The sequence below is a fragment of the Musca autumnalis genome, unplaced genomic scaffold, assembly GCF_047663935.1.
Source record: "Musca autumnalis isolate F117 unplaced genomic scaffold, ASM4766393v1 scaffold_2, whole genome shotgun sequence".
Lineage (NCBI taxonomy): Eukaryota > Metazoa > Arthropoda > Insecta > Diptera > Muscidae > Musca > Musca autumnalis.
In genome coordinates, this window is record NW_027411755.1 from 22,445,483 (window position 1) to 22,562,067 (window position 116,585).

The window sequence follows — 116,585 nt, forward strand, 5'->3', positions numbered from 1 at the left end:
ATATTGTAGCGAAGACACAAATCGAGTTGCCAAAGTTCAAAGTCACGAGTTGCCAAAGTGTGTAGTTTACTGTTCCCTCCTATGCTGTTCATCATTCAAATCTGTTCTCTGGGCAAAACTCATTCACAGTATTTTAGAGTTTTGTCTTTGCTTTAGCAATTATTTGAGTTGGTAACGCGAATCCAAGTAAAGAAATTGTGAATTATCATACCCTCCGTCATAATATTAGCTGTGTTCCTTTACTTACCTGAGGTTACCATTTTTGCCATTTGTTACAAAGCGTTCCTTAACCCCGTAAAGTGGCAAAACTGGAAGCAATTTTTAAGAGAGTGAGAGTGGAGAGAGATCGAAAATGGCTTTCTTTTCTACCACAGGCTACCAGCAAAATGTCTGCAGGTAAAAAATGGCAGAACTGATTTTTCGACTTTTGTTTGACGATTATTTCACAATGAAAAAGAAATTGGACGAAAAACAGAAGAAAAAGTCGAACGCTGACAAAACTAAATTAAAAACTGTGAAATAAAATACGAACATTGATTTTTTATGTTTCTTTTTGACAGTGCTGCCAGATCTACCATTTTTCCGTTCCTTTACTTTTCTGGTAAAAATGTTCATGAGAGAGCAATTTTGACAATTTTCTCTTTTACCACCCTTACCATTAAAAAAAGTAAAGGAACAAAGCTAGTGTGAAAATTGTCATCTATCAAAATGATGTGACAACTCATATGTACTTTTTTCATTTAGGGAGCGCTCTATTCGGCCATGTATTTCCGTCAGGGATGGAAAATTCAGTACAATAGTACTTTTTTCAGTACCATTTGACTATAAAAAGTACCGAAGTACCCCCGCGGCCAATTAAGTACCACTTCCATACTATAGCCTAGAAAAATTGTATGTGGAACTAAAAATGCTAAATTCAAGATAAGTTTACTAGAAATTTTAAAAATCTGGATATATGTTGGGAACATACCAAAATATATTGATCATTTTCTTTGTGGAGTTCTTCCACTCTTGAGAATCCAAAATATCAAGTTACAGTCACAACGGTAGGCTAATCATTTAAAAGACTTCACATCGAGCGGTATCGAAGTACATTCCAATATGAGAATCTGCAATACCTCTTCTATAGGGGCCATATGGTGCTACAAAACCAACGACAGTCTGACTATCGTTTTGAATACTGACGAAAAACAAAGTTTATATCGGCCACCAAAACTTTTTTTGGACTATCTGTCACGAATTATTAAAAAAATAATTTGTTTTGAGTTCAATATAAACAAGGCTTTACGACAGCGATCAAAACGATAGTCTAACTAACGATAGTTTGCCAGCTCTAGGATATTTAAAACGTGCATCTATACCCACATTCTCTATAGGTATGTTTTATATCCATATCGAATACAAAGTATCAATTTTCAGTTATTTCTATGGGATAATGAGGCTAAAACTTTTAAAATACCGTTCTATGGGGGCTATATCAGAACGTGGACCCGCACTGACAAATTTCTGGGGGAGAGTTTTGTAGCCCCAACGAAGACTAAATACCAAATTTCAAAAATTTTGGTATGATAATGTGGCTCAAACCTTCAAAATACCGAAAATCGGGAGGTACCGTTGTGTGGGAGCTATATCAAAACGTGAACCGATAGAGATAGAGTAAATGAAGCTTCTGTACCAAATAAAAAAGCTCCATATTAAATATTGAGAGCTGTATCTGGAATTCAACGGACCTGGATACATCAAAGATGTCAATATTATAAGATAGGAAAAGTCAATTGTGAAAAATTAACTGTAGAGGGAGTTAACCTCTATTGCTACGATATCATAGCAACATTCTGTTAAACGAAAACTGTAAAGGGGAGTACAGACTATCATTCAAAACTGACAGTCATCGTACTTTTAAGACAATTTTCCGGAAAATAACAACTTTTATTTAGCTAAAAACTGTTGAAATACAATATATACGGTATTATTTAGAGATTTCAAAAAAAATTTATAAGTTAGGCTTTGATATTCACGAAATAGTCCTCGATGACTGTCAGTTTTGCTTGTCAATGTGTACTATACTTTACTCATTGGAATATTGACAAGAAAAACATTAAAACTCAAATTTTACGGCGTTGACTTCTGTTTTTTTATTAAATAAAAAATAAGAAATAGTGAAGAAATAAATTTCAGCCACAAAACACGACGTTAATGTTTTCTGCCGCGAGAAATGGGAATCAAAAACGATTGGCATTGCTGTTATCAATTCCAGTGAGTTGTGTAGCCATCTGTAACCAAAGTGTGGAACTATTAGCATATGTTTTTGGAAAATGCATTTCTTCTAGTCTTTACTTCTCTACGTTTTTGGATACATACCACGGTGCTCTTGAATCAAATTTAAATGGAAGGTGCTTACACCTGGGAAGTTTCTGCGGATTCTGAAACTACAATATTCATAGATGAGAAAAATCAAAAAACAAAAAAATCGCCGGAGCGCTTTTTAAATAAATCGCGATTCAAGTTGACATTTTTAGGGGTTGTTTAGGTTTTCACGATTTTGCTTAGAAACCGCAAGTCCTATCGACATGAGACCGAAAAAATGTTGTAGCTATGAAAATTCTCTACAAGATTGAACTTTACGGTATTTTCGTAGGTTTTACCATTTTTGAGATATTGAAGTTCAAATTGGGACAATGCACTGACTGTATTGCCCCCTTATAAAACAATGTCATGAAGGGTGCGCCTTAACTAACTTTTAATGAAAACCGCTTACACAGGGGAAGATTTTGTGAATTCTGAAACAGCAATGTTCATAGATGAGAAAAATCCAAAAACAATAAAAAATTGATGTAGGGATTTTTAAATAAATCGCGGTCAAAATTCACATTTTTAGGTGTTTTTTAGGTTTTCACGATTTTGCTTGGAAACCGCAAGTTCAATCGAAATAGAACTAAAGAAAATTTTGTAGCTGTGAAAATTCTCTACAGGATTGACGTTTTTGATTTGTTCTCAGGCTGTACCATTTTTGAGATCAAGAAGCTCAGTTTACATTCTTAGGTTTTTTTGTTAGGGTTTCGCGATTTTGCTTGAATACTGCAGGTCTTATCGGCATGCGACCTGAGAAAATCTTATAGCTTTTAAAACTCTGTACAAGACTGGCTTATGTAATTTTTCCTAGGTTGTACCATTTTTTTAGATATATAAGTTTAAGTTGGGAAATTGTAGTCATGACATTGTTTTATAAGTAGACGATACAGAATTGAATTGAATTTGAATTGTCCCAATTTCAACTTCTATATATCAAAAGTTGTAAACCTAAAATATCGTTAAGGTCAATCTTGTAGAGAATTTTGATAGCTACAACATTTTCTTTATTCCCATTTTGATAGGTCTTGCGGTTTCTAAGCAAAATTGCAAAAACCTAAACAACCCCTAAAAATGTCAACTTGAATCGCGATTTATTTAAAAAGCGCTCCGGCGATTTTTTTTGTTTTTTGATTTTTCTCATCTATGAACATTGTAATCCGCAAAAACTTCCCAGGTGTAAGCACCTTCCATTTAAATTTGATTCAAGAGCACCGTGATACTTTATAGGGTCTCCGACGAATATTTCGATGTGTTACAAACGGAATGACAAAATTAATTATACCCTCCAGTATGGTATAAAAATATATACCGTTTTGAAATAATCTTCAGATTACATAGATATAAGCCTTTGTTGTTGTTTTTTTACTGAATAACAATTTTTTATTTTTTTCCTTAAAAAATATTAAAAAAGTACCTTTTCAATGAAAAAAGTACCATTTTAGTACTGTTTGAATTTTTTAATTTTCCATCCCTGATTTCCGTATGCAGTTGAGAAATTAATTGTTAGAAGAAAACAATTTTACCAAAAAACAAGTAAGAAAAGTCTATAGTCGGACGGAGCTGACCATTGGATACCCTATACCACTATCCCTGGACAATCGCTCTCCACGGAACTTCTTTTCAATGATTGTGAATTTTTTTTATCAAATATCAGAGATGTAATGACCAAAACCAAAAAGTTATATAGCATGACAGACATTTTTGTAGCAGGAAAGGGACATTTAGTTCACACAAACTAAAATGTAATGAAACCCACTTATGTAGTACTACTACTTCCGTTGTTTAACCGCTACGTTATTGAAATTTTTACCAATTTCACACAAAGTTTTAGTCCGTTTAACCCGCTAAGTATTGTCTGATCTTCACGTTGGTTTGTACGCTTCTTCTTCATCATAAACTCAAACTTTGTTTAAAATTTTGCGGGTTATTATTTTGACCTACAGAGCCGCTACAAAATTGGTTAAAATTTTGTTTTTGGTCCATTTCATTTCCTGAACATTTCACGATCATCAGCAAAAACTAATCATCTCTAATATGGCCCGAACCCAACCTCCTTAAAAAAAATTTGTTACAATCGGTCCATAATTGCGGCATTAAGCTTGTTTACAATTTTTAATGGACGGACACACATCGCTAAATCGCTTTATCTCGTTGAGATATGAATTTTGGAAAATAAGGGGACTAGGACGAATATTTCGTGTTGTTACATAAACTTTTAGAGAGACATTATGTAGCATGGGATAAAAACTTTATTGCAATTTACATCAGAGGAAAGGTCAGTAGTTTTTTCCCATATGTAGGCTACTTTGCGAAATATATATGTCCTCAAGGAATTAAAATATCGACCAAAAATAAAATGTTTATATTTTTCATACAAAAGTAATGGTCCATTTCACCCGCTAAAGAATATCAGATCATCATTCAAAATTATAGGCATCTTTTTCGACCTATACTCTTACCCGGTGCAAAATTTCGTGACTATTGATGTATAATTGCAACTTCTAGCGAGTTTATTATTACACTACAAACAAATAACGGAATATATTAGGCAGTAACTCTGTTATCTGATCATGCACACCAACATAATTGGCATCAATTGAAAGGTCAAGCGTTCCACTTTCAAGTATATCTCACTTGTCCGGAATGTCACTTCCAGGAATTAAGATATAAGCTGTATATTAAAAATTTTCACAATTTTCACACAAAAGTTTTGGTCCATTTAACCCTCTAAATATTATCCGATCGCCATCTCAAATTACAAACTTCTTCTTTGTAATACACTCTTATGCTTGGTTTACATTCGGCGTCGTTTCGTAATTTCGAAGGCGTTTCGTGATTTCGCGCGGAATCAAGCAAAATTTATCATGATTTCGCATACAAAAATAAAATCGTCTCATTTCGTGATTTCAGCGAAAACAACATCGAAATCACAGTACTCATGATATACAACCCTGTTTTTGCCTAAAATAGTACCAAAAGTTGCAACACTTTTCACGTATCACAATAAACAAGGTAGATGGTCAATTGCTGCATATTGCACTGGAGAGTAAACGAACAACATCCAGTAACAATTTGTACAAATTTTGAGTAAACGAACACAAATAATGTTAGAAAAAAGAGCGAATTGTCAAAAATTGCTTTCCGATACAAATTTCTTAAAAAATACGGGAACGGAAAAATGACGGAAATTGAAAAACTCCAGCAGAAATGTCAAAATCAACGTATCAGCCTTCATATTCAGATGCCAATAAACATGCTGCTAGTTTCTACTATGCCAAATTTGTGTAGCAGAAAACAAGAGAAGATGGTGTTTGTTATTCAGCGCTATTTTCGTTCAAAGAGAAGTGCAAGTTTGCTAGATTTCGGAGTACGGGAACGCATTTGTAGCACGTTCTGAACACAACCAAAAATTATTATTATTATGTCTCAACGATAAAATCATTTTTTATTTTTTCATTTGTTAGTATTATAACCAATTAATACGATATATAGATAATTTTACGATAATTTTCAAAATAAAGCAGTAAAGTTCTATATTGTCGTATTTTTTGATGACTAATTAAATTTACAACAGCTTGTTTTGAAAATTCATGTTCGATCAGCTGCGCATCTGCATCTACCTTGATAGTTGTGATATGTTTGAAATCAACAAAAAATTAAGTATAAACACCGGGGTGTATTTCAGGATTTCGTGAAATCCAGTGGATTTTGGAGCGTAAGTGTAAACTTGGCATTACCTTATTTAAAATTATGCGTTGATCGGACTATTTTTGAGACCTACAGAGCCGCTAGAAATTGGATAAATATTATGTTTTTGGTCCATTTCACCCGCTAAATATTTCATGATCATCACCAATAAGAATAGGGATCTATTCTGATATTTCGTGACGATCGGTCCATAATTGCGGCCTGGAGCGTGTTTACAATTTATAATGGACAGACGAACGGACACACATCTCAAAATCGCTTTACCTCGTCGAGATATGAAGATTGGTATACCACATTGGGGGTCTCCGACGAATATTTCGCGGTGTTACATGAATTTTTACCAAAACAAACTTATAATACCCTTTTCCACATTGTGGTATAGGGTATAATGATGCAAATAGGTAAAGAAAACGAAAATGTGAGTGCGATTAAAGTCTTTAACAATATAAATTTAGTTATTTGCGTGATTTATATCTTGTTGTCATATGAAATTATGTGTGTTCGTTTACTCAAAATTTGTACAAATTGTTACTGGATGTTGTTCGCTTACTCTACAGCACAATGTAAAAGACCTTAGCCGATTACAAGAAGTTACTGGACTTGTACAAATTTGTACAAATTGTTGAGTAAACGAACACACCTATTGTATGCTAGTGTGGACGCAAAAACTAAAAGTGTTATGGCTTTGACAAACATAAAGGATGTCGAATGGATAAAAGAAGTGACAGATTATATGACATTGATGTATAATGTAAACACCCCTTAACTGAACAGAAGGACACAAAGATAAACCAATATTGCAAAAGGGGTTTCAACCCGTGACTATTGGTCTGTTCCAGTACTGCAAGAATCTACTAATTTTTACTATTTTTTTCGATAACATAAAGGAAAATATGTTATCGTAGTAAAAAGTAGTAGCTTCTTGCAGGTTCTGGAACAGAGCATATGTTTCTTTTTATTATTTCAAACAACAGTAAAAATAAAAAAAAACCAAACCCATTATTTTCTTTAAAGAAATATCGACCAAATAAAGTTGTGCGTTTTTTTTCAATATCCGCTTGCTATTGTATAAACTTTATTTGTGTTTACCATATCAACATTGCAACTCTAAATAATAAATGCATTATAGGTACATATGTATGTATGTATGCATTCCCATTTGCTATAAAAAGAATTCGAAATCACCCAAAAGTCATCAGTTAACACTTGTCTTCTCAATCGACAACAAAATGAAATTCAACAAAGTTTTTCTTATTGCCGCTTCTATGATTTTGGCCATTAGCTCAGCTGAAGCTAAGCCCGAACCAAAGCCTGAACCGATTCCCGAACCCATATTTGAAATACTTGGAATGTTGGTACGTATTTTTAAAATGTGTGTTTAAGACAGAAATAAAATAAATAAAATTTACTTATTTATTGTACAGGGTCGTTGAATGAATTATACAAGGAAGGACATTTTTCACATAAACAAAATGATAAAATAAAAATAAACGTTTTCCAAAAACAAAAAAAGACATTAGTTTTTTGTTGTTTCTTTTTTTTGTAAATAACTTATGTATAATGATTTTAGTTTGTTTTTTTAAAAGCCTGGCTTAATCCCATTTTGTTGTTTTAATATTTTAAAACAACGAATTTATTAATGGAGAAAATATGGCATTGTTCGCCAAGGGACTAAGGAATGGAAGACTATAGTTTCGATCCTCGCCACAGCATCTCTTCAGTTCCCTTGTTTGTGGATTTTCTCCACCGAAATTATTATAACCGCCACCATAATATGGAGGGTATAATTAAATTTGTCATTCCGTTTGCAACACATCGAAATATTCGTCGGAGACCCTATGAAACATATTCTTCATCAGCATACAATTCTATGTAGAAATACCCATGTCCGTCCTTCTTTATGTTGAAAAGAAGATACAGCACGCAATATTTAAGATAGAACTTTACAATTCGGTACCAAAATTTATATTACTCCTACAATGTTTGGTATTGAAAATGGCCCATTTTAAATGGGCTGTATAGGTCCACGTTGGGTTATAGCCCCTTAGAACAGTACCTGCCGATTTTCAGTATTTTGAAGGTTGTGGCCTTAATATTCCACCTAAATGGCTGAAAGTTTGTATTAAGACTTCTTTGGGGGTATAAAACTTTCCTCCTGAAATTTGTCGGTATAGGTCCTCACCTTCATATATCCCCCATAGAACGGTACCTCCCGATTTTCGGTATTTTAAAGGTCCCTTTATGTTGAAATCAAGATACAGCTCGCAATATTTATAAAACATTGCATCTGGAATTCGCCGGTATAGGTCCACGCCTGCATATAGCCCCCATCGAAATGGCTGAAATTTGGTACATAGTCTTCATTTGGGGTATAAAACACACACAACCTTCAGAATTACGAAAATATGGAGGTACCGTTTTATGGGGGCTATATAAAGGTGTGGACCTATACCGATAAATTTCATATGGAAAGTTTTATACCCCAATGAAGACTATATACCAAATTTCAGCCATTTCGATGGGGGCTATATGCAGGCGTGGACCTATACCGGCGAATTCCAGATGCAATGTTTTATAAATATTGCGAGCTGTATCTTGATTTCAACATAAAGAAGGATGGACATGGGTATTTCTACATAGAATTGTATGCTGATCAAGAATACACTCCGTTTCATGTCAATAGCACATTTCAAATTGATTTTTGTTACTTCAGTTTAGTCGATATCCGTGGAATAACCTAACCCTATATCTTGCTTTGTAATTTTATGAAGTATCTTTCAACAAAAACTTTGGCTTCAATAACGTACCGTTATAATTTTTATACCCTACACCGCTATGTGAGGAGGGTATTATAAGTTGGTTTTGGTCAAAAAGTTTGTAACGCATCGAAATAATGGTCGTAGACCCATACTAATATATACCAAAATGAATGGCTCGACGAGCTGAGTCGATCTGGCTATGTGTGTCCTTTCGTCTGTCTGTCCATCTAAACCTTGTAATCACGCTACAGGTCGCAATTTTGATCGGATCGTCACCAAATCTTGGGTGTTGATTAGGGTTCCATAGGGGAAGAAGCCTATTGATTTTGGTGATGGTCGGATAATATTCAGGGGTCGCAATGGGCAAAAACGTTTTTGGAGAAATTTCAACGTTTTATTTCAAAGTCAATATCTCTGTTTCTTTAAGAGGTATATCAAAAGCAAAACCTGGCAAGGAAAGTAGAAAATATCACCTTAACAACGATGTAAAGTAGGTTGTCGTAGATGGTCAAACAACAGAGATATTGCATAGTCGGCAATTCATCCCATTTTCCGATTTTTTTGTAATCACGCTACAGGTCGCAATTTTGATCGGATCGTCACGAACTTTTTGGGAGTTGATGCGGGTTCCTCAGAGGAAGATGCCTATTAAGTTTGGTGATAGTCGGATAATATTCAGGAGTCAGAATGGGCTTTATTGGTTTTTTTCGGTTTATTTACAAAAAAAGAAACAACAGAAAAACGAATGTCTTTTTTGATTTTGGAAAACGTTTATTTTTATTTTATTAACATTTTATTTGTGTGAAAAAGGTCCTTCCTTGTATATAATTCATTCAACGACCCTGTACAATAAATAAGTAAATTTTATTTATTTTATTTCTGTCTTAAACACACATTTTAAAAATACGTACCAACATTCCAAGTATTTCAAATATGGGTTCGGGAATCGGTTCAGGCTTTGGTTCGGGCTTAGCTTCAGCCGAGCTAATGGCCAAAATCATAGAAGCGGCAATAAGAAAAACTTTGTTGAATTTCATTTTGTTGTCGATTGAGAAGACAAGTGTTGAACTGATGACTTTTGGGTGATTTTGAATTCTTTTTATAGCAAATGGGAATGCATACATACATATGTAGCTATAATTCATTTATTATTTAGAGTTGCATTGTTGAAATGGTAAACACAAATAAAGTTTATAGAATAGCAAGCGGATATTGAACAAAAACGCACAAATTTATTTGGTCGATATTTCTTTAAAGAAAATAATGAGTTTGGGTTTTTTATTTTTACTGTTGTTTGAAATAATAAAAAGAAACATAGCCACGGGTTGAATACCTTTTTGCAATATTGATTTATCTTTGTGTCCTTCTGTTTAGTTAGCAACATTTGTCAAAAATAAAAGGATTTGTTTATACTTTGGTGAAGTTTTAACTATATTAAAACTGTTTAAAGCATTTTTTCTTAATAAACACATTGGCCCACGAGATGACAACAAAATAGTTCAAAATAATTCAAAAAATAAAATTATATTTATGAAATTAAAATAGACTTTGTTCATTCTTCTAGAACAACTCGTCGTACTTCATTCATATAATATATTTTGAAATATTAATGCATATCAGTGTTTTTTTAGCACAAAACGACTGGAGACACGCCACGGTAATGAATACATATTTGCACATTGCGACTATTTTTTTTCATATACATAAATATGTAGAATATTTTATTTTTAATTTTTTCATATACATAAATATGTAGAATATTTTATTTTGATTTTTGAGCCTTGTTTAAGACATTTTGTTTTACTTATTCCGTTTCTAAGAATTTAATTTTTTTCAATATTTTTAACCCTAAATACGTCGAGACACAGAAACCAGTATTTTCGCAATATTCACCCACATATGTATATAATAATATGTCACATATTAAATTCAAAGGCTCTAAAATTCAACTAAAATTGACCGATTTATTGCAAAATAGTGGAAAGATATATATAGGGACTATATAAAAATCTGAAGCTATTTTGTCAAAATAGGAAAAACTGATAGGGGCATAAGAAAATATCGCATATTAATGGTCTGTTCCAGAACTGCAAGAATCTACTAAATTCTACCATTTTTCGATATTATAAAGGAAAAATTGTTATTGTAGTAAAAAATAGTAGCATCTTGCAGATTCTGGAACAGACATTAAATTTGAAGGCTATTCAATTAAAAATTACCGAGTTCAAGCAAAAGCGGGGAAAGATATATAGGGGGGATATATCCAAATAAGAACCGATCTTGAACAAAGTTAGAATTTTTCATTCCTATGCCCTCATAACTACTTGTTCAAAAATTCATTAATCTAGGACAACTTCTTTAACTTCTTTTTTGTCCACGTTTACAAGGTAGCGGCAACCCTGTGCGACCCTTTGTACGATGCCCAGCAAAAAAAATGGAAGTTGTGCAATTGGAGTTATGATTTCACAACATCCTTCGATGTAGTCCAACAGAGTTATGAAAAAAGGCACCCCGTTCGATACATTCTATAAGCATTTGCTTTAGAGATCCCTACAAAAAATTCCAGTCGGTTGACAACAGAAAAAGCTGTTTAAATTTCTAAGAATTTGTAATAAAATAAAATCGTGTGCTTGCATTAAATGCCCTTTCTTCATAATCTCTTGCTCTGTTCCAGAACCTGCAAGAAGCTACTATTTTTTACTACGATAACATTTTTTCCTTTATGTTATCGGAAAAAATAGTAAGCATTAGCAGATTCTTGCAGTTCTGGAACAGACCATTTGTTTTCTTGCTAAATTTAAATTTTCAAAAAGTATAGTTTTTTTTACCAATTAGTTATGTTTATAATATATCATTGTATATTTTTGTTAAACGAGTAGTTGAACATCCCATCCATTTCCTGGAGTACTTTAAATCTCTATTAGTCGAAATGTTATAAGTTTATATCGTTTTTTTTATAATTACTACCCCTACTTTTACAGATAGTAATTATTTTTGTTTGAGTAGTTTAAATAATCCTTACTTATTACTTTATTTTATACTAGCAAATGCCCGCTACTTCGTATGCGGAAAGGGAATAAAATATATATGAACAATATTTAATATGGAAGAGATGAACACTGGCGATTCTGTTGTACTAAAACCTATTTTAAATATCAACATATAATCGATTTAATTCCTTTTAATACTGTACACTGTAATTAGAATTTCCCAAAAAAAAAAAATATCTGCCGTATCGCACCCCTACCATATGTTTTATTTCGAATTACCAAAACAACGACCTCATATCACATACATACACCAACAGCGACTCAGACTTGACTTCTGGTTTTACCCCTTCACTAACACAGCATTCCCTCCCAGTACGAATTTCCAAACACTAAACTTTATCTCACCCCTTCACAACAATTCAAAGTTCTAGCTTCAGCGGTTTCGCCAAGAACCCGAAAATTCTACGAATGCCGAAAATTCTATGAACCTAATTTTCGGCATTCAAAATGGCCATAAAAATCCACGTTTTCGTATATCCACATATAACGGTACCTCTCGCCTTAGAAGAACAAATCTATATTGTCTAATTTTCTTTATATTTGGACCTTGAATATTCAGAGGATATAAAAGTTTAATTTAAAAAATGTCCACTTCAACCCACGTTTATAAGAAGAGATATTTTGAAGACTTAGAGTATTTTGAGGATTTTATGCACATTTTCCGACCGAAATTCGGAATTTGTGACATGAAAGGTTAGAAAAAAACTATTTTACAAAAAAATTTTACTTAATGTGCACGGGTATGTTAACCGTATATAACGGTATATTTTTTGATACATTTCAATTTAGGCCTTCTTATTATCAGGGGGTAAAAACCGTTTCAAACGTTTTCAAATTAACATAAAAAAACAAAAAAAAAATGTTTGAAAATATACTTCACGTTTGACTACATAATTCCAGTACATTATTTAGAAACGCTTTCGCGTTAACATAAAATCAATAGAACAATATTCAGTTCAATTTTTAAAACTCCGAACTTTATCTCAAATATCAGAATAATCTTCTTAGCAAATATTTTTCCATTTCGTAGTTTTTTTTGTCCAAATTATATAATCCAAGCTTTGTTCCTACACCCAACGCCAAATTTAGTACCATTTAGTACTTTTCGTTCCCCTATAGTATGTATTTCTCACTTTAACCGTTTACACAATACCAAAATGGTTTTGGTACCAACATGTTACCAAACTTTTCGTACACATATGTAGGTAAACGTTTCAAAAATTACTCCCTAATATTCAACATAAATACCAACCGCAATTCACTTTTCCAGCATTATCTCTTCCTCTGAAACCAATTATAATACTATTTAGTACTTTTTGTATAAATAAGTAAGCATTTTCAAAACCTCCTTTCTACCTGCTCTCTAAACACCAATTACTAATCTTTTACAGAATTTCAAAATTCCAGTTCTACCCCTTTACAAAATCACAAATTAAACAAAATTCTGTACCCTATAGCAAATACCAAATTGTACCAATTTTGTGGCATTTAGCACTTTTCGTACACGACTTTCCTATAACTACTTTCATATATCTGCTCTATCAGTTCACCTAACTCCAAATTATAGCCAATGTAGTTCCATTTAGCACTTTTCTATAAGTACGCATTTCCAAAACTACCTCAATCCCACACTCCAACAGTAATCTGTTCACGCAAATACAAATTGTATCGAATTTAGTACCATTTAGTACTGCTTCGTGCACATTAGTACGATTTTCCAAAGCTACCTCCATATCTCAATTCTAGATTCCAACAGTAATCTTAATTGTAAATTTCAGGATTCCAGCTCTATCCGTTCACCCAAATCCAAAGTGTACTAAATTTAGTACGTTTCGTGTGCGTATAGTTAGAATTTCCAAAAACTTTTCTTTGTTACTTTCCATTTGTGACCCTCATTCCAAATTTCAGGATTCCAACTCAATCCGTTCACCCAATTTCAAATTGTACTAAATTTAGTACCATTTTGTACTTTTCGTATCCTTATAGTTCGAATTCCCAAAAACCTTTCATTGTTACTTTTCAACAGCAACCCTCATTTCAAATTTCGGGTTTCCAGCTCTATCTGTTCACCCAATTCCAAATTGTACCAAATTTAGTACCATTTATTATTTTTCGTGCACTTATAGTTCGAATTTCCGAAAACTTTTCTTTGTTACTTTCCATTAGTGACCTTCTTTCCAAATTTCAGGATTCCAACTCAATCCGTTCACCCAAATTCAAATTGTACTAAATTTAGTACCATTTCGTACTTTTCGTACCCTTATAGTTCGAATTTCAAAAAACCGTTCATTGTTACTCTTCATCAGTGGCCCTCATTCAAAATTTCAGGATTCCAGCTCTATCCGTTCACCCAAATCCAAATTGTACTAAATTTAGTACCATTTAGTACTTTTCGTGCACTTATAGTTCTAATTTCCAAAAACCTTTCATAGTTACTCTTCATCAGTGACACTTATTCCAAATTTCGGGATTCCAGCTCTATCTGTTCACCCAAATCCACTTTGTACTAAATTTAGTACCATTTAGTACTTTTCGTGCACTAAAAGTTCGAATTTCCAAAAACTTTTCTTTGTTACTTTCCATTAGTGGCCCTCATTCCAAATTTCAGGATTCCAACTCAATCCGTTCATCCAAATTCTAATTGTACTAAATTTAGTACCATTTAGTACTTTTCGTACCGTTATGGTTCGAATTTCCAAAAACCTTTATTGTTACTCTTCATCAGTGGCCCTCGTTCCAAATTTCAGGATTCCAACTCTATCCGTTCACCCAAATCCAAGTTGTACTTAATTTAGTACCATTTAGAACTTTTCGTACACATTAGTACGATTTTCCAAAACCATTTAATTACATCAGCACCACTTCCCAACCTTGATTTCCGTACCAAATTCCACGATTCTAGCTATATCCGTTCAAAATATACAATTGGTACTAAATTTCGCAAATTTTAGTACTTTTCGTACACTTATAGTTCGAATTTCCAAAAACCCTATGGTACATCTTTTTAACTCTCCATCAGTGACCCTCATTCCAAATTTCAGAATTCTACCTCTTACCGTTTGCCTAATACAAAGGGTACCATATTTAGTACCTTTTAGTACTTTTCGTACACTTCTAGGTCGAATTTCCAAAAACCCAGCCTTATCTCACCCCTACATACCAACAGCAACCTACACCCAAAATTTCAACTTTCTAGCTTCAGCGGTTTCGTCTGGGCGCTGATGAATCAGTCAGTGAATACCTCACCTCACTGTTCTTTTATATATATAGATTAATTTTGTTATATAAACATTATAATGTAGTATACAGCTTAAGGTCGAAAGACTAGGCAAATATGAATTGAAATAAATAAATAAAATAAATAAAATAAATAAAGTAATACAAGCTAAACACGTTTTTGTTAAGAGAGAAGTGAACATGTTGCAACTTTTTTGGTGTAAAAACAGTTTAGCTCTGGAACATGGCAGAACTACCAGGTAGTGGTATCACACCAGCTGATCGAATATGAAAAGTCAAATCCCTTTATAAAAAAATTATTTTTGTTGTAATTTCCCCAACAACATAAAGAAAGTTTTGACATAACATATTCAAAATTTTATGATGCCACTACCTGGGTAATTGTGCCATGCTCTGGAACGAAGCTAAAATAAAATAAGTATAAATTATAAAAACTTTAAATCAATGAAATATAAAATAGAAAACAGCGACATTTATTTTGTTTGCTATTTTGTTAGCCATGTCGGTTTTTTGCATTGCTGCCAAATCTATTATTTTCCGTTGCAAAACTTTTTACATGAGAGCAATTTTGACAGTTTTCTCTTTTCATACTTTTACTATTAAAAAAAGTAAAGGAACAAAGCTATTATTTTCGATATCTGTCAAAGAGTACAGCATTGCCAAACAAAAATCTTAAGCGTAAAGTGTTGCCATACAATTTATATGAGAACTTTCACCACTTTTACCATTTTCTGCCACAGTTACCACTTTTAAAAGTAAAGGAACGGACCAATTGTTGCTATTTTAAAAATAAAAAAACAATTATTATTAATTAATTGTATTTAACACAATTAATTCATTATATTCGTTCGATATCTTTAAAATTTCCTTTTTAAATAAAATAAAACAACTTCTTCCTTCTTTGGCTATCATTTTCTCGTGATTACCAACTTCGTGAGCAAGCTATCATTTTCCGTTGAATACCAGCCTCTCCGCCGTTCGATGTAAAGCTGGCAAACTATCGATAGTCGCACCATTCGATAGTTTCGATCATGGTTTAATAAGAAAGGTTAGCCAAAGCTTTATGTAAATTTAAATTTTTTCATTCCAGTATTCCTAAAACTTCAAAACAAAATACACAAAATGTGTATGTGTGTGTGGTGTTTGAATAATATGCCAAACAATTTTAAAAACAATCGAATTCAATGATTTTTAAAATTGTTTTTAGGCCATTTGTATGGAAAAAATTCGTCAGATTTGCATTGAAACAATCATTTTATCATATTCACAACTCGATTATGTGGAGAAAACTTAACAATTCATTCATTTTTATCGTTTTTTATAAAATGCTCAAAAAATGCATTGTAAACAAACCGACTTTTTGCTTTTATTTTGAAGTTTTAGGGAGGAAAAACAAGGGTTCTATAGATTTTTTTCATTTAAATCTACCTCTTTACTTATACCATGGTTTCGATATTTCCTATAAAATTATCGATACTATCGTCAGTTTTCCATCGCCTGTATTTGAAATCAAAATAGTAGGTTTTAAATGTCAATTACATAGCGTATACGTCAAATCAAATGGATTTATTGGTTAATGCAGGGTTTACATTTACAAAATCCACTCGATTTCAACTGTCAATTCCGTTGATTAAACGTCAAATGAAAACCAGTGGATTTCAGATGAGATTTCATTTGACTTATACACAAATGAATTGACAGTTGAAATCCACTCGATTTCGTAAATGTACTATAATACTATGTTTACATTTACGAAATCCACTCGATTTCAACTGTCAATTCCATTGCTCAAACGTCATATGAAATCCAATCGATTTCAGATGAGTTTTCATTTGACGTATACACAAAGGAATTGACAGATGAAATCGAGTGGGTTTCGTAAATGTAAACATAGTATAAGACTCATTTGAAGTATACGCAATGGAAGTGAAAATTAAAATCCAGTGGATTTCCTAAATCTAAAATGCTATAAGGCCCCGGCACATACGATCCGTTATGTGACGCGTTGCGCGTTGAATACAGCAACCACATGAAAAATGTGTAAGTGATGCCAAGTTTGTTCTTGAAGTTCTCATGTGGTTGTTGTAACGCGACGCTCAACGGACCGTATGTGCCGGAGGCTATACACATTAGAGCGTTTGTCGGGTTAGATTGAGTTGAGTGGATTTCAACTGTCAATACCTAGTCTGAAATCCACTGGATTTCATTTGACTTTTAAACAATGGAATGTATAATTGAAATCCACTCGATTTCATAAATGTAAGCGTACTGTTAAAGCGGCCCATACACTATCAAATTGGCTTGTCCAGCATATGAACCCCTTTTTCAAAATTCTTTTGACAACTTTGAAAATAAACCATATTCATCGGATTGACTGGGTTTCATTTTGAAAATCAAAACTAGTTTGATTTTCCTCAATCCATATTATTCACACACACATTCTCATATTTTGAAAAATGTACAGATACTACTACAAATATTGGCATCAAAATTTGATAGTGCATGCCCCACTTAAGGCCTCGGCACATACGGCGCGTTGAGCGTTGTGTTACAACAACCACATGAAAACTTCAAGAACAAACTTGGCATCACTTACACATTTTTCATGTGGTTGTTGTTTTCAACGCGCAACGCGTCGCACAACGTACTGTATGTGCCGGGGGCTTTAAGCGCTCGGCACATACGGTGCGTTGAGCGTTGCGGTACAACAACCATATGAAAAAGAGTGTAAGTAAAGCCAAGTTTTTTGAAAAACAACAATATGGCTGACGCATTAAAGTTAAACATAATTTAACTGTTTTGGGACAACGCGTGTCCCAACGTGTCACTAAACGGACCGTATGGCCGAGGGCTTTAACCTTCTTAATGAGGATTAATTTGATGTGCACGCAATGGAATTGACATTCGAAATCCAGTAGGTTTGTTAAATCCGGTTATATGTAAACGTACTAAAAATGTGTGTTCCCATATACAATAACATGTAAAAGTTTTTAAATTTAAAGTGAAAAGCGCCTTGAGAGCATAAACGCGCTATTATTTTACAAATTAAATGAACAATTAATTGAATTATACGATGTGAAAAATATAAAAATAAAAATGACTGAAGACTTTTTAATTCTAATTGATCCAAGCTATTTTCATAATTAATTTAATTTTATATTCTCTTTCATTGCAGTTACATTTTTTGCTTATTGTTTCAAATTCGCGTACAAATCTAGAAACAAAAGTCAAATATCTGCCTGAAAGTCTGTATACACAAATATTGTCTCGGCGTGTCTCTCTCATTAATTTTGAAAATAGAAACATATAAAAATGTACAGAAAATACCAACATTTTCAGAATTAATAGAAAATGTAAATGAAAAGTGTGCAATTAAATGTAAAATATACATTCGCAGGAAAGGTTAATGCTTGGTTTACATTTACGAAATCCACTCGATTTCAACTGTCAATTCCATTGCTTAAACGTCAAATGAAATCGAATCGATTTCGGATGAGTTTTCATTTGACGTATACGCAAAGGAAGTGACAGTTGAAATCGAGTGGATTTCGTAAATGTAAACCAAGCATAAGGGTGTTCTACACGGTATGTTTTTTTACATATAGTGGGGTTCAGACGATCAGTTTTGACTGACAGCTTTGCTCAAATAATCGGTTGCTTGCCAGTGTGGTCGTTCATTTTTGTCAGTCATCAGGCAACCACAAAATTTTTTGTGGATGTTGGACAGTCAGCTGTTGGTTGTTTGTTTGTTTGACCGTGTGAACGAAACAACGTCAGTCAAGGAATAAATTAGCAGAGTAAATATCAAATAAAAGTTAAAAAAATCGTGTGTTTTTATTAATTTGATTGATTATTATTGCAAATAAGAGATAAAAATAGCAGATAAAAATCTTTTCCTTCATTTTAATATCGGCCAAGCAAAAAATTGCAAACAAAACGACAAACATGGACAACGAAAATGAATTTTTAAAGGAATTTTTATGTTGCTACGAAATGCAAAAATGCCTCTGGGACATAACCAGTCCAGAATATATGATGCGCGACATTAAAACAAAAGCATATGGAGAACTACTAAATGTTATGAAGAAATACAAGAAGGATTGTTCTATTGACGAATTCAAGAAGAAAATAAACGTAATCCGCTCATCGTACAGAAGGGAATTGAAAAAAATAAAGCAATCTGAATCTTCTGGAGCTGGAGTGGACAGCGTTTGGTTCAGAATCTCAAATTTCTTTTAAAATATTCAGATGTGAATATTGTTTTCGGGAGGCTATCCATTTTTTTTACCCATTTTCTTCTTCTTGTCACTTTATTTTCTTCCTCTAAAAGCGAAATGATCAAAAATGCACATCCAATCTTTTTGTCATCCATATTTATTAATAAAAGTTGTTATTTATATGATTTTATAGCTATGTGAGCACTGTAATTTTTTAACTTGACTGTTGGTTTGTCATCCAACTTGAATGACTGTTTGGCCGCTACGAACAGCACAACAAAACTGAAGCAATTGATATTTGACCAAAAGCTGTCAGTCAAAACTGATCGTCTGAACCCCACTTATGGTCTGTTCCAGTACTGCATGGTACAAATACACAGGTAGCCGCATCGGCAATTGTTGGCAACATAAGATGTCAACATTTGACATCAATTCAATGCAATTGACACATTATGTTACCATCAGCTGGCACGATAATGCTACCTGTATTATTGTACCATGCAGTACTGCAAGAATCTACTAATTTTTACTATTTTTTCCGATAACATAAAATATCGATAGTGCTATCGATATTTTGCCAGCTCTAGTTCGATGTCATGAAATGTCAGTTGTGTGGCTCGGTTCTTTGCACGTAAAAGGCATTTTCTTTGCTTTAATTTTCGACAAATTGAAAAGAAATCAAAATTTTTTCAACTTTTAAGTGCATTTTATTTCCAAAAAATCGTTTATAAATAAATGTAGTAAAGTGCAATACAACAAAAACAAATGGAATATTGTGGAAAAAGTATGAATTTATTAAAGAAATGATGTTTTAAAAACAAAAGAAACAAAGTAGCAAACTTTCATTGGTTTCATCGCAACGACTCTTTTTTTTCTTTCCCCTTCATTCCCTTTTTTCTGTGTGATGTGTTGCATGAATAAAAAATAAAAATTTCTTTTCTACTTCACTTATGCTTCTTCTTCCACTCTTTGTATGTGAAGTATGCAGTGAAGTGTGGTGTTGTTGGATTTGAGAAGAGGCGAAGAAAGAGAGAGAAAACAAAATCGAGTGTTGAATTTATGCTTTGTTGTTGTTTGGCGTGCACACACAATTAATGTTTGTTGTTGGTATATGTGAATTAATGAGACCAGCCAAGCAAGCCAGAGGGCCTCAACGAAACCAAATATCGAGTGGTTGAATAGTTTTGTTCATGGTGTTGTTGTGTAAATGAAGAAAAAAAATTGTACGCGATTAGTTTGCTTACGTTTGAAAGAAAAAAGAAAATAACCAACAAAAAATAATAGAAGAAAAAGTGTAAAAATGTGAATGCAACAAGAAAGAAAAAATTAGTTAAAAAAAGTAATAATTTATTTACAACAAAAAATATGGAGAAAATCTCGAATGGAAAGTTTTCAATGGATATGCCAAATAATGTATATCTTTTAAAACAGCAACAACAAGCAAAATAATAATTTCTGATAAGTTCAGTACCGACAAAGAAAATAAGAAGTGACAAAAAAGAAAAACGGAAAATCTAAGAAAGAAAAACACAAAAATAGTACAAAACTATAACGAAAAAGAAACCACAAGAATAACAAATAAATAAAAGTGAGTAATAATGCAATGTCTTAACATAAGATTAGATTGTTTGTAGTGCAGTGATTAGAAAATAAGTATCGAACAAATGGAAATTAGCAGCTTCATAGCCCCTACCCCATCATTATTAGAAGAATGTTGTTGCTCGCATTTTGAGTTGTTGCAATTTAGTTAAAACGTAACACCAAACCAAAAAAACTACGATTTAAAAAAATACACTACTAAAACACATACCTACACGTTATTTAACAACAAAGGTATGTTTGTGTGTATACATCATCATGGAATAATCCACACTCCATACATAAAAACCATAACCCATAGACGCCCACAGATTTTTTATTCATCAAAAGTCTGTTTTTATTCCATCATAAAATTCCCACAATTGTTTTGTATGATTTTTTTTTGTTTGTTTTCAATTCCATAAACATTTTTTACTACATTTCATTTTGTAATAACATAACATATCGGTCTTCTTTTCTTCTTCCTTCTCCTTGTCTTCTATTCATTATAAATTCCATAAATGCGTATTTTTATTTTGTCTACCATTTTATAATCTCTCCCTCCGTTTTTTCTTCATTAGTGATGTTATTTCTATGCAATGCTGCTCTGTTTCTGTTGTTCAGCTGTTGTATTGTGTTATCGATAACGCAATAATGCATAGCCACACACACACGCGAACGAACCCTCATGTATACTATCGTTCTATTCACACGAAGTGGAGTAATAAGCAACAACAACACGAATAACAAGCTACGCAACAACAACAAGAACAATGTATACATTCCTTCTTCTTGCAATGGGAAAAAATCAAACAAGTGTTCTTTACATTGAGAAGAGAGCAGTAATAACAGATTTTTTATTCTCCCACAATGACATCTTCTCTAATTCATTATCTCCTTGTTAATAGGGATGCAAATTAAAAGTCGTCTGTAGGATAAGATTGCATGGAAAACTGTAACAAATTTTGGAAAAATTAAGGAAAATAATAAAATCAACGTGAAAGATAAATAAACTAGGATAATTTAAGAAAGAAAAATTAAAAAGGAAATAATATCATCAGAGGTAAATGTCGAATGTTATGACAGATGTTTTTTCTCTGCACCCCAGTAATTCACTGTGATTGAGGCGCAAACAAACATGTTTTACGTGGGAAATTGTACAAAAATGCATACATTTTTTGGAAAAATGATAAATATTGGATCAAATGGAATAAAAAATTTGCATAAAATCATAAATCATATGTCTAAATGTGCGCTAAAAGAAAGCCCGATGCCCTGGAAGAAGGCAAAGTGAGACAAAAGTCTTGAGGTTGTTTTGAAATTACTTTGTTCTTGTTTTAACTATTTTCTTTATTCGCAGATATCAACCTATAGTTGTAATAAAAACAAAAAAGTAGCACTGTGGTGTGGAGGCTTAAGTTAGGTTTAGCAGCATCACATGGATTACTTTGAAATTTTTACTAGATATAGACTTTGTTGTCCTGTTAACGATGTTATCAGTCTTTTGTGGAGGAAAACTGCACTAAATAGGTATTAATAAATTTGGAAACTAAAGTATCAGATAAATTATTTTTTTTTATATTTGTAGATTTAGCTGATTATTTACAAAAAAAAAAAAAAAAAAAAAAACATAGGCGAGTAGCATTAAGGATGGATTCCATGGATTTCATCAACTTGGTTTCTTGAAGAAAATGGTCTGAGATAAGGAAAAGAAGCAAGCCGTATATGGACATTTTCCCCCAAAACAGGTCTATGACGCCCTATAAACTTTAAATCTAGGTTTATATGCAAATTATAGGGCTACCCTTTAGTTTCAAGGCGCAAGTTATGTTTATTACCACCACACGAATTCCTTTTACAAGACATAAGCATTGTTGCCCTGTTTACAATGTTAGGCATAAATTGAATACTCTACCAGCTGGCGGGAAAATCTGAAATATTTACCACAGGTAGATCTTAACGTCCTGACTACAAAAATATAAAGTTTGTTGGGGGAAGTCCATACTTCCCGAGATATGGGCCTCTAAAGTTCCGAAATTTCCCTTGTTAAAGTAAGAAAAAATTTAAATTAAAAAAAAATGTTGTTACCGTGCCCTAAATTGGCTCCTGTCCATAGGAGAAAGTCGTAAATCCCCGGCCGAAGGCCGGCTACGTTGAAGAAACTTACAATTTAAAAAATTTAAGATTTTTTTCCGCCAGCTGGTAGAGTATTCAATTTGTTGCCAATGTTATTTATCTTTTGTGGAGGAAAACTACAGAAAAAGAGGTATTAATTGATCAAAAACTTAATTTCCAGACAAAGCCCCAGTTTCACTAAGTAGTCATATTGTAACACATAGGTCAATTTATGTTTGGACTGTCCTAAGCAAAAAATAAGTCATAGTCAGGACTTTAAGGAGTTCGTGTTGTAAAAATTCCCCACATTTTCAAACTTTATCTTGGAAACTGGCAAGAAATTTTATGAGTTTAAAATTTTGGACCAAATTCATTACACCATTTGAGGTAAAGCCCGCCAGACAGGTTAAATAAGCTCCAAATTATCTTAAACGTTTTGGCTTGAAATATGTGAGGTGAGGTTCGATGAGCCACATTGTATCAAAGTATATACCCCTCTTCTGAAGCTATCGGAGGCATTATGAGCAATTTTGCAAGCAAGAGGACACAAGGTTGAGACATTTCCCTGGTAATTTTGTAAAATTTGTATTTTTCACATCGGAATTTAAGATCCCTGAAATCAGTATTGAATCCCTCCAACGAATCAGTCTGACGGTCTTATTAAATTATAATAATTTTATTCTTTAATTTTTTTAATCGAGCTTTATGATCTATTATGCAAGTGAAAAAGGAAAGCCGACGATTCGAACCCACACACCCACCACTATGTGACATGCATGTTTCGTCTTCGGTAAAGACTCTTCAGACATATCGGATGTGGAGCGGCTTCGATGTCCTCGAACTTTTCTTCTTTCAAATGCATTTTTGTTTTGTATTTTACAACAACAATGAGGATTTTCCCATCTAGTTGTGCTTTCATGACAAACGCTTAGCGCTGCCTTTGAAAGTTACGAGTTTGGCTCTGAACGCTAACACGCCGTGACAACACTTTTTTCCTGCCTAAAAAGGCAAAAATTTTCAAATAAATAAAATCAGCTGAGCCAGGCTGGGGTTTGAACCCACGTCCTTGAAAAACACAGGAAAAATGTGTTGTCACGGCGTGTTAGCGTTCAGAGCCAAACTCGTAACTTTCAAAGGCAGCGCTAAGAGTTTGTCATGAAAGCACAACTAGATGGGAAAATCCTCATTGTTGTTGTAAAATACAAAACAAAAATGCATTTGAAAGAAGAAAAGTTCGAGGACATCGAAGCCGCTCCACATCCGATATGTCTGAAGAGTCTTTACCGAAGACGAAACATGCATGTCACATAGTGGTGGGTGTGTGGGTTCGAATCGTCGGCTTTCCTTTTTCACTCGCATAATAGATCGTAAAGCTCGATTAAAAAAATTAAAAAATTAATCTTAAAAAATGATCTTCGCCTAAAAAGGCAAAAATTTTCAAATATATAATAATTTTAGTTGGAAGCAAACTTGAAATTCCACAAAGAGAGATTTCAAAGAAAAAGTAGACGGTAACAAACTTATTATATAGATAAACTTCTTGGCGTCTTACGTACATAGAATATCTTCTAGAGGTCTTCTATACATAGAAGACTTTCTGAAGGTTTTCTAAACATAGAAGGTTTCGTTAGGAATTCTTTACATAAAAGACTTTCTTTTCAGGTCCTCCTTACATAGCAGACCTTCTATAAAATAGAAGACATTCTTAAGGGATTCTTTAAATAGAAGACCTTCTTAAGGTCTTATATAAATTGAAGGTCTTCTTGAGTTTTTCTATAAATAGAAGACCTTCTTGAAATTAAAAAAAAAACGCTAAAATTGTGGGATGGCCGATTTGGTTAGTATTTCTACCAGACACGGAACAGGTTGAATATGGACAATATCGGTAAACTCCTTCGGGTACCTCCCACACAAAATTTCAAAATTTTTGGCATAATTGCTGTTTAAGAACTCTTGCCATGAAATTGTTTGCAGCAGGTTGTGTTCGCAGCCTCTCTTACGACGGTACAATTGATTTAGAAGCATGTCCATACTTCCTGATATAATGTCCCAAAAGATCTAAATAAGCCTACCGGTATCAACTTAGCTCAACTGGACTATATCGGTCCATTTCTTTGGGTACCTTCCCCACAAAGTTTCAAAATTTTTGCTACAAGTGCAGATTACGAAACACTTTTTGGCCTGTCATGAAATTTTTTGAAGTAGATTGTGTTTACGGTCTCTTTTATGAGGGTACATTTTTTAGGGGCAAGTCCATACTTTCTGAGATAATGTCCATAAAGTTCTAAATAAGCCTAGCACATCGTAAACTTTATTCTAAACGTATGGTAAGTTCGAAGAATGTCTATATTGCAAAATATTTTCGGGTACCTCCTTTCCAAAGGTCACAAATTTTGTGCAGTTTAAGGGTTGTTCGAAGATCGATCGCAAATTCTTGTAGCCTCTTTTTTACAGCGATAAATTTCTTTTTCTCTTTGTAAGTCCGCGTTTTCTGACAAGTCCACACTGGCAAAGATAATTACCCTAAAGCTGTAAAAATCCTACGGCCACAAACGTTAAGAGATACAGTGAGTGAGTCCTCGAGGACATCGCAATCGTTCCCCTTAAGCTGAAAAATAAATTTCATTTCAACAATAATTTTTTGGAAAAACAACCCATATCGGCGGTCACAGCCTACTTGTTATACCCTCAGAATTTATGCTAACGAGGGTATATTTACTTTCATACGGGCAAAATGTGCCTCATCGAAATAATGGGTTTAGACCCCAAGTATGTTTGGACCAAATGTGTTTCAGACAATTTGGAGTCGATTGAGCAATGTCCATCCGTCCGTCTGTCTGTCTGGCTGGCTGGAGCGCACGATAACTCTCGAACGGATGAATCGATTCGGTTCAAATTTTGGCTTTCGTAATATTTTGCCCAAACTTAGTTTAAGTTCGAAGATGGGCTATATCGGTCCACTCCTTCCGGTACCTCCCACACAAAAGTTCGAAAATGTTCGGAAATTTTGTGCGCACGATAACTCTTGAAGGGAGTAACCGATTTGGTCCATACTTTGCCCATCGTAAAGTGTGCACCAGACTTAGATAATGTTTCAATATGGACTCAATCGGCCCACTCCTTCGGGTACCTCCCACACAAAATTTGGGAAAAGTTCAGTTTAGGGCCATCTCTCGAATCGCTCTGATTTTTGTTTTAGCAACTTGTATTCACCGCCCTCCATACGACGGTACAAGTTTCATTAGGGGCATGTCCATACTTCCTGAGAATATAGCCGGAAAGGTGCAAAAAAACCCGTATGACACCGTGTGAGGCTGTTGGAGCGCAAGATAACTCTCGAACGGATCTGCCGATTCGGTCCAAAATTTGGCTTTAGTAACATTTTGTCCAAACATAGTTTACATTTGAAGATAAGCCATACCGGTCCACTACTTCAGGTACCTCCCCCGAATTGGTCCATACTTTACACATTCTAATATATCTACTAGATATAGATCAAGTTCAAATATGAACTATATTTGTCCACTCCATCCGGTACCTCCCACACAAAATTTCGGATAAGTTCACTTTAAGACCTGCTGTCGAATCACTTTGATTTTTGTTGAAGCAACTTGCATTCGCTGCCTCAATTACGATCGTAAACGTTTTTCAGGGGCAAGTCCATACTTCTTGAGAAAACATCCCGAAGGGTGTAAAAGCCCCCTATGGCACCATATGTAGTGGTGGGAAATCCACTTCCATAATGGTCAATGTAGATCCATTTCTTTTAGTATCTCCTCCGCAAAACTTTTGATCTCTAATCCTAATGAACATTTTTATCGGTTCAATTCCCAATATTTTTAAAAACACCTAAATACATACATACGTTTTTTGGGAAAAATTATTTCAATATATCGTCACCTGAAATGCCCAAAGACGTAACCCTCAATGTAACCCTTTGAGGGTTACGTCTTTGGGCATTTCAGGTGACGATATACAGGCTGAGGGTATATCTCTGTCGGCAAAGCCGACTGACACTTTTTACTTGTTTTTATTAAAATCGCCTAGAACAAATTGTCTGTCCAGCAGTGAAATTCTGTAACTCATTTTTTGAGTTACCGACAAAAATCGGTCAAATTAAAATGCAAATGTTGACACACTGTTGCTATCGGTAGGACTTTGCAACAACTTTCTTTTGGTTGTTATCCTAACGAAAATTTTCTTAATTACCGAAATTATAAGCATTTTAATTTTATCGACATTTCTCTCTAACACGAACACAGAATTCCATTACAGTCCTTGGTCATCGGTCGGTCATATGTTCTTTATTGGCGCTTCTAAAATAAATAAAATAAAAAAATCGTTGGTCATCATTGTGTGCCATTGCGCCAGTTGTGCCGACTGATGTTGAAGCATTTAGTTTTATATTCGAACTCCATATCTGGCTGAAACTGGAGACAAGATGTTTGGGTTGGTTTCATTTGTCTTTTTCTCACGTATTTTCATGGAAGTGTTTTCGTTAGGGTGGCCAGATAGGCTGATTTATAAGCGGTTATATATGTTATTCCATCTACTTATATATTTTTACTGGGTACTACACTATCCACAACCTGAAGAAGCGTGCGGTAGTACTCAGATGTGCTTCACAAAAGTCAGAATCTTAACACGAAGTAGATCTTTTGGTCCATTGTGTTCCTCCTTAGGTCAGGTTTAGAGGTTATCTGAAAAAAAAAAAAATAAAAAACAAAGGTGAAAACATTTGGGAAGAATAATTTTTATTTCCATTCTGACGTTTGCCACTTCTTCAATATTGGGATTCTCTAATAAGTCCCTGTTTCCATGTTCTGAAGGGTATTTTTCATTTTATTTGGATGTTTTTTTTGTCAATTCTTCAATATTTTGATGGATTTTCATACTTTTTGCTACATTTGCTCTCTAATTGCATAATAAAATTTTCTAACAAAATGTGTCTACATTTCGTTCTTGGATATTGAGCTCTGCTCAGTTTTGTGAACTTTGTAACCCAATACAACGTTTTATTATATTTTGCAAGCTTTTGCACAATCCAAGGTTCAAAATTTTACCTGTGAGTTCTTAAGAAAAAAAAAACTTCCCATTTATTCTGGACTTTAAAACACACACACACTTTGTATCTTCACATGATCTGCTAGCTGTCGGTGTGTGTGTGAAAGTGGCATTAAATTTATAACTTTCAATGTGGTGTAGTTGTGTTCTCAAACTTAAACCTGAAATAGCAAAAACATTTATTTAATGTTAAATGTTCAAATTAAGATATGTATGTAAATAAAAAACGCTCATGTGCCAAACCAAACCGGTCTTTTCGTCAAAACCATCAATTAATGAAAAAAATATAAACAAAAGAACACGGCGGAGGCAATGGCTGCAGACAATAGAAGAAATATGATGATATGCATGATGTATTAATTAATATTTTTTTTTTTTTGAGATATTGTTGAGTTTCTATTTCGTTTGATTTCAAAAACACAAATCTCAGTGATGTGTTTTATTTTATTAATATTTTATGTTTTATTTATCCAGTTGTTTTATTTGTTATTTTAATGAGACAATATGCGGAAAATTAGATGCAATTTTGTGCTATTGTGTTTTATTAAGGGGGTGATGATAAGTTTGCTTACAAAGCAGATTTTTTGTTTCGTATTTTCATTGAAAGTGAAGGTTTTGAAAATATTTCTGCTAGCTTTCAATATTGTCTATGTGATTAAAATCACAGTTTATACAGTTGGCCATTCAGAGTTCTGTTAACAACATTTGACAACAAACATAATAGATTTTACATTATTGTGATTTTAGTTCCTTTGTATTTTAAATCACAATAATGTTTTTGACATCAAACATAATAGTCAGCTGGGCTTATTGGCCGACCTTATACTAGACCTTGATTAAAATGTTGCTTGAGGGTAATAAGGTATGAATTTCCGGCGAGAGATGAGTTTTAGAAAAAATCTAGAAGCATTTTCTATCGTCCAAGTAACTAAAAAAGTCACTTGAAGTCTAAAAAGGCCGGCGAAAGTGTGGGCCGGCTCTTAAAGGGTGAAAATTAGAGAAATAGATTTTCTGATCATTGGATTATTAAAATCGGTAAAATACGTATAAAACATAACATTATGTGAAATGCCAACGACACTCACTGAAAAATGATAACAAGAAGTGTCCTATCTTGTTGTGTCTGTCTGGTTACCCTAACGTTGCTTGAAGGCAAAAAGGTATCAATTTCCGGCGAGAGTTGAGTTTTAGAAAATAATCAAGAAGCATTTTCTATCGTCCAAGTAACTAAAAAATTCGCTCGAAGTCTACAAAGGCCGGCGAAAGTGTGGACCGGCTTTTAAAGGGTGAAAATTAGAAAAATAGATTTTCTGATCATTGGATTATTAAAATAGGTAAAATACCTCCGTATAAAACTTTTTAAACATAACATTATAGCTTCGTTCCAGTACTTTTTTAATGATAAAACTGTCAAAAGAGCAAACTGTCGAAAATGATTTCCACATACACATTTTCCCAAAATGTACGGGAACGGAAAAATGGCAGAAACATTAAAAAACTGGAACAAATGTCAAAGTCGGCGAATCAACGAATCAGAAGCCGGCAAACATGTTGCACATTTTCGCTCGCCCAAATTTGTCGTGTAAAAAGTTTCTAAAGAGAAAGCTATTCCGCGCCATTTTTGTTCAAAGAGAAGTGAACATTTTGCAACTTTTTTGTTGCATTTTGGGGAAAAATTTGCAAAATGTGTAAAAACTTTTTAGTTCTGGAACGAAGCTTATGTTTATTGCCAACGACACTCACTGAAAAATGATAACAAGAAGTGTCCTATCTTGTTATAGGTCTGTCTGGTTACCCTAAAATTTGTAACAACTTGTACCAGTTGTTGCTGGAAGTCGTCTGTTAACACAAAAAGTCAGCAAAAAAAAAATAGCGATTCGAGAGAGACATTTTGACAGTTCTTTTACTGAGAGTTTGCAAATTCTTGCTGGACAAATTTCTTCTAGCAAGCACTTGCAACTCTTCTTCTTCTTGAAAGGTTAGGTTAGGTTTGGGGATGTGTAGCCAATATATTGACTACGCCACTCGGAGACCTTTCGGTCCATTGTGATCATCCATAAATCAGAAAAAGAAGTTCAGAAGTACCACCTCAAAATACAAAAGAAGAGAAACAAAAGAAAATAAAGAAAAAAAGAGGGTGGGGTTGCGAAAGTAATAATAAATGAATTATTAAAGATGAAAATGTAATAAAGAAAGGAGGATGGTTTTATTTGGTGATGGTTTCGAAAACTGTCAGAGAGGTAGTTATGCTTATGGGTTGCGCCGTCCCAGCCAATTCAAATTTTTGATGATGTTATTGATGATTGTTGGTTCCATGTTTGAGTAGAAGGTTAAGCTTGGAGGAAAGCATACTCCTGTTAATCTATATGGCTTTCTCCGTAGTCTCCGTTTCCTCCTCATCTTCACAGAGTCTGCAAGGCTTATCTTTCCTTTACCGACCCACCTCAGAAAATTATGAAAAAAATTACCACAGATAGTGCTTTTTATCCCGATTCCAACCATGTATTGCTTTTGTTCCGGAAATGTATACTTCCCGAGATATAGGCCTTCAAAGTTCCACAACGGCCCTAGTCTAAAATTTTGGCAATCCACCGCAGAAAATTATTAAAAAATTACCACAAATAGTGATGTTTATACTGATTATTAATTATTATACTGAATATTAAATTTAAAAGAAAATTTTGTTCCCGTTCCCGAGATTTCCACCTGTCCATACGAGAAAGTCTTAAATCCCGGCCGATGGCCGGCTATTTAAAGAAAAATATTTAATTTAAAAGAAAAATTTGTTCCAGTTCCCAAAATTTGCACCTGTCCATAGGAAAAAGTCTTAAATCCCGGCCGAAGGCCGGCTATTTAGAGAAAAATAGGTTAGGGCCTTTGTGGATCTTTTGAGGCCGATATCTCGGGAAGTATACATTTCCGCAACAAAAGCAATACATCGTTGGATTTGTCGTAAAAAGCACTACCTGTGGTAATGTGTTCATAATTTTCTGCGTTGGGTCGGTAAATGAAAGGAGTTCCCCCGTCAATACCTTGATTTCTGATTTGCTCAAATTTAAGAGTGAAGTTGTTCTGTTTGTTGATAGAGTCGGCCAAATGGCCCTTGACACGTTGCACCTTGATTCATTATGCCATAGTTCCTTGGCTCGTTCTTCAAAGAACGTCTCCACTTTCCGAAAAAGATGACATATGGGTGGTTTGATTGAATCAGAGATTGCTAGACATGTTGATTGGGATCCATGTCTTGCCAGTTTATCTGCCTTCTTGTTTCCCATAATGCCACAGTGTCCCCTGGTACCCAGCAGAGTCGAACAGCGTTTGTGAGGTTCACCAAAGCAGTTCTACACTCAAGAAGGCCTCAGACTTGATGTTGGGGGCTTTGATGGCTTTAAGGGCCGGCTGACTATCAACGAAGATAGTCACCGGTTCAAAGATTTCTGCATCCAGTCTTTTTATCAACTCTGCAGCCATTTTGATGGCGAAGATTTCGGCATGGATAACACCAAAGCAGTTCTACACTCAAGAACGGCCTCAGACTTGATGTTGGAGGATTTGATGGCATTAAGAGCCGGCTGACTATCAACGAAGATAGTCACCGGTTCAAAGATTTCTGCATCCAGACTTTTTATCAACTCTGCAGCCATTTTGATCGTGAAGATTTCGGCTTGGAAAACACTACAGTCGCTGTTCAACCTGTTTGAGTATTCGAGACAAAGCTTTTTGCAGTAGACGAAAGCTCTGGTTCCTTATTCCATCTTGGAACCGTCTGTGTAGAAAGCCAGACCGTCCAGCGGAGGGTTACTACGAATCCAGTCATCTCTACTAGGGATAACAACCTCAATATCTTCAAAACTTTGGACTGGTGATAAATAGTCAATGAATTTCCCCTGCTGATTTAAGCTAAAGTTTCGACCTAGCTCCCGAAGAATGCATGCATGTCCATAGGTGCTGTCACGCCAACGATTCAATTCATGTAGACTTAGGGTACTACGTGCTGCTTGACCTTTGATGCTGAGTCTCATGGGCATGAGGTTCAACATCGCATTTAGAGCTGCTTGCGGTGTACTTCTAAAAGCTCCAGTTATCAGGATCGAGGCTGCCCTTTGCACCTTGTCTATGTTGCTGGAGTACGATTTATGTCGAAGCGCGTGCCACCAGACAAGGCATCCGTGGGATAAGATGGGTCTCACCAGTGTATAATAGCTGAATTTAATCCCCAACTTTTCCCAATCGAATTCTTACATGAATAGAGTGCAATCATACGTCTCTCTTCGTCCGTTCCTCAACGTTCCTCTTCCATCTCAATTGTGAATCCAGGATTGTAACTAGGTATTTGGCCTCAGGAGATAGATGTAAAGGCCAGAACAGAATCAATCGTCGCTTGCTTTGCTTGCTTCCCCAAATGTCAAATTATAAAGGAATGCCAGAGCCTCTTTGCAAATCCGCCTGCGTTCTCCTTTAGGAGGCTCTGGCATTCCTTTATAATTTGACATTTGGGAAGCAAGCGACGATTGATTCTGTTGTGACCTTAATTGCACTCCATCCAATGTTGGTGGCACGAAGTTGCCGACTTACGTTTTCTGGTGAACAATACCAGTTCTGTTTTCGTTGGATTTACACCAAGGCCATTTGTGATGGCCCAACGGGACAGCTTTGATAAGGCTCTTTGCATAAGCTCCGATATTGTGGACAAGAATTTGCCAGTTATCAATATAACCACATCATCCGCGTATGCGACAACCTTGATGCCCTGATTGTCGAATTCCGCCAAAATGTTGTTTATCACAAGTAGCCACAGCAGCGGTGAGAGTACACCTCTAGTTACTGTTTTCCTTATCGTCAACTCCCCAATACTGGAATTTATGATCCTGCTCTCCAGCATTCTATTTATCCAGCATATCAGGGTTTCCGGGGTGTTGACCGCTCTAAGCGAGAGATGAATGGACTCTATCAAGTTTTACGTTGTTGAAAGCTCCTTCTATATCCAGGATAGCTGCCAAGGTAAATTTTAAATTCTCCATGTTTCTCTCAATAAAACCCACGACTTCATGAAGAACAGTTTCCACAGATTTAGCTTTGATGTTAGCATGCTGCGAGTTGCTCAGCGAGGCAGTGTCTGCAAAGCTCCTAATCTCCAGATCGATCAGAAATGAGGAGAAAGGAGGATAAGCTTATATGTCTGTAGTCTTTCGGTGCAGAGTGACTGGCTTTCCCCGCTTTAGGGATGTAAGTTACCTTTACCTCCTTCCACAGATCTGTTACGCAAGAAAAAAAAAAAAACAGGACCTGAAGATCTCCTCCAGAATTAGATATATCTGCGATATATCTTCTTCCTGAAAACAATCATCTGTTTTTAATTTTTCGTTGATTTGTGTTTGTGAAAATTAAAAACAATTTTATTGTGGAAATAGGTAGCATGCCTAATTGTTTTCTTTGTTTTTTTTTTTGGAGAACAAAGTTGCAAAGTGGAAAAAATCCTTATTTGTTTCCTTTTTTATTTTTATTAAAATATAACAATTTTGCTTCCCTCATTGGCGGACAAATTGTTCTGTTTTGGCAAGTCAGCTGATTGCTTGCTGGGAAGTTGTCTGTTTACTTTTACAACTTTCTTGCAAAAGAGAATAACAACTTCTTACTCTCTGAGGATGGTCTTGCTGGACAATTCTTGCTGGGAACGACCTTATACCTACAGCATTAAAATTATTCTTCTAACCTATCACTGTGTAAAAGCGTTCCAACTCTGTGTGACACTTTTAAAATTCAAAAAGATATCCCAAGCGATTTGATAACAACAAATGTCAAGATGTAGTTAACCGCATGATTTATTTTAATTAGATTGATCTAAGAATATTTGAAATGCAAGGCCAACCTCCAATACCCTGTTTTATAAATTCCTCACATTCATTTCAAAAATGAAATGACATTCTACGGGTTTTCCCTTGGAAAATTAAGCCTTTTCATTAATAAAACATCAATTTACTTCATTAAAATGCTCATTGTTGTCAATTGTTGTTGTAAAGGGACACTTGAACTTGGCCATTGAGCCGCCGCTACCTACCTACCTAACTACTTCTATTCTATTTCACCCCTTTCTATTTTTAAAGTACATATAACAGAATAGAACACTTGAAATATAAAAGAGCGGTAGGTAGGGCTCAAAAACAACTGCAACACTTGAACTGCTGCTGGCTGTGATTTTCAAAAAATCCGCTCTTCTAAACATTACCATCATTGACAGCAGGAAACCAAATTTCCAAATAGTTGACACGATAAGTGTTTTACAAAACGCAGGCAAATAGTTGAAATGTTTCTTTTTCTTCTTCTTCTGGTGCAAGAGAAAATGGGTTTTCCCAGAAACGTGATGCTTATTTCCTCCTCCTCACATTATCATCTATTCAAAACACAGGCAGACAGACATTCTAAATTTAGTTATTTCCCACATAGACTGTTTGCTTGGTGTTTAGTTAGAACAAAACAAAATGTAACAAGAAAGGAAAGATAAAAAAGAAATAACAAAAAACATATTGTATGCTCACGTGCGAAGAAAAGAATAGAAGAATGAAAGACACACAAACTCTGCGGGTGATAGTTTTATTTTTTTGGCTGATTTTCTTCTTAGGCACGCACAGGGCTACGGTATTAAACACGTACAGACAGACACACACACGCAACTCACGACGCACATTCACTTTAAATGATATTTCAAACTCAGGTAAAACAATATAAAAAATGTGTAAATAGAAAGGTGTTCTTTTTCGAATAGTTAGAAAATTTGAATTTTCCTTTTCAATTTTAGTGATTAACATTTAATTAATTTTTAAAATTTTTATAGGTAGCTGATTTTTAATGCAGTGACCCTTTGTAATATCTATGCACCTTGTTTCCAAATTTTATGTGGCGAATATGAGAGTATTCTACAAACCTGGAGGGTATCGTTGTAGTGAGCAGAAGGGAGTCTTTATAGATGACTAGAAGGAAGTCTTCCTATACGACCTGGAAGTAGTATTTAAAGACCACCAGAAGGTACCTATTTAGATTAATAGAAGGGAGTCTTCATATACGACCTGAAGGGAGTCTTTATAGCCGACTGGAAGGAAGTCTCAATAGACGACCAGAAGAACGTTTTTATAGACGACCAGAGGGTCATCTTTATAAACGGCCAGAATGCCATTTTTATCGAAGACCAGAAGTGAGTCTTTATAGGTGACCTGAACGGCGTCATTATAGACGACCAGAAGGGCGTCTTTATAGACGACCAAAAGGGCGTCTTTATAGATGGCCAGAAGGGCGTCTTTATAGATGGCCAGAAGGGCGTCTTTATAGACGACCAGAAAGGCGTCTTTTATAGACGACCAGAAGGGCGTTTTTATGGACGAGCAGAAGGGCGTCTTTATAGACGATCAGAAGGGCGTCTTTATAGACGACCAGAAAGGTGTCTTTATAGACAAGCAGAAGGGCGTCTTTATAGACGACCAGAAGGGCGTCTTTATAGACGACCAGAAAGGCGTCTTTATAGACGACCAGAAGGGCGTCTTTATAGACGACCAGAAGGGCGTCTTTATAGACGACCAGAAGGGCGTCTTTATAGACGACCAGAAGGGCGTCTTTATAGACGACCAGAAGGGCGTCTTTATAGACGACCAGAAAGGCGTCTTTATAGACGACCAGAAGGGCGTCTTTATAGACGACCAGAAAGGCTTCTTTATAGACGACCAGAAGGGCGTTTTTATGGACGACCAGAAGGGCGTCTTTATAGACGGCCAGAAGGGCGTCTTTATAGACGACCAGAAAGGCGTCTTCATAGACGACCAGGAGGGCGTCTTTATAGACGACCAGGAGGGCGTCTTTATAGACGACCAGGAGGGCGTCTTTATAGACGACCAGGAGGGCGTCTTTATAGACGACCAGGAGGGCGTCTTTATAGACGACCAGAAGAGCGTCTTTATAGACGACCTGAAGGGAATTTTACAGTCGTTCACTGACGTGGATAAAATTACGCACGTTGGTGGATAACATTATCCACGTTTGTGGATACAAATGTTATCCGTGATTTTGAATAAGAATATTATCCACGTTTGTGGAGAAATGTATTATCTACGTTTGTTATTCACGTTTTTGGATAAAAATATTATCCAAGTTTGTGGATAAAAATATTATCCAAGTTTTGTGGATAGAAACATTATTCATCTTCGTGGATAAAAGTATTATCCACGTTTATGGACAAAAATATTATTCAAGTTGTGGATAAAAAATATTATCCACATTTGTGGATAAAAATATTATCCACGTTTGTGGATAAAAATATTATCCACGTTTGCGGATAGAAATAGTATCCACACTTGTGGATAAAAATATTATCCAAACTTGTGGAGAAGAAATTATCCACACTTGTGGATAAAAAATATCCATAATTGTGCATAAAAACTTTCCGTATTTGTGGATAAAAATATTATCCACTTTTGTGGATAAAAATATTATCCACGTTTGTGGATAAAAATATTATCCACGTTTGCGGATAGAAATAGTATCCACGTTTGTGGATAAAAATATTATCCATGTTTGCGGATAGAAATAGTATCCACGTTTGCGGATAAAAATATTATCCACGTTTGTGGATAAAAATATTATCCAAGTTTTGTGGATAGAAACATTATTCATCTTCGTGGATAAAAGTATATAAAAGTTTATGGATAGAAATATCCACGTTTGTGGATAGAAATATTATCCACGTTTGTGGATAAAAATATTATCCACGTTTGTGGATAAAAATATTACCCACGTTTGTAGATAAAAATATTATTCACGTTTATGGATAAATATATTATCTACGTTTGTGGATAAGAAATATTATCCACACTTGTGGATAAAAATATTATCCAAACTTGTGGAGAAGAAATTATCCACACTTGTGGATAAAAAATATCCATAATTGTGCATAAAAACTTTCCGTATTTGTGGATAAAAATATTATCCACTTTTGTGGATAAAAATATTATCCACGTTTGTGGATAAAAAATATTATCCACATTTGGGGATAAAAATATTATCCACGTTTGTGGATAAAACTATAATATTTGTGGATAAAAATATTATCCACATTTGGGGAAAAAATATTATTCACGTTTGTGGATAAAAATATTATCCACGTTTGTGGATAAAAATATTATCCACATTTGGGGATAAGAAAATTATCCACGTTTGTGGATAAAAGTATTATCCACGTTTGTGGATAAAAATATTATCCACGTTTGTGGATAAAAATATTATCCACGCGTGTGGATAAAAATATTATCCACGTTTGTGAATAAAAATATTATCCACGTTTGTGGATAGAAATGTTATCCACGTTTGTGGATAAAAGTATTATCCACGTTTGTGGATAAAAATATTATCCACATTTGGGGATAAGAATATTATCCACGTTTGTGGATAAAAGTATTATCCACGTTTGTGGATAAAAATATTATCCACGTTTGTGGATAAAAATATTATCCACATTTGGGGATAAAAATATTATCCACGTTTGTGTGTAAAAATGTTATCCACGTTTGTGGATAGAAATATTATCCACATTTGGCGATATAAATATTATCCACATTTGGCGATATAAATATTATCCACGTCTGTGGATAAAACTATAATATTTGTAGATAAAAATTTATCCACATTTGTGGATAAAAATATTATCCACGTTTTTGGATAAAAATATTATCCACGTTTGTGGATAAAAATATTATCCACGTTTGTGGATAAAAATATTATCCACGTTTGTGGATAAAAATATTATCCTCGTTTGTGGATAAAAATATTATCCACGTTTGTGGATAAAAATATTATCCACGTTTGTGTGTAAAAATGTTATCCACGTTTGTGGATAAAAATATTATCCACGTTTGAGAATAAAAATATTATCTACACTTGAGGATAAAAATATTATCCACGTTTTTGGATAAAACTATTATCAACTTTTGTGGATAAATATATTATCCACGTTTGTGGATACAAATATTTTTCACGTTTGTGCCTACTTTTGTGGATAAAAAAATTATCCACGTTTGTGTGTAAAAATGTTATCCACGTTTGTGGATAAAAATATTATGCACGTTTGAGAACAAGAATATTATCCACACTTGTGGATAAAAATATTATCCACGTTTGTGGATAAAAATATTATCCTCGTTTGTGTATAATAAATTGACCGTATTTGTGGATAAAAATTATTATCCACAGTTGTGGATAAAAATAATTATCCACAATTGTGGATAAAATATTATCAACGTTTGTGGAAAAAATATTATCCACATTTGTGGATAAAAATATTATCCACGTTTGTGGATAAAAATATTATCCACGTTTGTGGATAAAAATATTATCCACGTTTGTGGATAAAAATATTATAAACGATTGCGGATAAAAAAATTATCCACGATTGTGGATAAAAATATTATCCACGTTTGTGAAAATATTATCCGCGTTTGTGGATAAATATATTATATACGTTTGGGGATAAAAACGTTATTGACGTTTGTGGATAGAAATTTTATCCACGTTTGTGGATAAAAACCGCGGATAAAAATATCCACAAAACTATCCACGTTTGTGGTTTAAATTTTGCACGTTTATGAATTAAAATTTTAAAGTATTGACTAATACAAGAATCAAAATATTTATTCATTCGAATGACAATCACATGACTTCGAAATCCCATTTCTTTAGAACAACAACAGTTGATGGTCTGGGTAATTTTTCTAAAATTCAGTGTTGATCTTCAAATCATGTCATAAACAAAGCGCGTGCGCAGTGTTTGCGCCTCAGTAGAAAATTCGACATTTTCACGCCTTCCGAGCAATAAATTTACTGATAAAAACTAAAAGGAACTACAATTTATTATTTTCACACTAATAAATCAATATTTTTCACACGTTTTTCTATCAATAAAGCTAAGATTTAACAAGAACAATTTCAATGTTTTTGTTATGAAATTTGATAGTAACTACCCCAAGGGTTAAAACCCCTCTCTCTCTACATTTGGGTGGCAGTAGGGTTCATTGTCTTCATAATGCTGTTGTTTACATATAAAACATTGCCTTTTACGAACGGCTGATTTACAATGGATGAACGGTCCGCTTATCTATTTTGGTTTATTACCATTACCGTGATTGGGCGTCGTAATGAATTATTTTAAATATTTTGGAAACACAATCAACAAAAAAATTGTTTACATAACTGGAAAATTTTCTTTTGGGAATAAATAATAAAGATAAGAAATAATAACAGTAGCGGTATTGGAAAAAATTCTGAAATGAAAGGTGAAATGTGAATGACTTCTTTGGGAAACCGGTCAAAAAAAAATCAATACAAATCTAGGAAATCCCACAAAATCTCTCAAAGAGAACATTTTAATAAATCAAATAGAGTAGCTGATTCTCATTGTCTCACAAAAGACATACGTTATAGAAAATGTAATGATGATATTTTCAAGGGCCCTACCTTTTGCTGACTATCATAATGTTTGAATACAAAGTTTACTTTAAGTGTCAAATAAATTCTAAATTTAGGGGATTTTTGTTTTTAAACAGATCTCTTCAAATCACATTCTGAAGGCCTTCAAAAACACCCTTATAAAAATCGACTACAAGAAACAGAAGCTGCCGGCTAATGTCTTTCAGCAATTTAATCAATTTGGCCTTTTCAATTACCCCCTCTAAGATATAACCTTTAATTTAATCGAAAACATTTTCCCATCAAATTCTTTAAAATAAAAAAAAAATGAATTGATATCTTCCCTCAAAGCAAAAAAATACTAAATTAATTTTAAATAAAAAGCTCAACTTGTTGTTGTATTTACAGATAACAGCCTTTATTATTTGTACAGACCTTGTCCACAAAAACACCAAAAAAACAAACATTTCGAAGCTCTTACTTCATCATCATTTGCAAGAAGATATATTTTTGTTTTTTATGGACGTGTGGGTTACTGGTACAAATTATATTGACATAGTCTTAAACAAAACGAAAAATTAAACAATACAACAACTTTAAACACAAAAAATTATGTTGATTTTTCCCACCGAGATAACAGCAAGCGCCTCAGCCGTTTTCGGGTGAATCATTGCATTCATCCACCCATAATTTAATTTTATTTATTTTAATCAGAAAATGTTTGGAACCATGGTAAATGTCTTGTCTTCTTAATTTTGTGAAACTAAAACAAATATTTAAACAAATTGTCGTTGTTGTTGTTATTGGGTAAAGTGCAATGAATGAACTCTCTTTGTAAGTGACCTTAGAAATTAAAATGGGCGGGAGGAGAACTTCATTTTTAAACTCTTTGAGGTGTGATTATAGGTGGGGAGATATGATTAGATACCCACCCGGATTCTTAGAATTCAAAATTAATATCGGGAAATTTATTTACCAAAACGAAACCAGGAACGTGGGTCATATTTTTCCAACAAAAGTGGATAATTTTTTCAAACAAAAACTTGGGTAAAAATTTTTTATCCAAAACGTGGATAATATTTTTCTCCACAAACGTGGATAATAATTTTTATAACATTTTTTATCCACAAATGTGGAAAAAATTTTTAACAATATTTTTATCCACAAACGTGGATAATAATTTTTATAATATTTTTATCCATAAACGTGGATAAAAATTTTATAATATTTTTATTCACAAACATGGAGAATAATAATTTATAATAATTTATAATATTTTTTATCCACAAACCTGGATAATATTTTTTTATATGTGGATAATATTTTTATCCACAAACATGTATAATAGTTATGATATTTTTTATCCACAAAAGTGGATAATATTTTTTTCTAGAAACGAGGATAATTTTTTTATAATATTTTTATCTACAAACGTGGATAATAATTTGTATGTTTATATCCACAAACGTGGATAATAATTTTTATATTTTTTATCCACAAACGTGGATAATAATTTTTATAAAAATTTTTATCCACAAACGTGGATAATACAATATTATTATCCACATACGTGAATAATAATTTTTATAATATTTTTATCCACAAACATGGATAATAATTTTTATGATATTTTTTATCCACAAACGTGTTAGATATTTTTTTATCCACAAACGTGGATAATATTTTTTATCGACAAACGAGGATAATTATTTTATAATATTGTTATCCACAAACGTGGATAATAATTTTTATAATATTTTTATCCACCAACGTGGATAATAATTTTTATAATATTTCATCCATAAACGCAGATAATAATTTGTATTGTATTTTTATCCACAAACGTAGATAAATTCTTATTCCTTGGGTGGATATAATTTTTATCCACCAAAGTGAATGATATTATTATTATTTTATCCACGAAAGTGGATAATGTTTTTATCCACAAACGTGGACAATATTTTTATCCACAAAATGGATAATATTTTTTATCCACAAACGTGGACAATATTTTTATTCACAAACGTGTATAATATTCTTATCCACAAACTTGGACAATATTTTTATCCACAAAATAGATAATATTTTTTATCCACAAACGGGGATACTATTTTTATCCACACACGTGGATAATATTATTATCCACAAACGTGAATAATAGTTTTATCCACAAACGTGGATAATATTTTTATCCACCAACGTGGATAATATTTTTATCCACAAACGTGGATAATATTTTTATCCACAAACGTGGATAATATTTTTATCCACAAACGTGGATAATATTTTTATCCACAAACGTGGATAATATTTTTATCCACAAACGTGGATAATATTTTTATCCACAAACGTGGATAATATTTTTATCCACAAACGTGGATAATATGTTTATATGCAAACGTAATAATAATTTTATCCACAAACGTGGATAATATTTTTATCCACAAACGTGGATAATGTTTTTATCCACAAACGTGGATAATATTTTTATCCACAAACGTGGATAATATTTTTATCCACAAACGTGGATAATATTTTTATCCACAAACGTGGATAATATTTTTATCCACAAACGTGGATAATATTTTTATCCACCAACGTGGATAATATTATTATCCATAAACGTGGATAATATTTTTATCCACAAACGCGAATAATATTTTTATCCACAAACGTGGATAATATTTTTATCCACAAACGTGGATAATATTTTTATCCACAAACGTGGATAATATTTTTATCCACAAACGTGGATAATATGTTTATATACAAACGAAATAATAATTTTATCCACAAACGTGGATAATATTTTTATCCACAAACGTGGATAATATTTTTATCCACAAACGTGGATATTTTTATCCACAAACGTGGATATTTTTATCCACAAACGTGGATAATATTTTTATCCACAAACGTGGATAATATTTTTATCCACAATAATATTTTTATCCACAAATGTGGATAATATTAATATCCACAACCATGGATAATATTATTATCCACAACCATGGATAATATTATTGTCCACAACCATGAATAATATTATTATCCACAACCATGGATAATATTATTATCCACAACCATGGATATTTTTTATCCACAGTAATATTTATTATCCACAAACGTGGATAATATTTTTATCAACAAACGTGGATAATATTTTTATCCACAAACGTGGATAATATTTTTATCCACAAACGTGGATAATATTTTTATCCACAAACGTGGATAATATTTTTATCCACAAACGTGGATAATATTTTTATCCACAAACGTGGATAAAATTTTTAGCCACAAACGTGGAAAACATTTTTACTATTTTTATCCACAAACGTGGATAATAATTTGTATACTTTTATCCACAAACGTGGATAATAATTTGTATACTTTTATCCACAAACGTGGATAATAATTTTTAAATTTTTATCCACAAACGTGGATAATAATTTTTATATTATTTTTATCCGCATTAATGGATAATTATTATCCACAAACGTGGATAATAATTTTATAATATTTTTATCCACAAAAGTGGATAATAATTTGTTTCCACAAACGTGGATAATTCTTTATCCACAACCGTGGATAAAATTTTATGCACAAACGTGGATAATATTTTTATCCACAAAAGTGGATAATAATTTGTTTCCACAAACGTGAATAATATTTTTATCCACAAACGTGGATAATATTTTTATCAACAAACGTGGATAATATTTTTATCCCCAAATGTGTATAATATTTTTATCCACAAACGTTGATAATATTTTTATCCACAAACGTGGATAATATATTTATCCACAAACGTGGATAATATTTTTATCCACAAACGTGGATAATATATTTATCCACAAACGTGGATAATATTTTTATCCACAAACGTGGATAATATATTTATCCACAAACGTGGATATTATTTTTATCCACAAATGTGGATAATATTTTTATCCACAAACGTGGATAATATTTTTATCCACAAACGTGGATAATATTTTTATCCACAAACGTGGATAATATATTTATCCACAAACGTGGATATTATTTTTATCCACAAATGTGGATAATATTTTTATCCACAAACGTGGATAATATTTTTATCCACAAACGTGGATAATATATTTATCCACAAACGTGGATAATATATTTATCCAAAAAACGTGGATAATATTTTTATCCACAACCATGGATAATATTATTATCCACAACCATGGATAATATTATTATCCACAAACGTGGATAATACTTTTATCCACAAACGTGGATAATATTTTTATTCTCAAACGTGGATAATATTTTTATCCACAAACGTGGATAATATTTTTATCCCCAAACGCGGATTAAATTTTTATCCACAAATGTGGAGAATATTTTTATCCACAAACGTGGATAATATTTTTATCCAAAACCGTGGATAATATTTTTATCCGCAAACGTTGATGATATTTTTATCCACAATCGTGGATAATAATTTGCATCCACAAATACGGATAATTTTTATCCACAATGTATAATTTTTATCCACAAGTGTGGATAATATTTTTATCCACAAACGTGGATAATATATTTATCCACAAACGTGGATAATATATTTATCCACAAACGTGGATAATATTTTTATCCCCAAATGTGTATAATATTTTTATCCACAAACGTTGATAATATTTTTATCCACAGACGTGGATAATATATTTATCCACAAACGTGGATAATATTTTTATCCACAAACGTGGATAATATATTTATCCACAAACGTGGATAATATTTTTATCCACAAACGTGGATAATATATTTATCCACAAACGTGGATATTATTTTTATCCACAAATGTGGATAATATTTTTATCCACAAACGTGGATAATATTTTTATCCACAAACGTGGATAATATATTTATCCACAAACGTGGATAATATATTTATCCAAAAAACGTGGATAATATTTTTATCCACAAACGTGGATAACATTTTTATCCACAAACGTGGATAATATTTTTATCCACAAACGTGGATAATATTTTTATCCACAAACGTGGATAATATTTTTATCTACAATAATATTTATTATCCACAAACTTGGATAATATTTTTTATCTATAATAAAATTTATTATCCACAATCTTGGATAATATTTTTATCCACAAACGTGGATAGTATTTTTATCCTCAAACTTGGATAATATTTTTATCCACAAAAGTGGATAATATTTTTATCCACAAAAGTGGATAATATTTTTATCCACAAACGTGGATAATATTTTTTATCCACAAACGTGGATAACATTTTTATCCACACACGTGAATAATATTTTTATCCACAAACGTGGATAATATTTTTATCCACAAACGTGAATAATATTTTTATCCACAAACGTGCATAATATTTTTATCCACAAACGTGCATAATATTTTTATCCACAAACATGGATAATATTTTTCACAAACGAGGATAATATTTTTATCCACACACGTGGATAATATTTTCCACAAACGTGGATAATATTTTTATCCACAAACGTGGATAATATTTTTATCCACAAACGTGCATAATATTTTTATCCACAAACGTGTATAATATTTTTATCCACAAACGTGCATAATATTTTTATCCACATACGTGAATAATATTTTTATCCAAAAACGTGGTTATTTTTTTATTTTATTTTTTTATTTATTTTAAGCACACGTGGATAACATTTTTATCCACAAACGTTGATAATAATCTTTATCCACAAATGTGGATAGTAGTATTTTTATCCACAACCGGTATAATATTTTTAGTCACAAACGTGGAAAAAAATTTATTCACGAACGTGTTAAATTATCGACATTGGATAATTTCTCCACCATGGTAAATAAATTACCCACATTGGTACGACATTGGATGGATTAGTTATCCACATTGTTGGATAAATTATCCACGTTAGTGATACATTTTTATTTTGAATTCGTTTAGGTTTTACCTTTCTTTGTGTGCAGCTGAAGAAAGGGGGTTTCCCTGTCTTTCTTTATACTAATCCAAAAAAGGTGCACTCCACAATAAACAAAAAAAAAAAAAAAAAAAAAGAAAAATCAAAAAATGTGTGCCAATTTCATCCAAAAACCAAATAACAAACTTTACACCCAAACAGTCGATCGACCTCATATAAGAAAACCCAAACAACCCCCCCACATTGAAAAGTAAAATCAAAAATTTTAAAATATGACCATAATCGGTATGCAACAGAAAAAAAAACAAATTATTGCAAATAGCCAAATATGTTTATGGTTTTTGTTTTTTTTTTGCTAGGCGATCATTAGTGGGTTGCCTGTGTAAAACAAACACCTCCATCGCGTAACGTTAATTGGTTCGAAATATTTTTTCTTTCTTTCCCAAAATGTAGGTCAACAACAAGTATTTCTTCTATGAATTTTTTGTGGCTGCTCTTCATTTGGCATTTTCGATTGTTTGTTAGTTTTTTTTTTGGTTCGTCCGTCTGCTTGTGGTTTCCTTTTCGTTCAAAGATTCGAACGATTATCAACAATTTCGTGTGTGTTTAGCAATGAAAATCGTTTTCTTAATTAATATAATTTCGCCACCGAAAACATGTTTTCCTTAGCTTAATAAATTATTTTCCACTTTAAAAATTGATTAATGTTTGTTCGTTCCTCATCAATTGAAACGTAAGCATGACAGGCGGTGGTGGTGGCGGTATTCTCTTTTCTGTGGTTGTGGCCACTTGAAACTGAAACTTTTTGCCAAAGAAGTTCATCTCTTAATATAAAAAAAAATAGAAAAAGTAAAAATTGATAAGTTTATTTTCTAAACAATTTATCAGTCGTTAATCGATGGATGCTTGGGGGTAGTATAAATGAGTGTAAAGCGGATTCTTTGAGGAATTTTATTGAGAAATTTTGCCCAAAAATAAATGAAGTGTTGCTAACGTGGAGTATTGCTATTGAGAAATATTGAAGAATTTACAAAAGGTGAGAGGGAAGAAGAAGAAAAAAGTTGTGAAATATAATTGTAAACACTATGTATTCCGCAATGTTCCTACATTTTCAAAAAAAATATTAGGAATTTGAATTTGTAAGAAATAATTTCCTAAATTTGTCTGACGTAGGGGATGGAAGATACCAAGGAACGGTCCTGATCGGTTTTAGCATGGCAAAACCCAGGATTTATCTTGGTCCCTCCCTCATCTCAAGTGGACACTGACCTCCCCGTGGTGTCACCTGGGGAACTGCCTTTAACACCCGTTAAAGGTAGTGAGCTAACATGTGCCGCGCGTTTACCCATAAGAACGTTAAAAACTTGGGTTTGGGTGTCGGGTTAGTAACTCTCCCCTAGAAAAAAACAGCCTACTATGAAAAAACGAAAGAAAAGAAAAACAAACCCCTCAAAAGTTGACGAACCCCGCAAACCTTTTAAGGACCATGATCTGCGAATCTGCACCTGGAATGTTCGCACTCTTTATAGAGAAGGTGCAGTCTTCGCATTGGCAGACGTACTTGAAAAGTACAAGGCCGATATTACTGCCATACAGGAAATACGATGGATTGGGAAAGGCGTCACAACAACACCTAAAGGGACGCACTGTATTATAGCTGCCATGACGTAAATCATGAGTTTGGTTGCGGATTCGTAGTTAGTCGGAGACTAAAACATCTGTTATCCAGCTTCACCCCATTGAATGAATGGCTTGCTGCAATTCGAATAAAAGCTAAATTCTTCAACATCAGCTTTATTTGCGCTCATGCTCCCACTGAAGAAAAGGACGAACAGACCAAAGATATATTTTACGAGCGCTTAGAAGAAACATATGACCGTTGCCCTGTCCATGACATTAAAATTATTCTAGGCGATCTTAATGCCAAAATTGGAAAGGAGAATATCTTTGGCCCAACAGTCGGGAAATTCAGTCTCCACAGTGAAACATCTGACAATGGTATGAGGCTGATAGACTTTGCAGCTGCAAAAAACATTGTAGTTAGCAGTACCAGATTTAATCATCTCGATATTCATTAGAGCACCTGGCTGTCTCCAGATCAAAGAACAAGTAATCAAATTGATCATGTTGTGATAGATGGAAGACATTTATCCAGCGTGTTGGATGTACGATCGTTCCGAGGCGCAAACATTGATTCGGACCACTACCTTGTTGCAGCAAAGGTACGTACCCGTCTAAACATTGCAAATAAAGCACGAACAGACACAACGCGGAAGTTGGACATCGATAGGCTGCAAACACAACAGATAGCCACAGCATATTCCACTCAACTAACCCAATTGCTTAATGAGAGCATTCCTTGTCCCGATAACATAACAACACAATGGCAAAATATTGCCCATTCCATGCAAACAGCCGCGAAATCCATACTTGGATACCAGAGACCTCCACAAAAAGGAATTCATGGTATGACAAGGAGTGTCGTGCTGCTACCGAAGAGAAAAATGCGGCATATAAAGCTACTTTACAATCAGTAGCAACGCACGAGAGAGATATCGGGATAAAAAGAGAGAAGAGAAACGTCTTTTCCGCAAGAAAAAGAGAGAAATGGAAAAGCGGGAGTGTGAAAAAATTGAGATGTACAGGAGCCAGAATGAAGTCCGAAAATTCTACCAAAGAGTGAAACATCAAACATATGGCTTTGGTACACGCACATCCTCCTGTAGAGACCAGCAAGGTAATCTGGTAACAGATACAGATAGCGTGCTCAGGATATGGAAGGAACATTTCTCCAATCTGCTGGTATCCAATAGTAGCGAAGGCGTTGATACCACATATCCAATCCCAGAAGATGGTATAGAATGTATACCGCCCGGCCAAGATGAGGTAAAGACAGCAATAAGTCGGCTGAAGAATAACAAAGCAGCAGGAGCCGATGGCTTACCAGCAGAGCTGTTTAAAACCGGAGGCGACGCGCTGATAAGGTGTATGCATCAGCTAGTTAGCACCATCTGGCAGGAAGAACGCGTACCCGACGATTGTAACCTGAGCATCCTGTGTCCCGTCCCTAAGAAAGGAGATAAGACTGTATGCTCCAACTATAGGGGCATAAGTCTTCTCCCTATTGCCTATAAGATAGTGTCAGGGATATTGTGCGAACAACTAAAGCCAATGGTCAACGAAATAATTGGACCATACCAATGTGGCTTTAGACCTGGCAAGTCCACCATTGACCAGATATTTACCCTGCGGCAAATCCTAGAGAAAACCCAAGAGATGCAGATCGACACATATCACCTTTTTGTCGATTATAAAGCAGCATTCGACAGTCCCCTCCGATAAAAGGTATTCCATGAAATGTCTGAATTTGGTATCCCCGCAAAGCTCATCCGGCTTTGTAAGATGACTTTAACTGATGCTAGGTCCTCAGTTAAAATTGGAAAGAACCTCTCCGAACAGTTCAGTACCAAAAGAGGTTTCAGACAAGGAGACAGCCTTTCGTGTGACCTATTCAACATTTTGCTGGAAAAGGTAATACGAGATGCAAATGTCAAAAGAAATGGAATAATATTTTCCCAAAAACCACATGTTACTTGCTTATGCTGATGACATAGACATCATGGGACGATCAGTAAAGGAAGTAACTGATACCTTTAGGAAGGTCGAAGCAGAATCTGCGAAAGTGGGTCTGGTGGTAAACGGCGAAAAGACCAAATTGATGGTGTCGACGCGCAAAGCGTCCATAGAGCTCGGAACAAGAGTGGAAGTTGGTTCCTATAATTTTGAGTTAGTAAAAGACTTCGTCTACCTCGGCACCACCGAAAACACAACAAACATCAGTTGTGAAATAAAGAGAAGAATTGTATTGGCCAACAGATGCTACTATGGTTTAAGTAAGCAATTTAAAAACAAAGCCACATCTCGTCAAACAAAAATAACCCTATACAAAACGCTGAAACTACCCGTGCTAATGTATGGCTCCGAAGTATGGGTACTTGCGCAAGCAGATAAGGCCTTGCTTGGGGTGTTTGAGAGGAAAATACTTCGAAAGATCTACGGGTCGATTTGCGTTGACGGTGAATATCGACGTCGTATGAACCACGAGCTATATCAGCTATACAAAGACATGAGTATAGTTAAACGTATCGAGATGCAACGATTGCCTTGGCTAGGCCATATCATAAGAATGAGCGATGATGAACCCGCTAAAAAGGATGCCACATGGCGGTGCACGCAGAATCGGTAGGCCTAAGCTTCGATGGAGCATACAAATGGATGAAGAAATGAAAAGGCGCGGTATTCCAGAAAGCGAAGCGAAAAACAGAGAGAATTGGAGATCTTTTCTTAGCTCGGTCTATAGAACAAATGTTCTGTAATGGGCCAGCTAAGTAAGTAAGTAAATTTGTCTGAGGTCCAGTTCTTCACCTGATGATGTAAAAGATCAGTGATGAGGTTTAAAAAAATATTCTTTAAAAAATTCACGTTTATTGGTCTGATGACCCATGAAAAATATTCTTTAAAAAATCCACGTTTATTGGTTTGATGATCTTTAGAAAAACATTCTTCAAAAAGTCCGCTTTCTCCTGTTCTAAAATTATTTCTTTAACTATTTGAATTTTTTTCTAACCAGTTTCCCCATGTTGATGAAATCTTTTCCATTTCTGTAACTCTCAATTTCATAGCTGTAATTTTAGTTAATTATTGTTGTTGTTGTTTTCTTGACTATTTACATTACTTACATTTTTGCCAACAGTTTTGTTTTTAAATCTCTTCATGTCGTTTTTGTATGTAAGCAAACAAAAAAAACTGACAAATCGTGTTACAAAAACATAACCAACCGAAGAGACAACCAATTATCATCAACAGATAGCCAAAGATATAGGCAAACAAAAGGCCGGAAATTGAAGTTAACTATACAATACCGGTTGAAGCTCTACATGGACTAGATGTCGATGATGGTGGTGATGATGTCTATGTATTGACAAGATTTTTACATTAATAATAATAGTGTAGCGCTGTGTGTCAGTAACAATAACAAAAAGTCTTGAAATTATTGTTGGCCAAACCACATATTATGATGCTATTCAGAAACTTTGTTCATATGAAAAACCAACACGCGCCTGACGAACAACCCAGCCGGTCAAACAAATTCTTAATTCTTGTCATTAAACCACCACCAACTAAAATACAACACAAACTATGTTTTTGAATGGGCATTTGGGCGGACGGACAAAGTCGAATTGTCTGTCAAACAATACAAACATGTGAAAAATTGCAATAACATTTGAAATAACACAGACCGACCATATGACAAGGAGAACATCCATGAAGTTAGACAGATGACGTCCATGGGGGGATTAGTTGCTGCTGGCTGGCGGCTGGCCACCATAGAAAAAAAGTGGTGGATTTAATTTGTGTTTAATGAATGGCAAACTAAAAATCCACCCTCTCTTCCACCATTAACAATTGTCTACCTAGGCAATTTTCCAGATACTATTATCAGAGTATGGCAAAACCTGTATACGACATATCAAGCTTTTTGTAGAAAATTAACTTATGTTGAAACTGAGGTATGGGGTAGTGTAACTCGCGATCAGTTTTACTATATCATAACTTTTGACCGCATTTCGGTAAAATAAACTGTTTTAGCCCGATTCACCGAGGGGTTTCTTAAAATAATAATTTGAGCGGAAGCTGTGGTCGTACTAATGTAAAAAAATCGGAAAAAATCGTTGAAATAAACGAGTTTCATTATGTTATTTTCCAATTAGTGGTTTTACAACACAATGTAGAGCTTAATGCTCAAAGGAGAAGTTAAAGAGTACACTTCAGAGTTGAAGTTTCTAATGTATGATTTTTTAATATATCGACTGTATCTACCTCAAACGGATGCTGACATTTTGAAACCTGAAAAATGGGGTTTTTTGAATTTTTGCTCTAATCGGGACGCGCAGCAGGATTTCCCTAAAATCTTATTATTTGATTCTAGTACTCGCGATTTCGCATTTTTTAATGTATAACATGAGGCTGTAGCCCTCACAGGATCACAGTAATCTGCGCCCAAACACGAAATTTTTGTGCGTAAATTTTTCTCAAAAACCAATTTTTTTGGTTTAAAATTTACAAATTTCATTCGATTTCCGTGGAAACCCGCGTAAATTTAGTTTTTTTACGTTCTGAATCTAACAAGCCACGACGCGTAAAAATCCACCCACTAGATCGGCGGATATGATACCCCTCAAATTTCGAAAATTTGCAAAAAATTATTTTGAAAATATCGCATATTAAAACGCGTTTTGGATGTGTTTGTTCTACTTAAATAAATAGATCGATACGCGTGTTTAAACTGCGCGAAAACAGATAGTTAAAAATTCTCGTAAATCCAGAGATATAATAGATTTTTTCTAAAAACTGAGTGCGATGCTACATCCACGGTTCTTGATGGATCGCGTTGATACGGCATAGAATGATGTATTTTCTAATGGTGATTATTGAAATCAGATGCGCATAAAATGTAAATGAACTTCGCGGAAATTATGACCATTTTACTGTATTTTGCACCCTAATATGCAGCAGATGCTACATCGTGGCCGCCAAATAGAATTTGACAAACTGTACATCAAAAAAGAGGGATTGATTCGCTGTGTTGGAAAATCGGATGCGCATCATGTCATTTTCATAATTACGCGGTTTATATGCATCTCAAATGTTATAATATTCAATATAACATTATTTTAACGTTATGCCACAATTGGAATTCCTTGTGATTTAATATAAGGTTCAAATAATATTATCCAATAGGAAAACTATAAGCGGAAAATTTGTTACAACGGAATATCATCATTATGGCGTGAAATTTTGACGAAAATGCCGAAGAACTCAAACATTTTTTCTCCAACTTTTCCTATAAAACCATTAAAAAAAATAAAATTAGAATAATATGATTTTAATTTTTTCGTCATATTTTCTTCGTATTTTTGCAAATACATGAATACTATACCTAAAACCTTCACAAATTAGGTTTCATTTTATTCCTCAAAATGTCTGGATGCTGCTATAATTTTTTTATATATTTTTCGTAAGTATGAGCGCTATTGTTTCAAAAATATGTTTGTAAATACGTGAAATTATTTAACAAATTAGATTTTTCGCGAATCCATTGAGACTTTGCGATTATTTTTTGCATCATCGCAAACGTTACGAATTCAGTTAACGATAATAAGATATAACAGCTAAATATATTAAGCCGCGATTTTTTTTTGAATTTTTTCTAATTATCATAATTAAAACGGTCATATCTTTTGCGCGCAACGATCAATGTTAGTAACGAAAACAGATTTGGAATGCGGATTTTTTTCTTAATCTATGTACCAAAAATCATTGATGTAGTATCAAAATCTTTTTTTGATTTTTTTGAAATGGAAAAGAAAATTTTACACATTTTTCCTGATATGTATGTGCATATGTTCCCAGAGGGGACAAGAGAAAGTCCTCTTATATCAATGAGTGCACCCCAATATTATGGCATAATGCGAGTTTACCAACTAAGCTCGGATCGGGATGAAATTTTTTTCACAGGTAGATCACGCCACCCTGATCACAAATATATACAACATTTGTTGCGAAAGTCCATACTTCCGAGATATGGGCCTCCGAAGTTGCGAAAATTCCCTTGTTAAGGACCGGCTATTTAGTGACAATTTTTAATTTAAAAGAAAATGTTCCCGTTCCCTAGATTGGGTCCTGTCCATAGGAGAAAGTCTTAAATCCCCGGTTATTTAGGACAATTTTCCAATTTTTAAAGAAAATGTTGTTCCCGTAGTGCGTAAACTCGACTTGTTCCGTTGATTCCTGTGATTGTACTGAGCAAAAAACACCACTAGATCATATGTCTAAGGTGAAAATCGATCCTCCTGATTATGACTTCAAGATTTTATCCACAAAGCCAAAAGAGCCTGAAGGAGCGTTCCAATGCTTTTACTTAATTATTGTCTTGGCTACAATTTTTGTCCTAATGTTGGACCGAAAATGTCAATGGCTTGGCTGTTATATGCCAAAGTATCCAAAGAAAACGGGCATAAAAATAAAAACTTTAACTTTAAGGTCTAGTGGACCTTTTTTGCTCAGTAAAATCCCAGGAATCTGAAACGCAAAGGGTCCAATAAGGTGTTCAAATCGCCCCAACCTAGTGTGCATGCCGGGCGATCTTACCATTACACTACGGTGACGCCCAATTATAAATGAAGCGCTCAGCGCCAAAACGGCTTAACTCACATGTTCAAAAAAATCAAACAGTCTATAAAGAACTACCGAAAACTTTTGAAATAAATACCAAAAAACTCGCTATTGCTATCTATCGCTCGCTATCTATCGAAAGAATTACCCAATTTGGTCGACGTTACATCGTTCAAAAACATCACAACAGTTGAAAAAATGTTCAGTATAAATCCGCGCTAGGATATCTTGGAATTTTTAAAAAAGGATTTCCTTGCGGTCCTCTAAAATCAACCCTCAGGAAACCAACAGAGAAAAAACGATTCGATACAAACTTTGTGCATAATAATATTTCTTACAAACATAGACCAAGTTTCAAGTTGGAATATAGAGGAATTTTTTTCAATTAAGTGCAGTTTAAGGCCTGCTCAAGGATTGTGTTGAAATTGTTGCTAAAGGCAAATATTGTGGTCCTGATTGAAACGGTATAATTTTGCTCGTGCGCAAGTTCATACTTCAAGAGATAATGAGCCAAATGCTCTGAAAAACGAAGTACAATGAGTGGTGCGCAGGCACAATAGCTTTTTTTCTACAAACTTAGATCAACTTCGAAGTTGAAATATAGCGGACTTTTTCGGAACCTCCCTCACAAAAATTTGAAATTTTTTGATTAAGTGCAGTTTAAGACCTGTTCAAGGATTGTGTTGAAATTTTTGCTGAAGGCAGTTCTTGTGGTCCTAATCTGCACCACTCGCAGGCCATGCTGCCGAACAACTTTACTGCGACTTCGGGATCTGGAACCGAAGTCCACTAGAACCGAAGTACATCACTCCCCCACAGTCTCTAATATAGTTAGCGCTCTCGCTATCTATGGTGAATCTCATCACCATACCTTCTCCTTTCCTAAAGGCGTTCAGCAACCTCCAGCCGTCGATGAAGAGACCTCTATTTTGTTTCCTGATCATCTTCATCACCTCCTCTACGTCGGAGTCTGGAGGAGGCACACATGTTGTGGCTACGATCCTTAGAGGTATCTCTTCCACAGGAATCGCGGTCAGCCTGCAGCCTTCCCAGAGTTCACCAGCTCCCCCAATCGTCTGGATGAGGAAGTCCTTCGATTCCTCATCCTGACAATACAGGACTTGGATGCCCCTGTGGACGACTGCTCTGCCAAAGCCGGTCTTCCTGGCGTCTACCTCGTCAGAAGTGATGGTCTTCCTAACAAGACGTTCCACCGTGAGCAAGTTTGTATCGCTGATCCTCCCATCCAGATCAGCTCTGTCGATGATTGCCACTCGGAGATCATCTGGAGCGATCATCTCATCGGAACCCGCTGACACCGGTGTCCGTTCAACAGAAGGTTGAGGGGGTTTCAACCCTTGGTCGGCCTTCCCCGGTTGAGCTTTCTCTACGTTCTTTTGAACGGTCACCTTTGCGAAAGACTCCATATGGTTGTTCGACCGATGTTCCACCACCCTCTTAGCAACAGGTTGCGGATCTTCGGAGGACCTAACCCTCTTAACGCATTCCTTCGCAGATGTCCTCGAAAATCCGCTCTGTTTTGAGGTCGATGGACCATCACTCGAACCAGCCACAGGGCTCTTCGCTGGGCCAGTCTTGTTCCTCGCTCCATCCTCCTTGCCTCCAGAAGAGTGAGATCCATCAATTGCAGACGGTTTTGCAATGGTCCGTTGACAAGTCCTTTGCACAATCTTCGCCCCTGATCGCTCTCCGCCCTTCTTTTCCCCTACAGGTCCGGCAGCAGCCACCGACAAAGCAGTCGAGATAGGCGGTAAGCAGCGGCTGCTTAGTTTGCGGTTGCGCCCTTCCCTGCGCCAGCTTCGAAAAGGCAGGATTCACATCTGTGGTTCCCGAGCGTTTCGACGTGTTAGGGGCCGAAGAGGTCGAGGTACCTGGTCCTACCACAGTCATCAAAGATGTCCGCAAAGGACTCGAGCAACTCGACAACATCGGTTTTGTTGGTTTCCCTGTAGAGGATGCTTTTGTCACAGCCGCTGAGCTGGAAACTGCATCCTTTACAGGGATCGGAATCCGGTCAATTGGAAGGAAGAGCTTCTCAATGTGAGGATATTTCCGATCGAAACGCCTCACAAATTGAATCTTCAATCCAATTTCCCTGAACTCCGCCTGAGTTACCTCAGTTGGGTTTCTGCCAATAAATTTTGTGCAGTAAAACACGGCTCTACGGTAGTTATACCTATTCTTCCTTAGCCTGGCCCTTTTTGTCTTGGCTGAAGGGGACTTCCCCCATGGTCGTCGTCGTTTCCTCCTCCACGGCCTCTTCCACCAACACATCTTGCCTCCACAAGGAAGGCTTGTTGGATCCGACCGACGCTTCAGCCCCTGATGGAGCAGGATCCTCGGCCGCGAAGTTGGAGCTCTCCAGGGCACATGGCAGAACTTCTTTGGACGATTGAGATGGGATAATTGTAATATCCATCTCATCGTCCTCCCAGCTCTCCCATGGAGGGGGGCTCTCCTGACTGAGTCGGAGGGTCTCACTATGCCTCAAGAGGTCGAACAACTCCCTGCTCTGCTGGTTTATGGAGTCACTAACTTCGTTCAGTGTCGTCCCCGCCCAAGGATTGGGTCGTACTAGGACAAGGTGGAGCATCATTGTCCATTTTCATTGCAGTGGTCGATAACGAGGGTAAATCGGAATTGGGGGGTTTAACGTTTCAAAATGTTCATCCATATGAAAAAGAGTTTATGCGGGAGCTGAGGACAATCATGGCATTGCCCTCCACTACCATGACTAGGGCTGAACTACTCGCTGAGGCGCCCAGGTATCAAGCGAGACTCCGTTCTAATACAGTTGGTTTCCTAACTGCAAACCTTGGAACAACGATGGGCACGAGGTCGCTTAACACCCCGGTGTTAGGGGATCTTCCTTGAGGTGGAGGATCAGTGACCTGGAATAACTTTGGTCGTACCCAGCTTCCTATAAGTCAGGACAACGTACTTGGAAGCAGAATATGCATTAGAAGTACGTTGCCTAGACAAAAAGAGAAAATGCGCACTTATGCCCTCACATCGCTTTAAGATTGTTATCCCCGTGCGCAAGTTAATACTTCATGAAATAATGACCCAAATGCTCTAAAAAGTCCCGGGGCTGGATTCTTGTTCCAAGAAAATTTGAAATGAAAAATATTTTCTTCATAATTTTTTTCATTTGACATTTATTTCACATTTTCATAGAAACAGAATTGAGGCCATGGGCAACCAACTAAAATGAATGGTAAACACGACAACCATTGATAAGCAATCCCACGGCAGCGGGTTCTTTCGTACCGAATTGACCCGAAACCATAGTGTTTCGGCCAGCGGTTGCCAACCCAGCATCAACACTATGCTTTAAAGTAGGTTTTATGTTGCCACAACAACAACAACAAGAACCATTGACAAGAGTGGCTGATATTGGTTCAAACTTTGTACATACATCCCATATATCTCTCTCATCCCCCGATCGACTTCGACTATATAGGTTCATTCCTTAGTAGGGTACCTCCTCCAAAAAAGTTCAACATTTTTTGATTAAGTGCAATTTAAGGCCTGTTTAAGGATCGTTTTGAAAATTTTTGCCGAGGGTAATCCTTGTGACACTGATTACAATGACATCATTTTTTTCGAGTGCAAGTCCATGACTCCTAACATAATGGCCCGAAAACAATAAAATAAGTCCTAACGTGGCAATCGTAAATGATTGGTGACATAATGGGGTTTATTCTGAATGAAAACTCCGCGTGAGTCTTGTCTCTTTGCCGTTTCAAATTAATGGATAGAGTGAGAAAACTCACGGGTAGTTTTCATTCAGAATAACCTCCAATAAGTGTAGAAAGGTTTGTCATTGATCCTAATTTTGTACATAGTAGTATTTCTTCCAACTTTGATCAGGTTCTAAGACAGGGATGGCCACCAACAACAACTTTCCTATGTCCGCGGGCATATGAAACACACGTACACTATAAACACATTCGTTAGGTTGATGCATTGTTTACGTTTCCGCTCACACTAGCGCAAGTTATAATCTGCAAATGTGTGTTTTTGGCCATCCCTGTTCTAAGATGTACTACATCAGCACATTCCTGCAGGTACCTTTTCCAAAAAAGGACAACACTTTTGCACTTAAATCCAGTTTAATGCATATTTTTCGGATCGACATTTTAATAAAAATTTTGTTATTACACATTATAATAGTCCTTCCGATTGTCACTACAACAGCATATTTTTTCTTCAAGAAGTACTTTCCAAAATTTCGGTATCGATATGTCCCTAATGGTCTTCTATAGACAGAAGACCACCTAAAACTAGTTGAAAGGTTGAGGACCTCCTGAAGAACTTTTATTCATTGAAAATTTTCCAAATAATTCTACTAATAAAAAACCTCCGAAATGTCTCCTAGGGATAGCCAGCCTACATTTCCTAGGTTTCTTTAAAGGATTTATAATTGTTCTATTACATTTTTTTTCTATTACGGATTTACAGAAGGTCCTAAATCTGTTGAAGACCTAAAGAAGGAAAAAAATAAGCAACTATTGTTTTCCTTGCACACGAAAATAATTCTCTACTCAGTCGTTTCATTAATTTTTTCAAGCATACCTTAGGAGACACCCTGTATTGGCTTTATTCATTCAAACATCTCTAATTGCATTTATAAATTTCCAAATTGTAATACCATATCTCCACAGTGAAGATACTTAGTATCCTTTTGAACAAAACACATAATGAACACTTAACAAAGAATATCTCTCTTATCACAGTTTTGAACAAAGAGATACTTCATTCATAAAGAACAAACAAATTTTTCCCAAATGGCACAGGACACACATGATGAACCCACATGTGAATGCACGCACTCATTGCACAGTTGATAGAGAAAGTGAGATATGACCATATGTAAACACTTACAGCCACGATGTCCATCCGATGGACATAATGTAAACATACCATATGCCAACTTCCTTAGATTAGAGAATATTTTACGGATATGTACACAATGAGGAATTTGGCTTTTAAAATAAAATCATAACAGACACTTATAATGGGGTATAAGTCTTCCTTATTCATAACAACAAACAGGACACTGCATGCAAAAGAAACAACATATCAGGAGAGAGCGCAAATGTCAGTTAAATGAACAATTTCTAACGATGTATCACACGACAAGGTATTACATCATGGGCGGTCGCCTCCTTAGCATTAATTTGCAAAAATATTGAAGAAATCTTTTCATTTTTTTCATGGATATTTTATTAAAAATTATATTTTTTTAATTTTTGAAATTATGAGAATTCTCTCTTTATAGGTACATATTTTAATAAAAAAATTATTTTTTTAATTAAAAAAAAAATACCGAACAAATTTAGGATTTTTTAGCTTCATTACGGATTCAAATAACATTATTTAATTTCTAAAATAAAAAATCTTACTCCTGGCTTATTTACTTGCAGTTATAAAATTATGAACCCCCCATCCCACCCTTTAAGCACCACAGCTTAATTTTCTTTAAGCAGGAAATAATAATTTTTGAGCTTAAAAACAAAACTTTCAAAATAATGATTGATGGAATTGAAGATTTCCTTTCAAGTCGAAAAAAGAAAAATTAATTTTCCAAATAAATACAAATAACTATAGGTAATTCTTTTTCTTTTTCCACTGAAAACACACAGAACTTTCTTTGTGATGGCTTACTACTAAACGGTTTCCAATTAATAAATTCAAGGCGTTACAAATGGTTATAAAATAATAAACACACAACACATAAAAAGATATACACACACAAACCTTAAAGCCCATTTGATGTACTCCACCCAAAACCCATACCCCAATAACAATAACAAAACGAATGAAGAAAGTGACATAGGGGGGAGGAGAAGCCAGTTTATAGAGAAAAAAGTTTATAAAACTGTCTTCTTGTCTATTTATAAAACTAACAACATGTTATGCGTTGTTTTTGTTGTTGTAATCCCATTTTCAATTTTCTGGCGCGTGCCTGTCATTCTCTCTTTCTTCACCTCTCTCTGTATTATAATGCAACTACACAATTGACACTGATAATTGTTTCAACTTCCCCATAATGTTATAGGACTGCATACCCACCTACCTATCTGCCCTCTCTACAAGCCGTTCATTCATTCATTTATTTGTTCACTCATTCATTCTTTTTTGTCATTCTCTCTTACACTCGCTCGCATATAAAGACAAAAACATATTTTTCAATTACTTTTTTGTAGCTGGTTGGCATACAAAACTACTAAATAATGAAAAAATAAAAACAACACCAACAACAAATTGAGGTAACTATTTACGTAGTAAAATGTCTGTGTACTTCGTAACGGTGCTAGCTGTACAACATAGTTCCACTCGGTGTATACCTTTCAAAGTGTTGCATTTCTCTATAGTTTTTGTTGCCTACCTAAGTATAGCAACAGCTGTTATTGTAGACTAGTGGCGGTCTGTTTGTCCTTAAGTTGTAACATCTGTCCCTTCTTTGGAGTCTTCCTATAAATACTACGTTATCATTGCATATCTAATATCTCCACAAATAAATACAAATGGTTTATTTAGTTGAGAAAATATGTTTTTCTCTTTTTTGTAAACAAAACAGCTGTTGGTTGCTCTGTTGGTAAACAGGATCTCCCTTTCTTCTTCTTTTTCTGTAAATATTGTAATAACAATGAAATTACTTACTTTCTCTCATATTATGAGACATGTAATACATTTTAATTTTTTAAAATGGTAAAAATGGCAAAAGTATGCTTTTTTGAAGTAAGGGAACTTTTATCGAGTAAAAAGTGGTAAAACTGGAAGATTCTTGCATGTAAAGGAACAGATCTTATATGAATATCGGTGTCGAGAAATCTAAATTGGAAATGTCATTTGATGCTTTTTTATAAAATGAATGCACCCGATTTGATTATAGGACAACGAACATCCGTTAATATTTTGTAATATGACACTTTATGAAAAAATTGTTCAATCAACACCAATTAACCCCCTGTTGATAAACACATACAAATTTCACATTGATGCTCTCTACCCCTCATTGTATCTGTTTCCGAGATCTATGTATCAAAAACATCTATTAAGGGGAGTACAAATTGACCAACATAAATTACAGTCATTGACAGACCTATATGTAGAAGGTTTCTCTTTTGGAGAAGGCCACCTTAGGATAAATTCAATGCGTCACAGACCCCCTTAGGAGGTCTTACTTACTTAGCTGGCCCATTACAGAAAATTTGTTCTATAGGTCGAACTAAGAAGAGATCTCCATTCCTCTCTATTTGTTGCTTTGCACTCTGGAATACCGCGCCTTTTCATCTCATCATCCACTTGTTTGCGCCATCTATTCCTTGGCCTGCCTATTCTGCGTGCACCGCCATGTGGCATGTATTCATACGCCTTTTTAGCGGGTTCATCATCGCTCATTCTTATGATATGGCCTAGCCAACGCAATCGTTGCATCTCGATACGTTTAACTATATTGATGTCGTTGTATAGCAGATACAGCTCGTGGTTCATGCGACGTCTATATTCACCGTCAACGCAGATTGGTCCGTAGATCTTTCGAAGAATTTTTCTCTCAAACACACCAAGCACTGCCATGTCTGCTTGCGCAAGTACCCAGGCTTCGGAGCCATACATCAGCACGGGTAGTATCAGTGTTTTGTAGAGCGTTATTTTTGTTTGACGAGATGTGGCTTTGTTTTTAAACTGCTTACTTAAACCAAAGTAGCATCTGTTGGCCAATACAATTCTTCTTTTTATTTCACAACTGATGTCGTTTGTTGTGTTTACGGAGGTGCCGAGGTATACGAAGTCTTTTACTACCTCAAAATTATAGGAACCAACTTCAACAGTTGGTCCGATCTCAATGGACGCATTGCGCGTCGACACCATCAACTTGGTCTTCTCACCGTATACCGCCAGACCCACCTTAGCAGATTCTCCTTCGACCTTTATAAAGGTATCAGTTACTTCTTTTACTGATCGGCCCATGATGTCTATATCATCAGCATAAGCAAGTAATATGTGACTATTGGTGTAGATTGTGCCACTTCTTTTGACGTTTGCCTCTCCTATAACCTTTTCTAGCAGGATGTTGAAGAGGTCACACGAAAGGCTGTCTCCTTGTCTGAAACCTCTTTTGGTACCAAACTCTTCGGAGAGGTTCTTTCCTATTTTAACTGAGGACCTCGTGTCAGTTAAAGTCATTTTACAAAGCCGGATGAGCTTTGCGGGGATACCAAATTCAGACATGGCTTGGAATACCTTGGAACGCAGCGGGCTGTCGAAGGCTGCTTTATAATCGACAAAAAGGTGGTAGGTGTCGATCTGCATCTCTTGGGTCTTCTCCAGGATTTGCCGCAGGGTAAATATTCGGTCAATGGTGGACTTGCCAGGTCTAAAGCCGCATTGGTATGGTCCAATTATCTCGTTGACCATAGGCTTTAGTCGTTCGCACAATATCCCTGACACGATCTTGTAGGCAATAGGGAGTAGACTTATGCCCCTATAGTTAGAGCATACAGTCTTATCTCCCTTCTTGTGGACGGGGCACAGGATACTCAGGTTCCAATCGTCGGGTACTCGTTCTTCCTGCCAGATGGTGCTAACTAGCTGATGAATACACCTTATCAGCGTGTCGCCTCCGGTTTTGAACAGCTCGGCTGGTAAGCCATCGGCCACTGCTGCCTTATTATTCTTCAGCCGATTTATTGCTGTCTTTACCTCATCTTGGCTGGGCGGTATACATTCAATACCATCTTCTGGGATTGGGACTGTGGTATCTTCGTCGTCTTCGCTGCTATTGGATACCAACAGATTTGAAAAATGTTCTTTCCATATCCTGAGTACACTATCTGTATCAGTTACCAAATTACCTTGCTGGTCTCTACAGGAGGATGTGCCTGTACCAAAGCCATCAGTTTGATGCTTGACTCTTTGGTAGAATTTTCGGACTTCATTCTGGCTCTTGTACATCTCGATTTTTTCACACTCCCGCTTTTCCATCTCTCTGCGGAAAAGACGTCTCTCCTCTCTCCTTTTCTCCTTGTATCTCTCTCGTGCGCTACGGGTTGCTACGGATTGTAAAGTAGCCCTATATGCCGCATTTTTCTCTTCGGTGGCAGCACGACACTCCTCATCATACCATGGATTCCTTTGTGGAGGTCTCTGGTATCCAAGTATGGATTTTGCGGCTGTTTGCATGGAGTGGGCAATGCTTTGCCATTGCGCTGATATGTTATCGGGATGAGGAGTGCTTTGATTAAGCAATTTGGCTAGTTCAGTGGAATATGCTGTGGCTATCTGTTGTGTTTGCAGCTTACCGATGTCTAACTTTCGTGTTGTGTCTGTTCGTACTTTGTTTGCTATGTTTAAGCGGGTGCGTACCTTTGCTGCAACAAGGTAGTGGTCCGAATCAATGTTTGCGCCTCGGAACGATCGTACATCCAACACGCTCGATGAATGTCTTCCATCTATCACAACATGATCAATTTGGTTTCTTATTTTCTGATCTGGAGACAGCCAGGTGCCCTTATGAATATCGAGATGATTAAATCTGGTACTGCTAACTGCCATGTTTTTTGCAGCTGCAAAGTCTATCAGCCTCATACCATTGTCAGATGTTTCGCTGTGGAGACTGAATTTCCCGACTGTTGGGCCAAAGATATTCTCCTTTCCAATTTTGGCATTAAAATCGCCTAGAATGATTTTAATGTCATGGGCAGGGCAACGGTCATATGTTTCTTCTAAGCGCTCGTAAAATATATCTTTGGTCTGTTCGTCCTTTTCTTCAGTGGGAGCATGAGCGCAAATAAAGCTGATGTTGAAGAATGTAGCTTTTATCCGAATTGCAGCAAGTCTTTCATTCACTGGAGTGAAGCTGGATACCAGATGTTTTAGTCTCCGACTAACTACGAATCCACAACCAAATTCATGCTTTACGTCATGGCAGCTATAATACAGTGCTTCACCTTTAGGTGTTGTTGCGACGCCTTTCCCAATCCATCGTATTTCCTGTATGGCAGTAATATCGGTCTTGTACTTTTCAAGTACGTCTGCCAATGCGAAGACTGCACCTTCTCTATAAAGAGTGCGAACATTCCAGGTGCAGATTCGCAGATCATGGTCCTTAAAACGTTTGCGGGGTCCGTCAACTTTAGAGGGGTTTGTTTTTCTTTTCTTTCGTTTTTTCATAGTAGGCTGTTTTTTCTAGGGGAGGGTTACTAACCCGACGCCCAAACCCAAGTTTTTAACGTTCTTATGGGTGAACGCGCAGCACATGTTAACTCACTACCTTTAACGGGTGTTAAATGCAGTTCCCCAGGTGACACCACGGGGAGGTCAGTGTCCACTTGGGATGAAAGAGGGACCAAGATAAATCCTGGGCTTTGCCATGTTAAAACCGGTCAGGACCGTTGCTTGGTATCTTCCATCCCCTACGTCACCCCTTAGGAGGTCTTGTATTTATATTTATATAAGAACTTGTCCCTTTGCAAAACTCACTTAGGAACTCATATTTTTCACTATAATATTTAATAAATTTTTTAATATTAATAATGGTTTTTGAAATAAATTTGCAAATTTTCCATTATGGGAAATTTTTGTTTAATATTTTGTGGAATTTTTATTTTTTATTATGAGATTTTTTTGGTTTATTTTTTTTATTTATTTAAGCTAATTTATAAAAAAAGAAGTGAGAGAAGTCTCCCTTGTCCCTTATGGCATGTTTGTGGAACAATTATTATAATTTATAAAAAAGTTCCCTTTTGGAAATTGCTATTTCATATAATATTAAATTTTTTACATAAAGGGATATAATGTTTTGGTATTTTTTTCAAGTGCCGAATATGGACCTTTATATTAAATATGTTTTAATCAAAAATCCTAATAACCCCTCTTTTTCTTCTTCTCTTTCCAGCTGTAACCAACATTATTTGATTGACCAAAAATCCCTCACTAACGATCCTTCGCATAAATGTCACAACAAAGGATATCCATTTTTAGAAACAATGGTTTCACATGCCGCCTACCAAGAAGGCAAATAACGAAATGAAAGCAAAAGTAGAATTTATTTAATAATGTTTTACACAAAAAGAAAAACTACAAATTTACATAGAAATACAAACACCAACACATATCACACGGAATTCAAGTAGAGGAGAGTATCGTAACATTAGGAAGAATCAGCTGAAACAAGCCAAGCAAAACAAAGGAGGACAATTTAACGACAACGCAACAGCAAAAAATAAATATATCTTCCCATAATAAATGTATGGCAAATACAAACAAATGTAAATTGCATTAACAAATATCAAGACAACAACAACAATAAGAAATAATACAACAAAAAAGGCTCATCTCACCATCATCATCATTTTCATAGAAATCCAAGACAAATAACAACAAAAAACCAAAAGCGATACGGCGAAATACTACTCTCATTGCTGCCTCTATACATCATACACACTATATAACAACTAATGGATCCATATCATCATATACGTCAACATGTAAGTACAGCAATAACAACAATAGTAATAATAATGATAATATAAATACATATTAAAAATTTAACATATTTTTTAGGTTATGTAATAATGAGACTAGCATTCCATATTTTTCAAACAAAACAGCTGTCCCCTTTTGATGGCTTGAATCTGTAGGGGGAAGTGTATTCCAAACAATTTCAATATGGAAATCAAATATACCGATTTCCAATCTTAAACGGATATTTTATTATTTTCGATATTTTGAACGTTAAACTCGACGTTACTTCACCGCAATTAAACCTTAAAACAATCAATTTCCTGTCATGATTATATCTATAGAAGACCCATCAGGAGTTTTTTTATTTATAGAAGACCCCTTTATGGCGTCTTTTATTTATGGAAGACCCCATCAGGGGGTATCTTATCTATAGAAGACCCCCTGAGGAGGCCGTTTATCCCTTCAGGAGGAATTTCACCTACAGATGGTCCCATCGGGGGACTTTTATCTATAGAAGATCTATGCAGGACACCTTTAGGATGTCTGCTATCGATATAAGACCGCCTGAGTACGTCTTTTATCTATAGAAGACCCTATCTGGAGCTATTTTATCTATAAAAGGCCCCGAAGGAGGTCTTTAATCTATAGAAGACCCCATCAGGATATATTTCATTTATAGAAGACGCCTTGATGAGGTCTTTTATCTATAGAAGACCCCATCAGGATGTATTTTATTAATAGAAGACACCATCAGGAGGTATTTTATCTATAGAAGATCCCCTGAGGAGGCCGTTTATCTAAAGAATATCCCTTTTGGGGGAATTTCATTTACAAATGACTCCATCAGGGGACTTTTATCTATAGAAGATCTATGCAGGACACTTTTAGGATGTCGGCTATCGATATAAGACCGCCTAAGTACGTCTTTTATCTATAGAAGGCCCAAAGGAGGTCTTTAATCTACAGAAGACCCTATCAGGATATATTTTATTTATAGAAGACCCTTGATGAGGTGTTTTATCTATAGAAGACCCCATCAGGATGTATTTTATTTATAGAAGACACCATCAGGGGGTATCTAATCTATAGAAGACCCCCTGAGGAGGCCGTTTATCTAAAGAATATCTCTTCAGGAGGAATTTCACCTACAGATGGTCCCATCAGAGGACTTTTATCTATAGAAGATCTATGCAAGACCCCTTTAGGTTGTCTGCTATCTATATAAGACCGCCTGAGTACGTCTTTTATCTATAGAAGACCCTATCAGGAGGTATTTTATCTAAAAAAGGCCCCAAAGGAGGTCTTTTATCTATAGAAGACTCCATCAGGGGGTCTTTTTCCTTATGGATGACCAAATCAGGAGGACTTTTATAAACAATTTCCTATAGTGTTTATTTTACTTTAGGAGATCTAACTATAGAATTAATCCCTCTTTCGGTGTATATGTCATAGAAGACTCATATAGGAGGTCTTCTATTTATAGATGACCCTTATTGGAGATCTGCTATGTATATAAGATCTCCTTAGGAGTTCTTCTGTCCATAGCAGCCCCTTCAGTAGTATAACAGGCTTTTCTGGATATCTCTGTATAACATTCCCATTCAGAAGGTTCAAGAAGTTTTCTTTCTATCTTCGAGTTATTCTGTGTATATCAAATACCTTCAGGAGATCATTTATGTATAGCAAGTCGTTTTGAGAGTTTGTATATCTGTAGAAGAGCCCTTTGGGACATCTATGTATCGCAGACCCCTTTGCGAGATCTTCTATGTATAGCAGACTTCTACAGGAAGTCTTCCATTTATAGCAGACCCCTTAAGGTGTTCTTCTATGTATAGCTTGAGCTCTTCTATGTATCTTAGACACCTCCAAACGAATTTCCCTGACTTATGTCATATCTCTTTTGAGTAAACATTCGAGTTTAACTACAAATATCCCAAAATTTTCCCCCTACCCTTTAAGCTATGAATATAAAGCAAAAGCGAGACAGTCTTTTTAAACTTACTACCTGTGGTCCTAAACGAATTTCCATACCCCTTACCTATCCATTTCAGTAAAAACAAATATTTTATTACAAATCTTTTTTATTTATTAAAAATCCCCCAATAAATTTCTCCCCCATTACCTTTATGTAGACTCGACTGTAATGCATTTTGATTTAAGTTTCCCTTGGCCATCACCACCACCGTCATCAGAGCTTCGAGTCGTCTGACGGTAGCGGTAAAGTGGTGTAATGTTTGGATTGAATTTCACACATTTCTCTTTGGTATTTTATATTTTCTTTCATGGCTGCTATGCCAGCCATTCATCCAACCATCCATTCAATTGTTAAGGGAAATGAACAAAAAAAAAACAGCAACGAAAAAAGAATGCTAGTCGGAATTACACATGTATTTTTCGCTTTAGTGCAACTACAACACGTACTAAATACATACTTACATATTACCTATGTACATAAATATATAATTTTTTTTGTAAATATTAATTTAATTTCCTCTTTTTATGTACAATTTTTTTCTTCTTCTTTTTTCTTTCAATTAACTATGTTGACGACAATGTCATTGCTGCTGTTGCCTACCGCAACCCACTTGCTGCTCTTCTTGTTTATCCATTATGCTGCTGCTGCTGCCCATTTGTCTACTCTTGTTGCTTTGTTACACAGTATCAACCACCCACCAGACCAGAATTGCATCAAAAATGCAATCGTGGTTCACATTCAAGTGATACAAGTTCAGCATACAGTGGCAGTGATACGATGGCATCCGTTTACGGTTCATCACTGGATGGTGAGGAGATTGATTTCTCCGGTTTGGTCGAATCAACAGTTGATTCCGATGAAGAAGATTTGGCGGAATCTATGGACGTAAGTAGAACATTTATTTTTTTTTTATTTTTTTTATTGTTATTATTATAAACTTATATACGATTTTTTTACAAACAATCTCAGTAGGTTCAGAAGACCCTTTAGGAGGTATACCATACTAGGCCTCATTAGGAGAGCTTCTATATACAGAATTCCTTCAAGAGGTCTTCTACCAGAGAGCCTTTTGAATATTGCATACTTATTTAAGAGGTTCTCTATTTTTAGAAAACCAGTTTAGGAGGTCTTCTTTCTACAGAAGACCCCTTTAACAGGTCTTTTATATATTGAAGACCTCTTGAGGTTGTCTTTTACCTATAGAATACTCTTTGGGATGGTGTTTTATCTATAAAAGACACCTTTGAGGAGGTCATTTTAATGTATGCAAGGAGGAGTTTTTATATTTAGAAGACGCCTTCAGAAGGTATTTTATCTAGAGATGACGCATTTAAGAGATCTTCCATATACAGGAGACTCCCTTAGGATGTCTTCTGTTTATAGAAGACACCTTAGGGAGGTCTTCTATCTATAGAAGACCTATTTAGGAAGTCTTTAATCCCTAATGGAGGGGTTTAATCTATAAAACACCCCTTTAGTACCTGACTTATGTGTAGAATGCACCTTTGAAGACCACCTTAAGGGGGTTTCCATCTATAGAAGACCCCTTTAGGAGGTATTATATCTATGGAAGACTCCTTTAGGAAATCAATCTATAGAAGACCCCATCAGGAGTTCTTTGTCTAGAGAAGGCCCCAACAGTAGGTGTTTCATCTATGAAGAGCAGTATCAGGAGGTATTTTATCTATAGGACATCAATTTAAGGGGTAGTATATCTATAAGACCAGTTGAGGAAAACCCCTTTGGGAGGTCTTCTATGTAAAGACGACTCATTTGGGAGGTCTTCTGTATATAGAATACCACTTTGGGAGGTCTTCTATTTATAGAAGACCCAATTGTAAGGTCTTCAATGTATAAAATATGTTTTAGGAGGTCTTCTATATATAGAAGACCCCTAAAGGAGTTACTCTACTTATAGAAGACCCCTTAAGGTGTTACTCTGCTTATAGAAGACCCCTCTAGGAGATTTTCTACATATATAAGACCCCTCTAGGAGATTTTCTACATTATGTATAGAAGAGGTTTAGGAGGTATTTTATGTATAGAAGAACCCATTAGGAGGCATTCTATGTATGAAACACCCATTTATGAGGTCTTCTATATATAGAAGACCCCTATGGGAAGTTTGCTATAAGCCCCTTATGGGAGACCCCTATGGGAGGTGTTCTATGTACAGAAGACCCTTTATGAGATCTTCTATGTATAGGAGAACCCTTCTGGAGGTATTCTATGTATAGAAGCACCCTTTGGGAGGTCATCTACGTATAGAAAGCAAGTATTTGGAAAGTATTCTACGTATAGAAGGCCTCTTCAGGAAGTCTTCTTTCTAAAGAAGATCCCTTCAGGAGGTTTTCTATTTATAGAAGATCCATCAGGTGGTCTTCTACCTATAAAGGACCACTTCAGGAGGTCTTCTATCAATATTAGACACCTTCAAGAGAACCTCCCTTTATTGAAGACCCCTTCAGGAGGTCTTCTATCTACAGACAGCTTCTTCAGGTGGTCTTCTACCTATAGAATACCGCATCAGGAGGTCTTCTATCCATAGAAGACACCTTCAGGAGGACTTGTATCTATAGAAGACACCTTCAGAAGGACTTCTGCTTAATCTGGCTCTGGGTCTATCTCCAAATCTCTAGAAATGTGGTGGACGTGATGCAACCACAATGCTACAATAGTTGGTTGAGTAGGTTTAGCAGGGCAGTTGAAAACGTGCAGTGTATTCTGTGGAAATGTTCCGGTGTCATCAATTCTTGCCCCACAGGACTTTAGATGGCTGCACCATTCGGAACGTAGTTAAGCCAAAACTACTCCGATTTGTCGTGGCAGCTGACGTTTTTCAGCTGCGATAAATGGGGGATGTACTCTGATGACAGTGTCACACGATAATTATGTATGGCATCTGAGAGCTCATCTGTTATGCAAACCTGCTTTGATAGGCTTGATGATCTTGTTCAACCTCTCTCTAGATCAAGAAGATTCAACTTGACATGCCAAGGGTGGGGGGGGGAGTCCTATACGGTAATTTCGATGACTGTCACGTAACACCTCAGCAAGTTCTGGAAGGAGAGTTAATCTCCTCATGCAGATGGTCCACTTATATCATGCTGAGGCATTCTGTTGCAGTTCTCTGGAAGGCGTTTTGGCAGATTCGAATATATGGCGTTCCACTTATGTTTTGTGGACAATAACTCACCAATGTTCAACTTATCGCGTTATATGTGATCAACAAGAATTTCTTGTCTGCGGCTAAGGACTTGAGGATCTTGTTCCTACATCTCAGCTTGTCCCACGGACAATGTAGCGAAAACTGACACAATTTCGGGTGGGAACGACAACTCTGATCTGAAAATTGACGTTGTTAGCTAAGGAGCGAATCTCAGCATGAGTCGGGAAAGTTCTTCTGTGAGCAAGATAAGATTGATACCACGGTTATCCCTTGTCCATCGAACAGAGAGGGGTCTTCCTCAATTGTTGCAGAAAGCACCAGCCTAGACTGCAAGATCGCAACTCCCTCAGGCTATAAAACATCGGCAGTAGCCGTTAAAACCATTCTATTTATGAACGGCGCTTTGGGGGCGAAGTTGTGGAGGACGAGATGTACCTTTCCCTCACATCCCAACCCACTAAAAGAAGTAAGACCATGGAAAGGAAGGATAAGCTTGGTTACAGAAGGGCAGTGCATTACTGCAAAAAATTTCAACAATATTTCTGAAGCGGAATTTTGGGAGTAAATACAATTCGTGAGGCGTTTCAAAAGGAAATATCTTCTAGCTCAGAAGCGTTTCTTCCCAATCCAACGCATTCCGATCTCTGTAGTGGGATTCTGTAACTCATTTTTGCTGTTACCGATAAAAATCGCTAAAATTAAATCGCAAAATTATGACTTAAAACATAAAGAAAAGTTGACATCACTGTTTGTCTCGGTAGAGGCTAGCGACTACTTTTTATTCGTCGTTAATTATCGAAATTATAAGCATTTTAATTTTACCGACAATTATCGATAACAGCAAAAATGAGTTACAGAATCCCACAACTGGTCCGAATGTGACCAATAGCCCAAAGACTGCGCTTGCGCTGTTCAAGGTGTTTTTTTTTTATCCGTGGATGTCCTTAAGAAGGCCTTCCATCTTTGAAAACCCTTTATGACTTTTAAGGGTCTTTTTTATAGATGGTCGTAAGACTTAAAATGCTCCTAAAAGGACGCCAGACATTCAAATGCTATAAAATAACCTTAAAAAGAGAGGTTGCCCAATTGAACGCTTTCCCTTACCCAATCTAATTGTGCTAATTTACCTAATTTAAACAATTGCGTGTTATTCTTAAATACTTAATTATTTAATTTAAGGTATTTAAGAATACATATTTTCTTTGTCTCTCTATTTCGAAAGATATAAATTGTCACCTAACTATCAATTACAACACACCGAACAATAAACAAATTGCAGTTTTCAGAGAAAAAGAATTTAGAACGTCAAACTATTGAACTTCTATTGTTGAATGGCAAAACCAGCGGTGTCTAAACGCTTTACCTCCCCATCACCGCCACCTTCCATCTTCTTTCAACTAGCATTTCCCATGCAAAACATTAAAAACACACCCAAGAATATTTGACGCTATTTTGTCTACAACAAGTAGCTGTGACTGAGTGGGGCATTAGAATAATAAAAAAGTAACAAACACATGACAACAACAACTACATTACCCACTGGGCTGGCTATATGGCAGATACACAACGTATGCAGCAAACATTAGACGACAATAAAAGCCCCAAATCTGTGATAATATAGAGACCCACAAAATAGTAGTGACGTTGTTGCCAGTGCCAGCCAACAAAGCGATGGCTACTAGACTTGCAAAAAAAGATTTACAACACGAAATGCAAACGTTTTTAAAACGATGTAGTCGTACATTTTGCCGTCGCCATCGTCATCTCTATGGTAAACTAATTTAAATAAGCTTTGACAACAAACAAAATGTTAAAATAGAAAGTTTAAACATTTTATACACCGAGTAGACAGACAATAACCGCATAACAATACAAATGCGACCGACACTGCCTGCCGAACCGCAAAGTAATAAAGGAAACAAAAAGTCATACCTAACAATAAAGCAAAATAAACAAACCATTTGATGAACGCCATGAGAAAAAATAGCGAAAATGAAAACAAAGCGCACAACAATCGTTCATTTTTATTTTATTTGCTTTTTTTCTAGCGGTACTAATAAATAGGCAGAAGCAACGGCCAATAGTTAGAGGACAAAAGGGTTATTCAGGTTAGATGTGTGACCATTAATCAAAGGCAATGAACTCTTGAGGCGTATTTTTTTAGTAATAAATCCATAAGAAGATGTGTGAATAAATCATTTTGGGATGAAGAAAATTTGTGAACCTACCTTTTTCTTAAAATGTTGGCTGATGAAATCTAAACAAAGGGATTGAATAGGTGCTGATTAGGGACACAAAATTCAAAAGAGTGTGATGAACACTGCATAACAATCGAGGTTCAATAGTTTGTGGGTCAACGGGTGCCGTGTTCTAATTTATAAGATGTGGCTCAGATATATACATAATTCGCAATTTTTAGCTGCATAGAGGTCTATGCGTTAAAGAAAATCCTCGTTTTCTCTAAGAATTTTGTAAAAAATTCTGTCAAACACCCTAATATCAGTCGCAAGGTAAAGCCGAAAACACATCCAACGTTTGAGTAAAGTTTTGTGTCATTTCTGGTAGAAGAACAGAAGACAAACTGGTGCAGCCAATTTTTAATTTTTCTTTATTTTTTAGCCGAAATGACTCAAAACTTTGCTCAAATGTTGGATGTGTTTTCGGCTTAAAAGAATTTTGCGAGAGTGTCACACTTCTTGGCAGTTTTCTATCCTATCTAGATGTTTTTGGAGAAATTATCTTCTTTTCTATATCATTCATTCGTAATTTTTTGAAACCACCACCCACACAGTGTAGCCAGCCAGCCTTCCTTTTAAGAAAAACTGAAACCGTTTTTGCAAATTCCTAATTCTAACATTTCCAAAATAAAAATTGAAGACAATAAATTTGCAAATCAACTTTTGTTGTCTGCGAATTTCACCAAATTCGGAAGTGTGGCAATAAATTCTTTTGAATAACGGCGTTTCTAAAGAGTGCCCAGATTTGATACACTTTCTGAACATTGAAAATGCCTTAGTAAGGTAGGTATTATAAATTTATTATCATGGAATAGAAACATGTAAAAAAGTATCAGTCGGCTTTGTCGACAGAGATATACCCTCAGCCAATGTGAATCGAATCTTTCATCTACGGATCTAATGTATTAAGGATCTTTCCTGACCCTGACTGACAAAAATGTGGATTAGAGTTAGAGTTCAAAAGTGTTGCGGAATAGGTACTTAAGGGAATGGACCAACATAGTCCATTATGGAAGCGCATCTTATTTTGGAAGTAATATCTTTCCGATTGATATAGTGGCAAATATGACGAAGGCCACATATTGGACCAAATCGGTTGATCATTTCGAGAGTTATCGTTGCTCTCCAGTCACTGTGGGCTTTTTATACCGCGAATGCTTCAACAAAAATCAAAGTGATTCGAGAACAGGCCTTAAAGTGAACTTATCCGAAATTTTGTGTGAGAGATACCCGTAGGAGTGGATAACTATGGTTCTTATTCGAACCTGATCTATATCTGGTAGATATGTTAGGGTGTGTAAAGTATGGACCAAATCGGTAAATACCTTTAGGAGTTATCGTGCGCACAATTTTTCCGAAAATTCTTGAACTTTTGTTGTTGTTGTAGCAGCTTCTACAAGTACATGTAAATATTTATTTTATTGATTCGGCTCTGCCTCCAGCTCCAAGTTCAGAAAGGACGCCACCTGAATATGATTAGTCCAAAGAGAGAGAGAGAGGAGTTAAGTCAGTCGGGTTGGCTGGGCAGTTAAACAGGTGCTGCGTAGTATGCGGACCGGTGCCACATGCTGGGCAGATATTCCGCGTGCCATCAATCCTGGCCCAGTAAAAATTGAGGCGGCTGCACCAACCAGATCTAAGTTGTGCCAACACGACTCTCGTTTGTCTTGGCAGCTGTTGTTCTTCCGCTGCCACGGGTGGTGGATGATCTTCGAGGACGATATTCACACTGTAGGCTGCCAGAGCCTCTGCAACCGCATCAGTATGAATGTCTCTTAAACCTGCCTGGTATGCACGTTGATCTAGAGGTTCTCTTTTATATCTTCGGACCTCTCTCTCCAGATCTCGATAATCCTCCCTAACCTGCCTGGGGGGTTTAGGCATATCCACCAGACGGTGATTGTTGTTGTTGTTGTTATAGCAGCATAAAAACCTACGTAGAATCATAGGTTTGATGCTGGGTTGGCAGCCGCTGGCCGAAACACTATGGTTTCGGGTCAATCCGGTACGAAAGAACCCGCTACCCGGTGATTTGGATGGTCTTGCCTATAGCATCCAAGCAAGTACTGCATCGTCAACATCCTGTTGTGTCGACGCACAGGAAGGATCTTGGTCTCCTCTTGTAAATGGTCCACTGCAGACATGAGGCTGTTCTCAGGGCAGCATTCTGGCAGATTTGTCCATGTGGTGAACAGTGTGGCTGTTGACTTAGTGGTGGATATTTTCATATTCCTCGCGTGGAAAAACTCTACAAGATCAATGAGATAGGCATTTAGCCTGTAACAAACGTTAACGATATTGGGACCTGACGCCATGAGTGTACAATCATCCGCGTACGTAATTAAATCAATGCCGTCGGGAGGGCGTGGAGTTGCAGAGAGGTAGAGGTTAAAGATATCACCCCTCCTTGGGGAACTCCCTGCTTCACTCTACGGGGTTTGGACTTCCTGTCTCTGAATTCCTCGTATGACTGGCGACCACACAAATAGTTGATGACCCAGCGTTTCTGACAAGGCCGGAGGGTAGTATTCTCGATATCCTCAAACAGCCTAGCATGGCTGACCGTATCAAACGCTTTGGTCAGATCCAATGCTACCATCACTGTTCTGTGACATGGTACTGTGTGACATGGTACATGCTACTGATGATCTGCAACTGGATAACACGTTCTGATGCCGGGGAGGAGTAATGCCTCGAGTATCTTTGCTACTGGTGATAGACCAGGGTTCGATAGCGCCTTAACCGTTGTCCACAATTTATTACAGCCGGCTCCAATGTTGCAACACTTCAGATGTTCTATAGAACTATATATATATATATATATATATATATATATATATATATATATATATAGCCACTATATATAGCCACTTTTTCCGCTTGTGTTCACTGACTAATCTATTGACTTGCATTGTCAGTTCCCTGACTCTGGGGTCGTTAGGGTTCGTGCGGCGAAGCTCATCACGCTCATTAGCTAATCCCGTCGCCTCTGCTGGGAAATTGGTTCTTATTTCAGGTATTCGACCAGCAGGGATAAAGCGAGCGGCTACAGCAGTGATGATGTCTCGGAACTTCCTCTCTGCTACCCGAACATCAGAGGGACTGGGCAGTTCTCTGAAGCGTTGATTAGTGAACTCTCTGAAACCTTGCCAATCCGCTTTTCCATGATTAATGAAAGTGTGGCGTTCAGAGGTTATGAAGTCTGGTGGTCTGTTTATGGAGATGAGGATTGGGAGATGGTCCGACCCAAGGGAAATGACGGGCGCTGCCATGTCACGTCATTCGTCAGACCGGGTGACACGATAGATATGTCAGGTGAACTGTGGCAGTCTCCTCTAATCCTGATGGGTGCGTCCTCGTTCGCAGTGCAGAATGTGGAGCTATCTATTTGCTCAGCCAGATCTGTACCTCTCTGGTCATTACCTAGAGCTGAATGCCATAACACGTGATGTGCATTGAAATCCCCTAGGACCAGCCGGTTATCACCTCGCAACAGAGATCTGATGTTAGGCAAATAACGCGGGACACAGCTATTGACCGGCGGGATATACACATTCAGCAGTTCTATCTCGGCGGATCCCCACCTTACCGCTGTACTGGTGCAGTAGGACTGGACAACTGGTGCAGTAGGAATGTAAGCCCTCCACCCCCACTTCTTGTACGATCCCGGCGAAGAACGTTGTATCCATCAAAACTCCGAAGACTGCAGTTGTTGCACAGCTTCGTTTCCTGAATCGCCGCGACCATAATATTTCTCCGACTCATAAAGTCCACGATCTCATTGATCTTGGTTCGAAGACCATCGCAGTTAAACTGCAAGAATGTTACATCCTCAGGAACTGGGACAGCAATACGCGGTGTTAATGGCTGCTGCTGATACTGTTGTCTAGGAGATTGCGGAGGAGTTTCATAATCCGATGATGTTGATGACGAGACTCACTGGGGTTCATATTGGCGCAGCACGAGGCAACATAAACCCTGTCGTAATACTCTCTCAGGTAGGTCAGGCCTGAACAGTTCTTAAAATGCACCCATGCTTGGCACCCGTTGCATCTCATTGACACCGACCTACGGTGGATAAGACGTTGACAAACAGTGCAGAACCATGGCCTGGGGTTACTTTCAATCCCGGCACGGACCAAAATAAATCCGGAGCAGGCATTCCGGGACATGCCGCTTCCAAGATAAAAAAGACGAACACGAACAAGTAGTTGCTGAGGTGACGGCCCCTGGCCGAGAAGATGGTTCCTCGGGTCAATCCGGTACATAGAACCGGCCGTCGTGGGATTGTTGAACTTTGTGAACTTTTGTGGGTGAGGTACCTGAAGGAGTGGACCGATATGGTTTATCTTCAAACTAAAACTGTATTTGGACAAGATATTACGAAGGCCATATTTTGGTTCGAATCGGCCGATCCATTCGGGAGTTATCTTGCGCTCTAATCACTACACACGGGGTCGTAGGGATTTTTTTGCACCTTTCAGGCTATTTTATCAGGAAGTATGGACTTGCCCCTAATGAAACTTGTACCGTCGTATGCGGGGCAGTGAATGCCATGTTTGTTTTTTTGACATTGCTGCCAGATTTACTATTTTCCGTTCCTTTACTTTTGTTCAAAACTTGTTGCGTGAGAGCAATTTTGACAGTTCTCTCTTTTGCTACTTTTACTACTAAAAAAAGTAAAGGAACAAAGCTATAAAAGCCCGAATTTAAATTCTCAATTCCATTGAATTATCTATCAAATAATTGATATACTTGCCACAAATACATGTTTTAGGTGCCAGTGTAAACAAGGTGTAATAGTTTTCTTTAATAATCTTTACAACGCCTACGACGTTTTAATGAAAATAAAATTGATTTTCATATCTTTTGTATGCACTTCTATGATAACCAAACAACAGCAACAACAAACTTCATTTAATTTAATCGAACAACAAAACATTGTCTGCACCAACATACCTTAGGAGTAATTGCCACCGAATGTATGATAGAAAAAAACGAAGAAAAAAACGCTTTATTTGGTGCGACCGAGAACTCATTCAACAATGACGTTCACATGACAGCAACTTTTGTGCGTGGTTTATGTTTCCATAATAATTTTTTTATATGTATATACCTACGTTTAATACAGTTACTATTTTTTTTATTTTTCAACAATGTTGTTGTTACTGTTGCTTTTTATTTGTTACGACGACGTTCATTGTCCCACTTTAGGTTAATCTTGTGTTGGTTGCTGGCTCGCTGGCTGGCTTGCCTGATTGGTTTGGACTTTTTGTTGTGTTTTTATTTTCTGACACAGTAGATTCAACAACAGTAATGACATTATTATGAGATGGTTATTATTTTTATTTTTTATGTTATTTATACCATGAATGACTACCTCTCTTCTTCTACCTACTATCGCTGGTGGTGACGTTTATGATGTACCGCTGCTGATCGTACGTCGTATGCTTTCAATGCTTTTTGTTTGCGTTTTTCGGAAATTGCGCTGTTTTTTGATGATGATTTGTCCATTATTACCGGTCGAGTCGAGTGTGTGTCATATTTTTCACATGGATTATCATCAAAGAGACAAATAAAGAGGAAGTAAGAAGAGCAAGACAAAGAAGTCATCATCTTCTCCATACATCTCTCCCCAATGGCGTTTATTCGTTGGGCTCTTTAGTTACAATTTAAACAATTTATCACATAATTTAAGTAGATTTAAAAATGTTTGTTGCTACAGCAGCAGCATCTGTAATGAAAGCTTCCCTGTGTTAATGGGCAAAACATGTACCCCACCACCGGCAGCAGCTTGTTTGTTATATAAATAAAAATAACAGCAAACATAAGAAGAAAAAAGCATACTTGTGAAATTACTCTGCAATTTGTTGTAGTGCAAAAATATGCCACTTAATTGCGGTGATAAGCAGCTGCTGGCTGCGTAACTTTGCAAAAAAGTAGTGAAGAAACAAAAAACATCGTCAATAAAATTCAATTGTAAGCGTAACATAGGCATAACACTTCCAAAGGGTCAAATAAATATTCCTATGACTTGGGCTGAAAAGTTCCGGATCCTTAGTTTTTAAATGGCCAATTAAATATTCTTAAAAAGTCCCGGATCCCTTACTTCGACACGTTTTCAAGTCATTCTTGTTACATGCTTTTCCACGAACACCTCAGAAGTGACAAGGGAGAATTCTTTCAATATCAATGAAATGTGACCTACTTTTTTATCGTTGAGTTCAAACGGAGTGTCTTAAGGCACCATTTTTGTAAAACTTTTAAATTGAGGTAATGAGGAGATGTTAACTATATTATGCTGAGGGATATATTGCCCACTTTTGAAAATATGGTCTGGCTTTTAAATCGAACGCAGGTATTCCGTATGCAGGGCGGGTGTACATACAGTATCACCACGGTGTCATCCAACCATAAATGTAGCCATAAAAATACCAGGATGGATCTGAGCAATTTGTGTTTCTGATAACATTAACCTTAAATAACTTCTCCATCATGGTTTTTCTCAAGGATTCAACTCGAATCAAGGATTCAATCGAAGCACTCCATGCTGTTTGGGGAAATCGAGCAGCCTATCATACGGCATGTTTGAAACGTTCGATAATATCTTATATCTTTGGACGCCAGTCGTATGTGGAAGTCGAAACCCCGTGTAGAGTGAAACAGATAGTTCCCCACGGTGGGGTAATATCTCCGGAACTGTTTAACCTCTACCTTTGCTGTATTCCACTCCTTCCAGACGGCATTGAGATGGTTACTTAGGCGGATAATTGCACGATCTTGGAGCACAGAGTTGAATGTCATGGTCGATGAAAGCCGAATTGCGACCACTAACTACCCTAAGATTCTAGGTATAACATTCGACAGTATGTTCACGTTGTCCGCGCGTGTCACAGCTATCTACGACAAGCTGAGACGTAGGAACAATGTCCTCAAGTCTCTAGTAGGCAGCATAGCTAATGGGGGCGTATTTTCGTCGATTCAGGAAGTGTACGAAAGTGTATTTTCTTCACCGCCTGTGGAGTCCTAAGGGAGTTTTTAACAGATAAAAGATAACCTAAATGAGTCTTCAATAGGTAGAAGACCAGTTGTAAAAATAAAACAACCAAAAGGATAAATAGAAGACCTCCCAAAGGAATCTTCTATAGATAGAATACCTTCCAAATTAATCTATAGATAGAAGACCTTCCAAAGGAATCTCCTATAGATAAAAGACCTCCCAAAGGAATCTTCTATAGTAGAGATAAAATCTCCTTAAGGGGCCTTCCATTGATAAAAATCTTACCAAAGGTGTCTTCTACAGATAGAAGACCTCCTTAATGGGTCTTGCATTGGTATAGCTCATCCTATAGGGTTTTTAAAGATAGAATACCCTCAAAGGAGTCTTCTGATCCATGATTAGCAGACGTCCCAAAGAAGTCTTCTATGTATAGAACAATTTCCCAAAGGAGGACTTTAAAGATAAAGGAAATGTCAAAATAATCTTCCATATATAGAAGACCGTTTAAAGTCTTCTTTAGATAGAAGATCACTCAAAGGAGTCTTCTAGATATAGAAGACCTCCCAAAGGAATCAAAGGAAGGGGTCTTTTATAGATATAAAATCTCCCTAAGATGCAATCCATTGATATTAGTCTTACTAAAGGGGTCTTCTTCTATAGATAGAAGACCTCCTTAATGGGTCTTGCATTCGTATAGGACCTCCTAAAGGGGTTTTAAAGATAGAATACCACCCAAAGGAGTCTTCTACGGATAGAATACGTCCATGATTAGAAGACGTCCCAAATAAGTCTTCTATGGATAGAAAGATCTTCCAAAGGAGTACTTTAAAGATAGAGCAAATTTCTAAATAATCTATATATAGAATACCCCTTAAAGTTTTCTTTAGATAGAAGATCCCTATATAGAAGACCTCCCAAAGGAATCTTTTGTAGATAGAAGATCTCCTTAAGGGGGTTTCTATAGATAGAACACCTCCTTAAGGATATAAAATCTCCTTAAGAGGCCTTCCATTGATAATAGTCTTACTAAAGGGGTCTTCTTCTAAGATATAAGACCTCACAAGGTGTTTTCTAAAGACAGAGGAGCTCCCAAGGAGGTTTTCTGTAAATAGAAAGATCTCCCAGAGGAGTGCTTTAAAGAAAGAGGAAATTCCAAAGACCTCTTAAAGGGGTCTTCTAAAGATAGCAGAACTCCTTAAGGGGTCTTGCATTGATAGAAGGTCTTCCATAGGGGTTTTTTAAGATAGAAGACCTCCCAAAGAAGTCTTCCACGGATTGAAGATCTCCAAAAGGAATCTTCCATGATTAGAAGACATCCCAAAGAATTCTTCTATGGATGCAAAGATCTCATTAAGGAGTGCTTTAAAGATAGAAGACATTCATAAAAAATCTTCTATATATAGAAGACCTCTTAATGGAGTCTTCTATAGATAGAAGACCTCCTAAAGGGGTCTTCTATGGATAGAAGACTCCAAAAGGGGTCTTCTATATATAGAAGACCTCCTAAAGGAGTCTTGAATAGCTAGAAGACCTCCTATAGTAGTCTTCTATAGAAAGACTACCCCCTTATGGAGTCTTCTTTAGGTAGTAGACCTCTTGCAGGGGTCTTGTATAGATAGAATACTTCACAAAGGGGTATTCTATATGTAGACAACCACCCAAAGAAGTCTTCTGTAGATTTGAGACTTTCTAAAGTATTCTTCTTTAGAGACAAAACCTCCTAAAACGGTGCTATGTAGATATAATACCTCATAAAGGGGTCTTCCATAGATAGAAGACCTCCTAAAGGAGTCTTCAATAGATAGAATACCTCATAAAGGGATCTTCCATAGATAGAAGACCTCCTAAAGGAGTCTTCAATAGGTAGAAGACCTCCTAAAGGAGTCTTCTATAGATAGAATACCTCATAAAGGGGTGATGTATAGATAGAATATCTCATAAAGAGGTCTTCTATAGGTAGAAGATCTCCTAAAAATGTCTTCAATAGATAGAGGGTCTCCTAAGGGATCTTTGCATATATAAAAAACCACTCAAAGGAGTCTTCAATAGATAGAAGAACACCTAAAAGAGCCTTTTATCGCTAGAAGGGTTCTTCTACATATAGAAGGCCTTCCAAAAGAGTCTTCTAGACAGAAGACCCCACATAGGAGTCTTCTACAGATGGAAGACCTTCTAAAGTGATCTTCTATAAACAGAAGACTTCCTGAAGGGGTCTTTTATAGATGGATGACCTCCTTAATGTGTCTTCTATAGATAGAAGAGTTCCCAAAGGGACCTTCAATAGATAGGTCAACTCCTAAAGGAGTCTTCTATAGTAAAAAGTAATTCACAAAGAAAACTTCTTAAGATAGATGACCTTCCAAAGGACATATTGAAAATTTCCGAAAGGAATCTTCTTAAGGTAGAAGGCTTCTAAAGGGGCCTTCTATATTGGAAAAAGGCCTCCTAAAACTTTTATACATCATTTCAATTTGTAACTTACCAGGCATCGAATTACTATTGCCTGTCGTTAAGCGACGATGTGAGCAAGGGCTAGGTGTGGGTGTTGATTATGAGGCCAAGGCAAGTGGTACACCGGCTGCATTGAAACCATTACCCTGAAGGTGGGCATTACTCAAGAGGGGTATATTTCCCGGCAGCGTGGCTGTCGGTCTGGGAAACGGCTGATAGGGTCATATTTTTGTCAATTCCGAAAGTGAGAGGATTTTCCTCACCGCCTGTGGTGAGGCCGTGCCAAATTTTGGACAATTTGGATTGATGTTACGGCGATTATCACTAGTCGATGATGTTGAAGAGGTGGTGGAGAGGGTGGGAGATGAGGGATGGCGTTATCTTAGCGATAAGGACAAGTTGGGTGCCGATGAGAACTTTGATGTATGCGAATAAATGCTCAATGGATGATCTCCACCGGATCGTGAGGAGTTACCACCATGTTGTGGAGGCGGTGGAGGTATGTGGCGGTCCACATTACAGAGAGAATTTGTGTAGAATATCTTCATCATTGATGATTTTTTATTCAAATAGGCTTTGACTCGCCGTACCATTTGAGCCTCTTCAAACATTTTCTTGGGATTGGGGGCAGCTGTCGACTTTTTCCTCCACTTTATGGTGGCATTGCCGGCATTTGCTGCTATCAGTGTGGGTCTTTGTTGCCACCCTGTGAGGTGGACATTTGATTGAGGGAAAACATGGCATTCGACGGTGATTGTCCTTTGAGTTCCAAAATGGCCAGCAGATCATAGGGTGAGGAACACATGTGCGACAGCAGACGTACCTCCTTGGCAATCATACGCAGCTTTTCAAAGTTTATGAGATCTTCAATGATGGTATCATTACCCAAATGGATGAATGTTAAATCTTTGCGCACAATGGGATAAATGGGAATGATTCGATGGCGATTGAGCAATTCCGATGACACCAATTGCCGGTATATCAAAATACCTTGAGGGATCCATGAGATCTTGTAAATCGGAGAATAGCCTTTTATATTTTGAGGGTAATTTCGCCCATGTTTGTAGTAGACGAAATACAGCAGCATGGCCAAAACCTGAGATAATGGCGAACATTGAATTGAAATTACGACATTCTTTACTGTGGCGGACAATTTTTTTAAATTGTTTAACAATTTTCATGCGCCTGACAATGTTGTGTTCGCTGCAAATCTCCGTGACCACCCAAAACATTTCACGATTTACCAATTCGGAAAATTTACTCAACATTGGCACCCCATATTTGGTTTTCAAATTGAACAGATCATCGATATATTCGATGAAATCAATTTGTTGGAATGTTGAAAAATCTTGTAAGAAGGTCAGCTAGATGGCAAGCTCATAGGCATTGAGCTGGAGAAATTGGGCATTAGACCAATTCCAAAGCCAATTCATCGGACACCAATGTCTCAGAGATGCCATGGGTAAGTTGAAACCTAGGCGTTCTGCCAAATTTTGCAATTGATCCGGGAGACGCCTATGTTTGACCATGCCACCCACACTCACCTCACACAAGGAGAAATTGGAACTGGGATCATGGATACCAAATTCCTGTAGGGCTAACATTACCACCTCATGGGCTGTGGTTTCTTGGTTGATTAATGAATATTTACAAGTTTGATTCGCTTTAAAAACCTTTAAGACATGTTTTGGGTAGTCTGGAACCAGACTACCTGTATAGGAAACCGCCAATGGCCTATGGACCGAGGCAGATATTTATCTTCCGAGATTTAGTGTCGATGTTGCCGAATTATCTTCATATTTCAAGGATGTCAAAACGGGATTTGATTGTGATTGGTAAAAATGTTGAGGTACTAGTTATTGAGGCAGATTTATGTTTCTCCGAACAGTCTACATTTTGTAAAACATCGCTGAATTTATTTAATTTGGAGGTTTGGAGGTTGGTAACAGTTTTTTGCAATAAATTCACTTTACGACCTAGATCAGGACTTTTCAGCCCATCTGTTAGAAGTAAAGTGCCAAATTTCGGCCTCAGATCCTAAAGATTATTTTTCTACCGCCTCTCTTTTTTACACTAACTAATCTCACTCATCTGTTTTGTCTTTGCAGAGTCTCAATGTCCGCGATGCCGTACGAGATTGTTTGGAAAAGGATCCCTCGGAACGTACCGAAGAAGATGTTGAGATATTACTCGAATTCACACAGGGCCTTAAGGCCTTTACAAATATCACACTGGCAGTGCGAAGGGCCCTATGTTCGGTTATGGTTTTTGCCGTGGTCGATAAGGCAGGCACGGTCGTCATGTCTGATGGTGAAGAACTAGATTCATGGTCAGTGCTCATCAATGGTGTTGTGGAAATCGAACATGCCAACGGCGAACGTGAAGAGCTGCAAGTTGGTGATTCCTTTGGCATCCTGCCCACAATGGATAAACTCTATCACAAGGGGGTGATGCGCACGAAGTGTGATGATTGTCAGTTTGTGTGTATCACACAAACAGATTATTATCGTATACAACATCAGGGTGAGGAGAACACGCGGCGGCATGAAGATGAAGAGGGTCGTGTGGTTATGGTCACTGAATTACGGCAAATTGGCAGTAATGATGGCACGGGAGCAGGTGGCAGTTCGGCGGCACAAAGTTCCGGGGCAAATGCCAAGCGAGGCCATGTGGTAATACGAGGCACCCCTGAAAGATTACTGCAACAGCTGGTGGAAGAGAATTCCATGACAGATCCCTTTTATGTGGAAGATTTTCTGCTGACCCATCGGATTTTTATTAAAAATTCCCAAGAAGTGACGCAAAAGTTGCTGAACTGGTTTGAGGCTGATGTAAATGGGGTGGAGTCGGCACCGAAATTTGCCAGTCATGCCACGGCCCAGGAAATAAGAGATCGTGTTACCCGCGTCGTTCTGCTGTGGGTCAATAATCACTTCACAGACTTTGAGGCTGACCACGAAATGATGGAATTCCTGGAAATATTTGAAGCCGGTTTGGAGCGTAAGAAATTGTTAAGCCAACTGCGTCTGCTACACATTGCCTGTGCGGCAAAGGCCCGAAATCGTTCTTGCACCCTAACACGTTCATCAAGAGATGAATCGCTGAATTTCAAAATCATTGGAGGCTATGAAATGCGTGGAGCTTGTGTTGCCACTGGCGGTTGTGGCATTTATATATCCCATGTGGAAAAGGATTCCAAGGCCCAAGAAGCTGGTCTCAAGCGGGGTGATCAAATTCACGAAGTGAATGGTCAAAGTTTTGAACATGTAACAAGTAAACGAGCCTTGGAGATATTGATGGGTTCCACCCATTTGAGTATAACTGTAAAAAGTAACCTGTTGGGTTTCAAAGAAATGATGCAGGCTGTGGAATTGACTGCCAGTGGTGGTTTAAATTCGGCAAATGGTAATATGGCGGCGTTGGGTTCCAAATCGCTGCGAAGTCCGCGAAGAATCTGTGCCAATGATGTGGCCAAGCTACATGGTAGGGCGGATTCAACAACAGATGATATGTCGGCGGCAAACAGGGCCCACATTGTACGGCTAAGTTCAGTGGATATGTTGCTACATTCGGGAGGAGAAGATCAAACAGATCGTGGTATACCCAGTCCGGGTACACCGGTCCAGTCCTCGGGGAACATGGCCTCCAATTTCATGAACAATTTGCTGCAATCGGTTAATGCCTCCGGGAAAAAAGATCCCAATGCCATGCAAGGTAATGGTGGTGGCGGAGATACCAAAGGTGGAGGTTTTATGACCTTGGCCCCCAAGCGTAGACTACAAAAGGCCTTGGCCAAAATGAATTTGCTGCACAAAAATGTTACCGGTCTTCAGGCCTCCAATCTCAATGATTCCAGTGATGCTTTACTAAACGTGGGCTGTTCGGAGAAACATAAATCTGGCTCACTAAGCAGTGCTTCCTCATCATCGGGGCCCAATGGCGGCGGTGGTAGACTTTATCAGTCACAATCAAATCCCGATTTGACATCCTTGCAATATGAAGATAATTCGGCAACATCGACACTAAATCCAGGAAGTTATTTATCTGCCTCGGTCCACAGGCCATCGGCAGTTTCCACAACAGGTAGTCTGGTGCCAGACTATCCAGAACATGTCCTAAAGGTCTTTAAGGCAGATCAAACATGTAAATATCTACTAATCAACAAAGAAACTACAGCCCACGAAGTGGTAATGTTGGCCCTCCAAGAATTTGGTATCCACGATCCCAGTTCCAATTTTTCACTTTGTGAAGTCAGTGTCGGTGAAGGTGGAATGGTGAAACAAAGGCGTCTCCCGGATCAATTGCAAAATTTGGCAGAACGCATAGGCTTTGCCTCACGTTACTATTTGAAAACCAATGGCATCTCCGAAACTCTGGTTCCCGATGAATTGGCTTTGGAATTGGTAAGAGAGTCAAATGTTCACTTCCTCCAGCTCAATGCCTATGAACTGGCCATCCAGTTAACGCTACAAGATTTTTCAACATTCCGACAAATTGAATCCACCGAATATGTTGATGATCTGTTCAATTTGAAAACCAAATATGGAGTGCCCATGTTGAGTAAATTTTCCGAATTGGTAAATCGTGAAATGTTTTGGGTGGTCACGGAGATTTGCAGCGAACACAACATTGTCAGGCGCATGAAAATTGTTAAACAATTTATAAAAATTGCCCGGCACTGTAAAGAATGTCGAAACTTCAATTCAATGTTCGCCATTATCTCGGGTTTGGGCCATGCTGCAGTTTATAGGCTAAGGCAAACATGGGAGAAATTACCCTCAAAATATCAAAGGCTATTCTCCGATTTACAAGATCTCATGGATCCCTCAAGGAATATGTCAAAATACCGACAATTGGTGTCATCGGAATTGCTCAATCAACATCCCATCATTCCCTTTTATCCCATTGTGCGCAAAGATTTAACCTTCATCCATTTGGGTAATGATACCATCATTGAAGATCTCATTAACTTTGAAAAGCTGCGTATGATTGCCAAGGAGGTACGTCTGCTGTCGCACATGTGTTCCTCACCCTATGATCTGCTGGCCATTTTGGAACTCAAAGGACAATCACCGTCGAATGCCATGTTTTCCCTCAATCAAATGTCCACCTCACAGGGTGGCAACAATCAAGGACCCACACTGATAGCAGCAAATGCCGGCAATGCCACCATAAAGAGGAGGAAAAAGTCGACAGCTGCCCCCAATCCCAAGAAAATGTTTGAAGAGGCTCAAATGGTACGGCGAGTCAAAGCCTATTTGAATAACTTGAAAATCATCAATGATGAAGATATTCTACACAAATTCTCACTAGAATGTGAACCGGCACACACCTCCACCGCTTCCACATCGTCACAACATGGTGGAAACTCCTCACGAACCGGGGGAGATCAATTGAGCATTTATTCGCATACATCAAACTCCTCCTCGGCACCCAACTCATCGTTATCGCTGAGGAAACGCCACCCCTCATCTCCCACCCTCTCCACCACCTCTTCAACATCATCGACTAGTGATAATCGTCGTAACATTAATCCGAATTGTCCAAAATTTGGTACCGCCTCACCACAGGCGGTGAGAAAAATCCTCTCACTTTCGGAATCAACAAAAATACGCCCCCATCAGCCGTTTCCCAGACCGCCAGCAACGCTGCCGGGAAATATACCCCTCTTGAGTAATGCCCACCTTCAGGGCCATGGTTTCAATGCAGCCGGGGTACCGCTTGCCTTGGCCTCGTCATCAACACCCACTCCCAGCCCTTGCTCACATCGTCGCTTAACGCCAGGCAGTAGTAATTCGATGCCAGGTAAGTTGAAAAATTGAAAAGAGTTTTAATGGTTGTGTTAGAAGACTCTTTCTATCGATTGAAGACTCCCTTGGATTCCATCTATAGAAGACCTCTTCAGGAGGTTTCTATCTTTAGAAAACCCATTTGGAAGGTCTTTCATCTATAGAAAACCCCCTTTAAGAGCTCTTCTATCTATATAAGACTAATTTAGGAGGTCTTCTACCTATAGAAGACACCTGTACGAGGTATTCTCTCTATAAAAGATCCATATTCTATCTATACAACGCGCCTTTATGAGGCATTCTTTTATAGAACAGCCTTTAGGAGGTTTTCTTTCTATATAAGACTCCTTTAGGACGTCTCCTATCTACGGAAGACTCCTTTGGGAGGTCTTCTATGTATAGAAAACTCCTTTGGGAGGTCTTCTATATATAGAAGACTCCTTTATGAGGTGTTCTATCTATAAGAGGCCCCTTTAAGAGGTCTCATACCTGTAGAAGATTCCTTATGGCGGTCTTCTATATATAAAATACCTCCTGTGGGAGGCCTTCTATCTGTAGAAGACTCCTTAATTTTCTCCTTAGATTTCTGTCCCAGGGATGACCGTCCCATATCTATAAAAGACCCCTTTGGGAGGTTTCTATCTATCGAAGACTCCTTTGAGAGGTATTTTATCTGTAGAAGACTCCCTAGGGTAAAGACCCCTTTAGAAGGACTTCTATAAAAAATTGTTATCGATTATCATGTCTATAGAAAAATGTGTTATCGATCAATTTTTCAGTATTAAAGGTTTTTATCGATCAACTATTCTATAGCAAATGATGTTATCGATCAACTTTTCTATTGAAAAATTTGTTATATATCGACTTATCCATTAGAAAAGTTGTTACCGATCAATTTTTTTCTAAGACAAGTTGTTATCGATACATTTTTCATTAAAAGTGCTATCGATTAACACTTTTCTGTAGAAAAAGTTGTTATCGACCAAGTTTTCTATAGAGAAAGTTGTTATCGTTCAAGTTTTCTATAGAAAAAGTTGCTATCGATCAACTTTTCTATAGAAAAAGTTGTGATCGAAAGGTTGTTATCGGTTAATTTTTTTATAGTATTAATTGTAATCGGTCAATATATCCACTTGAAGAGTTGTTATCCATCTACTTTTCCAAAGAAGAAATTGTTATCGATCAATTTTTCTGTAGGAATAGTTGTTATCGATCCACTTTTCTATAAGAAAAATTGTTATCGATAATTTTTTTTTTGGTAAAGTTGTTGCCGATAAAATTTTCTACAGGAAAAGTTGGTATGGGTCATCTTTTCTATATGGATTGCTGTTATCGATCAACTTTTATATAGTAAATGTTTTTATCGATTAACATGTCTATAGAAAAAGTTGGTACCGATCAAATTTTCTATAGTTATAGTTGTTATCCCAGCAAAATGTTCGATGCCAAAGATGACATTCAATCATGGGTGCAAGTGATCTAGCATGTCATCTTTTTAGCATCTTCATCGATGAATTTTATATGAGCGTGGACCCCAAAAGATGACGTTCTTTTCTGGATCCTAAGCATGTCATTTTAACCAATGCGTTGACATGTCATTTCCACCAATGCTTTGGCATGTCATTTCCACCAATGATTTGACATGTCATTTTCACCAATGCTTTGACACGTCATTTTCACCCATGCTTTGACATGTCATTTTAACCAATGCTTTGGCATGTCATTTTCACCAACCCCTTGGCATGCAATTTTCATATTGTTTGGAAAATGAAAATGCTGTATTGAAATATGGTTTTCATGAAAAACAAAACTCTTTATTAATTCAAACGAATTCATGAAATAACTACAATTAATTTATCAGTTTAGTTTGTCAAAAGTTTACATCCAAAATTGCAATGTAATCACCACCGCTGCAACGCAAAAGATTACTTCCTCCGTTCTCCGCAACTGATATTCTTTCATCTTACAAAAGGTTTTTTCAATTATCTTCCCATCACCAGTTCAGATTTCGACATGGACTCCAAATGCACTACTTTAAGTATTTTTATTTCGTAAATTACTTTTATTTTATAATTTTGTTATTTTATAACAACATTTTGGTAATTTATACTCTTTTGTTTAGTGACGGAAATATGTAGGGATCTACAACCCGGCTTGCTTTAGGGATCTCTAAGAACAAAATGTAACGAACGGGGAGAAGAGACTTTTTATGGAAAATACCATTTATGCTTAATTACTTTATTTTTAATTGTTTCTTTCCAAAAGTAGTTTCTTCTTTATTTTCAGATTCTTGTTCCTTTTCGTTTCGGACCTGTTTTCAAATTCCAAGAAGCGAGATTTGATTGATTTCATTCTATGTCAGATTTAGAACAGACAAGGGAACTTTTAAAATAGCAATGTGTGCAGTCCGATTCTATTTTTAGCTCGATGGTTGGGACTTCATATAATACCAATTGTTTAGAAGTTTTAGTTGTTTGGTATGCAGGAAATGTAAGACAACATCACGACGACAGTTCTAGCAACTTTGGTCTGTTCCAGAAACTGCAAGAATCTACTTATTTTTGCTACGATAACAATTTTTCCTTTATGTTATCGGAAAAAATAGTAAAAATTAGTAGATTTTTGCAGTACTGTAACATACCAAAATGAAAATAAATAGGTGTGTTAATAAAAACACAAACAGCATATCTATTGGATCGATGGAATGGGTACAAATGCTGATGAAAAGATCGGATCTTTCACGACTTCCTTTGCATTGGTTTAAATCCTAATGAAAAGATCGGATCTTTCACGACTTCCTTTGAACCAATGCAAAAGATGACATGAAATCACGTCATCGCAAAGAACCCCTTCCGTCAAATTTTGCTGGGTATCGATTAACTTTTCTGTAGGAAAAGATGTTAGCGGTCATCATTACTTTAGGAAAAGTTGTTATCGATTAACTTTTCTGTAGGAATAGTTGTTATCGGTCCACTTTTCAGTTATCGATCAAATGTTTTATAGAATAAGTTGTTATCGGTCAACTTTTTTGTAGAAAAATAAGTTATCGGTCAAATGTTCTATAGTTATAATTGTTATCGATCAACATTTCTATAGGACAAGGTGTTTTCTAGGCGAAACGTTGTTATCGATCAACTTTTCTTTATGAAAGTTGTTATCGATCAATATTTCTATAGAAAAAGTTGTTATCGATCAACTTTTCTATATAGCAAATATGATCAATCAACTTTTCTATAGGAAAAGTTGTTATCGACCAACTTATCCATAGGGAAAGTTATTATCGACTGATTTTTTCTGCAGAAAAAGTGGTTATCGATCAGCTTTGCTATTGGACAAGTTGTTATTGGTCAGTTTTTCTGTAAGTAAAGTTCACAGATCAACTTTTTTATAGGAAAAGTTGTTATCGATCACATTTTCCATAGAAAAAGTTGTTATGGATGGAAATTTCCCATAGGAAAAGTTGTTATCGATCAACTTTTCGATATGAAAAGTTATTTTCGATGAACTATTTTATAGTAAAAATTTTTATCGATCAGCTTTTCTATAGGAAAAGTTGTTATCGATTGACTTTTCTATAGGAAAAGTAGCTATCGACTCATTTTTCTATGGGAAAAGTTGTTATCGATCAACTTTTTTGCATGGAAAGTTGTTATCGATTAACTTTTCAATAATAAATGTTGTTATTGGGAATTTTTTTCTATAAGAAATGTTGCTATCGATCAACTTTTCTAAATGAAATGTCGTTATCGATCAACTTTTTTATAGGAAAAGTTGTTATCGCTCAACCTTTTTTAGGAAAAGTTTTTATCGATAAACTTTTCGATAGGAAATGCTGTTATTGATCAACTTTTCAATAGGAAATGCCGTTATTGATCAACTTTTCTATAGAAAAATTTGTTTTGGATAAACTTTTCTATAGGAAAAGTTTTTATCGATTAACTTTTCTGTGTAAAAAGTTATTATCGATCAACTTTTCTGTAGGAAAACGTGTTGTCGGTTGATTTTTCTATAGAATTTTTTTTATCGATTGCATTTTTAATTATTGTCGATCAAATTTTCAATATGAAAAGTTGTTATCGTACCGTACAATATATTTAATTAACCTTTACTTTATTTTCTTTTCCAGCCACCATGATTCCTCCCCCCGTACGTTCCATACATGAACGTTCACATTCGGATACTCCAGCACCACCGCCTCCCTTGCCTTCGGTGGATTTAAACTTAGAAAGTAGTAGTGTTACCACATTTCGTGATTTACCTTTAAGGAAATCTGTTACCTCTGGTAAGTTTCAATAGTTTTTCTTTTCTTTTTTTTATTATTTTCTACTATTATCTTCTATATTTTCTTCATTCATTTTAAAGTAGATGTCTTCTGTCTGGTCTATATTATTATTTTAATATAATTATGGGGGTCTGTAGTTTCCAAGCTATTCATTCTATTATTTACTACATACTAACTACCACATAGAACTTAGCAGCTTATATGGCATATTTAGAAATTACAATTTACAATTCTAATTTTTTTTAAGTTAATGGTTTTGTAGATGGTATTTTTAATTATTATTATTAACCCTTAGTAGAGTGATGGGGGTCAATTGGAGATGGGAAATACATACAACAATTGAAATATAATATTAAAACCTTTGGAGAGGTATTTTCATTGGCATTTATTTTTTCTTTATTTGTATTGATTGATTGAGTAAATGAATTGGGAAAGTCCAAGAGGTATTTTGTCAAAATTAAGGGGGACATTTTTAAATGTGGGTTTCTATGCGCAACAATGTTATTTCTTCATCACTTGTCTGTCTCCTCGATTTAATAACACATTTGGCAATTTTGTTACCTTTTCTGAGGGCTTAAAAGGCCGAACTAGTTCTTCATCACTTGTCTTCTCTCCTTAACTTATAAAATCCCCTTCTATAGCCTCCCATCACTAAACAAAGGGTTAATTACTTAAAGTAGTTACAATTTACAATCACAAGTTGAAAGGGGTAAAGGGTTTTGGATATTCAGTTGCATTTCAAAGAAATCTGTAGAAAAAACCCAACAGCAACAACAAAAAGTAGTTAATCCAGCTTGGCGTTTATTAAATAGAAATAATTAGAGATTGCTTGTTAAGAAGTTCAAGGTCATCCATCGCCTTGTCGCACTTGTGTGTTGGTTTCTAACATAGAGAAAAAAGGCGGGTAATTATCCGGCCATGAGATTATCTCCAACTCTCCGCTCACATTTGTTCTAGTTTCCATTGGAAACCTGCATAACATGTTAGTCATGAGTGATGTTAAGAAAAAGACCAAGTGGAGTTGTTTGGCTTTTTTACGTTGTACTTCAGAACTAAATTTACAACACTTCAAGATAATTGCTGGTCTTTAAAAAATATTTTAGTGTAGGCTTGTGGGGGACAGGTACAAAACGAAATACAAAGAGATATGTTCACAGGGTTTAATATACAAAAATTTAGGTTGTTTTAGGTTAAAAAAGAGAGTGCAGTTGTGCCATTTTTTAAAATAAGGTTTGATTAGTGTTCCAAATATTTGAATAATGGGAATGTCAAAAAATTGCCACATTTATTACTTAAATTTCAGTGTGTATTGATATCAGAATTTCAGTTTGATCAGTTTGACCTTCTAAACTTCACAAAATTTCAGTTCAATCTGTTTGTCTCTGTAAGCTACACGGCACATAATAACGCCCTACTAAAAGCTTTCTTTACTCTTTTCCCCATCGAAAACAAATTGTAGAAAATAATACAAGTTTTCAAATTCCAGCATTCTTGGAATGGATAAAATAACATAAATTTCAACAGTTGCTGCTGATTTGAAAACATGCTTAAGATTTGTAGTAATAATTTGAAGAAATCTAAGATAAGATACATCAAAAATATTAGGTAAGGTTTTGTTGGAATATAGTTTTTTTTGTGCGTTCGCTTTAATATTAATATACTAAATCCAAGCTAAACTGAAACTGCAAGCAACCTAAATTAATTACACAATGTTACAATGGAGGAGAAGATTAAATGAAATTCAAAATTATTTAATCCTTTTCCTTTAAGTTGTAGCATTATGTTAATGTATTGTTGTTTTTATTTCATAGTTAAATATCAGCCCGAAAATTCAACTTTAAGCAATCCTTTTTAACCGCCTCGTTATACCCTCATTCCCCCATTTATGCTAATCTATAATAATCATAAGCTAATTTTCTTCCTATTGACATAGATTTAAAAACAGAGATTTACATATGTAGACATACCCTGCATATTGGAATGGCTTTGGTTGGTAGTGAAAACAAAAACAATAATTTTACGCAGAATTTTTAAATGCTGTCTCTCCTAATATTGTGCTATTTGGCTAAATAAAGTGCTCAATATTCTAATATCAAATCTTTATGGTGTGGTGCTAACACAATTTTTTCCAAAACAAACACCTTCACAACTTACTTTCAGAGAACTAAATGCATCATTCGTGGGAAATAAAATAAAGGCAAAGTGGTTTAACAAAACGATTTACTGGTTTTCTATATAAAATAACAAATTTTTATAAAATATACACAATTTCCTATAAAAAATTGTTTTATAAGAATTTTTCCTATGGCAAAGTTGGTCAATAACAAATTTTTCTATGAGAGAGATAATCGATAACAGCTTTTCTTATGGAATAAATATCGATGACAACTGTTCCTATGACATATAACAAATTTTCCTAAAAAAATAATCGATAACAACTTTTTCTATTGTAAAGTTGATCGATAATAACTTTTCCTATGGAATGGTTTATCGATAACAACTTTTTCTGTCGAAAAGTTGATTGATAACAATTTTTTCTATAGAAAACATGATCGATAACAATTTTTCCAATAGAAAAGTCGATCGATAAAAATTATTCCTTTAGAAAAAATTATCGATAACAACGTTTCCTGTAGAAGGGTTGATTGATAATAACTTTTCCTGTGGAAAAGTTGATCGATAACATTTTTTTATAGAAAATTCAATTGATAACAACTTTTTCTATAGAAAAATTTAACATTAACTACTTCTCATTATCATTAATAGATTATCGATAACAGCTTTTCCTACGAAAAAGTACATCAATAACAAATTTTCCTACAGAAAATTTGATCGATAACAACTGTTTTACAGAAAAAATGATCAAAGACAAAATTTCCCAAAAAAAGTTAACGGATTACGCCGTTTTGATCGATAATAACGTTTTCTATGGAATTGTTTATCGATAACAACTTTTATGGAGAAAACTGTTCCTAAAACATATAACAAATTTTCCTAAAAAAATAATCGATAACAACTTTTTCTATTGTAAAGTTGATCGATAATAACTTTTCCTATGGAATGGTTTATCGATAACATTTTTTCTATAGAAAACATGATCGATAAAAAATTTTCCAATAGAAAAGTCGATCGATAAAAATGTTGCCATTAGAAAAAATTATCGATAACAATGTTTCCTGTAGAAGAGTTGATTGATAATAACTCTTCCAATGGAAAAGTTGATCGATAACAATTTTTGTTTATAGAAAATTCAATTGATAACTTTTCTATAGAAAAATTGATCGATAACTACTTTACTACTACTACATCATCATCAATAACAACTTTTTGTTTAGAAAAGATTAACGATAACAACTTTTCCTACGAAAAAGTAGATCGATAACAACTTTTCTTACAGAAAATTTGATCGATAACAACTGTTCTACAGAAAAAATGATCAAAGACAAATTTTCCTAGAAAAAATGATTGATGACAAGTTTTTATATGGAAAAGTTGATCGATAATAACTTTTACTATAGTAAATTTGATCGATAACAATATTTCTTTAGAATACATAATCTATAAAACTTTTCCTATAGAAAAAGTTCATCGATAACAACTTTTCATATTGAATAGTTGATCGATATCAACTTTTATTGTAGAAAAGTTTATCGACTATAACTTTTCCATTAGAAAAGATGATCGATAAAATGTTTTCTTATAGAAAAGTTGAATGATTACATCTTTTCTTATAGAAAAAACTTGGTTGATAACAAATTTTCCTATAGAAATGTTGATCGATAAAAACTTTTCCGATAGAAAAATTGAACATACCGAGTTTTTTTCTAAAACAAATTAATCAATAACTACTTTTTTATTTTCCTATAGAAAAGTTGATCGATGAAAACTTTTCCCATTTTTCTATGGAAAAGTTTATCCATAACAACGTTCCCCATAAAAAAGTTGTTCGATAACATCTTGTCTTAAATAAAAATTGATCTATAACAACTTTTCTTATTGAAAAGTTAATCGATAATAAATTTTTTTTCTTATAGACGAATTGATTGATAACAAATTTTCCTATAGAAAAGTTGATCGATAAAAACTTTTCCGATAGCAAAATTAACCATAAAAATTAATCGATAAATACTTTTCTTAAAAAAATTGAACGGTAACACCTTTTCTTATAGAAAAGTTGATCGATTACATGTATTCTTATAAAAATTTGATTGATAACTAATTTTCCTATAGAAAAGTTTATCGATAAAAATTTTTCCCATAGAAAAATTCACCATATCAAGCTTTTTTCTATAAAAAATTAATCAATAACTACACTACTTAAAGAAAAAGTGAACGGTAACAGCTTTTCTTATACAAAAGTTAATCGATAAAAATTTTTCTATGGAAACGTTTATCCATAACAACGTTTCCCATAAAAAAGTTGTTCGATAACATCTTGTCTTAAAGAAAAAATGATCTATAACTACCATTCTTATTGAAAAGTTAATCGATAATAACATTTTCCTGTAGAAAAGTTGATCGATAACTTTTTCTTTGGTCAAGTTGATCGATAACAACTTTTCTATGAAAAAGTTAATCGATAATAAATTTTCCTATAGGCTAATAGATCGATAATGACTTTTCCTTGTTGATCGATAACAACTTTTCCTTTCGATAATAACAACTTATGTATGGAAAAGTTCATCGATAATAACTTTTCCTATAGGCTAATAGATCGATAATGACTTTTCCTTGTTGATCGATAACAATTTTTACTATTCAAAACTTGGTCGGTAAAAATTTTTTTTTATAAAAAAAGTTGATCGATAACTACTTTTACTATACAGACGTAGATTGATAAAAATTTATGTTGATCGATAAAAACTGCTTCTTTAAAAAAATTGATCGATAAGTATTTTTGCTAAAAAAAGTTGATCGATAGCAAGTTTTCCTATAGAATAGTTGATCGATAACAACTTTTACTATAGAAGAGTTTATCGATAACAACTTTTCCTATTGACATGTTTATCGATAACAACTTTTCCTATAGAAAAGTTTAACGATAACAACTTTCTATAGAAAGGTTGATAGATAACATTTTTTCTGTATCAATAACAACCTTCCTATAGAAAAATATCGATAATAACTTTTGCTGTAGATAAGATAATCGAAAAACAAATTTTCAATTAGAAAAGTTGATCGATAACAATTTTTCATGTAGAAACGATGATGGTTAACAAATTTTCCTATAGAAAAGTTGATCGATAACTTTTTTTCTATAGAAAAGTCAATTTTTAACAACTTTTTCTATAAAAAAATCAGTCAATAACTTTTTCTACAGAAACGTTGATCGATAGAAACATTTTATACAGAAAAGTTGATCGATAGCAACTTTTCACATGTAAAATTTTATCAATATCAACTTTTTCTATAGAAAAATTGATCGATAACAACTTCTTCTATAGAAAAGTCGACATATAACAAATCCTACTACAGTGAAGTCAATCGATAACAACTTGTCTATAGAAAGGTTACTCGATGATAGCTATTTCTATAGGGAAAGCTATCATCGAGTAACCTTTCTATAGACAAGTTGTTATCGATTGACTTCACTGTAGTAGGATTTGTTATATGTCGACTTTTCTATAGAAGAAGTTGTTATCGATCAATTTTTCTGATAGATTACAGGTTCTCCTACATAAAAGTTAATCGATAATGACTTTTCCTATACAAAAGTAGGTCGATAACAACTTTACCTATAGAAAAATGTATCGATAACAAATTTTTTTATAGAACAGTAAATCGTTGATCGATATCAACTTTAATTTTAGAAAAGTTTATCGATTATAACTTTTCCATTATAAAAGATGATCTATAAAATGTTTTCTTATAGAAAAGTTGATTGATTAAATCTTTTCTTATAGAAGAATTGATTGATAACAAAATTTCCTCTAGAAAAGTTGATCGATAATAAGTCAATCGAAAACAGCTTGATTGATAGATAGATTACATTTTTTCTATAATAAAGTTAATCGATAACAGATTTTCCCATAAAAAGTAGATCGATAACAACATTTCCTATAATATAGTTAACCTGTAATAGATTTTCCTATAGAAAGTTGTTCGATAACAACTTTTATTATGGAAAACTAAATCGCCAACAACTTTTGCTATTGAAAAATTAATAGATAACAACATTCACTATAGAAAAGCTAATCGATAACAACTTTTACTATAGAAAAGTTGATCGATAACAGATTTTGCAATAGAAAAGTTGATCGATACCAACTTTTCTATTGAAAAGATTATCGATAACTACTTTTCCTATAAGAATGTTGATCGAAAAGTTCATCGATAGCAAATTGAAACCAATTTTTCTCTAGAAAACTGATCGATAACAAACTTTTCCTATAGAAAAATTTGATCAATAACAAACGTTTCTATAGAAAAACTTTTAGATAACAATGTCGACCTTCTAAAAGTTGCTCCATGACAAATTTCCAAAGAAAAATTAATTCCACGAAAAACTCTTGTCGCCAATTTGCTTACAAATGTCTTTGCCTTTATTTACATTTCCGGTAAAAAATGCTTTTATTTCTACTCTCCCCCTAAACACCCTAATGCACTTTTCTTCCGCTCTGAATACACACACACGTATTAATTACTAAAACACATAAACACTAAACCCTTAATGAACAACATTAACAAAATCAACAAACAATAAATCCAAATAAAAGTGAATATTGTTTATTTACTTCATAAACAAATGTGTTTCCTACTTCCTCCTTCTTATTATAAACAACAACAGGATCGGTATCCTCAAATGATAGTGGGCATGGCTCTTATGCTCAACATGATACAAGTTCTTCATCATCTGTTTATACAGCGGCCGATTGTCGACTGTTGCAGCAGATATCGAATACAGCAGCGACACGTAATTTAAGTACTCCGTGCAATACACGTGCATTATCGCCACAACTTCATACACTACAGCAACAACAACAACACCATCACCAACAACAGCACCCAGCAACACCACCACCCCAAATAATGAATGCACCATTACAGCAGCAGCAACAACATCAACCACCACCATTAACGCCAACACCACCTCCATATTTAATGAGAGGAGGACAAAATATGGCCATGTGTGGTGTGGTGGGTGGTGGTAACATTTCACCACATCCGCCACCAATACCGCCACAACACATGAACCGACCTTTGTCACCGGTGGCCCTACAAACAACAAATATGCCTCCGCCATATGCTGCTGCAGCAATGCTACATCATAATCATAGACATTCCAATATGCATGGTAAGTTTGGGAGACCAATCGACGAATGAGTTGAAGAAATGGGCGAAAGGTAACAGTGCTAAAGGAAATTTCGATTCGATTTGCTTTTTTTTTGGAATCAATGTACAGTTGACACGTAATAGAATGGAAGTGAGGGATTGTCCGAGAGGGAGAAAGATGGGATATAAAGAAAGTTAATATTTTTCAGCGAAAAATTCTTTAAGAATCTAGGACTTCAACAAAAATTTAAAGAAAATCTAAAAAAATATTTTTAAATAAAAATTTAAACTACAAAAACCTGCAAAAAAGCATTAAATATTTTGGAACCTCTAAAAATTCAAAACATAATACTATTTAATTTTTCGAAAGTCGATCGATAACAAATTTTGCAATGGAAAATTTGATCGATAACAACTTTTGAAATGGAAAAGTTGATCGATAACAACTTTTGCAATAAAAAGTTGATCCATAACAACATTTGCAATGGAAAATTTGATCGATAGCAAATTTGGCAATGGAAATGTTGATCGATAACAACTTTTGCAATGAAAAAAGTTGATCGAACACAACTTTTGCAATGGGAAAGTTGAACGATAACAAATTTGCAATGGAAAAGTTGATCGATAAAAACTTTGGCAGTGGAAAAGTTGATCGAAATGAAATTTTGCAATGGAAAAGATGATCGATAACAACTTTTGCAGTGGAAAAGTTGTTCGATAACAACTTTTCAATAGAAAAGTTGATCGATAACAACTTTCCAATGGAAAAGTTGATCGATAAAAGCCTTCGCAATGGAAAAGGGTCTATAGAAGCACCCTTTCTTTTCGAAAGGGACTATAGAAGCACCCTTTCTTTCCGAAAGGGTCTATAATAGCACCCCTTCTTTCCGAAAGGGTCTATAGAAGCCCGCTTTCTTTCCGAAAGGGTCTGTAGAAGCCGTATACCCTATCTTTCAAAAAGGGTCTATAGAAGCACCATTTCTTTCAGAAAGAGTCTATAGAAGACTTTCAGGAAGATTCTATAGAAGCCCGCTTTCATTCAACAAGGGTCAATTGAATCTCTCTTCCTTTCAGAAAGTGTCCATAGAAGCCCGCTTTCTTTCAGAAAGGGTCTAAGAAGCCCGCTTTCTTTCAGAAATGGTCTATAGAAGCCCACTTTCTTTCAGAAAGGGTTCATAAAAGCCCGTTTTCTTTTAAAAAGGATCAATTAAAGCGCGTTTTCTTTCAGAAAGGGTCTATCGAAGTCAGAAAGTGTCAAAAGAATACAGCTTCCTTTCAGAAATGGTCTTTATTTCTTAAAAATGTCCACGATTATTGAAAATTTTTTTTTTAAATCCACGATTATTGAAATTTTTTTTTTTAAATCCACGATTATTGAAAAAATTTTTTTTTTAAATCCACGATTATTGAAAAAATATTTTTTTAAAAATCCACGATTATTGATAAAATATTTTTTTTTAAAAAAATACACGATTATTGAAAAACTATTTTTTAAAAAAATCCAGGATTATTGAAAAAATATTTTTAAAAAAGTCCACGATTATTGAAAAAATATTTTTTAAAAAATCCAGGATTATTGAAAAAAATTTTTTAAAAAAAATCCAGGATAATTAAAAAAATATTTAAAAAAACCACTATTATTGAAAAAATATTTTTTAAAAAAAATCCACGATTATTTAAAAAAATATTTTTAAGAAAATATACGACATTGAATTTTTTTAATCTACGATATTGAAAAATTATTTTAAAAAAAATCCACTATCATTGAAAAAATAGTTTTTAAAAAAATCCACGATTATTTAAAAAAATATTTTTAAAAAAATATACGACCATTGATTTTTTTTTAATCTACGATTATTGAAAAAATATTTTTTAAAAAAAATCCACTATTATTTAAAAAAATATTTTTAAAAAAATATACGACCATTGATTTTTTTTTAATCTACGATTATTGAAAAAATATTTTTTAAAAAATCCACGATTATTGAAAAAATATTTTTTAAAAAATCCACGATTATTGAAAAAATATTTTTTAAAAAATCCACGATTATTGAAAAAATATTTTTTAAAAAAATCCACGATTATTGAAAAAATATTTTTTAAAAAATCCACGATTATTGAAAAAATATTTTTTAAAAAAATCCACGATTATTGAAAAAATATTTTTTAAAAAATCCACGATTATTGAAAAAATATTTTTTAAAAAATCCACGATTATTGAAAAAATATTTTTTAAAAATCCACGATTATAGAAAAAATCTTTTTAAAAAAATCCACAGTTATTGAAAAAAATATTTTTTAAAAAATCCACGATTATTGAAATAAATATTTTTTAAAAAATCCACGATTATAGAAAAAATATTTTTTATAAAATCCACGATTATTGAAAAAATATTTTTTAAAAAATCCACGATTATTGAAAAAATATTTTTTAAAAAATCCACGATTATTGAAAAAATATTTTTTAAAAAATCCACGATTATTGAAAAAATATTTTTTAAAAAAATCCACGATTATTGAAAAAATATTTTTTAAAAAATCCACGAATATAGAAAAAATATTTTTTAAAAAATCCACGATTATTGAAAAAATATTTTTTAAAAAATCCACGATTATTGAAAAAATATTTTTTAAAAAATCCACGATTATTGAAAAAATATTTTTTAAAAAATCCACGATTATTGAAAAAATATTTTTTAAAAAATCCACGATTATTGAAAAAATATTTTTTAAAAAATCCACGATTATTGAAAAAAATATTTTTTAAAAAATGCACGATTATTGAAAAATATTTTTTTTTAAAATCCACGATTATTGAAAAAATAGTTTTTTTCTAAAAAATCCACGATTATAGAAAAAATATTTTTAAAAAATTCACGATTATTGAAAAAATATTTTTTAAAAATCCACGATTATAGGAAAAATATTTTTTAAAAAATCCACGATTATTGAAAAAAATATTTTTTTAAAAAATCCACGATTATTGAATAAAAAATATTTTTTAAAAAATCAACGATTATTGAAAAAAAAAATATTTTTTAAAAAATCCACGATTATTGAAAAAAAAAAAAATTTTAAAAATCCACGATTATTGAAAAAAATATTTTTTAAAAAATCCACGATTATTGAAAAAAATATTTTTTAAAAAATCCACGATTATTGAAAAAAAATATTTTTTAAAAATTCACGATTATTGAAAAAAAAATTTTTTAAAAAATGCACGATTATTGAAAAATATTTTTTTAAAAAATCCACGATTATTGAAAAAATAGTTTTTTTTCTAAAAAATCCACGATTATTGAAAAATATTTTTTTAATAAAATCTACGATTATTGAAAAAATATTTTTTAAAAAATCCACGATTATTGAAAAAATATTTTTTTTAAAAATCCACGATTATTGAAAAAATATTTTTTAAAAAATCCACGATTATTGAAAAAATATTTTTTTAAAAATCCACGATTATTGAAAAAATATTTTTTAAAAAATTCACGATTATTGGTTTTTTTTTAAATTCACTATTAAAAAAATATGTTTTAAAAAATCCACTTTTATTGAAAAAATATTTTTTTAAAAATTCACGGTTATTACTGAAAAATATTTTTTAAAAAATCTACGATTTTATTTTTTTTAATTTGCGATTGTTGAAAAAATATTTTTTTAAAAATTCACGGTTATTACTGAAAAATATTTTTTAAAAAATCTACGATTGTATTTTTTTTTTTTAATTTGCGATTGTTGAAAAAATATTTTTTTTATAAAATCCACGATTATAGAAAAAATATTTTTTTATAAAATCCACGATTATAGAAAAAATATTTTTTTATAAAATCCACGATTATAGAAAAAATATTTTTTTATAAAATCCACGATTATAGAAAAAATATTTTTTTTATAAAATCCACGATTATAGAAAAAATATTTATTTAAAAAATCCACGATTATAGAAAAAATATTTTTTTAAAAAATCCACGATTATTGAAAAAATATTTTTTAAAAAAATCAAGATTTTAGAATAAATGGTTTTTAAAAAATTCACGATTATTGAAAAAAGATTTTTTAAAAATCCACGATTATTAAAAAAATTTAAAAAATCCACGATTATTAAAAAATATTTTTTAAAAAATCCATGATTATTGAAAAAAATGTTTTTTTAAAAAATCCAAGATTAGTGAAAAAATATTTTAAAAAAATATACGACTATTGAAATTTTTTTAAATCTACAATTATTGAAAAATATTTTTTTAAAAATCCTAAATTCTTTCTGAAAGGCTCTATAAAAGCACCGTTTCTTTCAGAGTCTTTAGAAGTACCATTTCTTTTAGAAATTGTCTATAGAAGCAGCCATTCTTTTAGAAAGGTTTTATAAAAGCAACCAATTTTAGAATTAAAGGGGTTTTAAAGTTTTAATTTCGATTTTACTTTTTACGGTTTTATTTTTTATTATTTTATTTTCTCTTATTTTTTTTATTTTTTCTATTTATATTTATTGCATTATTTTTATTTTACTTCTTTTCTGTTTTATAATTTTTTAATTTTTTATTTTCAATTTTGTTTTCTTAAGTTTATTAATGCCACTTTTTTCTCCATTTACTAGAATTTTTCTTTTGAATTTCTTTAAAGGTGCTCCCGGTTGTCCCATGTGCCCAATGCCACCAATGAACCAATAAATAAATGTAATTATGTATTATTTATTAAATATAAAGGTGAGAAAAAAAACAAAATATTTAATATTTCATAATAATAATTTTCCCCTTCTTCTATTGCAGTTTAACAAAGAGTTGAAAAAAATTATATGCCAAATTTTGATGTTTTCGTTTAAAATATAACAAAAAAATCGCAAACAGAAAAATCTACTATTTAAGGTTGTGTGTGTGGATGATATACATATATATAAAGGGAAAACAAATTGGTTTAAAAAATGTGCATCTATAATGTGAAACAAAAGAATGAATGTGATTCAAATTATATATTATTTTTTGGTGTAAAACTGGTAAACTAAAAAACACACATATTCATACACAGTCTGCAGGCGGACCTTAACTGCAAGTACTCCTCAGACGCAGCAAAAAGAAGAAAAAAATGATGAGAATGCTAAACGAAACATTTACAAGAAAACACAAGTAACTACAAACAAAAACTACTTATCAATATCTTTGTTTTTTTTTTTTTAAGCTATACCTTTTTTGTATTTAAACTTTATATATATCATATATTTTGGAATCATGTAAAAATATATGTATGTATGTATTATTACTATTATTATTATTTTTAAAAAAACAATTTAGTATTAAGTTTTACAAGAATATTCCGCCAAATTTACACAACAACAACAAGAAGAAAAACCAGCAAAAAAAAATTAACTAAACTATAGACCACAATAATAACATGAACAAACAAGAACTATTAAAAGACTTACCAATGTACAATTTTTTTCTTCTTATACGTTAAAATTATATAATGAACTAATAAGTTGTTCACACTGTCTCTCCCCCCCTTCCTTTTTGTAAATCTTAGCTTGTTTAGCTGTCCCTACCACTCCGGAAAAAATCTTCCTAAACTAACTAAAAAAAAAACTATTTATATTTTGATAATTTTTTATATATACAAATGAAACAAGCAAACAAACAGAACAACAAAAACAAACTCGAATCAGGCTACAAACAAACACACATACATATACATCTATTTATATTAAATAAGTGTTAATTTAAGTTAAAGAAACAAACAAATTAAGTAAATAATTAATTCTCACTTCCCCAAGTCCAGAAAGCCTCTGCCGCCTGGGCAAAACAAAATGTATTTACATAGAAAGACAACACATTCGTACATAAATATTCAATATACATAAATACATAAACAAACATTAATTACATTAATCCAAGCCAAAATGAAAGCAAATACTTCCCTCTTTTTGCAAACAAAATGCCTTCTTTGTATATTTTCGTTTCATATAGAACAAGAAAAAAATAAACAAAACAAATATATATACAATTCAAAAAAGAAAATAAATAAGCTATTTTGTCTCTTCATTAAATTATTGAGAGTTTTAAATTTCAATAAAAAAAAAACTGTCACCCCCTCCCCCAAGTAGTGCGATTCTCTAACTCATTTTTTAGAGTTAACGACAAAAATAAGTGACATAAAAACGCATAATTATGAATTAACAGCACTGTTGCTATCGGTATAACTTTGCGACTACTTCTTATTTATCGCTAATTGACCCAATAATATCGTTAATTACCGAAATTATAAGCATTTCAATTTTATCGATTTTTATCGGTAACACAGTGCAACATTTTTAAGGTGATCTTGTGCAAACAATTCGAACTGAGGATTTTTTGAAAGTACACACCCAAACGACAAGAAACCCTAGTTGCGTTTTGTTGTGTCAGATCCAGCTCGAATTTTATGGCCCCATCTAAACATGATTAAATATTGAGTTTTTAAAGAAATTCGGGGCTATATCTCTGAAACCAATGCGAATCTTCTTCTGACGTCTGAAGCAAATTTGTAGGTAAGGATAAGAATAAAATATTTGGAGAAATAATGAACTCGAAAAACTGCATTTATCGCCTCAAATTTCAAAATATATTTTTATACATTTTGCACCGTATCTCCAAAAGCGTTAATTTTTTTTTGAATATTTTCTTTTGGAAAAATATTCCCTGGAATGTAATACACAAGTCTTCGGAACATGTCATTGTTGTAAAATTCCTCTATGCCCTGTTTTTCAGTATATTTTTCAACGACGATTTAATAAAAATGTCAATAATGTAGTGAAATCCGAAGTGCGAGAATAAACGGTTGGTGTGAACTGTGTTTCAAATACGTGTTGTAAAAGATATGATGCAAAATACCGCTGAAACAACATGAAGTAAGCATTTTAGAGTTTCAGAATGTTCTAGAGAATTGTTGAGAACTTTATTTAAAAGATTTTTACAAAAGGTTACTTGGTTCAACTTCCAATAGTTTAGCCGATACTGACCAGAATTTCAGCAATTATGTAAAATTTTTTAGATTTTGATGCCCTAGATGGAGTTTTTCTTATGTGGTTTTTTTCAAAAGATAAGTTCTACTAGCTTAGGGCTACAATATTGCTAAAGACAGCAAGGCCAAATTCCTATCCGTTTCTGAGATAAAGGCCTGATAAATGCAAAAAAATGGAGATTTAGCCCGATTTAGATGAGGCCATAAAATCCGAACTGGATCTGACAGGACAAAACCCTACTAGGGTTTTTATTGTCTAATTATGTACTTTCAAAAAATGCATACTAGAAGTTGTTTGCATTTTCAGTGTTGCATAGTGTAATTCAAAACATGAGTTAAAGAATCGTACTACAGATCATAAGCATAATTATGGGAGAGATTTTTGCAAGAAAACAAAATGTAAATGCGCCGGAATAACAACGAAAACCTCTCATAAGCGGACATAGAAGAAGAAAGCTTTAGTTCCAAACGCCCTGTGAGGTTAATAGACATTAAAAATGTGGTTCTATTCGATTTGCTAAGTTTTTTAGTGAATTTTAGCCTGAGAGACTCCGTTGTAAACAGTTTTCTTTTATTGGAGACATTTACCTTGCCATCTATCCAAGTCCTCTTATGAAAGGTTTTATTGCACATAACAAATTTAAAATAAGTTTCTTTATGAAAAATTACTAGAACATGTTTCTTGATGCCGATTCGAAATTGTGATAAAATGTTGTTTCCAGGAAATTAATAATGAAATGCCAGAACCTAGGTTTATATGGTAAGGTTATCCAGAAAGCAAATTCAGGCCTTTGTTTTCTCTTGATATCAAAGGTTTTTGTATCAAGGAATGCACAAAAAATTAGCTTACAGGGTCACCTTGTAATTGCATCACGGCTAGAGCCACAGATGAGTAATGCCATTCTTGACCTTTATTCTTTTACAACCAATGGCATAAGCCAACACCATTCGCAATAGAAATGTGTCTATAGAAACACCCTTTCTTTCCGAAAGGGTCTCTAGATGCAACCTTTCTTTCCGAAAGGGTCTATAATAGCACCCCTGCTTTCCGAAAGGCTCTACAGAAGTCAGAAATTGCCAAAAGAATACAGCTTCCTTTCAGAAATGGTCTTTATTTTTTAAACATGTCCACGATTATTGGAAAAATATTTTTTTAAAAAATCCACGATTATTGGAAAAATATTTTTTTAAAAAATCCACGATTATTGGAAAAATATTTTTTTAAAAAATCCACGATTATTGGAAAAATATTTTTTTAAAAAATCCACGATTATTGGAAAAATATTTTTTTAAAAAATCCACGATTATTGGAAAAATATTTTTTTAAAAAATCCACGATTATTGGAAAAATATTTTTTTAAAAAATCCACGATTATTGGAAAAATATTTTTTTAAAAAATCCACGATTATTGGAAAAATATTTTTTTAAAAAATCCACGATTATTGGAAAAATATTTTTTTAAAAAATCCACGATTATTGGAAAAATATTTTTTTAAAAAATCCACGATTATTGGAAAAATATTTTTTTAAAAAATTCACGATTATTGGAAAAATATTTTTTTAAAAAATCCACGATTATTGGAAAAATATTTTTTAAAAAATCCACGATTATTGGAAAAATATTTTTTTAAAAAATCCACGATTATTGGAAAAATATTTTTTTTTAAAAATCCACGATTATTGGAAAAATATTTTTTTAAAAAATCCACGATTATTGGAAAAATATTTTTTTAAAAAAACCACGATTATTGGAAAAATATTTTTTTAAAAAATCCACGATTATTGGAAAAATATTTTTTTTAAAAATCCACGATTATTGGAAAAATATTTTTTTAAAAAATCCACGATTATTGGAAAAATATTTTTTTAAAAAATCCACGATTATTGGAAAAATATTTTTTTAAAAAATCCACGATTACTGAAAAAATATTCTTTTAAAAAATCCACGATTACTGAAAAAATATTTTTTTAAAAAATTCATGATTACTGAAAAAATATTTTTTTAAAAAATCCACGATTACTGAAAAAATTTTTTTTTAAAAAATCCACGATTACTGAAAAAATATTTTTTTAAAAAATCCACGATTATTGAAAAAATATTTTTTTAAAAATCCACGATTATTGAAAAAATATTTTTTTTAAAATCCACGATTATTGGAAAAATATTTTTTTAAAAAATCCACGATTATTGGAAAAATATTTTCTAAAAAAAACACGATTATTGAAAAAGTATTTTTTTAAAAAATCCACGATTATTGGAAAAATATTTTTTTAAAAAATCCACGATTATTGGAAAAATATTTTTTTAAAAAATCCACGATTATTGGAAAAATACTTTTTTTTTAAAAATCCACGATTATTGGAAAAATATTTTTTTAAAAAATCCACGATTATTGGAAAAATATTTTTTTAAAAAATCCACGATTATTGGAAAAATATTTTTTTTAAAAAATCCACGATTATTGGAAAAATATTTTTTTAAAAAATCCACGATTATTGGAAAAATATTTTTTTTTAAAAATCCACGATTATTGGAAAAATATTTTTTTAAAAAATCCACGATTATTGAAAAATATTTTTTAAAAAATCCACGATTATTGAAAAAATATTTTTTTAAAAAAAATCCACGATTATTGAAAAAATATTTTTTTTTAAAAAAATCCACGGTTATTGAAAAAATATTTTTTTTTAAAAAATCCACGATTACTGAAAAAATATTTTTTTAAAAAATCCACGAATACTGAAAAAATATTTTTTAAAAAATCCACGATTACTGAAAAAATCTTTTTTAAAAAATCCACGATTACTGAAAAAATCTTTTTTAAAAAATCCACGATTACTGAAAACATATTTTTTAAAAAATCCACGATTACTGAAAAAATATTTTTTAAAAAATTTACGATTATTGAACATTTTTTTTTTAAATCCACGATTATTGAATTTTTTTTTTAAATCCACGATTATTGAAAAAATATTTTTTTAAAAATCCACGATTATTGAAAAAATATTTTTTTTTAAAATCCACGATTATAGAAAAAATATTTTCTAAAAAAACACGATTATTGAAAAAATATATTTTTAAAAAAATCTAAGAACCCTTTCTTTCCGAAAGGGTCTATAATAGCACCCTTTCTTTCCGAAAGGGTCTATAATAGCACCCTTTCTTTCGGAAAGTATTTATAATAACACCCTTTCTTTCCGAAAGTGTCTATAATAGCTCTCTTTTTCCGAAAGGGTCTATAATAGCACCCTTTATTTCTGAAAGGGTCTAGCCCGCTTTCTTTAAAGTATCTATAGAAGCCCGCTTTCTTTCAGAAAAGGTCTATAAAAGCCCGCTTTTTTCAGAAATTGTCTTAGAAGAAGGATGCTTTCTATCAGACTTAACATTATACTTCTGAAAAACTCAATTTGTCCTAATTCGAGGGAATTTTGAATTTTCCAGAAACAAGCCAAACATATTTTTCTTTCGTTCACATTTCCACATCGACATCAAGAAATGGTGTTTTAGATTTAAATTTTAGCAATTATTACAACTTATTATACCCTCCACCATAATATGGAGGGTATATTAAGTTTGTTTACCCTTGCTAATGCATTGAAATAATTTGCGACCCTATAAAGTATATCAGCCCAATTATGAATATCAACTCCCCGTGAGTTTTCTCACTATTTTCTTTAAGTTGAAACGGCAGAAAGACAAAATTCAAGGGGAGTTTACATTCATAATCACCCTGTATATATTATTGATCAGGGTAAATTCTGAGTCGACAAATCAATGCCCGTCCGCCCGACTATGGTAATCACTCTGGCATCCAAACAAATTGAGATAAGACGATAAAGTTTTACACAGAGTTACGTCTTTGTTTGCACGCAAGTAAAGTTCGAAGATGGGCTGTATCGGTCCATGTTTCTGATATAGCCCTAAATAACTTTACCGCCCGATTTCAGGTATTTTGACGGTTTTATCTACATTTTCGGACTGAATTAGCTATAATTTGGCGTTTAGGGTTCCCAGTGCTCAAGAAACTTCTCAACCAAAAATTATACACTTGGGTCTCCGTTTTGTTATAGTCCACATATAACGCTAACACCCGATTTCAGGTATTTCAACAGTTTCAGCAATATTTTCATAGCGAATCAGCTAGAAATTTACATTTAACGTTAGAAGTGGTAAAAAAACTATAATAATTGTTCCACAAACATCCCATACGGGAGAAGGGAGACTTCTCTCGTATCAATGAGTGCACCGCGATTCATATTGGCTCAATGGTATAGGACCTACTGTTTATTGCCGAATCGGAACAGCGTGCCTTAAAACACCACTTGTGGAGAAGAAACTTCTCCACCAAAGAAAAAACTTCTCCGCCAAAAAGTATGGACATAAGTCCAGGTTTTGGTATAGCCCCCATACATTTGGAATTTGGGGTTCTTAGTTGTCCATAGACTAATGAACATACAGACGACGGATTACTTAATTTTTCCTCGGTTAAGACACTCAAACCCGAAAACTCAAAAAAGTTCGAAGACGATTTTTGGAGAAAATTGCAATATTTTCATGGATACTTTTATCTGAGGATATAGTTCCCATCAAAAACTGTCCCCATGTAGTCTTTTGCCAGAATAAAATATTTATTAACTTGTATTTTTTGGCATTTTATATTGAGTTTCTTAGTTACCACACCCAATTCGAATATACTCCGTGAGAGCATTTCGACGTCTATGTCTTCATTAGTCTATGAATTGTCAAAAAACTCTCTGGAACAGCTCCCATATAATGGTACCACCCAATTGCATGTATTTTGACGCATTTGACTACATTTTCTGCCCGAGTTAGCTATAATTTGGTATTTACGTTTCCCAGTGGTTAATAAACTTCTCCATAAAAAAAAGGACATAAGTTCCCGTTTTGTTATAGCCCCCATATAAGACTGACTTCCGTATTGTCAGCTGCTTTGTATTCGTGCATGAAACTAGGGGTTCTTAAATCGAGTTTCATACTAGAATAATTTTATGAAATTGCAGTAGTGGGGAAATCGATTAAAGAACCCCAAGTTTCAAGCTGTTTAACTGCTTTAGCTGTGCAACTGCAACGTTTTGAAATACATTGCTTCGAAGTTGTTAAGTATTACGGCGTAATGAAACACAACTGACGTTTCGAAAGTCAGCATATTTTGTTAGCAAATCAAAACCTCTCGCCATGGTGTTAAAAAAAACAGTAGCGCTTTATTGCGCTCGGCATAAAAATTCCATTGTAATTGGTTTTGTTTTAGGGCAACTAAGACCCAGCTAAGGTTTAATTACGTTTTCGCCGTTGCCTAATGTCAAGTGAGACACTGGTCGTGTCCCGTCATTTGCGTTTTTTATAGCCACAGCCTTGAGGCAAATGGACAAAATCAGTTTCAAACAATTTGGAGTTGATTTATCCCTTTCCGGCTGGCTGGAGCTCACTCGAAAGGTCCAACCGATTGGTCCAAATTATTTTGTATTCGTTTCAAGTTCGACAATGGGTCATATTGGTCCACTCTTTAGGGTACCTCTCTCACAAAAGTTCAACACTTTTGTTTGATTTCAGTTCAAGGTCTGTGATCCTGTTTACAGCGATATTATATTTTTTCTAAAGGTCCATTCCTATTGTTTTTCTTTACATGACCTCTTTAGGATGCCTTCTTTCGTTAGAAGATCCCTTAACGATGACTTCTATCTCTTTCGAAGATAACGGAGTTTTATGCAACCTCTATTTTTGGTCCGATTCATGCCAATTTTTGAGACAGGGCATATTTTTGGCTTGTGATTAAATTGCAATCGAAGCATATGCAAAATGCATGAATTTTTGCATATGCAAAATTTATGCATTTTACATATTTTCTTATTCAACAAATATTTCAATAATAGGTACAAAAATGTTTGTGTGTACAATTTTTCTGTTTTAAATTCTTTTCAGACAAGTCAATAAAATAGAGAAATGTATAACCACAGCCTCAACCTTCAAAATACCGAAAAAATCGGGAGGTATCGTTCTATGGGGGCTATATGAAGGCCTGAACCTAAACCGACAAATTTTAGGTTGAAAGTTGTTTACCCCCAAGGAAGACTTAATACCAAATGTCAGCCATTTTGGCGGGATATTGGGGCCACAACCTTCAAAATACCGGAAATTGGGAGATACCATTCTATGGGGGCTATATGAAGACGTGGACCTATACCGACAAAGTTCAGGCGCAAAGTTTTATACCTCCAAGGAAGACTTAATACCAAATTTCAACAATTTCGGAGTGATATTGAGGCCACAACCTTCAAAATACCAGAAATCCGGAGGTACCGTTCTATGGGGGCTATATGAAGACGTGGACCTATACCGACAAAGTTCAGGTGGAAAGTTTTATACCTCCAAGGAAGACTTAATACCAAATTTCAGCCATTTCGGAGGGATATTGAGGCCACAACTTTCAAAATACCAGAAATCCGGAGGTACCGTTCTATGGGGGCTATATGAAGTCGTGAACCTGTACCGACAAATTGTATATGGAACGTTTAATACCCCAAATGAAGACCAAATACCAGATTTCAGCCATTTCGGTGGATTACTGTGGCCACAACCTTCAAAATACCGAAAATCGGGAGGTACCGTACTATGGGGGCTATATGAAGGCGTGGACCTATACCGAGAAATTTCAGGTGGAAAGTTTTATACCCCCAACGCAGACTAAATACCAAATTTCAGTCATTTCGGTGGAATATTGACGCCACAACCTTCAAAATATCGGAAATCGGGAGGTACCATTCTATGGGGGCTATATGAAGACGTGGACCCATGCGGACAAATTTCAGGTGTAAAGTTTCATACCCCCAACGAAGACATAATACCACTCTTCAGCCATTTCGGTGGGATTTTTAGACCACAAATCCTTGTATATATTTTTGCATATGATTTTTTGCATATGCTCATTTTATGCAAATATGTCAAAATATGCACGATATGCAAAAATTTCTGGGCCTAATTCGTTTTATTTTGTGATAAAACGAGTTTCTGTCTAATTAGATTTTTCTCCAAGACCATCCTAACCATGCATGCATTTGCATAGGATTCCGCTGTCATTTTTTGTTTAGAAAAATACTTAAAAAATACATAATTCCCTCCCTTATTTGACTTTTCATCCAACCATATAAATAATATACAAAAATACTGCATTTTGGGGGAAGTTTTTAGAAAATGATATTCCAAAGAGAAAAAAGATTAATTTTCAACGAAAAGCTGTAATTGTTAAAAATCTATATATCAGTTAATATTTATTTACCAGAAATGACATTTAATATAACTCACGCTAAAATTATATATACCAAAACAAAAAACTCGAATCTATTTCGCCAAAATTGAAATCTAACTTCAATATTAGTTTTCGGCACGAATCAGAGTTTTTTTTTTTTTTTGCCAAAATTCAATCTAACCATAAATATGCCACAACTCAGATTTTTCACAGCGTTTCATCCATGTGATGTGAGTAACAAAACCATCGAGCAATTTCACCAAAATTTAGAAATTTGTCATAAATCCGAATAGTGAGGAAAACACCGCCAACCATAACAAAGCTGATAATTGTTGGAAATTTATCACTTTCGCTATTCGCCGAAAAGTAATTTATCTTTCATTTTCGAAATTAAAATATTCGGATATGTTCTGAAACACCCTTCACCTATCACTTCACGCCCCAAGCATTTTGTTCACCCCATTTAACCATTATTATACGCTACAGCACCCTGTGGTATGGGTATTATGCAGAGTTGTGCCAAAGGAACTATATGGAACTATCTCGTTCACTTCGCAGTTTTCTTTGAACAAACTGCGTATACTTAATATCACACGCTACATTTCATGATGTTACTCATACGTTTTGGAACTAGTACAAGGAACTAAGAACTAGATTACCCAACTCTAGTATTATGTGTTAGTGCATTTGTATGTAACATGCCTAAGGAAAAGAGATAGACCCATAGTTCCTTCTAGGGATATGCATAGAATCACTTTCTGAGTCGATTTATGCATGTCCGTCCGTCCGTTCGTAACGTACAGGTAGCATTTATTGTTCGATTTGGTTGAAAATTGGGGAAGATCATTTTTTTAGCCTAATGAAGAACGCTATTGCTTTTGGTGAAAATCGGTTCAGATTTGTATATAGCTCCCATATATATTTTCGGCCGATTTGAGGTATTTGATGCACCAAACACGCTGTATCTGTCCAATTTTATTGAAAATTTGAATGTGTGATGGATTTAGGTCTATAGATAAATGTGCCAAATTATATCGAAATCGGTTCAGATTTTGGATATAGCTCCCATATATATTTTCAGCCGATTTTTGATATTTGGTGCACGAAAGACGTTATATATGTCCGATCTCAATGATATTTGGAATATGTGACGGAATTTGGCCTAGAAATAAGTGTGCCAAATTTTACCGAAGTCGGTTCAGATTTGGATATAGCTCCCATATAATTTTTCGGCCGATTTTTGGTATTTGGTGCACGAAACACGTTATATATGTCCGATCTCAATGAAATATGGAATATGTGACGGAATTTGGCCTAGAAATAAGTGTGCCAAATTTTATCGAAATCGGTTCGGATTTGGATATAGCTCCCATATAATTTTTCGGCCGATTTTTGGTATTTGGTGCACGAAACACGTTATATATGTCCGATCTCAATGAAATATGGAATATGTGACGGAATTTGGCCTAGAAATAAGTGTGCCAAATTTTATCGAAATCGGTTCGGATTTGGATATAGCTCCCATATATATTTTCGCCCGATTTAAGGTATTTGATGCACCAAAGACCTTATGTATGTCTAATTTTGATGAAATTTGGAATGTGTTACGGAATTAGGTTTATAGATAAATGTGCAAAATTATATCAAAATCGGTTCAGAATTGGATATAGCTCCCGAATAAATTTTCGGCCGATTTTTGGTATTTGGTGCTCGAAAGACGTTATATTTGTCCGATCCCAATGAAATATGGAATATGTGACGGAATTTGGTCTAGAAATAAGTGTGCCAAATTATATCAAAATCGGTTCAGATTTGAATATAGCTCCCATATATATTTTCGGCCGATTTTTGATATTTGGTGCACGAAAGACGTTATATATGTCCGATCTCAATGAAAAATGGAATATGTGACGGAATTTGGTCTAGAAATAAGTGTGCCAAATTTTATCGAAATCGGTTCGGATTTGGATATAGCCCCCACATATTTTTTCGCCCGATTTAAGGTATTTGATGCACCAAAGACACTATGTATGTCTAATTTTGATGAAATTTAGAATGTGTGACGGTGTTTGGTCTAGAAATATATGTGCCAAATTATATCGTAATCTGTTCACATTTGGATTTAGCTCCCATATATATTTTACCTATTCACAGTGGTGTAGGGTATCATATAGTCGGCCCCGACCGACTTTTGATACTTTCCTTACTGGTTTTTCGAATATTTTATGGACGGACTAGGGTGTACTCTTCTTGTTGAATTCATTAGGGTAAAAAGGAGTAAATGGGGTGAACAAAATACTTGAGGCGTGAAGTAAGATGTGAAGTCTGAGACCCTATTAAATAAAATAATAAAATTTAGAATAAATAAAAACTTATAGTTGTGGTCTTTATTTTGACTTTTCATTTGTAATAGGGCGAGATAGTAAAAGCGAGAAATCTATCGCAAAACATGCAGTGAGAATACTACTTGATAAAAAATTCTAACAATTACATCTTTTTTATTGAAAAAATCAAACAGACACAAAGGAAAAGTAACAACAACATCCATAGTTTAGGTAACAAAGAATAGTACAAGTGTTTTCATTTGTAAAATGAAAACAGGAATGATATAAAAACAAAAAAAAAAAGAAGAAATATTTACACTCAAATCCAAACATATGCTCTCTATACATATTTACAAAAAAAAAATCAGCGAAAAAATATCTATATACAACTTAACAATACATACATATGCCAGAAAAGATTAAATCAAATGATATTTAATATAACAAAAAAAAAATATTTATATATACATAAAAATATATATTTCATTTTAACTAAAGAAAAACAAATAAAAAAAAAGTATTTAAAATTTCCAAAAAAAAAGTGAACACATCATGTAAAATTTATTTAAAATTTAAATGAAAAACGAAAAAAAACTAAACATCGATCACGAATGTAAACTTCCCGTGAGTTTTGTCTCTCTGCCAATGCA

The 116,585-nt window shown here is 34.6% G+C and overlaps 1 protein-coding gene across 11 annotated transcripts; it reads left to right on the forward strand.

Moving 5' to 3' along the window:
• The first annotated feature begins 19,922 nt into the window (after positions 1–19,922).
• On the forward strand, positions 19,923–105,312 carry PDZ-GEF (PDZ domain-containing guanine nucleotide exchange factor). Of its 11 annotated transcripts, none has more exons than XM_073967244.1 (9): positions 19,934–20,662; positions 20,755–20,911; positions 64,612–65,203; positions 67,840–68,040; positions 84,121–87,817; positions 91,928–92,083; positions 98,871–99,377; positions 103,979–104,061; positions 104,125–104,966. In XM_073967244.1, the coding sequence occupies exons 3-8, from the start codon at positions 65,174–65,176 to the stop codon at positions 104,023–104,025; spliced, it is 4,638 nt and encodes a 1,545-aa protein (XP_073823345.1). In that variant the 5' UTR covers positions 19,934–20,662; positions 20,755–20,911; positions 64,612–65,173; the 3' UTR covers positions 104,026–104,061; positions 104,125–104,966. The 11 variants fall into 11 exon arrangements, 7 of the variants coding, with proteins under 7 accessions (XP_073823348.1, XP_073823351.1, XP_073823349.1 ...); XM_073967245.1 differs by having other exon boundaries at positions 19,934–20,107; XM_073967248.1 differs by lacking the exon at positions 98,871–99,377 and having other exon boundaries at positions 19,930–20,107; positions 20,305–20,911; positions 104,125–105,312.
• The last annotated feature ends 11,273 nt before the right edge of the window (positions 105,313–116,585 follow it).

Bases quoted from the DNA above. Each gene is read 5' to 3' on its own strand.
- PDZ-GEF (XM_073967244.1), top strand. From the start codon at position 65,174: ATGGATCCATATCATCATATACGTCAACAT. The intron at 65,204-67,839 runs GTAAGTACAGCA...TTTGTTACACAG, and splicing joins ATCATCATATACGTCAACAT to TATCAACCACCCACCAGACC. The intron at 87,818-91,927 runs GTAAGTTGAAAA...TTTCTTTTCCAG, and splicing joins CAGTAGTAATTCGATGCCAG to CCACCATGATTCCTCCCCCC.